General features: G+C 40.4%; 3 protein-coding genes and 1 pseudogene across 9 annotated transcripts; 2 read left to right on the forward strand and 2 right to left on the reverse strand.

Annotated features, from left to right (window-relative positions):
• Window positions 1-14,143: 14,143 nt before the first annotated feature.
• epha5 (EPH receptor A5) lies at window positions 14,144-80,673 on the forward strand. Of its 5 annotated transcripts, XM_077736686.1 has the most exons (20): window positions 14,144-14,245; window positions 14,325-14,473; window positions 20,893-20,957; window positions 21,893-22,601; window positions 43,008-43,163; window positions 43,870-44,208; window positions 49,555-49,679; window positions 50,808-50,897; window positions 52,300-52,369; window positions 52,566-52,668; window positions 57,545-57,612; window positions 58,563-58,688; window positions 59,844-60,029; window positions 61,638-61,699; window positions 65,530-65,597; window positions 65,663-65,804; window positions 67,704-67,853; window positions 75,011-75,204; window positions 75,991-76,158; window positions 76,351-80,673. In XM_077736686.1, exons 2-20 carry the CDS (start codon window positions 14,386-14,388, stop codon window positions 76,460-76,462), a joined length of 3,021 nt encoding a protein of 1,006 aa, XP_077592812.1. In that variant the 5' UTR covers window positions 14,144-14,245; window positions 14,325-14,385; the 3' UTR covers window positions 76,463-80,673. The 5 variants fall into 5 exon arrangements, with proteins under 5 accessions (XP_077592812.1, XP_077592811.1, XP_077592813.1 ...); XM_077736685.1 differs by having other exon boundaries at window positions 14,199-14,473; XM_077736687.1 differs by having other exon boundaries at window positions 14,199-14,473; window positions 75,994-76,158.
• A 22,721-nt stretch (window positions 80,674-103,394) lies between these two features.
• LOC144210515 (N-acetyllactosaminide beta-1,3-N-acetylglucosaminyltransferase 2) lies at window positions 103,395-106,402 on the reverse strand. The gene is made up of 2 exons (XM_077737231.1): window positions 105,947-106,402; window positions 103,395-105,428 (listed from the first exon to the last, which is right to left on the reverse strand). Exon 2 carries the CDS (start codon window positions 105,396-105,398, stop codon window positions 104,055-104,057), a length of 1,344 nt encoding a protein of 447 aa, XP_077593357.1. The 5' UTR covers window positions 105,399-105,428; window positions 105,947-106,402; the 3' UTR covers window positions 103,395-104,054.
• Window positions 106,403-106,800: 398 nt separating this feature from the next.
• Window positions 106,801-134,667, forward strand: smad2 (SMAD family member 2). 3 transcript variants are annotated; one of them, XM_077736766.1, is made up of 11 exons: window positions 106,801-106,958; window positions 116,207-116,504; window positions 122,907-122,996; window positions 124,796-124,989; window positions 125,155-125,289; window positions 127,864-127,938; window positions 128,008-128,061; window positions 128,190-128,402; window positions 128,485-128,622; window positions 131,775-131,919; window positions 134,051-134,667. In XM_077736766.1, exons 2-11 carry the CDS (start codon window positions 116,254-116,256, stop codon window positions 134,172-134,174), a joined length of 1,419 nt encoding a protein of 472 aa, XP_077592892.1. In that variant the 5' UTR covers window positions 106,801-106,958; window positions 116,207-116,253; the 3' UTR covers window positions 134,175-134,667. The 3 variants fall into 3 exon arrangements, with proteins under 3 accessions (XP_077592892.1, XP_077592894.1, XP_077592893.1); XM_077736767.1 differs by having other exon boundaries at window positions 106,805-106,954; XM_077736768.1 differs by lacking the exon at window positions 122,907-122,996.
• LOC144210953 (uncharacterized) lies at window positions 123,732-124,776 on the reverse strand (annotated as a pseudogene).
• Window positions 134,668-144,179: the final 9,512 nt, after the last annotated feature.

Here is a 144,179-nt window from a genome sequence, read left to right on the forward strand (position 1 = left end):
CATTTTGAATTCCTGATTTCAACATATGTTCGTATGTTCGTGTGCTAACGTTAGCCTCCTCCTTACCACACTACTCCTGCACTTAGTACATGTTTTTGCATGCTTGTCATTAATTTTAATACAGTAATAAATCAATTTCTTACCATTTTCTTTCATTTTTATCTGTTTCTCAAATATTTCATACAAAACTGAGACACTCTGATCACTATTAAAGGGTTTAGTTCAGGGGTGTCAAACTCCCTTTGGTCTGCGGGCCGAATACAGCTTAATTTGAGATCAAGCGGGCCGGACTAGTAAACTCATTGCAAAATTACATAGAACTAACAATAAGCCCACTTTTTTCCTTTGTATTAGTCAGGTATACTAATAATTAGTCCAAAGAATGTGTAAATTATCAAAATGTTTATTAAAAGAATTTTCCTTTTACATTATGAACAATATATTATGAACAAGAGAATAACATAAGAACATAAATTAATGTCAATTCACGTCTGCACATACTAAGAAACTGCGCCCCTAGCAGATAATACAAGAAGTACAAATTTTAGATAAAATTCATATTTTTTTATACAATGCAGCTTTCTTCCCCGGGCCGTACCAAACCACCAGACGGGCCGGATCCGGCCCGCGGGCCGTATGTTTGACACCCCTGGTTTAGTTGGTAGTTTTCTGAGGTCCGTGGAACGAATTACAGATTTTACATATAAAGTACTGCTCTACAAAAATACAAAATATTCAAGTTGTAAAAAAAGTTCTGGAACCAATTATTTAGTAAGTAGAGGTACGACTACAATGTACGACCTCTTGTAATTTACTTTGCCACACCTGATATTCGCTTATGGCACACAATTGTACTGCGGCACAGTGGTTAGAAAACACAGATTTTTGCCCGACAAATAAAACCAATCACATTTAAACTTCATGTTTAACTGAGTTCAGAACTGAGTTTATGGTGATGTTTGTTAATGACGAAACTACACTACTTCTATAAAATGACGTAGGTGATGACGTCCCTGAGCTAAATTAGTTTCCTTCCTAACAATTTATCCATCCTTGACTCAGAGCTAAATAGTTTTCATCTTCAGAGAGGAAACTACCTTTGACCGTTAATTGACTGTTCGATGACCATTGAGTGAGACTGGGTCATTTTTCAAAAAGATAAGAAACATCCATGAATCTACCGTTATACAGAATACATTGGTCAACCTTTTGAAGGTGTGACAAGTTTATCAGTCAAATTCAACTTTTGATTATAGGGAATAATGTGCTATTAACCAGTACAGATATATTGCAAGATCTTGGGGACATTACTGAATTATCTGTAGAAGCCCTCAGAGAATTACCTCGACTCATTCATAGTATCAGTAAAAATCTCTACTTAACCTGAGTTCCATGATTTTCATTTCAGTGAACTAGAAGAAAACTAAAGAAACAGCAAAAACTTCATTGCTACCATTGTTGACTGCTTCTTTCTTAAAATTACAGATTCCTTTGCACATGAATAGTCTGCAAAATAGCCGACTGACTCCAGAGATGGCCTGTGCCGCTATGAGATTATGGAGTCTGCAGATTATGGAGTCTGCAGATTATGTGCGCAAAGAAATCCCATTAAAACCTGACCCAATGTGGCAATCCTTGCTGATGATGCAGGTAAATTCTAGGAAGAGAGTGATGAAGAGAAAAAGGGAAATAGATGCTTTTACATGAAGAAAGGGGGGCAGATATAATCAATATTGCATACCTGTCAATATATAAGTTTTTCCTGTATTTTATACGTTTTTTGATCATTTCAAATTGTGTACAACGTATAACAACTTTTGTGCGGGGAAAATCTTTTTTTTTAAAGTACGTTTTTGTAAAACCGATCTTGTACCCATTTCAATTCTAATTCGGATCGTCTCGGTCATTGGTAGCAGACGAAAATGTCATCGTCGACTGCAAATATTTTCATGCTTAGAGCATGATATGATGATGTATATTTAAGCATGATATGATGATATATATTTAAGCATGATATGATGATATATATTTAAGCATGATATGATGATATATATTTAAGCATGATATGATGATATATAGTTTAGCATGATATGATAATATATATTAAAGCATGATATGATTATATATATATTTAAGTGTGATATGATCATAAATATTAAAGCATGATATGATGATATATATTTAAGAATGATATGATGATATATATTTAAGCATGATATGATGATATATAATTAAGCATGATGGATATGTTCAGGGCAAGACTGGTAGACTTTTTCCAAAACATCATTGTTAGGTATGTTGATTTTGGGGGTTTTGATAGATCTGAAAATACAACTTCAGGAGCAGGTTCAGTCTTTATATAGGAAATTACGGCATGGTATGGTCTCTATGACAAGGACCAAACGCTGGGCAAAGTCTGATTAATCAGTGACAAGTCTCCATGACAACGACCAAACTCGGGGCAAGTTTCTTATGACAATGATGTTTCTATACTTACAAAAACTGATACAATATGAACAAGCAATTGCCAAGCGACGTTGTCATTTTATGTTAATGTTATCTTACAGGTTTAGTTAGGTTTTGGTAGTCTAGTCTTTTTCCCTTAATGACTTTTCCTTGTAATTATCCTTTGAATTCAGCTGTTGTCTCCAAAATCCCAGGACCCAAGAGTTGTGAGGCCGACGTGCTACTCAATCACGCCACGGGGCCGCCCCAGGCTGAAATGTCACTGGTTAAATGCTTAACTATGAAAACACACATCTGGAAGCAGCGCAACCAGTGGAAAAGTTATGAAAGCAAGCTCACAGACAATTTGGAGTTGTTTAATAAGTATTCATGCACAAAATATGATTAACATCAGTCTGTGATTTACCTATTTTCTAGGTGTTAGACTAAACTATTTCACCTGACTCCAATTCCTTAACTCTGTAGTCTCCAGTCTAACAATGGAGCGTGTTCAGCATCGGAGGAGACAAACCAGGGTTGAGCGAGTTTATCCACAGATGGTTTATTCCATTCATATTGATTCATACAGAGCTCCGGGTCTCCCTCCCATAGAATAAGCCCGCTGAGTGTTGATGTCCTAAAGCGGAGGATGGAAAAGACATTGTCCAAACCCGCGTTTGCCCAGTTATAGTCCAACAAAAATGCATATTCATTCGCTGATTAATAATGAGATGTGGGCTGGTCCAGGGCTGCTGTGAAGGGGGGTTTCTCTGGGCTCCACATCTTCCAGCCTTGAATCCACATCATCCAGACCTCTGTCTCCGCTGGTCCTATAAAGTCCTGACCCTCTGCCCTGCTCTTTGTTCCTCTGCCCTTTGAAGTCCTCCATCTGGTCTCTTATCAGTGTGAATCCCACCTTGAAATAAGAATCTCAGGAAGAGCCTTTTGTTAACATTGTAGTCGAGGAGTCTCGGACCCATCCTTCTGTTTATATTGTAATTGAGTTGGGAACAAGAGCTGAACCCTTCAGTGGCGATACTAAAACAAGACCGCCACAAAAAGAATGAGTAAAATGTGATATCAAAATGAAACAGCTATACTAAAAAGAATGAGTAAAATATGTCAAATTCTTCATTCCCTCTCTTGGTCTCCTAAAAGAGACCACATCAACAACACCACACAGGTTAGTGTCAAATGAAATGTAAAACTATATTAGTATAAAAACAAAGAAGCACTACATTAGTATATCCATGAACATGTGCCCAGCAGGGGTCCAGAGGGGTCAGTTTGGCGCAACTGGACATACTGACCTCTAGGGCCTGGTCCCACTGCTTTATCGATCAGTCGAGTGACTAGAGTACGAGCTAAGGGGAAGATACAACAGCTACAGAGAATAAGCAGAGTAATGAGCACTCCAGCAGATATGAGGATGTTGCCTATCAAACCTTTCCAGGCACCAAAATAATCCATCCATTGGTCCCAGATTGAGGTGTCCACACCTGACTGATCGGCCATCTTATTAGTCAGGATTCGGAGGCCTTCTAAAGCTTTGGTGAGACGTCCATTTGGAGCAGTGTTATTAGGAATGAAAGTACAACAGGCATCACCAAAGATAGCACACACACCACCCTTCTCAGCCAATAACATGTCTAATGCTATACGATTTTGGAAGGCCATGAGGGATGTTGCCGCTAGCTGGTCACGTACCGCCTCTAACGACTCAACCGTGTAATTGGCAAGTCGCTGGACATTGTAATGAATATAATTGATGCGATCAACATTTTTGTTGTGAGTTACCCAAATTAGAATACTTTTGAATCCCGCTGAAACCTGATTAGCAAGTTTATACTCATTAGGAACGCCACGGGGGACGCCTATGGCGTCAATATAGGTGGGATCGGAGTTACCCATCCAGGTGTGTGGTGCTCTCTTTTGGCGATGCAAGACCTCGATGTTTTTACCCGATCAATCGAATAACTAGAATGCATCTCATCTGCCTAACTGCAGATTTAAGTGTGACGTCTAGACCCAGTGAATTCAGGATGTCAGGATACCACAGATCTTTTTCATAGTAGTTCACCAGTTTGTTCTTCTCATACCAATTTACTCTCCTCTGTGATAGGAGTATGTCACCATCTTGTATTCCAACTCGAGTCTCTGTGGGTGGGGCGTTCAGACACGCCCAGGCAGTCACTGACAGTGCAGTCACTGTGATGTGAGTGGCAACAGCTTTCACTGTGGCCAATGTGCAGAGGTGCAAAGTCTATGGAAGCTCAAGGTTAAGTGAGGGGTGCTCGTGGCAGGTGAGTAGACTGATGAGTTTTTACGGACAAGGGTTTTGATACCGTCCAACTTCCAGTCTACTCAGAGTCACCTGTGTCTCGAACTACCTTGACCTGGCATTGGTGAAAGCACTTTGACATTTCAGCCATCTTTGCAGCAGTGGAGGTTGGTGAGTTGGGCCACGAATGGGTCTTCCCCTCGTGGAGAGAACCAGGACTTCCTTTTTATGACTGGGATCAGCATCCAGTCACCTGGCTTCACCACCTCCTGCAAAGTAGACAAAAAGGGATCACGGCAGCTTGCCCGTTCTTTGGACAAGTTTCTCCAAACATGTTACCATCCATTCTGTGATTAGGTCTGCCTTGCCCTTAGCCTTTTGTCATGTTTCACCTTCCATAAAGGATGTTGAAATGGTCTTCCATGAACGTTTGTATGCTCTACCAGTCCCACACTCTTTTGGACGTTGTCCTCGTTTGGGCCTGAGGTTGCCTTGCACACCATGACTGCAACAAATCAAACAGATACTACAAAAAGTTTAAAAGTAGGTATTTAGACCTTTGGGACATGGCACACGCACTGTACCATGTCCATCATCCCCCCTGTTGAGACATGGTTCAATCCATGGCTCAATTTTGGAATAATTTTGGGAGGCACGCTAGGCCTTTAGCTGTGTACAGGTCTTCTGCAGACTGTTCTGTGTTCTTTCTGTATAGATGCATTTCTACCTTATGTGATGCAATATTTTGCATATTAATTAATACTGTTTTCGACTCAGTTTTTGTTGTTGTGAATACTGTGCAGTAAGTGTTTTCGCTGCTGCTTTAGCTGCTGTCGTCTTTAGCGCATGCTCAACACCTGCATACGGCCACTTGGTTGGGCTTAATTCTCAAATGAACAAAAATCACAACAATCTTACTTATTCAATCACTTTGTTTGCGAAAATCTAAATGTCTTATCACTCAAAAATAGATATACTAGCTGTTATTCTATTGTGATCGCTGCTTTCTTGTTTAGATCAAAAACTATATCTGATTTTTCCTTTCCTGCAATTACATCAATTAACTAATCATGCTAAAAATAGGGAAAATACAAAAAGCGAACCAGGCTGCTTTCTCCTCAGGAAAACAGCTTTCCCGGTCTCTGCAACAGTTACATTCACATCAATTAATATCCAGAAACAAATGTAAACATTTTTCATTCTGAAAAGAATTGAACCCACTAAACTGTAACCACCCCCTGTTTATCAGGGTTAATATTTTCTAGCATAATTTTCCTTTAGGGCAATTAAAATTCATTACTTATAAATCGCATACTAATCAAGTCCCAATTCAATTAACAATGTGTATCGCGTTGCATATTAAACTCAATTGTTTGAAATTCAAAATATCCCAAACTAGTAGTCTTTTTATCAAATGTAACATTCCATTGTCTTTGGAGTTTGCCAATCATCTCCTTTAAAACTTTCTTGATCAACATTTTCCAATAGCCTGGCATAAAATTAAAATTTAGTTACATATCTATCCATTGTAATCTCTTTTTCTCTCTAATTGTTTACTTTTAAAAATCTATAAGAAGGTTTGTTCTCAATTGAAACGCTTTCACTCTTTTATGGAGACAATAAAACCAATATAAAAAGTTCCATATGGTTTATGGCATTGCTCCTCGAGCAATAATCTTTCCAATCAATATTGGATGCTTTCCATTACGTCTGATCGCGTCAATAATCTTATCTTACCTGTCTCCTCAAACGTTTCAACTGAGAGAACCTCCTTACAGTGCATGGTGTATCTGCATCCTCCTTTCAGCTATTTTCATGTCTGCTGTTTGGTCAGCAAGAGTTGTACGGACGATCTCATTTTGGGTTGCTCGTGGGTCTTCTCCATGTTTCCTGTTGAAAAACACAGTCTTCTTCTGCTAACTCAAAATTAGTGCATTTCTTTAAAGTTTTTCTTTTATACAGATAGCCAGATTAGACTCATCATTCAGCTCCAATCGTGTAGTGAATAATGGCGTTTGGTATGGTAACGAAATTCTGAAACATTTTGTCAATTCAGTCAATTAATCCGTTAACACAATTTGGATGCCATTATCCCTATAAATCAATGGTACTTTGGAATTTCATATGATGCACTGTTTTTGTTTTTCTCAGTGCTCCCAAATTCTGCATAGCAGATTTATTCCTCCAATTCAATGCATTATCATCAAAAAATTTCTTTGGACTAAACAATTTTCCTTGATTTTTCATCGCCATCCAAAAAGGCTTATTGGCGATTTCAGAAATTGATTTCAAATTTCCAATCCTTCGCTGCCATCCCTGAAAAGGGCTTATTGGCGGTTTCAGATAGTGATTCCAATTTGCTAAATCCTTTTCCACCTTGATATCTAAGGGATCAATTATATCTTGGTGGTTGGCCAATCAAAAACACAAAAAGACAAACAACCATTCACGCTCACAGACATCAGTGGTCTGTAATTTTTCACTAGTGGAGAGCGCCATCCCTGAAAAGGGCTTATTGGCAGCTAACCACCTTTTGCTGTCTTATCAGCACTAATCGATCTCAAAAGAACTAGGTTAATAGTCATTAATATGACTCACACTAAAGCATATTTCATCTAGTGATGGAAAAACAATGAATTATATTTCGTGCACTAAACATGATTCATCTTATTCCATCCTATAGAAATCATGCTTATCCTAAATTAATTATTTTATCTAAACTTGTCAGGTACAATTTAATAATTTGGATCAATGCCATTTCTGCATTGTAAACTTCTCGTTTGATATCATTAATAATTTGGATGAATGCCATTTCTGCATTGTCTTCATTTGATAATTTGGATGATTCTTAATACTTAAATCTAAATCACAAATCACTCTCATATTGCTAAATTAGTTATGCGAACATAGTTAAATTGCGCTAGCGGAATTCCTATTGAATTCCTATCCGCTCCGAAGAAGGCGGTTATATTTAAAATAAGAGCCATTTTCTGGTCTCACTATTACCATAATTAAAATTGAGGAAAAATAACCTTTCACTAAGAATTTCCTTATATAAATTTCAGTGTTTAATAAAGGACCCATAATTTGTGACTAATATATCATAACATTATCAACTATCTGTCTCTCTCTCTCTACATCTCTCTGTCTCTATCTTTCTCTCTGTTAACTTTCTCTCTCTACCTGTCTCTCTCAGTCCCCCACCCCTCCCCGCTTTGTGCAGGGGGTGGGGGCCTTGGGCTGGTGGGGGCTCTCTCTCTATGGCCCCACTGTGGGGTGTTTTATCGGCCCCCGCCTTCACCTCCTTAGCTGTGACTTCACGCTCTACTTTCTGCAAAGCAATGGACAAGTTATTCATATTCCATTCATGCTTTTGACCTACAATATGTACATTTCCTTTTAAAGTACAAAATTGTTTCACCAACTCGCGTCTTATTTTTGGGTTGTTTTTTAACTTGAACACCACTCAGAACCTGTGCTTCCACATCTGCATACAAAAATTGTCAATTCATTCCATTCTCCACATTCTCCCGCACTCTCACATCCTTCCATTTTCACCATTTACAAAATTGTCAATTCATTCCATTCTCCACATTCTCCCGCACTCTCACATCCTTCCATTTTCACCAATTCAATCTAGATCAAGTCTCCGGATAAATTTAGAATTTTAGTATGTTCAATTCTAGGAATTAGAAATATTACTATTGTTACTTTTTTTTTTTTTTTTTTTTGAATCAATTCTAGGAATCAAACATCTGTGGCCCCAGTTGTTTCCCTGCTGAAGACTTTAAAATAACTCCTGCATACAACTCTTTCCGGAATCTCTTGTTCCTTTGTTTCCTTATTCTCACGTTCGCCGACGTGTTTAACTTTTCCTTATTCTCACGTTCGCCGACGTGTTTAACTTTTCATACGACGTTTTCTCTATTTCAAAACGACCGTCCTGGGATCGTCATCAATTCCGACTCTAGGTATATTACAACCTTTTCGAAATCTCCTATTCCCAAACCCCCTTTCTATGGCATCTTCTCCATAATTTAAAAATCCAATAGCAGAATTTTAACGTTTCAGTAATAGGTATTCTGCTTACCTTTCAGTTGATCAGGCGCCTGTTGGAGAAGTCCCAAGAGAAAGGTCTCACGCTCGCCGGCGTGCCCTCACGTTCGCCGACGTGGTTAACTTTTCCTTATTCTCACGCTCGCCGGCGTGCCCTCACGTTCGCCGACGTGGTTAACTTTTCCTTATTCTCACGTTCGCCGACGTGTTTAACTTTTCCTTATTCTCACGTTCGCCGACGTGCTTCGATAACCGCGACTCCACGTTCGCCGACGTGTTTTAGAGTCCGCGGCTGGCCTTAACCCATATGTCTACGCAGTTCCTCCCTGGTTCACGGACGGAGTTATCGGCCTTAACCCCTAAACTGTCTACGCAACCGACTCACGTCGGGGTCACCAAAACTGTTAGACTAAACTATTTCACCTGACTCCAATTCCTTAACTCAAACTGTTAGACTAAACTATTTCACCTGACTCCAATTCCTTAACTCTGTAGTCTCCAGTCTAACAATGGAGCGTGTTCAGCATCGGAGGAGACAAACCAGGGTTGAGCGAGTTTATCCACAGATGGTTTATTCCATTCATATTGATTCATACAGAGCTCCGGGTCTCCCTCCCATAGAATAAGCCCGCTGAGTGTTGATGTCCTAAAGCGGAGGATGGAAAAGACATTGTCCAAACCCGCGTTTGCCCAGTTATAGTCCAACAAAAATGCATATTCATTCGCTGATTAATAATGAGATGTGGGCTGGTCCAGGGCTGCTGTGAAGGGGGGTTTCTCTGGGCTCCACATCTTCCAGCCTTGAATCCACATCATCCAGACCTCTGTCTCCGCTGGTCCTATAAAGTCCTGACCCTCTGCCCTGCTCACTTATCAGTGTGAATCCCACCTTGAAATAAGAATCTCAGGAAGAGCCTTTTGTTAACATTGTAGTCGAGGAGTCTCGGACCCATCCTTCTGTTTATATTGTAATTGAGTTGGGAACAAGAGCTGAACCCTTCAGTGGCGATACTAAAACAAGACCGCCACAAAAAGAATGAGTAAAATGTGATATCAAAATGAAACAGCTATACTAAAAAGAATGAGTAAAATATGTCAAATTCTTCATAGGCCAGCAGCAAGGTCTTGCAGGCCCCGACAGACCACCACAGGAATCTTCAGATTCAAATTCTTTCTTGTTATTCCTGGTCAAGATAAAGGGGGCTGGTAACCTGAGAAATGATTATATACCATTGTTCTAAAGCCTCTGAGTGATAAAATAGTTCAATTGTCAAGATTAGCAAACCGTGGGAAAAAAAGTCCATGTTTGGAAGTTTCTTCTCCTCAGAAACATTGGATTGGATTGAATAACTTTATTCATCCCGTATTTGGGAAATTTCATTGTCACAGTCGCAAGAGGGTGAGAATCCAGATATAGCCCACCAATAATCAAATTAACGCCCACTTTAACCTGCTGGAAAGATATATAATTGAGTCAGATGTCAAATTGGTGTGCTTCTTTCATTAAAGGTGTTGCTGGTAAGTCAGAACCTCCCTGACACTCAGTTTTTTTCTATATTTTAAGATAGATAACATCAAAATCGACCAAAAGCCTTTATTGTCATCATACACGGCTGCGTAAAACGAAATAGGTGGTGCCACTTTGTGGAGTAGTAGCGACAATTTCGTTACACGATTTTAATGTTGTCTATCTTAAAATCCCCCTGAACAGGAAACCAACACATGGCAATGAAGGTACAAGGTAAAGACACAACGGTAACAGCACTAAGTACTAGTTTGTTCACACAAAGTATATTGAAGGTCGTGTGCATAAAGTATTAGCTCGTTTGCACAACGTATTTAAGATTCCGCACAAGGTAATTTTTTTTAATTCATGCCATGTGTGTGGTTCCGTTGTTATGTTGTTGTAGAGCCCACACAAGGACAGTTATGTATGTAACTCCAATTTCTACGTGTGCAATATGTAGCTGTGTGTGTTAGCAGTTCAAGTAAATTAATATACAGTGCTCTCTGCAATAACCAAGCAGGACTTTAGAGGGCAGCGTTAGCCTGTCACATTCTGAGTGAAAGAATTGTTCACTTGATAAGGTGACTTCCAGACGCCATTATAAGATGATTCTTGCAAAACTACAACACATCTATGTTCTCCATTTATTCATGTCCTTCATTTCAGGTTAGTTATGATTAGGGATTTTGAAACATGGTCTTTTCGACACAAGTGACTACTATTGAGACAGTTGCACTGAAATGAATCACTGTCTTGAAGCATTCAACACTGCAAGTTCTCAAAGTCTCATTCCATGCTCAGCATTTACGTAAAATATGTTCAATAAAGTGAATTAAATGCCATTAATCTTTATTAACCATGCGATTGTGTCTTCCTTCTCAAGTGTGTGGCCAGTCTAGCCCAGGCCACAAGGAGACAAACAACCATGCACATTCACACCCATTTTGAGTGTTCAATCAGCCTATTATGCATGTTTTTGGAATATGGGAGGAAACCAGAGTACCCGGAGGAAACCCACACAGGGCAAGGCAGAACATGAAAACTCCACAAGGTGGACGTGACCTGGACTTGAACCCAGGACGCCAGAGGTGAGAGGCCAATGCGCTAAACACTCGTACCACCGGGCCGCCCATCATATATACATATAACAATACAAATTTAGTTTCTACCATCAAGGTTGCTTACACAAATGTAGCGTTACCATGAATTACAAACACTGTTTTGAAGACATCAATAGTCTGTTTGTGTAAATCCGATTCTGGCGGGGATATGCTCCAGCACCCCTCGCAATAGAGTGGTTAAGAAAAGGAGATGAGATAAGAGGTCATATCTCTTCTAAAGAAAACAATTGGTTCCAGAACTTTTTTCGTAAGTTGAAAATTTCATAAGTAGAGCAGTACTTTATAAGTAAATTCTCTATTTCATTCAACAGCCCTCACACAACTACCAACTAAACCCTTTAAAAATGTTCAAAATGTCCCAATTTTATAAGAAAGATGTGAAAAACACACAAATGCGAGAAAATGATCTTAAAATAATTTATTAATGTCCCAAAATGAATAACAAGCACAGTCGTACCTCGAGATACGAGCCTAATTCGTTCTGTGACTAAACTCATATGTCAATATTCTCGTAACCTGAATGAGCGTTTCCCATTGAAATAAACTAAAAACATTTTTTTTAATAAAGTTTAATACCTTTCTGCTCCCGGCCGGGCTGGCTGTTTGCCCCACTTCCATCCTGACTTTCACTATCGATGGGCTATTTGCTTGTGTATTCCCTTCAAAATATTCTGAACATTCACACAAATGTCCTCACAATAGGATAACGCACGACCACTTGCCAACGAGAAGTAGTCTTGTATTAGCGATCTCTCCGCCAACGGGAGCAAAAAAAATATTGAAAAAATGCAACGCTCCGCCCAATGCTCGCAGACATTGCAAAGAGGGCGTTGCAACCAGCGACATTACACGAGGGAGTTGCGGGGAGAGAGCCAGTGCCCCTGATGTTCTTATGAGTAGCCTCTCGCGTCCACTGTCTGCTCGTATATCAAAATTTGTGTCGTATCTCAAGATAAATATTTGCTCAAAATTTTACTCATATTTCAAATTGCTCGTATGAAGGGACAATTGTATGTCGAAGTACCACAGAAGTAATATATACTCCTTGTATTAGCGATCGCTCCGCCATTTGCGCTGAGTGACCGGAAAAACACTGAAAAAAAATAAAACGCTCTGCCCAGTGCTCGTAGATATCTGTTATACACGGAAGAGATGTGGCAATAACCACAGTGCGCTAAAATCATAAGCAGCCTTTCATGTCTTGGCCACCTGGCTTTCTCGAAATTTGTCTCGCATCTAGAGATAATTATTTGCTCAAATTTTACTCGTATCTCCAAATGCTCGTATGTCGGGGTGCTCGTATGTCGAGGTATCACTGTATATACAAAATCTACCCGTGTTGAAACATAGGGGAACAAGAAGAAGCTAACGGTAGGCAACATAGAGAGCACAATTAGGAATAGAGAAACACACATCTAATAAACACAGCATTAACAATTCTAGCAACAACATTAACAGCATTAATCAACAACAAACATTCCCATTATCCCTTTTTATCCAAAGCCTTTGACGACTTTTAATAATGTTTCTATAGTGCAACAAATAAGCACTGTCAAAATGGGCAATCGCATGACCCGTGAAGACTTTGTTTTAGACTTTTTAAAATAAATTCTTCTGCCGCCTCATTGTCTCACCATGCCGCACAACTGAATGGATTCCACACGTTTTCCGCATTTTTTTTAATCAGCCACGCGATGCTTTGTAGTCAGGGCATGCTTGGTCTCCGTGACGATGAACGGCAGTCAAAAGTACAGAAGAGAATCTTGAAACATGGATAGTGGTTGTTGTGAGACACCCAATGAGAGCCCAGTCAAGTGTAATGAGGTTATAAACTGAAAATCAATGCAGCCGCCACAAATACAACAATGGATTTTGGGTGATTTCTTAACTTGGATCTTTTTCATATCTCAAGGCGCTCATTTCGTAACCTGAAAATTTCGTACCTTGAGACATTTGTAAGTGGATTTTTTTTTACCGCTGGAGCTCAGGGTCAGGGGGATTTTTTTTTTTTAAATGAGAAACGGCAGTTATTGAGATACTTGGAAGTTTCGCGAGATCTTAGACAAGGATAGCTGCTCACGTGTGCGTACCCGAGTCCACCCTATATAAAACTTGATTGCGCTGTGGAAGGAAGTGTGTACCTGATCAGAGATCCCACTCTCTAAAATCTCCAGAGACTTCTAAGTATCTCGATAACTGCTACTACTTTCTTGTTTTTTGAATGAATTATTTTTCCTGGCGAACAGGCTAAGAAAAAATTAAACGGAAAAAAAGTATCTAAATAAAACCCAAAATAAATTAGTTTGAAAAAAGGGAAAAAAACTTTAAAAAAAACAACAAAATTTAGAGTAAAAAATAATTCAAATAAAGAACCCATGAATAAATTAGCTTAAAACACAGAAAAAAATATTCAAACAACAACCGAGACAATAATTTATTTGAAAAACGGAGAATAAAAAAAAGTAATTCCAAAAACAAAACCAGAAAATAAATTATTTTGAAAAACAGAGAAAAATAATTTAAAAAACACGGCCAGGAAAAAAATAATTTGAAAAACGATGGGTAGCAACATATGACAGAACACCGCCGTGGAGAAATGCAGGGAAAGCCTAATTAAAGGCCGAATCTCTTCCAATTAAATAGCGTCACTTGTGCAAAAATGTAAACACAAGGAGGTATTTGCGCAATTTGCCCGAATGGAAGCCTTGTAGTTGGGTTTACCTGTGGATGATTCACGATTGGCGGGGTTTGGATCCTAACCCCGCCCCCTCCGGCGGGCTGCCCGTCTTTCCAGCTGGTGAGCAAACAGTTGCTCTCAGCTCTGCTACGAAGAAGGTGATAATATACGTATATATCCTTCACCACATTCCCACTTTCACCACTCGAAGGTTAAGAGAAACCTGCATCTCTTTAGGCACCAGCTCATCTACGATTTGGCTTCGTTATTGTTTTCCTTATCCCTTTTTTAATGCGCCATGAAAGCGCGTTGGAGGAGTTGCGGAGCGAGGCTGCTGGCGTGGACGTTGGTTTGGAGTATGGCGTGGTGCATTCCTGCAAATGAAGGTAAGACCACTCGTGGTTCATGATGGTTTCAACTAACGAGCTTGACAAGTGTTTCATCCGTGAGTGGACCGCAACGTACGTCATAATGCATGCGTGGCTCTCTGCTTGCCCTTGACATGTTGTAAAATGTGTCTAAGAGGGTTAAAACATAAACCAAAATAAATAAATAAAAGTACGTTGTCACAGAATATATATTTAACATTTAATCCGTTACTTTTCTGGACTGCGCTATAACTGTCCCATTACTGCCTGTTGGCGTTATCAACACCTGCTGAAAAAGACATGACAGTGTCTCTTTCACTGAGTGTGTATATTCTCTTTTTGATCGATAATACGGCTCGTCTTAACTGATTTTCTGACGTTGTGTCAACCTATAAGATTTAGTCCTTATTTCAGATGACAAAAACAGTTGCTATGATATTGTTTCCTCTGCAAACATGATGATTTAAGGCACCCTTTCTCAACTAATCCGTCACATTCACCTGTCACAGTTAACATCTAACGAGTTGATGTCAATCCCACATGGAATGGAGTGTCAGGTTGTGTTCCCACGCTTTTTCTGCTCACTGTGTTGAATTTGAATAGTGGGAGATGACGGCTATTCTCGGGCGCTGTTAGTCGGCATTATCGGTAAGGAAAGAACATTCTTCAGCCTTCTTATTGTTCACATACTGGATTTTTTTGGGGACAATTCTTCAGTGAACCATTGTCCGGCTGTAGAATAGATTGCTCTACATGTTGGTTTTTCTAAAGAGCATACTTCAGTTATAATGTTGTAATTTACTTGATATTGCCGTGCCCTTATGTGTCCATATGAGGTTAAGTTGAAAACAAAATCATAAAAAGTATAGTTTCAAGGTTAAGTTGAAAACAAAATCATAAAAAGTATAGTTTCAAGTTCAACCTCTTTGAAATTCTTAGCTAGGAATTGCCTCTTAAAATTCACAGTGAAATGATTTAGTAGGAATTTTCTCCAGATAAAAGACTTGAGACAAAGTATTTTGAATTAGGAGTTGTTATGTCTCTTTACGGTTTCCAGATGTGCACATTTTAAGTCGAAGAGTTGAACTTGTCAGATACATACCTGCTACTAAAAAGAAGAACATTGATTCTAATTTTTTGGGGGTAAATTGCTTTGCTTTTATTCATATACTCAAATCCCTGACCACATGTCTAACAGAATATTTACTTCTTCTTTAGATTTCCTACTCATTCTATTTAGGCAACAAACCAGTAGAGTGGAATTTACAGGCCAAAACTGCAATTTACTAAAATGCCTGATTATTTTGCATATATTTGGCATGTATAACTCAGGGGTGGCAAACTTTCCAGCCTGGCCGGGGGCCACATTGACTACTAAATTTGAGAGACAGGCCAGGTCAGCACAAGATACGTTAAATATAAGAAACTGCGTTCGTTGACAGTACATATGAAACATAAACAGAAAAAAGCATTAGCGTATTAACATACCTTTTAATGAGAACAATGTTGTTGAGCACCCATTTTAACCAGTACATTGAAGTCTGGTGTTAATCCTGTTGTGGTAATTCTCAGATCAGATTTGAGGTGTTCATCACTCATCTGGGATTTGTGGGGTGCTTTGTTGGTGTTCATCACACAAAAAGTCTGTTCGCACACATGTAGAGCCAAATAACACTAGAATCATTTGTGCCATCTTCTGGTTGTTTAAAAATGTGGCTGCACTTAATGAAGCGTAAAACTCAGCAAGTTGAAATTGTCCTTTAACAACCTGTCACATTGGAGATCAGTCGGTTCCAAATGCAATTCTTGTAGAACCGTTTCCAGGTCTTGTGAGCAACATTCCCTCTACTACTCACGTGTTCTCCGCGCACAGCAAACATATCCTGTGCACAAAATAAAATCCAACCTGAAATGTAAAATAAATAAAATAAACACATCACATTTTTTTCTCTGCCATTTTGCAATTTGGGAGGCCTCACAGTGGGGGGACATGGGTTCAAATCCAGGTTGGTCCACCTGTGTGGAGTTTGCATGTTCTCCCCGGGCCTGCATGGGTTTTCTCCGGGTACTCCGGTTTACCCTCACATTCCAAAGACATGTATGGTTGGCTGATTGGACTCTAAATTCCCCCTAGGTATGAGTGTGTTTGTTCCTTTTGCCGTCTGATTGACTGGTGACCAGTTCAGTGTCCCCCGCCTTTGGCCCAAGTCAGGTGGGATAGGCTCCACCACCCTGCGCGAAGCTAGTGACGATAAAGCAGTTCAGAAAATGAGATTAGATGAGATTTTGCAATGCAACTCAGAGAGTGGCAGCCTGTCACTGAAAAGCGACAACAAACGGTAGCTCTAGATAAAAATAGGATTAACACTGTGTTCAGCCAATGATTTGATGCGGATCACACATCCATGCGTGTTAGCTTACGCTGTTTGAGTAAATTTTAACTACATTGATTGGCTGTGTAACCTGCGTTAGTTACGCACCAGTGAATCGTAGTATAACATAAAGACATTTTAATGAACTTGGATTACGATGCAGACACTCAACAATACATTTAATCTAACCTTACACTAAACTTAATTCTAATTTTATTTTACATTTTTTATTCCTTTTGTTCTCCCGGCCGGGTTGGCTGTTTGCCCCGCCTCCCCCCTCACTTTCTCAATTGATGGGCTGTTTGCTTTTGTATTCCCTTCAAAATATTCCGTAAATGATGCACACAAATGTCCTCACAATAGGATAACGCACAACCACTTGCCAACGAGAAGTCATTTATACTCCTAGTATTAACGAAAAAACACAAAAAAATGCAACGCTCCGTCCAGCGCTCGTAGATATGTTATATACAAAAGAGATGAAAGAAGCGCAGCTCTAACTTCTGTTATTTTTCATCTACCGTTTTTCAGTTGCGATTTCAGCGTGAATTTTGACACTTTTATGAACTTTTTTATGTCTGCGTTGTACTGAAGTGGAAAGTTGAAGCTGCAAAGTGTTGAAAGATCATAGTATTTTGTTAAGGCCCAAAATAAACAATTGATTTTTTGATATCCAAATTATAATTTTCCCCCCCACTAATCTGTTGACTATCTTTATGACCAGTGGATTAGTCAATAATTAACTAGGACCTCGACGCTGAGGAGGCATTTAAACAGCTCTGTCAAAAGTGATGACCGTCAAACGTCAATATTATGATATAAAATATCTAAACGTTTATAGTCTTGTTTAATTTTGATTTCTTTACAAAACACAGGCTTTAATTTGTTATCATAAACCATCCCTCCTGCTCCCGACTCGGGAGTCCCGAGTCCGCACAAATAAAATATGAAATTTTGCGTTTGTTTTGGGCTCGGGCCTGCAAATCAAGTTAATTGGTCAAGCTCGGCTTTAATACTCGCGGCCGAGATGGCCGGGTCAGGCTTTAATACTCGCGGCCGAGCCGGGCCGGGTCGGGCTTTAATACTCGCGGCCGTGTCGGGCCGGTTCGGGCTTTAATACTCGCGGCCGAGTTGAGCCGGGCTGGATTTTTTTTCCGCCCGATCTTACCTGTTATGTTAACTTCCTTATGTTATTGACCCAAAATAATGGGCAATCCAGGAGATGATCCTTTAGATTCATACATCTCATCTCTCTCATCTCATTTTCTAAACTGCTTTACCCTCATTAGTGTCACTGGGGGTGCTGAAGCCAATCCCAGCCAGAGGCGCGGGGAAACCTTGAATCGGAGGCCAGCCGATCGAAGGGCACAAGGAGACGGACAACTATTCACACACACACCCATACCTATGGGCAATTTAGAGTGTCCAATCAGCCTACCATGCTTGGTTTTGGAATGTGGGAGGAAATCCACATAGGTGGACCGACCAGGGCTGTGAGGTCAACGTGCTAACCACTCGTTCCACCGGGCTGCCATTGGATTCATACAGTATCTCAGAAATACCACATGCGAGGATTTTACTTAAGATTTTGAGATGTGTTAAGATTTTAACACATTTGTACTCCCTATTAATTACTATGAATATGGAGGTGAACATTGTGAATCAGGGAGTGTCTTATACGAGAGAAATTTTAAAATTCAACGTTTTTAAGGCAATTTTAAGGGTACAGGTTCAGGCCTGCAAATCAAGTTAATTGGTCCGGCTTTAATACGAGTCATTTTATGCGGCGGAGGCGGCTTATATAGAAAATACAGTACAATGGTACCTTGAGACACAAGCTTAATGCGTTCTGGGACTGCGCTCGTAAGTTGATTTTCTTGTAACTCAAACTAACGTTTCCCATAGAAATAAACTAAAAACAAATTAATTTGTTCCAACCCTCTGAAAAAAATCCCAAAACAGGATGTTGGATTGAAAAAAAAATGGTTTTTATTTTATTGCACATTTTTTACATTTATTTGTTGTAATTCGCCATCTATTAACAAAGTAACAAATATCTAAGAGTTTAACAATACTAAAATGTGTTTGATGATAATTAGGATTTTGTCGAGTCAATGATGATGACAAAGTTTATGTCCGATTATTATTATTGTGGCCCATAAAAGCATATTTAAACAGTGAGACCTCTACTTAAAAATGCCTCTGAACCAATATTCAGGCTACAAAAAGCCTCAATTTTCGAAAGAACCTGAATTCCAAAACATCAAACGAAATCAAACGTCCCCTCAAACGTAATACACCTTACAGGTTTCTCAAAATAATAAATGATACAGCAGGATGAGATTGGAACGTTCCCTTTTATTATCTGAGTGCATACATGTGAGCCAAGGTTCAACATTATGACTAGTGAAGTATCAATGATAATGTCAATTGCATCCTGCCCACTCGTCTCAATTGCTGTTCGTAGTGCATAATGTGTCAACACATGCTGCTTTCATCCATGTTTGTCAGCGTTATCAGTGTAGACTGCAATATAAAAATGACCTTTGTGCACTTTATGTAATTTTCATTTTGCAAAACAAAAACCTTAAAAATGTTCAACAGCAAGGTAATAGGAATAGGAAATCACACAAAAGGTTCACCCTTTCACGAGGGTTTAGGCATCTGTGTGTAGCCTACCCAGAAGCGGGCACATTTTTTTTACACTTTATAAAAGTGCAGTTTTGTTTGTGGATGGGTCGGAATCAAATTAGTAGGTAAACTTGAGGGATGTAGATGCCGTCTGGGCTGTTTCTTCTAATTTGTCCGATTTCGATATATTTAATGCAATTAGTTCCAACAGTTCTACATCCAAATTATTCAGGTTACAAAAAACTTTGATGGGAAACCTTTTGTTACAAGATACAATAACCAATCCAAGTTTTAAAAAACTTCGTGACAAGAATTGATTTTCTGACTGTGCGTAACAATTTTAAGTTGTTAAATTGTTGGTCACATGCGTGTGCACGGATGTTTACCCAGCTGCCATTGACAATTCTTTGCATTTTTCTTTTTTATTTTAATGGCTTAGTAAATAATTTTTGGAAGATTCAAACAGCTGTGTGAGCCATTCTTTATCTGCTTTAATGTATGTAAATCAATGGTAATGTTAACATGATCAGTAGGACAAGTGCATGCATTGAAGATTTGCATTCTGTCAGCATGTGAAATTCACACGAAAACGATGCTCTACTGATAGATTTATAAGTACTCCCAAGTTCAACTTTCAAAAATGGAGGCATCTGAGATCATATCCTTTTATTCTTGCAAGAAGAGAATCCATCCACACGCTCCTCCAGTCAGATGATTCTGAAGACCCCGGTGTCTCCTTTACTAATATATTTATCAGTGTTAAGTAACATGCATGACAGAAGTCTAAACAGTACTTAGTGTTTCATAACAATTTGTCTCAGTTCTCAAAACTATTGTCGGTCTGTCAAATCTTCCCGAGAGAGTGTTGTTGCGGACCATCTTGAGGAGCCACGTTTCCCAAAACAAGTCCACAGTTCCCAACAGCTTGTTGTTGAACCATAGTCTCGAGAAGTCCAGGTGTGAAGGACAATTGACCTCCAAAGGTGTTTTGGTTAACTTTGGAGCGAGCATTTCTTTTGCAAGAGATGTATTAAAACTCCATTGTATTAATGTCACCATTATAATAATGATGAACCTAACACTCCTAATAAGCAAAGCGTTCTTCATTGCAAGCGTTAATATATGTAATGTTTAATATCTAATAAAGTAAGCAAAGCGTTCTCCCTTGCAAGCACATATATAATATTGATAACTCTAACATTCCTAATGAGCAAAGCGTTAATATATGTAATGTTTAATATCATTGCAAGCACATATATAATATTGAAAACTCTAACATTCCTAATAAGCAAAACGTTAATGTGTAATGTTTTATATCATTGCAAGCACATATATAATAATGATAAACCTAACATCTACCTTCTAATGCATCGAGATTGGAATGGCTAGATCACTTATATGGTGTCTCAATTTACTGTGATTTTTATTTAACAGTTAACTTGCTGGATTCTCAATCAGTGATGGGAGACCTTGGATGGGTCTCATACCCGAAAAGCGGGGTGAGTATGTTACGTTGTGTTGTTTATGTATGCCTTATAAATTAGTACAAGATGAGTTATCCACATAAAATCTCCACATAGTCCAATAAAACACTGAACAAGTCATTCGTCGACTGCTCGTTAGCCGTTGGTTCCTCCTGTCCTATTTACTTATAGACCATACCTACGCTGATTAGTTTTAATGCATACCGTATTTACTTGCATACAAGCCGCCCGCGAGTATGAGCCGCATCCTTTACAATTTCTCACGTATAAGTTCCCCCCCGATTGCCAATGTTCACCTCCATATTCATGGTTTAAATCGGGAGTATAAACGTGTTACTTTGAAGGGAAAGTCTTAAGAAAAGTCATCACAAGTGGTATTTCTGAGATACTGTATGAATGTAAAAGCATATTACTCGGATCAATATCATTATTATGTTATTATGCCTGTGTTTGTAAATTCATAATATCAATATTGCAGCCATATTGCTTCTAATGTAAAAAATTTCTCAATTCTTTCAATGGTTCATATTGTCAGTTCTCACTTTCTAACAAGAAATAAAACGAACAGAAATGAGAATTTGTTTCTATTCCAAAATCATTTATTTCCAAGATGCCGCCGTCATATTCATATATATATATATATATATATATATATATATATATATATATATATATATATATATATATATATATATATATATATATATATATATATATATATATATATATATATATATATATATATATATATATATATATATATATATATATATATATATATATATATATATATATATATATATATATATATTATTTTTTACATATATGAGATAGGTATAGATATAATTTATGGTCTATGGTTTGTAACTAAGGTAGCTCTGTAAAATCTGTCTTGAGCAACTCAGCATTAACTCAGACTTTGTTTTTCGTTTTATTTTTTCCTGCAAAAGTGGGAAGAAATCGGGGAATTAGATGAAGATTATGCTCCAATCCATACCTATCAAGTGTGTCGTGTCATGGAGCAAAACCAGAACAACTGGCTTCACACCAACTGGATACTGACGGAGGGAGCACATCGGGTATACATCGAGCTGAAATTCACCCTGAGAGACTGCACCAGCCTCCCTGGTGGGGTTGGAACTTGCAAGGAGACCTTTAACATGTATTACTATGAAACGGATGGGACCGAATTGGAGGATGGAGAAATGGGAGACGAGATAACAGAAGAGGAGGACAGGGCATTGAAGGAGAGCCAGTACATCAAAATTGACACCATAGCTGCAGACGAGAGCTTCACTGAGCTCGATCTTGGGGACAGGGTCATGAAGCTTAACACAGAGGTTCGTGATTTAGGCCCTTTGAATCGGAAAGGCTTCTTCTTGGCCTTTCAGGATTTGGGAGCCTGCATTGCTCTTGTTTCAGTGCGAGTTTTCTACAAACGATGCCCATCTCTTCTGAAGAGCCTAGCCGAGTTCTCTGATACAATCCCTGGGCCGGACGCCTCACAACTGCTGGAGGTTGTGGGTCGCTGTATCAACAACTCTCTGCCTTTATACGAGCCTCCCAGAATGCATTGCAGCACGGAAGGAGAATGGCTCGTTCCCATAGGGAAGTGTGTGTGCCAGCCAGGTTTCGAAGAAATACTTGGATCCTGTCAAGGTGAGTGTAAAAACTTTAGTTGAACTTTTCATCGCACTCTGCCTTCTTTTGTTCATCTGGCATCTTTATTTATCTAAGAGAGGCCTTTTACCTAGTGCATTCGTTTTTCCTCGGATTAGTAGAGGGTTTTTCCCCTGAGTCTTGAAACACTTTGCTGCTCTCATCCGGCAGCCTTTCTGCTAAGCCTGGGACCCAAACATTCCCAGCCTCAACATCAACTGACATTCCTGTGTAAACAGTATCCTCTCGTTTTCGCTGATGGTCTTTTTAATATGGCTGTTTTTTACTGCACGTATGAACCTTTTGGGTCAAACATACTGAAATTAAACAAACGGGGTGCGATGCGACTGCATAGCAAGCAACAACCGCAGGTACCATGCTCTGCTTTTTGTGTGTTTCATTGGCTATGTATTTGAACTGAGCAGATATATTTTTTTATCGAAACTACGCTCAGGCAGAAGTTTTTGTGAAAATTAAGGGAGACACTGTTTTTAATCTTGCAACGAAAAATCAACCAAGATTAACCCCATCTCAAAATCTAGGATAGTCAACACCAATGTAGAATACCAACGATATTTTTATCCCGTTGTTATTATTTTTTTTAGTCTTTTCCTGAAAAACATGCAGTGATGTATTATGATGTGCTGGTCACACGCGACTAAAATGATGTGCTCTTTGTTGACAAAGTCTGGAACATAGACATGATGTCCAGGATGGCCAGTGTCCTCGCAGGTAATTTTTCGATCAACAAACCCATTGCTAATTTGTTGTAGTGATAAGCGAGAGAAATAGAACACTTCTATTCACTTTATTTGTGTCGCAGGCCCTCATATGTACTTTGTCATGTATCTCTTTGATGCATGCTGTAAGAGAGGTGATTTTTGTCTCGTCGCAGTACTTTCATTGAAAGGGAACTGAACGCAAGTGCCATCGCCTCCTACGTGTCTTGCTTATAATTCTGCAAATTTTCAACCTCAAATAACATCATTTGAACACAGTCTATCAACTCTTCAGTGGTAGCCAGGACCTGATAGTATGTAGTGTCAATATCCGCTGCATCCACTAATATAGTGTTACCTCTCCTTACAAAATTAATTAGTTTCAGAACCTTTTACATAAATTCAAAATTGTCTTAGTAAAGCAGTACCTTCTTTGTATAGTTAAATTTTGTAATTTGTTTTACACCTCAAAAATTACAAATTAAACACTAAAAAAACTGATCTAATAAACCAAAAAAAACAATGGCAAACATGCAAAATCTATTCATGTTGAAGCGGCAGGTACACAAGTGTCAGGAATCTCATGTTAGGCAACAGAGACAGAGTACACAAACATGCACCCAAATAAAAACATCACATTGAACATCTTTTTCATTAATGATTTATGATTTCTTTAGCATCTAATTTTTCACTCATTTTATTTATCACCACTGCTTGTTGACTGACACTTTGGTGAAAATAGATCTGAAGAAAATTTCGTTTGACGACATTTAATAATGTTTCTAAAATGCACAAGACAGACGTCGTCAAAGTTGGAAATCGCAAGACTCGAACACTTTTTCAGGATGTTTTTTCCACAAAGTCGGAAAGTTCTTTAAAATGTATTCCCCATTTTTTTCTGATTTGTGCTGTTGGAATAGTGGCTGCTTCCTCCTCAGCCGCCTTCTTGTTGAATTTCTCATATTTTGAGCGAAACGTCCGCTCGGCGAACTGTCCGTCGGCCAAACGTCTGTCAGCGAAACGTCTTAAGGCGAATCGTCTTGCGGCGAATCGTCCGAGTACCATTTGCATCTCAAAAGGTTTTGTTACCTATGAATGTCATACCTAGTAGTATTCGTAAGTAGAGGTACGACTGTACATGATTTATTTTCAATACCAGAACATTTAAAACTCAAATCGGAATACATGGAAACAAATTTTGTAAAACATTGGCCCCTTTTTAAATTCATTGTACAAGCATGACAAAAATGGTTGGGTGAATTGCAGCTAAGTTAACTTAAGTCACAAGAAAAAGTAGAATAAAATATAATCCACCAACATTAAGTAATGATTATTTTGGGTAGGTTAAAATATAGCTCGATCTTTAAATTTAATTAACCAAATCATAATCGATTAGTACTTTTGTGCCAGGGAGAACATAACATGTCTGTGTTAATTGGAATTGTTGCCTCTTTCCAAGGTTGCAATTAAATCAAATGGGACAGAATTACCACTATAAAGGTACCTGTTACCATTAATGTGCCATTTTGGTTTCATTTTATTCTACTGATTATAATTATTTATTAATTTTGTAGCCATTTTGACCCAAAATGTAGTCTTAGTGCGCACATACCCTTGAGTAAAATACACAATAGAATTCATGAGTAATTTCAAGCCATAAGTTAACGTTAAAGATACGTACTGCTCTGGCAGCAATTTTATTTAAATGTGACACTAAAGTGGAGAGCATGATAACGTTGGCTTTTTATCCAAAAGAAGTTTGAGGATTTAACAAAATACATGGGTTCCTTGCCATGCTTATGCTGGGTAGTTCAACGACTATGTCCTTGTTTAGTTGTCTCAAGTGAGTATTGGAATGATCATCTAACTGCTACCCAAGTACTTACAATTTTGCACTTGTATCACCGTGTGTACTGTGCGATACAAAGTAAGATGCCATGAGTCAAAAGGGCATGTCTCCTTCATTAAAACCCTTTGACCCAATTCATTTTTTTTCTTTCGCCATCATACACTTAAGTAATGATTTGAGGGGGTCAGTGTTGATGAAAGACACAATATGAGCTCTGCTGGCCAGGTGACCTTGTGACTATGAGGCAACCAACTAGCCCCTTATGTCCTGCTAGCCCACTTTGTTGTTTCTTTTTTCCCCCCGAGCTTCGAGGGAAAGGGTTTAGAATTGCGCAAAACAGCTTTATTAAGGTCCGTTCAACATGTCTAATTCTCTATTGCACAATGCCTCCAGCTGATACTAATTTAATTTAAGCTTTCTTTTCAATCGTCATCTCTTGATTAATTGCTACTACCAATATGTACCATAACACACATCTTGTCAGGAGTGGCTGGATTGCCTCGCCTGGCATGACGTCACGATAATTATCAGCTGTGGCTAATTACGTGATTAGATTATTTTGGTATTTAAGCATTATGGTTTTCTGTGGACGCTGTCGGATCGTCTGGGTTCGTTCCTGTTTTTCCTCGTAGTCATTGCCGTTTCCATTGACGCCACGCCGCATGTTCATTTCGTTTGTCAAGAGAGATCAAGCTAAGTTGTTTATGTTATGTTACCACGTTTATTAAATCAACCTTCAAGAGCAACAGATCTGCCTTCCCATTTCCATTTACTTCGGCGACTCTGCATCTGGGTTCAACTTTCCCTCCGATCGTGTCGCACTACGCGGCGCGATCGTAACAGCACGATCCGACCTCATGGACCCAGCGGAGCGCCACCCACGCTCGCGCCGACGCACTCGGCGACGCCGACCATCCACCTCGAAGACACCGGACTGCTTGGAGTGTATAAGAAACCCCTCAGAATCGTTTAGGAGTTTTGTAATGAACACACCGTGGTGCGGGGCTCTCAGGCACATCATTGCTAGAGATGAGTCTCAGCTGGGAGGAGAGTTAGATCCGGAGCGTACTCATACGCCCCACCACTGCTATGCACGTCGCCCTGGGAAGCCCTTACCGTTTAATCATGATGCCCAGGTGCGTACAACCACCAGAGACCGCCCAAGTTATCTTATGCCTATGACCAGTGGAATTGATTCACCATGGAGGGAGCCTGAAGATTCTGGTGAGGAGGACATCGTTGAGGAAATTGATTTTTTCGCTGGCGTTTCGGAATCCGATGATGAATTTTTCGACCAATTCGGACCCCGAGACCTTCCACTGGAGGAGGATTACCCCTATTTTTCCCCCGATAATTCCTACTCCAAATACACCGACCAGCAATTACAGAGTGGGCTGACCACCTATTATGGGACACGACGTGATGGCGGGGGTGCTGTGCAATCCTCCCAGAGGAGGCGCCGAGCGCCACGCCGTAAAGCGAAGCGAAAGCAATGCCTGGACACACTAACCACTGTCCAAGTTACGCGCCCGACCACGTCCGTCCAAGCTCCTTTTCTGACCACGCCCGTCCAAGCTCTTTTTCCGACCACGTCCGTCCAAGCTCCTTTTCCGACCACGTCCGTCCAAGCTCCTCTTCCGACCACGTCCGTCCAAGCTCCTCTTCCGACCACGTCCGTCCAAGCTCCTCTTCCGACCACGTCTGTCCAAGCTCCTCTTCCGACCACGTCCGTCCAAGCTCCCTTTCCGACCACGTCCGTCCAAGCTCCCTTTCCGACCACGCCTGTCCAAGCTCCTTTTCTGACCACGCCCGTCCAAGCTCCTCTCCCGACCTCGCCCGTCCAAGCTCCTCTCCCGACCTCGCCCGTCCAAGCTCCTCTCCCGACCTCGTCCGTCCAAGCTCCTTTTCCGACCTCGACCACACCCTTCCTAGTGCCCGAAGTTACTCGGCCGACCACGCCTTTCCAAGTGCCCGAAAGTACTCGGCCGACCACGCCTTTCCAAGTGCCCGAAGTTACTCGGCCGATCACGCTGTTGTTGTTGTTGTTGTTGAGTCACTACGAGCGCCTGAGGATTACCCTCAGACAGCGCTAGAGCTGCCACTGGAACGCGGATTCGATCACGCTGTACCAGCATCTCCTAAGGACTATGCAGCCCTCCCCGTTCCAAGTGTCCGAAGTTACTCGGCCGATCACGCTTTTCCAAGTGCCCGAAGTTACTCGGCCGACCACGCCTTTCCAAGTGCCCGAAGTTACTCGGCCGAGCACGCCTTTCCAAGTGCCCGAAGTTACTCGGCCGACCACGCCTTTCCAAGTGCCCGAAGTTACTCGGCCGACCACGCCTTTCCAAGTGCCCGAAGTTACTCGGCCGACCACGCCTGTCCAAGTGGCCGAAGTTACTCGGCCGACCACGCCGTTTCAAGTGCCCCAAGCTCCTGTGCCAAGGCCACGCAAAGTACTCCCGTTGCCTTTGGGGTCGCCAGTCGCACCCGTACCGAAGCCACGGATCAGGTTTCTGGTGACGGACGGCCATTCTAGCACCGCTCTCCCAAGCACCGCTCTCCCAAGCACCGCTCTCCCAAGCACCGCTCTCCCAAGCACCGCTCTCCCAAGCACCGCTCTCCCAAGCACCGCTCTCCCAAGCACCGCTCTCCCAAGCACCGCTCTCCCAAGCACCGCTCTCCCAAGCACCGCTCTCCCAAGCGCCTGCCCGTCCAGCGCCTGCCCGCCCAGAAGTGGCGACGATGCTCCGGCGCTCGAGGAAGACGGGGCCGGCGACGTCGAGAGTGGTATTTCGCCGGAGTCCCTGGAAGAAGGGACTGGCGACGTCGAGAGAGGCAATTCGCCGGAGTCCCTGGAAGAAGGGGCTGGCGACGTCGAGAGTGCCAATTCGCCGGTGCCCCTGGAGGAAGAAGCCGGTGACGTCGAGAGTGGCAATTCGCCGGAGTCCCTGGAAGAAGGGGCTGGCGACGTCGAGAGTGCCAATTTGCCGTTGCCCCTGGAGGATGGGGCCGGTGACGTCGAGAGTGGCAATGCGCCGGAGTCCCTGGAAGAAGGGGCTGGCGACGTCGAGAGTGCCAATTTGCCGTTGCCCCTGGAGGATGGGGCCGGTGACGTCAAGAGTGGTAATTCGCTGGTGCCCCTGGAGGAGGAAGCCGGTGACGTCGAGAGTGGCAATGCGCCGGAGTCCCTGGAAGAAGGGGCTGGCGACGTCAAGAGTGGTAATTCGCCGGAGTCCCTGGAAGAAGGGGCTGGCGACGTCAAGAGTGGTAATTCGCCGGAGTCCCTGGAAGAAGGGACTGGCGGCGTCAAGAGTGGCAATTCGCCGGAGTCCCTGGAAGAAGGGGCTGGCGACGTCAAGAGTGGTAATTCGCCGGAGTCCCTGGAAGAAGGGACTGGCGATGTCAAGAGTGGTAATTCGCCGGAGTCCCTGGATGAATGGGTTGGCGACGTCAAGAGTGGTAATTCGCCGGAGTCCCTGGATGAAGAAGCCGGCGACGTCGAGAGTGGCAATTCGCGGGTGCCCCTGGAGGACGGGGCCGGCGACGTCCAGAGAAGCAATGCTCCGGTTTCCTGGGAGAAGAGGGTTGTCCACCCCCCGAGCAAACAGGGTAAGGTGCCCGACCGTACTAAACTTCTAATATCTCCTGAAGGCAGGCAGTTTGGCAAAGACTTAAGGGACCAGCTGGGATGCCGACCACTGCCTCGTCTCGTTTCTGGCTGGCACGGAGGCCCGCCAGACCTGCCCTTGCCTCGTCTCGTATCCGGCCTGCGCGGACGCCCGCCGGATCGACCACAGCCTCGTCTCGTTTCTGGCCGGCGCGGACGCCCGCCGGATAGACCTCAGCCTCGTCTCGTTTCTGGCCGACGCGGACGCCCGCCGGACCGACCGCTGCCTCGTCTCGTTTCTGGCCGGCGCGGACGCCCGCCGGATCGACCACTGCCTCTGACAATTATTTTTGGTATTTAAGCATTATGGTTTTCTGTGGACGCTGTCGGATCGTCTGGGTTCGTTCCTGTTTTTCCTCGTAGTCATTGCCGTTTCCATTGACGCCACGCCGCATGTTCATTTCGTTTGTCAAGAGAGATCAAGCTAAGTTGTTTATGTTATGTTACCACGTTTATTAAATCAACCTTCAAGAGCAACAGATCTGCCTACCCATTTCCATTTACTTCGGCGACTCTGCATCTGGGTTCAACTTTCCCTCCGATCGTGTCGCACTACGCGGCGCGATCGTAACACATCTGAAGTCAAACGTGTTGTAATCAGACACAAAGGAGAAGCATGAAGAAACATACATTTAACAAAGCCAGTGTACAAAACACATTTTTTCCAAGAAGAACTTCTCCTCTAGCATGAATAAAAATTAATTATAAATGTGTGACCATCTTTCAAAATATTTTCCTTTGCATGTGAAGTTTACAGGATATCACAAGAATTTTTTTTGATTTTTGGATTTAAAAAGATATTGTGTTAATTACTAATTATTACTGCTTGTTTAACATTCATTTCTGGATAAAAGATGTTTCACTGCTCATCAATAAACATTGTTCACTTGCCCATGGAGAGAAACTAATAAATATGACTCTTCTAGCAATTAATGAAGCTACAGTAGTTTTTCCACTTTTTCATAAAAATGCAGCTGATATGCCAGCTTCTGAACGGTAAAATGTGTATAGCAGGGGTGGCCAACCAGTCAGAGACCAAGAGCCACATTTTTTACTGTGTTACCGCAAAGAGCCACATTTTTTTACTGTGTTACCGCAAAGAGCCACATCACACATACCTTTGCTCAGCCAGATTTATTGTAAATGTCACACACCAGCATAGTAATGACATAAATTGACTCCTACAGTACTAACAGCACAGGCCAGTCATTATCAACAATGAACATTGTGTGCACTGTCTCACAGACAAACTCTCAGTTCAACCAAGTCCACAAACAAAAATATAATAATTTACAATAGCGTTTTTCTTTTACTATGCATGTTACTTAGTGGGACTTCTGTCATAAAATCAGAGCCTATTTTGCGCAACATTCGCTCCTTGTGAGCTGTCATTTATTATGAATGGCTTTTAACTAGCGCGCCCACCACGTGGGTGTACACCTCGCTCTCCTATTGGCTGCTCCCGGCTGAGCACTCTCGCCATTGGTCTGCCTCGCAGGGGTGTGGCCTTTTCAGCCGACGCTCGATCTTTGGGATACTACTTTTTGTGTGCATGACGCCGTTCATTGTCGCTTCTGGTTCACGGGAGCTCTCCCACTCTGTTAAAAACGTTTACTCAAATGACCTTGCTCCTACTGCGAAACTTTGAGGTATTTTCATCCCAAGCACATGCGCATTGGACGAAAATACCGTATTGAACTCAAGCGAAGCGCACACGCAAATAAAAATAAAACACAAACACAAACTTTGATATGGACGTAAGAGCCGCATGAAACCGGGCAAAGAGCCGCATGCGGCTCGGGAGCCGCGGGTTGGCCACCCCTGGTGTATAGCATTGCGGTTTCTGCTTTGCAATTATAAATTGTGTGGGATTTTATCAAGAGTTGTCATTTGTGAACCTGAAAAAGTTAGCTGAAAAATTTTCTGGATTTAGATCAGTGGTTCTAAACCTATAGGTTTGATTGAACCTGAGGGTTCGGTGAGTCGGTCTGGGGATTTGGTGGAGCCGATAACTTGCCCGCTTCACCATTACTAGCTGCAGATGATCAAGTGACATCTCTTGGCCAATCAGTGCTGCCAGGAATTTATATATTTTGAACTTGAAAAAAGAAAATCATATTTTATCTATAATCCTTATAAAGTGTGATTTGTGTGTGTGTGTGTGTGTATGTATATTAACATTCTCTCACTACGTTTGTCCAAACCGTGCAACGTAGAGAGTTGAATTTTATGGTGGCCAGAAATACCTGTCGGATCCTAATAGAAAAGTGATTGAATTTCTTCACCTTCTCAAAGTGTGTAATCTCAACTTTTATTTGTTACAGCTGAAAGCAGAGTTGATTTATGAATCGTTGTTTTTACATTATGTGCCCTAAACGTACCGCATGGCTGATCTGGTCCGCTAGCGAGTTTTTAGGTGCTCCAACGTTTTTTTCTGTCGTGACTGGAGTTTTAAAACATCCACCCATTCATAAATCATCTATCTATTCTCTAATCCTTAGACAGCATGATGTACAGGTGTGTGTGCACCTGGTAATTCGCTGGTGGAAATTCTTCCCAAAATGACGTAGAAAGATGTTTTGGGTCTTGCACCATCATGTCATGCCGAGTCTTTCCGTCATGACAGGAAAAAAAAAAGTGTTTCAGTAGCAGGAATTGATAAAGCATGATTTATGGATGGGTGGATGTTTTATGTTAACATTTTCACGCTACTTTTGTCCAAACCCTGCATCGTAGAGAGTTGATATTATTGTGGCCAGAAACGGCTGTTGAATCCTAATAGACGTGTGATTGAATTTCTTTAACTTCTCTAAGTATGTAAACTCAAGCTTTGAGCATTTGCAAGTATTATCGATGAGTATGCGTGAGAAAAAATACGTTATCTTGCTGCTCTCTTGTGGTGGTTTTAAGCATTACAATCTTTGACGATTCCAAAATCCACACTTTATTCAGTGCAGACTGGAGCGTAGTCCTTTCCGTTTGAAGTTAGTTGCATGAACTATGCACAGCTGTTTAATGAGTATTTATTTTCCTCATATTGTCACATTGGTTTACAATGTTTTACCAAAAATAACACCCAAACATTGCTTAAATAGGTAAAATCTGTCAGCCTTTCTTTTTAAATTTACCGTCAGTTTTCCTTACTTTTTCCTAAAAGGCATACTCCTGCTTCTGTATATATTATACATTCCTCTTTTGCTCTTTTTGATTCTTTACATACACACTTTGCATCGTCACTTTTCACCAATAATGCCAAAAAAAGAGTTCTCATTTCGTATCCAGTTGGGAAAGGCGTAAACAATTGAAGTGCACCAAGATGGCAGCACAATCTTCTACATTCCAAAGCGGTGGCGAGGCTTTGACCTCGACGGTCATCTATAATCCTTGTAGGCGCAATTTATGGATGTGTGTGTGTGTGTGTGTGTGTATGTATGTATGTATGTTAAGATTCTCTCGCTACGATTGTCCAAACCGTTTAACTTAGAGAGTTGATTTTTTTATGATGACCAGAAACAGCTAACGGATCCTACTAGACGAGTAATTGAATTTCTTTACCTTATCTAAGTGTGTAAACCCAATCTTTTATTTGTTAAATACCCACTTTTCAGAGGATTTTTAATAGCGCAATAATGTCTTTTGGTTCCAAACAAACAGAGGGGACCGGCAATGCCGGACCCCCTACTTTTATAACATAATAAAGGGTAAAGCAACACAATGGGCCCCTATTCACAGAGTACCCCAAACGAGGAACCAAGAAACACCAAGGACACTCCCTTGTCTTATCAGAAAAATGCACATCTGGAAAACCAAAATCTCCCACACATCCTAGACGATGCGCAGAAGTTAATGCACTGCTGACCAATCAGAGAAAGAACTCTGCTTTGTTTTTAACTTGTAAAAAATGCTTACAAAGAGGAGAGTAATAGACTGCCCCAGCACGCTGTTTTTTACCCATCTGTTTGGGTAATACATTATTTGGCTTTGGAAAGGGCTTTTGTGATGATTTTATACAGGAATGAGCATGCATGTAAGATGGAGAAATAAGGAGTTAACAGGTGATTTAAGATGCAGGGTTCCTAGAGATGGGATCACTCCATTTTCTATTGTAAGTTACTACATTATTATCCATTATTTGTGTTCCCACACTGTAATACACAAATGTGAATGGTTACGTAGTGTGTGTGCATAAACAAACATGGTACAATAATACAAAAGCAAAGGAATCCCCAAAATAACACCCCCCAACATGGACATTCGCACACACACAGAGACACACACACACACACACACTCACACACACACACACAAACATCTAAATATGTTCATGTATTCTTTGTTTTTCTTTGGTCAGATATCAATTTTAAATGTTGCCCTTTTCATGTTGTCAAATAATGCCACCGGATTATTTAAAAGATGCCTCCTGTAACTATGTCATGTAATTTACACCTCTTCACAATTAATTCATATCATCTCACTTTTCGATACAGTTCCTCTCTTGCATTAGATCTCATTAGATCTCTTAAGGGACCAATGTTTGAATACCTGCTATTTTGTTGATCCTAACGACAACACACTCGGTCGGCTTATTCCATCCAAAATAAATTGGATTAACATATTCAAAGAAGTGTCAGCAAGTGAAGAGGATACATTCATAGGACACCACCATGTCCTTAATTGCCAAGGATGCTGGTCTGTGTGATGCATATTAATCGCATATTAAGCACCCACATAGACACACAAATGGGGAATTAGCGTGTATTGCATATTAATTACCAATTAGCCTTTGTTCTGTGCATTGAGGGCTCTGTGGCATCAAAAAGACAGCTTGTTCAAGGGCAATATTCACCCTTGCACGCATGTGTATGCCCCTAAATGCAGAAGTGCCCTGCCCCCCAACCCACACATACACAATGCATGTTGAAGTGACCAGCATGGAATGAGAATTAATACAGTGATATATTTATTGATGAATTCTTCTACATATGAAATATTCAGGTTGTGAAATGCTTTAACGTGAAAGCCTTTGTTCTATGATACAAAAACTGTCCAAGTTGTGAAAGATCAGGCATAATCAAATATCCCTTAAAAAGTAAATTTATTTCCTGTATACACGCACCAGCCCGACTCAAAAATGACATGTTCCAGGAAACGCCTGGTCAACAGAACCGGCTCGAAATTGGGTGGCGGCCACCGACAGAATATAAGAGCGACCGTCTAACCAAACGCCCCATTTTCTGGGTAGGGGGTTTTAATCTTCTCCTGTGTATTGAGTTTGCCTGACATCCACCCATCCATACATACATCATCCATCTATTCTCTAATCCTTATACAGACGAAAGGTTATTAATAAAATTGGTTTTAAAAATAGATAAACAACAGGTTTTATAGCATAATGTACGAATAGATGTGTGTGTGTGGGCACCTGGAAACTCGCTGGTGGAAATTCTTCCCAAAATGATTGTAAATGATGTGGAAAGACGTCTTGGGTCCAGCACCATCATTCTCGCCAAGTCGTTCCGTCACGACAGGAAAAAAAAGGGTTTCGGGGAGCAGGAATAGATAGTGTGATTTATGGATGGGTGGATGTTTTATGTTAATATTTTCACGCTACTATTGTCCAAACTCTGCATCGTAGAGAGTTGATATCACGGTGGCTAGTAACGGCTGTCGTATTTTAATAGACGATTGATTGAATTTCTTTAACTTCTCTAATTGTGTAAACTCAAGCTTTGAGCATTTATTTGCAAGTATTATCGATGAGTAGGCCTGAGAGGAAATATCTTAGCTTGCTGCTCTCTTGTGGTGGATTCGAGCATTACACTCTGTGACGATTCCAAAATCCATACTTTCTTTAGTGCAGACTGGAGTGCTTCCGCGTAGTCTTTTCCGTTTGAAGTTAGTTGCATAAACAATGCAACATCACCGCTTTTGTGTGAGTATTTATTTTCATCATATTCTAACTTTGGTTTACAATGTTTTACCAAAAATAACACCCAAACATTGCTTAAATAGGTAAAATTTGTCAGCCTTGTAAAATGTCTTTCACTGTCTGTATTTCCACCCGAGAATTTTCCGAATTCGGTTTGAATGAAATTATGTAATCTCATCTAATCTAATCTGTCTCTTGGGAAGTTAGATTGAGGGTTAGTTAGTGGTAGCAATTAGAGCTAATGGAGATGTTGGTGGTCATAAATCTGGTGTGTTATTGTTTGTGTGCGGTGGAAAGTGGGGGCTAAGCTTTGGTGTGCTTCGATAAGAAATCTGGTGTTTTATTGTCTCTCTCACAACCTGGGTTATGCACACAAAATGGAATTGAACTATAATGTGGCATTTATTGAATAAGATTTCAAAATGTAATTTAGCAGCTCAACAGTTTGAACTGAATCCAGAAAGTAGGACACCGCTGATGTTCTTACCTATTAACACAAAAGTTTTGTCAGAATTTGTTTTTTGTGCAAGCAGGCCACTATCCCTTCTATTTATGTATTTACAAAAATTCTTGAACATCTCCCAAAATCACTCAAGTGAATGTTAAGCAAAATGTTATTTTATTTCTTCTTCACTATCTTAAATTGTTCTCCAAGTACTATTTGTTAAACTTTCCTCAAATATAAATTTGGAAGCTTTTCTTTCTCAATAATTCCCACTTCTGGATTTTTTGGTTATTATGTTGGTTCTTTGAGACCATTTTTTTCTTTCTTTCTTTATTTTTTGGCAGTTGGCTCTGTATTGGATAGAAATCCCCACATCGATTAGATTTGATCAAGTCAATAATTTATCGAGAAATTCAAATGGGTGGTCCTTGTGCTACAACTTCTACAAATCTATGAAAAACTACTGTATGTGTCAACAAAGAAAACACATGAACCAATCGACATCGGCTCTTCTGATTTGCATAATGCAATTATCTATATGTTTTTACCAAACCCAAAAGACTTGACATGAGCACACACTTACACATGCACACATATGGTGCTGCTGCCATGCAAGGTACTGCCAACCCATTGGGCAAAAAATAGCGTTCTGTGCAATGCCTTAGGGCAGATTGGACAGTGGTAGACTGGAATTGAAATGCTGACCTATTGGTCTCAAGACAACTCGAGCTACCAAGTGTGCCACGGCCATTAACTTTGACAAAGGTACACATTTTAGGCAAACAATCTTTTAGAGCTGGTGTGCAATCTATACTGTTTGCTCAATGTCTGCTGGTTAGCAGTGGATGGAGGGGATATGAGGCGGAGGTGTGTGTGCGAGTGTGTGTGTGTGTGTGTGTGTGTGTTTGTGTGTGTGGTTGCTGTTCAGATAGCAAGGTCATAGAGAAATTTTTCAGACCTAACGTTCCATGACAAATGGTCAAGGTTCCATCAAGGTGACTCACTGCTTCCCGAGATGCACACAAATCTTTGGTTTCCTGTTGTCTTTTTTTCTACTCCCTTTTTCCCCCTATAACCCTCACCGGTTTTATCTACCCTTAATGTTAATCACAGTAGTGACCTGAATAATCCACAAAAGTGCTCTAATAAGGAACAGAGGCACATCACTTTAAGAGGAAAAGTCTCACCTGTGTATGCTCCTTTGTGACGTGTCTATTTGTTTCTGTCTGGAAGCAACATCAACACAGAGAGGACGTTGCGGCAATAAGTAAGTGACTGGATCGCTGCGGGAACCGAAGTTGTCGATGCATTTGTGCATGTCAACCCTCCCTTACACACAAAAAGTATGTTTGCGTCGGAGAGATTACATCTTGCATTCTATGCTATGTGTGTTCCCCATATGAGATGCTGTTGTATAGAACAGACATAAGTGTAAATTCTTAATCAGGTATTGCTGACAAATGAGGGACCTCAAGAATGAGAGGCTAGCTCCAGTGGTGTCCGTTTGAATTGTCCAATAGTGTCCATAAATAATACATTAAAGAAGGCGAGTCAAACCGTTCCTCAGAGGGCTGCTGTGGGTGTCCAGGTTTTCATTCAAACTGAACAAGAGGATATTTTTTCCAAGTGTTATCAGTTGACTAAAGTCTGGTGCTACATATTTTAGATGATACCTCATTGGTTAAACTGTTTTCATTAACTCGGTTGGAAAAAAGACCCGGACCCACTGCGGCTCTCTGGAGAATTGCTTTGACACCCTTGCATTAAAGTGTTTGACTGTCACATTCTGTCAAAAACATCCCACGCACAATCAATATACACGGGTACCTCGAGATACGAGCTTAATGCGTTCCAAGACAGCTCGTATGTCGATTTTCTGGTAACTCAAACGAACGTTTCCCATAGAAATGAACTAAAAACAAATTAATAAGTTCTAACCCTCTGAAAAAACACCGAAAACAGGATATTGGATTGGAAAAACATTTTTATTTGTTCTAATTTGGCACTTATTAACAGAGTAACAATTAACTAGTGATTTAATAGGACTAAAATGTGTTTAATATTACTAAAATTACATGGATTTTGCAGAAGGGAGAGAGAGTGACAGAGAGGGAAGACTTTTTATCCACAGCAATGCGCTCGTGACATAACAAACAAATTTATATGAACTTGGATTACAATGCAGACACACTCAAAAATAGGTTTAATCTAACTTTACACTAAACTTAATTCCAATTTTGTTTTAAATTTTGATACCTTACTTCTCCAGGGTTGGCTCTATTTGCCCCACCTCCACGCTGACTTTCAGCTCTAGCTAAAAGGAATGTATCAAGGATTATTTGCTTTTGTCTTGCCTTCAAAATATTCCAAAATGATGGACACAAATCTCCTCATAACAGGATAACGCACGACCACTTGCCCAGGAAGTAGTATTCCTCTTTTATTAGCGATGGGAAGAAAAAAAAACACTGAAAAAATGCAGCGCCCAGTGCCCAGTGCAAAAACATTACACGAGGGAGTTGCGGGGAGAGAGACAGTGCCCATGATGTTCTTATGATCAACCTCTCGTGTCCGCTGTATGTTCGTATGTCAAAATTTGCCTCGTATCTCAAGATAAATATGTGCTCAAAATGTTACTCGTATCTCAAATTGCTCGTATGTCGCGGCACTCGTATGTGAAAGGAATTGGTTCCAGAACTTATTTTGTAACTGTTTGTAAGGAGTATTTCATTTCTAAATTCTCTAATTCGTTTCACGTACCTTCCAAAAAAATTAACAATTAAACACAAGGAGGAAGTTACATTTAGCTTGTCTTTGTAAATGCAAAGTATCATATTCAATTTGTAAAACGAAATAAGTATATTGATGAGAACCTGATGCTTTCTAATTACAGAAATTAGTTGATGCAGCGTTTTTTTCCTGCTTGGCATTGTTGCTTGTCGCACCTCCAGTCTCCACAGCTCAGCTGCAGAGTCATCAGCCAGGAACCACTGTTCATTGATGTTTCTCTGCTTTAATCCTGGAACATCTCCTGGTGGCGGAGCAGTGACAGAGACGTCTCCCTGTCACCCCTTGCAGCTGATTCTTGTTGTCTCTCGTAGCCATTGTTGGGGTTAGCTGTTGGTTCCCCAGATCCTGTCCTTCCACATAAGCCTAGTGCTAAAAGCTGTCTTTCTCTGCCTCCTCAGCCAGCTCTTTTATGGCCTTTCTCAGGCTTATTCACCCCTGCGTCCCTCAGGAGGCGTGGTGTTGACAGCCCGAGGTAACCTCGGCAGCCGACCTTGACTAGGTAAATAGTGCACTTCCAGTCAATTTCCTGGCACTAAGCTGCCAGCTCCGAGTATTTGGCCTTCTTGCGCTCGAAAGTGACCTATATGAGGTACACTGCTCTTGCCTTGGAGGACCATACCATAATATCTAGGTGGAGTGATGTGGTGATGATCTCTGTGGAGAATCAGAGCTGCCTGTTGAGGTCAACCCTCAAATCCCACTCCTGACCATGGAAAAGGAGCCTTAGTGTCTCTCTTGGCCTGGTGTATCTCTTTCCCCCCTTTGTTTGGCGAAGTTGGCGTGGATCTCCGCTGGTGGTGAATTTTTACTGCTCTGTCTGCGTCTCTCCAGCACTTCAGCTAGTTTCCTTAGGACCTGATCATGGCGCCATCTGTAGAGCCGCTGAAAATGTGCTGTCTTGCAGCTTGACAAGATGTCCTGGAGGCTTCCGTTGGGTGCTTTGCAAAGTGCGCAGCATACTTCCTCGCAGAACCATTGTTGGAGTTTACGAGGACATGGAAGCGTGTGGTAGGTTGTGCGAATGAGGAAGCTGGTTCTTGCCAGCGGGATCTTTAACAGGTCCGACCAACCTATGTTTCAGTTGACAACTGCGACACGGCCTTCATCTTGTAGCGCTCTTCCCCATTCTTGTCAGCTCTGCCACCAACATCTCTGTCCTCACCTTATGGTTAGCTTTGGACCAGAATCGTGGTGCTTCTAGCAATGCTCTTCCTGCCTGAACTCTGCCCATAATCTCCTGGTGCTGCAGTCTATTGAGGGCTTGGTCAACCTCGGCGTGGGTCAGTGGACTCTGTTAGCTTGAGAACCAGCCTAGAATTCTCTTGCTTGTAGCCCAGACTGATAGACTGCAGTGGCAGTTGCAGTGCATTCCTTCCAAAGAAGCCTGTTTCAGAAAGGCACCGTGGTAGACCTAGCCACTTCCTGATGAATTAATTGGCTTTTCCCTCCATCTTGCTCACAGTGGATGAGATCTTGCTCATTTTCAAGGGCCACGTTACCGTTCAGTATGAACTGGTAGCACCAGACCTTTAACTTTCTGGGGAGTAGTTGTCTTATGATGGTGCTCTCCATCAGTTTATTAGACTGCTCTACAGTGTACTGCCGCCCAAGACTTTTGATGGGTTGCTCAGAGTGGAGGGGGTGTTTCGCCCCTGACAATAAAGGTGATATTGTCGTTTCTGACTCCTCTTCTGATTGACACACTATGGGATTTAGGGGATATTCTCTTCATCATGGCCCACGATGTCAACTCGTCCATCCTCTTCAGCAGTCGAGATGTGCACGCTGCTGTCTGAAGGAGGCTGGTGACATTGTCCCTGTAGCTCCTCAATGGGGGTAATCTCTGGCCAGATGGTAATTTGATTCCTCCAATCATTTGTCTTGCTTCTATGAGGATTAACTCAAAGGCTGCCACAAAGAGGATTGGAGATATGGCACTCCCCATTGCAATTCCCACTTCTAGCTGCTGCCACCCGGTGGTAAATTCCTGGAGGGAAAAGCTCATTTGCAGGTCGCTGAAGTACAGTGGTACCAGTTTCTTGATGCAGGGAGGCATGTGGAAGAACTCCAAGGCATAACCTATCAGCAGGTGTGGGACAGATCCATACACATTGGTGAGATCGAGCCATATGACGTGCAGGTTGGTCTTCTCCCACTTGGCCTTCTGGATTTGGTCCCAGATATTGGCAGAATGCTCTACACACCCTGGAAAGCCAGGGGTTCCTGCTTTTTGGCACTTGTTATTAATGCAGCCATGCTCTAGATCAGGGGTGGCCAACCCGCGGCTCGCGAGCCGCATGCGGCTCTTTGCCCGGTTTCATGCGGCTCTTACGTCCATATCAAAGTTTGTATTTGTGTTTTATTTTTATTTGCGTGTGCGCTTCGCTTGAGTTCAATACGGTATTTTCGTCCAATGCGCATGTGCTCGGGATGAAAATACCTCAAAGTTTCCCAGTAGGAGCAAGGTCATTTAAGTAAACGTTTTTAACAGAGTGGGAGAGCTCCCGTGAACCAGAAGCGACAATGAACAGCGTCGCGCACACAAAAAGTATCCCAAAGATCGAGCGTCGGCTGAAAAAGCCACACCCCCTGCGAGGCAGACCAAAGCGAGAGTGCTCAGCCGGGAGCAGCCAATAGGAGAGTGAGGCGTACACCACGTGGTGGGCGCGCTACTTAAAAGCCATTTATAATAAATGACAGCTCACAAGGAGCGAATGTTGCGCAAAAATAGGCTCTGATTTTATGACAGAAGTCCCACTAAGTAACATGCATAGCAAAAGAAAAACGCTATTGTAAATTGTTATATTTTTGTTTGTGGACTTGGTTGAACTGAGAGTTTGTCTGTGTGAGACAGTGCACACAATGTTCATTGTTGATAATGACTGGCCTGTGCTGTTAGTGCTGTAGGAGTCAATTTATGTCATTACTATGCTGGTGTGTGACATTTACAATAAATCTGGCTGAGCAAAGGTATGTGTATGATGTGGCTCTTTGCGGTAACACAGTAAAAAATGTGGCTCTTTGCGGTACCACAGTAAAAAATGTGGCTCTTGGTCTCTGACTGGTTGGCCACCCCTGCTCTAGATTGTAGGTGGACATCCTTCTCGCTAACACCGTGAAGATCTTCCCCTCTACGTTCAGCAGGCTGATGCTTCTGAATTGGCCTATTTCCTTGGAGTTTGCTTCCTTCGGGATGAAGACCGCTACAGCCCTTTGCCACTCCGGTGCAATGCGCTGCTTATTCCAGGCAGTTCTCAATAGGTACCAGAGTATCTCTAAAACCTGGGGGCAGTTTTTATATAATTTGTAGGGGACTCTATTATGGCCTGGTGCTGATGAGGACCTTGCCTTCTTCACTGCTTGCATAACTTCGCTGAGCTTGGGGGGCAAGATGTTAAACTCGCTTAGTTCATCGCTGTACTGCCTTCTGACATGCTGTTCCATTTGCTCCCTGGTGGTCTCAATCTTTCCGGACTTGTTCTCCTCCAGCAGTTGTCTGGCGTGCTTGTTGAAGCTGGCACACACTTTCTGCTTCTGTTTGCTACGCTTGCGGATGCGTTCAGCTCTGCAAAGCCTGTATAGTCTTTGCCTGACCTATCCGACAGAATTTTCAGGCCCTTTCTCTCTGACTCCCTTCTCTTTTCAGAACTACAGTTGATGTACAGGTAGGTGATTTTCCCTGCTTGGCATTGCTGCCTGTCACACCTACTCAAGTGCCCATGGGTCAGCTTGGTACTACTCTAGACTTTCAAATTTATGGGGGTCAATATCTGCTGATGTCACTTGAGCAGCAAATACTCATCAATAAGGTGCAGCGGAGGCTACCTTTCCTGAGAGTACTCAGGAAGGAGCAAATGAATATCAACCTGCACTGGGTGATTAACACAGCCCAAAAGGTCATTAATTGACCCCAAGTCCCCTTCCTACCATCTACAATTCCCGGTTGTTAGGAAGGGCAAAGAGCATCATAAGAGACAATACACCTCTTGGCTTACACCACTTCCACCGCTACAGGACCTTATCACCCAAACAAACAGACTCATGGACAGGTACTTCCCAAGAGCCGTCACCATACTCAGGAGGACCTAATCAACGTTGCGTCCTTTGTGTGTGTAAAATACAGAAATAGCACTCGTTATTGACACTGTGGCTAAAAATACGATGTGCCAAATAGTCGTGAAATATAGTTCGCTGTCTAGCTTTGAATGCTCTGTTGACGCCAACATCTAGTGGGAGGATTTTTTGTAAATCCAGCCGGAATGACGACGAGCACCAAATTACTGTGCTCGCCGTCATACTGGGTGTATTGACAAAATAACTATATATCCCAGCAGTCACTGCGCAGTACTTTTTCCATGGGGAAAATAGATTCGGGGGCTGCTTGCCATAGTTGTGAGAGCTGTAGAGGATTGTGTACCCAGTCAACTGATTTATTTTATTTTATCGTGATGACAATTTTAGTATTGGTCCGTATATAAAGCGCACTGGATTATAAAGCAGTCCGGTCTATTTTGGAGAAAATGTAGGACTTCTAAGTGCGCCTTATAGTCGTGAAAATATTGTGTTTGTTAGTCATCTAATATTTTTAATTGATTAATTATTTATTGCACTTCATAGTGAAGCTTTAAAACTCATTTTCTTGTATAAAGACAATTAACACATTCAATTCATTTCAGTATTTGGATACAAGTAGCAGTTATTAAAAGGGCGTAGTAAATAATAGTATTTGCTGCCCTGATTTGAAGGAGCACACCAGATTTTCTGGTAATTCGTTCCAATGGATCTTAATTTTGGAGCAAACAGCAAACCGGTTCGCGGTGAGCAAAGGGATATGAATACTTCATAGGGGGTCAAACAAATCAACCAAGTAGTTTGGTCCAAGTATTTTATCGTATGTCGCTTGACTCACAGGAGGCTATTGCAATGATTTCATGACCAGTGTGACACATCATCTCTTTACCACACTTTAAACACACTCATGGCATCCGCTACCTCTCTGTCTTTCAGCTTGCAAAGTGGGGTTTTATCGCTTGGTGCTGGAGTCTCAGCTCTGCAGTAAATGTCCACCTCACAGTGTGGCCTGGCATACAGGAGCATCTACATGCAGCTGTGAAGATGGATATCACAAGATTGACTCTGATCCTCCCAATATGGCCTGCACACGTGAGATTAAATTTATTTACTTGCACCTATTTACTACAGTTTACTTTTGATTTGGTCTGATTGAAAAGCTTGTTAAGTCCTATTCTCAGTTGAGAGAGTGCAATGTTTTAGGGAACTTATAATATTTTTTGTGGGCACATTAAATGTACATATTTTCCAGTGTTACTTCCATTAACTATTTCACCTGTATATTTGTTTCTTCTAAAAAAATAAAAATAAAGAAAAAAGAAAAGAAACAGGCTATTTGGAGTTTAGTCCAAATCCTCTTCATCAGATTTGATAGGCATTGGATCATTGATGGAATCTTCAGGGTCCGCCGTAAATTTCTTGCAATTTCTGAGAGTACTAAGAATACGTTCTTCATCTTTATTGCCTTCATTGTTATAATCTACTTTTAGCAAACGTAGAATTTAAACAGGATCTAATGAAATGATCTTGAGCTATGTTCACGCTGCAGGTCAAATCAGTTTATTTTTGTTCTTTTTTTGCCAATATGCTACAGATGTCTGATTCTTTTCTTGCAGTGGTAACAGTTATTACATTTTCCTCCTCAAATCTGCCTTGGCTCATTTGCATGTGGATAAGACTCAAATATATATCTGACTCATCTGTACTATAAATGCATATCTAAACTGGGCCTTTGGTATGACTGTAGCTTTAGAGTAATAAGCTTGAGTAATTTCAATTTGATCTTACTGACTCCCAGGGCCACCGTCTACGCCGCGCAATGCCTTCTCCAATGTCAATGAGACCAGTGTCTTCCTGGAGTGGTCCGTTCCCATGGAGTTTGGTGGAAGGAAGGACATCCGCTACAATGTCTTATGCAGAGAAGTCAAGCTGAATGGTAGGGAGCTGGAGGAATGTGGTCCCAACGTTCGCTTTATTCCTCGTCAAGTCGGCTTGTCTAACACCTCGGTGATGGTGGCTGACCTGCAATCGCACACAAACTACACTTTTCTCCTGGAGGCCGTCAATGGCGTGTCAGAGCTGGACAAAGGCCACACAAAGCAGTACGTGTCAGTTAATGTGACCACCAATCAAGCTGGTATGTATGACTTATTCTGTGGTTCCCAAAGTCTTAATTTTTATTTCGTATCAACTGGGACGAGGTGAAACTCTGAATATGAATGTGTCGCAAGCACCAAATGATTGTGCTGTCACATTGCAACTGAACAAGCCTGTCACTGTTTACATTCCTGACTCCTAGTGTAAATTCTTTCATTTTTACATATTAAAATCTACAGCAATTCCCAAAAAACACCTGGATTCTAAAAATAATAAAAGCTCCATGTATAACTGTTTGCTGTTAGATGGTCGTGTCGATGCAGCATGGTCGTTCAGAACAATTATGCTGATAATTGGATAACTTTATTGGATTGGATAATTTTATTCATCCCGTATTCAGGAAATTTCATTGTCACAGTAGCAAGAGGGTGAGGATGCAGAAATAGGAAAGGCATTTTAGACATAAATAGGAGTAATAAGTTAATGAATAAATACATGAATAAATATAAAAATAAACAAGCGTGTTGCTGAAATATATCTATTAATATACATACATACACACACATATATATATATATATATATATATATATATATATATATATATATATGTGTGTATGTATGTATATTAATAGATATATTTCAGCAACACGCTTGTTTATTTTTATATTTATTCATGTATTTATTTATTAACTTATTACTCCTATTTATGTCTAAAATGCCTTTCCTATTTCTGATATATATATATATATATATATATATATATATATATATATATATATATATATATATATATATATATATATATATATATATATATATATATATATATATATATATATATATATATATATATATATATATATATATATATATATATATATATATTTATATATATATATGTACATAGAAATACACACACATATAAGCACATATATACATATACATAGATGTACATGCATGCATGCGGTAGGTTTAAACCCAGCCATTTTTTTGTTAAAGAACCTGACAGCTGATGGGGAAAGGGATCTGCAGAAGCGCTCCTTCCTGTAATGAGGGTGCAGCAGTCTATTGCAGAAAGAGCTTAGAAGGGACTCCACAGACTCATGCAGGGGGTGGGAGGTGCTGTCCATGATGGACATCATCCTGGTCAGCATCCTCCGCTCTCCCACTTCCTCCACAGAGTCCAAAGGACAGCCCAGAACAGAGCTGGTCCTCCTAACCAGCATACTCATCCTGTTCCTGTCCCTCTCCATGCTCCTGCATCCCCAACAGACCACTGCATAAAACACTGTAAATGTCACCACAGTGTCGTAGAAAGTCCTCAGCAGTGTCCTGAACACTCCAAAGGACCTTTGTCTTACTGGTGTTAATGTAGAGGTGGTTTTGCCTACACCAGTCAACAAAGGCTGTGATGACTCCCCTGTACTCCAGGTAATTCCCGTCCATCACTCGTTCAACAATAACGGTGTCATCAGGGAACTTCTGGAGATGGCTGGTGTCTGTATTATGTTCAAAGTCTGATGTGTAGAGGTAGAAAAGGAGTGGGGAGAGCACTCTGCCTTGTGGGGACCCCGTGCTGCAAGCTACCACATCAGACGTACAGTCCTGGAGTCTCACATATTGTGGTCTTTCAGTGAGGAAGTCGATGATTCATGCGGCTAGGTGGTTCCTTACTCCAGCCTCTTCCAGTTTCCCTCTCAGCAGGACCGGCTGAACTGTGTTGAATGCACTGGAGAGGTCAAAAAACATTCTCACTGTGCTTCCCGTGTTCTCCAGGTGTGAAAGAGATCTGTGCACCACGTAGGTGGTAGCATTTTCCACCCCAATGCCTGGACGATAGGCGAACTGCCTGTCTTGATTAGGTGAGAGGTTATAGCTACCGGCCTGAAGTGGTTTGGCTCCCTGGGATAGGCAGTCTTTGGAACTGGGACCACGCAGGAAGTGTTCCATAAGGTGGGGACCTTCTCCAGACTGAGGCTGAGGTTGAAAATATGCAGAATCACTTTGCCAAGCTTAAAAACTGGCATCGCTACTCTATTTTGTATTTAATGCACTCTGATTATATTATTGTTTGCAAAATCCTAATCTCTAAAATATTAATGGCGACAACCTAATTAATGAGGCAACAGATGTCAGTGTAGTCGTCATAATAGGGAGCTATATCCGGTTCTTTTCAAATCTCGTTGGGAAGCCAATTTCTTTCATTAGGAATGTATTGTGGCTACATGGTTTATTTTAGATGTTTGTCACAGTTGATGATGCAACGATCAGATAAACTGTTTTTACTCTGGAATATTTCTGTTTTAAGGTGATAAAATGAAAAATCTTTTAATGCATAATGTTCTAGTTCATTGACAGATGCTTTGCATGATTTTGTGGAATACCTATTAGGGGCATTTGGATGTGGATCACTAAAATGGTCATATGGTTTGAGGGAAAAAAAGAGACAGATGGTTGTCTGACAGTTAAGAAAACCGACAGACCTGTCGCTGTAACTGTCAGCAGTCTGAGTGGATTAGACTAGACTGCAGAGCTCACTTTGAGTTCATCGGAGTTGTAGTGGGGTTACAGTTAACCAGTTTCAGATTAAGCCTTGTGATAGATTACATATGACAGCAAGTCTCTTCTCCTTGGCAATGAGTGCAAATATGATGGATGAATTATAGTTGTTCATTGACTTCCATAGCAAGTACAAGTTGTGTGAAATATTGTTACTTGGCCTGCAAACCTATTGGACCTTGCTGTTGATTTCAGGTTTTCTCTGTTGCCGTGCTTTCAGATATAAGTACTGACATTTCCGAAATATACAGTGCACATGACTTTAAATTGCACTGCCTAAATTTCACAACAGTTAAAAAACAAACGGATACATTTTTACACCACACTTAACTATAAGCCCCATGTTAATGCGAGGTATTTACAAAAAGAGATGTTGCATACAAATATATATCTATATATGTATCGATTGTATTTGTAAAAATGTTCGTTCAATTTATTTAAAAATTCCTGATAGTTATGTAAATGTTGAAAATACCTTCAAAAATAGAACAGGTCAAGAGTAAATATTGTCTGTATTTTTGCAAGCAGCAGGTTCTTGATTATGGTGTCCTTCGACAGCTCTTTGGTCTTGCCTATAGTGGAGTTTGGAGTGTGAGAGACTGAGGTTGTAGACAGGTGTCTTTTATACCGATAATGAGTTAAAACAGATGCTATTAATCCAGTTAACGGGTGAAGATCTTGTTAGACCTCACTAAAAGAAGACCTCTTTTACAGACAGAAATGTTGCTTGTTTGTAGGTGACCAAATACTTATTTTCCACTCTAATTTTGAAATACATTCTTTAAAAATCAAACAATGTGATTTCCAGTTTTTTTCAGATTCTGTATCTGATGGTTAAGATTTACCCATGTTAACAATTACAGGCCTCTAATCTTTTCAAGTAGGAGAACTTACACAATTGATGGTTGACTAAAGGAGCCTATTTGCCACACTGTATCTGAGTCACAAATGTTTGAACCAATAAGAGGAGGCAGAAAGAAGGTCAACACAGGAGCTCACAATCAGAGAGAGAAAGGAGACTACCTCTTTACACACAGAGAGAGAAAGGAGACTACCTCTTTACACACGAAGAACACACGGGCCAATTCATAGCTTTTCTGGACTTGAACATCATGACAATGACAATGGAGACATAAAATTAAGAGTACACAGAAAACCCACACACACTGATCAATATTTCCTTTGGACATCTGAACATCCCACCATCCATCAGTTGTCAGTGGTCAGAACATTGCATGAGCGCACTACAATAATCACGGACCCGGAGGACAGAACACAGAAAGAAAATCACATACACTAAAAAGATGTCAGTATCCACAGTGGGCAATAACGAAAGGCGCAGGACAGATAAAAAACAATACGATACAGGAGAGCAAAAAGAATACGGACAAAGAAACACGAGCAGAGGGAAATGCTAACGTTGCTGAATGTGAGAGGGGTTACGCAATGTATCCAAAGAGCTTTGAGGCATTGAGGAAACACTAACAACACATGTCAAACCACACACAACACTCGCCCAGATCTTGGTGAATCCAAAGGACCAATACACCCTAAAAATAAACACTAAAGGAAGTCCCGTGCAAATCATGCAATCAATCCTAAATCGGAGCAATAGGAAGTTTACTCATAAGAAAAAATAGAACGCAAAAAGGTGTGCGAAACAGAGACAGCAACTAGACAAAGAAGAGCGATAAAACAACAAGCACAACAGGAACACTGTAAGTCAGCCATCACAGACCACTGCTAAAGGGAAAACCATATCATGGACTGGGAAAACGCCAGAGTCATCTGCAACGCAGAAAACAAACATCAGCGCTGGATCGGCGAGGCTTTTGAGATGGGCAAGCGAGGTTCGAAGATCATTAACAGGGACAAGGGGGCTTTCATGCTCTCCACCTGGTGCAGCATCCTGGAGGAGTTAACGAACGTCACAGGGCACGATTACCTGTCAATCCTGACAGATATAAACATGCGGGCGGGTTATATGCGAGTAAATACGGTACTTCTAAGTGTTATGTTTGTACCAAAAGGTTTTACAGTATACGTGTAAGGGAACCCTATTTATAATGTTTTAAACATACATGTGTATGTATCATGGATCCATTCATTGCTGGATTTAAAGGTACTTCAAGTACATTATAACCATTTAGTCTGCAGTGAAAATAAAGAAACTCATTATTTCAGCCAAGCCCATACAGTATTTAAAAAAAAACAATTATGCATGTGTTTTGGTTTCTTGTTTCAAGTAAGATTTTGAACATAGGACTTTTGTGCAACCATCTACTCAGGAAAAAGTTACTGTGTTTGGATCTGTGATTTATTCCCTGTATAGTTCGGCTGACATTATTGAAACTTGAACGTCTTATACACCCCATCACCACCATCACACGCACACAGACACCCCCCCCCCCACACACACACACACACACACGTACATAGGCACACAGACACATATAATAAGTACATTGTCAGGGAGCATTTTCCCTGGTTAAAAGCCTCTTGTGCCGCTTATTCGCCTCTGAGCTCCGGTTATAACAGGATGGCTCAGTGACAGATGCACACTCACGCAACCTATCTCACTTGACTTGAGAGCGCTGCTAATAAATTACTTCACAGATGAAAATGATGGCAGAGTCACACACAAACTAAGCCTACAACATCTGGTCAACTTAAAAGCTAAAGCCAACACAGGCCCGAGGAGAACATGCAAATAATTACGTTATTTACATCTAACTAAGAAAAAGGTTCTCAGAAACATCCTCTTCAGGATTCGAACTTTGTTTTTGCCAAATTTTAATTGTGCATATATGTGTCTTCATGTCCAGCGCCTTCCCCCGTGAGTGCCGTGCGAAAAGGTTATGCTGGCAAGAGCAGCATCACACTTTCCTGGGCAGAACCCGACCGACCTAATGGCATCATCCTCGAATATGAGATCAAGTATTTTGAGAAGGTAATGTTAGGCATGGGCAATGACAAAAATTGTTATCAAGGTAAAAATCTATGTTAGGGATTGGTTTTGTTGTGTTTTTCCCCTGTGTGACCTATTCCTGTGATTGCCCATTGAGTTCACAATTTCCCTATCGTTTCCACACCCCAAAGTTTGTGCTGTGCAATATGAAATAAATGAACAATCAACTGAAGAATCATCACAATTAGCAAGCAGACTATTTTCAGCCTCACAAAAAAACTACAAAACTATATATATAAATTTACTTCGTGTAGGCTTGAGGCGTCGGAGGATATGATGTGGAGTGCTGACAAGGTTCAGTCTATTGTGTTTGCTCTCAGTGTGCCTCATGTGCATTCATAAGTACAAATTAAGTACATGACACGGAGACTTCACTTGGATATTTTAGTGGATAGGCTTGGTTTTGTTCTACATCTCATAATCACTCATTTTGGCTGTGGTATAGTCATTTCGCTTTTTGTGCACCACTGTTTTGCTATCCCCGCTAAATGATTCGCTGTTCCTCAATATCTTCTCAATTACCAAACGTTGGTCTGGAAGTAATGTTCCCTTATATTTATCGACTTATTGAAACGTTATCATTTATCGCCCCGGCATTAGCAATGCTATCTAATAAACCAATGTCTATTGAATATTTACTTTGCCATTTCTACAATAGATAATTCCCTTGGAAATAACTGATACTGCATTTTATATTAAACAAAATTTGCTGATCTTTTCACACTAAATGGCACCATATAAAAATAATGTTCACTTTCCCAAAGCTGCTTTTAAGGCGGAAGTTGTGAAATTAAGCAAGTTGAAGCTTCAGCTCAGCTCGGTGATCCTGTGTCCTACCTCTTCTTCCCCTTTATCCTTGTAAGCATTCTTTTCTGTTAAGGTCATAATAGAGGTATACCAGGGAGATAGATGGGGAAATAAGCAAGGTTTGTGGTAAGTGGTTAGCTAATGGAGTGGACATTTAGCCTTGTTTAAACCTGATAAGGTTACAGCTGAGGAACTGATCCTTCCACATGGACATACATAACACACTCAAACAATGCACATTGAGTGCAAGAAACAAATGAGACGTGTCATAAATGTGCACATTCAAATTTTCTTTTTCAACAGGAGCAGGACTCCAGCTACACTATCATAAAATCCAGGGAGACTGAGATGGTTGTGGAAAGCCTAAAACCCTCTTCGGCCTACATCTTCCAGGTTGTTCAAAAACTTAGAGAATATCCAAAGAAATTGATACATTATAATGAGCTGACACTGAAAACAAACATAGACAAGTATAGGGAACGCTAACCAGCTCTTGCAAACAAATGGCCCAAGGGCCAGTTCCAGCCTGTAGCACGATATTGTGTGACCCACCAGAATAAATCATTTTCGTCTACATAATGCTAAAAGTAAATGTCAAATTTCCGTAGCTCAGAAATTGGAGAAAGTTTTGCCCCGCCCCTTTATTTTTTCGATAAAATCTCAAAGAAAACATTCATTCAATCATGCATTTCTGAACCGCTTTCTCCTCACTAGGGTCGCGGAGGGTGCTAGAGCCTATCCCACGTGACTTCAGGCCACAGGCGCGAGACAGCCTGAATCGGTGGCCAGTCAATAGCAGGGTTACAAGGAGACGGACAACCATTCACACTCACACCCATACTAGTAGCAATTTAGAACGTTCAATCAGAATACCATGCATAATTTTGGAAGGAAGCGTACGCAGGCCCGGGGGAGCATGCAAACTCCACACAGATGGACCACAATGGATTTGAACCCAGGACCAAACATGCATGGTAGTCTGTTTGGACACTCTAAATTGCAAATAGGTATGGGTGTGAGTGTGAATGATTGTCCATCTCCTTGTGTCATCAGCTGGCCACGGATTCAGGGTGTCCCCGCCTCTGGCCCTAAGTGAGCTGGGATAGGCTCCAGCACCCTCCGTGACCTTAATGTGGACAAAGCCGTTCAGAAAATGCATGAATGGATGAATGTTTTCTTTACATTAATATTATTATTTTTTTTAAATCACTGTTAAAACACCCGCTTTGGCCCTTATAGCTTGTAGTTTGTTGTGGCATTTTTATTTTGCAGGGTAATGAGCTGCATATCTCATTGTGTAAACATCCCATAATACAACTTGGACATCTGCGGAGGTCATTTTCAATATAGAATAAAACTTACAGAACACCAACAAGGCCATGTTACCCAATTTCTGATCCATTTTTTGTTCAAAAATAACAAAAAGTTGAAAGCTATTAACAAAAAAGAAGGGTCCATAGACATGATGGTAGACATTGACTCAAGTTTCACTTCACACCCCAAATAACCATAGTATCTAAATTATGATGCCTGCCACAGCCTATGCAAAGTGGACAAAAGTGGATGAACTGGACAATTTTCCCAGATAACTGGCTATTGATCCTCATACTTATAAACCAGTGTGCTTCAGTGGATAAAAAACGGTGACTGCTTGTCACCTTATCAAAATGTTGTAATTAAAAATAAAGATGTGGGTATTCAGTACTCTGGTGTTTTTGTATAATTGTATGCAGTGTAATTGTATACTGGATGCAATAATTCAATTTGGTTTAAACCTGTATCTTGTGTATTATAGGTACGAGCCAGGACATCTGCGGGCTATGGTGCTTTTAGCCGTCGTTTTGAATTCCAAACAAGCCCTTACTGTGAGTTCACATAGAAGTATATGTTGGATACAGAGTAAGACAGTGAGCATGAGTGGGCAAGCGTGACTATTGGAAACTTTTAGGAACCTCACACCTGTTCTTGATTGCCTACTTTTTTTTGAAAGCGTGTGATTGTGGGCAAGTGCAGGCATTTGTATATTTAGGCCTGCTTTAATCTCTCTCTCTCTCTTGGCAGTAACACCTAGCAGTGAACGGGCCCAAGCTTCAATAGTAGCGATAGGTGTCACTTTGGCGCTCGTCTTCTTGGCAGCGGTGGCTGGATTTCTACTCCGTGGACGGTAGGGTAATATTTTGCTAAATAGATTAATTTATGACTCACTTTCTGATAATTGTAATGATAAATTATATTGTTATTTGTTACATAGAGGAGTTTTCACATGCCTGTTTTTACCACCAAGACACTCAAAGTTGTTATCTAAAAACTCCAACATAATGATTATTTAAATTTTTACGGTACTTGTAAAAACTATAATTCAAAATATGTTAAATAAAACTGTTACATACATAGTATGCCAATCATTTGTGATTGCATCTGTGACAAATCATGATAGCACATCTATAATTAAGCAGTATAATTCTTCATGGGGGCTTTGCAAAGGTCTGCTTTGATGAAGTTCAACTTGGTGCGCTTCAATGGATTTTAGTGATCTATTATCTCCAAGTCATTGTTATAGCTTCCATTCGTGGCCTGAAGTTGTCATGACAGCCCTTGTTTGTTGCTATTTAACTATGATAATAACACCCATGGGTTTAAGGCCATACTGTTAGGCATTCTTCACCTCAATCTGTTTGGGTCATGGATTCTCATTAGGAATGTTCATCTTATGTTGGTTATATAAAGGGTCCGTGAAGAGCGTACTTAGTACATCCATCAGTATCACAGCTACAACCTGCAGTCCTTAGATGCATCCACTAAGGGTCAAGTAGAGAAGTTGCTGTAATTACAATGCTTTACTGAAAGAGCTTGGACTCATGAATGTAATTTATCCTTGTTACAGAATATGCTGAGCCTAACTGTTTTCTGATCGTGTTTTGTGCCAATCTGAAAGCATACAAACACACCTTTTCGGTTGGGGCATTGTAAAACAAATGATTTGAAGTTTTGCTCAGTTCATTCTTTTATATTATAGACGTAGAGATCAGACATGATACTGAAGGTGCAAGGGCAATTTTATTCAAGAATAAAAATCCAAAGACGGTTGCCTTTGAGAACTTTAATAATGTTTCCAAAATGCACAAGACAAACGTCAAAGTGGGCATGACTCGTGAGCACTTTCAGGATGTTTTTTCCACAAAGTCGGAAAGTTAATTTCTCCCCCGTTTTTTTCTGCTTGGTTCTGTTGCAATGGTGGCTTAGTCTTCCTCCGCTTTCTCGTGTATTGCCGACCGTTGCATTTACTAATGCTCCGTTGAGGGTTCGTTCAGGATTTTTTTCAACAAAGTCGGAAAGTTCGTTTCTCTCCAGTTTTTTTTTCCGATTTGTGCTGTGGCAAAGGTGGCTGCGTCTTCTTATTAAATTTCTCGTGTATTGCCGAGCGTTGCATTTAGTCATGCGTCTGTTTTGGTGCTCATCGATCAACTAACTCGTCAACGTCTTTATTACTGACAACACTGCCCATTGCCTGCCCCTCCAGCACAATTTAACCCACCAAAGGCTGCTTGCACAGCTTCACATGCATAATCAACTTGACGCAGACAAGGGGTAAAGAAAATGGACGGTTGTTGTGAAACAGCCAATAAGCCAAAAGTGTAGTTGTAACTGTAAAAATAAAATATGCTTTGTGTGTTGAAAATGGAAAATTGCAGACCAGCCAGACAAATTTTCTCTGTGGAATTTGTGCCACACAATCTATCACCCACCCATCCATCCACTCTATGCTACAGGCAATACCTGCCCATCTTAACTGTCCAGACACTTAACACACATTAGTTGACATAGAAACAGAGCACACATATTTAAACACATTTCTACAAAGTGTTTCATGTGCACATCAGTTAACATTTATACATATGGACATCCCCATACAGGAAGTACGAAGGCAGAGCGCCCACTGCGCAGGGCACACTCTTAAATCCCTAGTCCAAACAGATCAGACAAACCAGACACCCCAGGCAGACACAAAACACACTCAAGCACACACAATGTGTAAACTGATTATTCAGCTGCCTATGTAAACCTTCCTGTCTTGTCTGTCCAATGCATACAATAATACATAAAAGTAAAAAGTATTTGTATTCCAAGTGCCTTTCAAACAATTAATGGGCACTGTATAAGAAATACAAGTTCAAATGAACAATAGCACAAGTACCCTTGACATTTGTAAGATAGCCTGGATTTTGGAAATTTTGACAGAGAAATTGATTTGACAAGAAGATAATTGGATACACCTATTAGCAACAAGAGAATTGCAGTTACCGTAATTTTGGGACTATAAGTCGCACTGGACTATAAGTACGATTTTGTATATATACAGTGGTACCTCTAGATACAAGCTTAATGCGTTCCGAGACTGAGCTCGTATATAGATTTTCGCATAACTCAAACGACCATTTCCCATAGAAATTAACAAAAAATAAATTCTTCCAATCCTCTAAAAAAAACATCCAAAACAGGATATCTAATTCGCCATTTATTAACAAAGTAACACAAAACTAGTTGTTTAATATTACTAAAATGTGTTTGATGAGAGAGAGAGAGAGAGAGAGAGAGAGAGAGAGAGAGAGAGAGAGAGAGAGAGAGAGAGAGAGAGAGAGAGAGAGAGAGAGAGAGAGAGAGAGAGAGAGAGAGAGAGAGAGAGAGAGAGAGAGAGAGGGGAGGGAGGGAGGGAGGGAGAGAGAGAGGGAGAGAGAGGGAGAGAGAGAGGGAGAGAGAGGGAGAGAGAGGGAGAGAGAGGGAGAGAGAGAGGGAGAGAGAGAGGGAGAGAGAGAGGGACAGAGAGGGGAGAGGGGCTTTTTGCACCGCAACACATTCGTTACATTACATAAACAAATTTAAATGAACTTGGATTACAATGCAGACAGACCCAAATAAATGTAATCTAACATGAGACCTAATTTAATTCTAGTTTCGTTTAAATTTTGATACCTTTCTTTTCTCGGGTTGGCTCTATTTGCCCCGCCTCCACACTGACTTCCAGTCAATACTGAGGGTTGTATGAGTTTGTATTCCCTACCAAATATTTCCAAAATGATGCACACAAATGGGAGAACGCATGAGCACTTGCCAACGAGAAGTAGTATATACGCCATTCGCACTGATTAACGGGAAGAAAAAAAACACTAAAAAACAACGCCCAGTGCTCGCAGAAACATTTCAAAGAGGAAGTTGCGATCACAAATACATTGAACGAGGGAGTTGCGGGGAGAGAGACAGTGCCCATGATATTCCTATGAGCAGCATCTCGCGTCCGCTCTCTGCTCGTATATCAAAATTGGTCTCGTATCGCAAGATGAATATAGGCTCAAAATTGTATTTGTATCTCAAATTGCTCGTATGCCGAGGTACCACTGTATATTTATCTCGTCTCATCTCATTTTATGAACCGCTTTATTTTTATTAGGGTCGCGGGGTGTGCTGGTGCCAATCCCAGCGGGCATAGACGGGGGACACTGAATCGGTGGCCAGCCAATCATGGGGCACAAGGAGAAGGACAACCATGCACACTCACACCCAGGTTTCCTCTAGAGCTGTGGTGTTTTGGGACTTTCAACTCCCTCCACAGATTTTCTATGGGGTTGAGATCTGGAGACTGGCTAGGCCACTCCAGTAATTTGAAATGCTTCTTACTAAGCCACTCCTTTGTTTCCCTGCCTGTGTTTGGGATCATTGTCAACCTGAAAAACCCAGCCACGTCCCATTTTCAATGCCCTTGCTGATGGAAGGAGATTTTCACTCAAAATATCTCCATACATGGCCCCATTAATTTTTTCCTTTTCACAAATCAGTCGTCCTGGTCCCTTTGCAGAAAAACAGCCCCAAAGCATGATGTTTCCACCCCAATGCTTCACGGTGGGCATGATGTTCTTCGGATGCAATTCAGTATTCTTTCTCCTCCAAACACGAGAACCTGTGTTTCTACCGAAAACTTATATTTTGGGTTCTTATGACCATAAGACATTCTCCCAGTCCTCTTCTGGATCATCCAAATGCTCTCTAGCGAACCGCAGACTGGCTCCAGCAGGGGGGACACATCTGGCAATGCAGGATTTGAGTCCCCGGCCGATTGTCAACTGACCGACAGCCAACTCGCCGAAGGGGCATCTGGCCGAACGTAGAATTAGCCGAACGACTAATTGGCCGACCGACTATCTAGCCGATAAACATTTAGCCGACACGCTTGCCCCGCCCCGGTCGGGTGTGTGTACAAGTTTTTGAACCTCGGCCTGCGGGCCATATACATCCCGTTACTGATAACAACATTCCTTTAGGATAACAAGTTACAGATCACAACATTCATTTAGAAAAACAAGGGCATTAATTCACGGCCAAAAAAGTAGTTATAACAGTTGATTCCGTAATTTATACCTGCTTAGAAAACATTGAGATTAATTTTAGAATTAAGGTTCTCAGAAATAATTTTGAATATAGATTTCCTAAATTAATGGGAAATTATTTAAAATCAAAATATATTTAACAGGTATATATTTCTGCGTATTCAGAGGGTTGGAATGAATTAATTTGGATTCATTTCTATTGGAAAAGTTCATTTGAGATACGAGTAAGTCAACATACGAGCTCAGTTTACATATTAACAAACAATCTTTATTTTATTTAATATTAGTATCTTACAGGTGATTCTACGGGTTTTCCGTGGGGACATCTGAGGGGATAAGCCGAAGGTCCGCCCACCACCAATGTTGAAATCATCAACACAGGCCTCACAATAACTTAACCAAAATATATAGTTAAAAAAAATGCACCGGTCTATTTGTATCAAATCTTAATGTTGAAAAATATTTGAAATGGAAGCTTATGTATGAATAGTCCACTGTGGGTTAAAACATACCTGCCATGGTGCCCTTCTCCTGAATGTACGAATCAAAATGCAATGCACCCTTTCGTTCCAGTTCATGGTTAAATTCGAGGAACTATGAATTAAAGACTACTATCGTCGACAATACAACACTTTCCTAATAATTTCTTCTCTTTCTTAGGCGGTGTGGCTACAGCAAAGCAAAGCAAGATGCTGAAGAGGAAAAAATGCATTTCCATAATGGTCACAGTAAGTCCACAGCACACTTTGTAATAATACAAAGAAAAACATGGTGAAAGATGAATTGGTTTAATTTGGCTTCAATTCAGTTGGTGTATGTGTTGAATTTGTGTTTGTAGAGCAGATTCCAAACCGTGGCCACCAAGTTATTATTGGTTAGTCTTCCCCTTAAAGACCTGAGCGTGTCAGACAATACAGTCAAAGATCATGAGGGCTTTTCATTGTTGCCATACTGTCCCATTCAAACACAGCCATGATAATTTATCCATCTTGACAGCTTCATATACTATGTGGCAACATTTCTACATTGTGTTTTGCATGCCATCTGTTATGATTAGGCATCAGCTAAACTTCTATCTCGGCTTGTAAGACGCAACAAAATGCAGTGTCGCTGCTCTTAATAGAAAATAGTGTCATTATAGAAAGACAGAATTCTACAGTGAACCTGGTGTGCATTGATTAGATTAAAATAGATTTAGATTAGATTGGATTGGAATGACGGCAAGATCGTCCATCGAAAATATGCTGAGTCACTCTACCAAGCAAATCCGCACAGTCCCTCAGTAGTCTGGAGCTGAAGAATCAACAATAACAGAGTACAACACTCCTGATACTCCGATTCCGGCCTGGTAAGCGCTGACAGCTCCTCCATCTTACCACTGACCTAGATGGTTTAGCTGGTGGTTCTGGAATTCAAACTAAAAATACACTACCAATTAAAACACCACTGTGACATCTAGATGTCCAAACACTAGTTCATCTCTTCCAAAATGGAATCATGCATTTAGTTTACCCACTATCTTCAGTGGCATACCAGTTTTGTTATGTACTATTTATGCTTATGTGAATGCGCATGGCTTCCCTGTGTGCTTTGATTTCAGTCTTTCTAATCATACATATTGAGTATGAAGTGTAATGTGTGTATAATAATGCCATCCAAAATATTTTTGTGTCTGCAGTACAGTTCTCTGGAGTGCGTACTTACATTGACCCCCTCACCTATGAAGACCCAAATCAGGCTGTGCATGAATTTGCCCAAGAAATTGATGTCTCATTCATCTCCATTGAAAGGATTATTGGAGCTGGTGAGTTGTACATTTCAGGGATTACACACAACTACAAAGAGGCTTAAAGGCAATATATTGTGTTGGTTGTTGGTACATATTTTTATAACATTTAATACTACTTTTATGTTATATGCAAGATGATTCTCAATGAGAATGGCTAGATCTTTTAGCCTATCATACACTTATCGTACCTGGTAAACTATTTCGTTCAAGATCCTCTCACGTCAAATTGATTATTTTCTTCTAAATGGTACATGAAATCAGTTTGACAAATTGAGAACAAGTGACTGTCGTATGTCTCATTCATTTTCAGAAACTCTTTTGGACAGATATTTTGAAGTTTTTGTTTTAATTATAGATTAAAACTAGCTGATGACGTCACAACTTGTAGCCCAGTGTCACTGCTTTCTGGCCCTTGCCTACCAGCCTATTAGTCAGTCAGATTGCTATTTTAGCAATTAACAATACCACAATGCCTTTAATATTACAATGTAATTTCCTGGATCACACAATGCACTAAACAACATGATAATGTTATATAAAATACTGAAAAAGTAGGAGTGAAAAATACTTCATTAGCAGCCACACAAATAAATATCCTTACCTATTTGACAGAAATCCCCTCACTCATTAGAACAGTCAGTATGCTGCTACGATGAGCTGCCATAATAATCCACGGCCCCTTAAAAATCAACAACATAGTGATTGTAGTGGGATAAAGAAATGTTCGTAATTACAAAAGACAAACCTGAAAAAGATTTTATTTCTCCACTTCTCATTCACCTTTTTATATTATCCTAAAGATGGAAATGTACAGTTTCAAATTGGCAGCACAAGATTTGCAGAAAGACACTAATGCGTATTGATAATTTTTACAGGATAAACTACTGTACCAAACTCTTATATCAGGATCCAAACAACAGAATAAACCTTAGAATGGGCCACCTTGTCTTGAAATAATTAATAACACTTTAAAAATTTTTACTGTGTCACAAGCAAATTTTTGTGCGTTCATCAGGAACATGTTTAACTGACGGCTTTCATTTTTGTTTTGTGATTGAAAGCAAAAGAAAATCCTAAAACTTGAAGCATTTTGTAGATTTTTTTGATCATTTTAGAAGTTGTTTACATGCTAGGGTGGCTTGCTAAGTTATGGTATTCGCTTTGCATCAGGAGAGTTTGGTGAAGTATGCAGTGGACCACTGAGGTTGCCGGGGAAAAGGGAGATGCAGGTCGCTATCAAGACATTGAAAGCAGGATATACGGAGCATCAGAGACGTGATTTCCTGTGGGAGGCGTCAATTATGGGGCAATTTAACCACCCCAACATCATTCGACTGGAAGGAGTGGTCACCAAAAGTATGTATTCTTAGAACTGAAATGTACAGTTTTATTTATACAGTGTTCCCTCGCTACTTCGCGGCTCAGCCACCGCAGATTCAGAGCTTCGCAGATTTTTTTGGGAAAAAAATAAAAAATACCAATATTACATTGAAACAACATAATTTAGTTTTTTTTTTGTTATAACATGAATTCCACTGTCTCTACCCGTATTCTATATGGTGCACTGTATACGGGGGTAAATTAAAAAAATAATAATAAATTTAAATTAAGCATTTTTGAAGGGGAATCCCTACTTCGCGGAAATTCACTTATCGCGGGTGGTCCCAGGCCCCATTAACCGCGATGACCGAGGGAACACTGTATTAGATCAACATTGATTTTGATGAATGGAATGGAATTTACTTCAGTTTTTGAAAACGCATAATAGTGTATTGACTGTTGATTCAGAACATGACCTCAACAATAGAGAGTTCAATCATTTTTCTGGTTAGCATTTTATTGCTCAATAATATACTGGCACTAAGCCAAAGCCTATGTACAGTGGTATCTCGACATACGAGCACCCCGCCGTGTGAGCATTTCGAGATACGAGTAAAATTTCGAGCAAATAATTAGAAAAAAAATGAGATACGAGAAATCCAGGTGGCCAAGAGATGAGAGGCTATTTATGATTATGATGATATGCACTGTCTTTTTTTGTGTCAGCTCTTTAGTGTATAACAGATATCTACGAGCACTGGGCGGAGCGTAGCATTTTTTCAGTGTTTTTACTGTCACTCTGGCTAATACGAGTAGTATATATTACTTCTCGTTGGCTGCTCATAAGATTATCAGGGGCATTGCTCTCTCCCCGCAACTCCCTCGTGTACTATCTCTGGTCGCAACTCCCTCTTTCTAATGTCTTTGCGAGCACTGGGCGGAGTGTTGCATTTTTCAGTGTTTATTTTTTTCCTTTTACTTAGCCTGTTAGCTCCGGTTGACGGAGCGATCGCTAATACAAGACTACTTCTCGTTGGCAAGTGGTCGTGGGTTATCCTATTGTGAGGATATTTGTGTGCATCATTTTCGGAATATTTTGATGGGATACAAAAGCAAACAGCCCATCGATAGTTAAAGTGAGGGTGGAGGCCAACCCGGCCAGGAGAACATAGGTATAAAAATGTAAAACAAAATTAGAATTAAAGTTTGTGTAACGTTAGATTTAACTTATTTTTGAGTGTCTGCATCGTAATCAAAATTCATTTGAATTACGATTGACCGATGCAAAAAGTCTCCCCCCGTATGAGCTCAGTCCCGGAACGAATTTAGCTCGTATCTCAAGGTACCAATGTACACACTTCATAAAATTTTCTGTCATATTAAATATAATCCTAATTATTGCAAGTCACTTATATTTGGTTCCGTTTATACGGATCCAATGTGAAACATTTTTTTAAAAGAAATCTTCTCACATTGGCACATTGCAACCAACAGGATAACATAAAGCTGTGTTGAACCAAATCACAATCATTCTTTTTACCCTTTTGATCACAGATAAATATGAATAATATTGATACCTCAATATAGTTTGTTACAAATACATGTCTTTTATGTTTAAATAATTGTTGGTTTATACTTTTTCAGGCAAACCAGTGATGATCATCACTGAGTACATGGAGAACGGGTCACTGGACACATTTCTTAAGGTAGAAGAACTAGAATTTCTGCTCTTGCATAGGGCAATATTAAAGATAAGCGTAATGGGTTGTAATTTAAACATTAGGCTAAATATCTTCACAAAGGTCACTTGGGGTACTGCAGCCATCTCAGCCAATTTAAGGCACTGTGCGACAACACCATAAAACGCTGGTCAGCCAATCGCAGGGCACCACGAACCGGACAATCATTCATGCTCTCACTCATAGCTAGGGGAAATTGAGAATGTTCACCTAGCCTACTACCATGGATGTTTTTGGGATGTGAGAGAACTCACGCATGTTCGGGGAGAACTTGCAAACCCCACACAGGAAGGTCGGAACGCACCCAGGATGGAACTGTTATGATTGCACCGCTGCGTCGTGGCGTGATCGGAAAAGGATTAGGACCCAGTTGCGGGGAAGCGGGGTATGGACGAGGCAATTAGCTTCAAAGCAACAACTTAAATAACTTAATAAGGGATCTTACAAAACAACGAGGACTCGAAACCAAACCGGAAACAGGAGAATGAGTGGCATCGACGAGAAAGGTAGCGTGGCTGCATCGCTATTAAATCTACGCAGTGACATCCACGAATATGCAGGAGTCTGCAGGACGATCCGACAATGATGCCAGAACTCATTGATTTTTAAATACAAACTCAGGAAGTAATCAACAGATTGATTCCAGCTGCTCTGCCTTGACGGCAGGCCAGGAGGGACAAACGGGCCGCTCCTGACAGGAACCCTCAATCTTAGAACTATTAGGCCGACGTGCTAACCACTCATCCACCGGGCTGCTTGTTATTTTTTTGCTCATTAATATTCATGTCATTTCATAAGATCTTCCGCATTATCCGAAGTCGAGTTGTGGGGGCAGCAGCTTCAGCAGGGAAGCCCAGACTTCATCCAAGGTGTTCCCGGGCTAGCCGGAAGACACAGTCTCCCCAGCGTGTCCGAGGTTGGCCTCATGACCTCTTCCTGGTGGGACGTGCCCGGAACACCTCACTAGGGAGGCATCCAGGTGGCACAACTAATCTGGCTCCTCTCGATCCGTAGGAGCCGTGACTCTACTCCGGTCCCCTCCTGAAGGACCGAACTTGTCACCTCATCTCTAAGTGAGAGTCCAGACATCTTGCGAAGGAAACTCATTTCATCCGCTTGTATCTGGAATCTTGTTCTTTCGGTCACTGCTCGTGACCATAGATGAGGGTGTGACTGTAGATCGACCGGTAAATAGAGAGCTTCGCCTTTTGGCTCTCCTCCTTCATCTTTTGGCTCAGTTTCTTTTTCATCGTGGGAGACCAATGCAGAGTCAGCATAACTGCAGATGCCGCACCGATCCGCCTGTCATTCTCCTGCTTCATTTTTCCTTCACTCATGAACAAAATTCCAAGATACTCAAACCCTCCACTTGTGGAAGGACCTGATCCCTGATCTGTAGAGGGCATGTCACCTTTTTCAGACTGAGGCACATGGTCGCAGATTTGGAGGTGCTGATTCTCATCCCGACTGCTCTACAGTCGGTTGTGAATCGTTTCAGCCAGAGTTGGAGATCATGGAAGCCAACAGAACCACATCATCTGCAAAAAGCAAGATGCAATACTGAAGCCGCCAAACTCCCTCAAAGCCACGGCTGCCCCTAGATATTCTGTCCATAAAAGTTATGAACAGAATCTGTGACACAGGGCAGCCCTGGCGGAGTCCAAGCCCCACTGGAAGCGGGTCCGACTTACTGCAGACCAGACTCTGAAACTGGTCATATAGGGACTGGACCACGCATATAAGGGGTTCTCGAACCCCATATTCCCAGACTACCCCTCACAAGACTCTCCAGGGGACGTGGTCGAACGCCTTCTCCAGGTCCACAAAGGGCGTAGACTGGTTGATATTTTCTTTTTCTTTTTTTTTTTCAATACATAGGGGGTTCCGGGCTAAAAGACGCTAGCACTATGCTAACATTTGCTATGCTAGCGAGTTGTTTTTATTTTTTTTTAAGACAGCATGAGCAAAATATATTTGATTGTTTTTTATTAAAGGAAAAGAGACATTGAACGAGGTTATTGCAGTAACAGTTACCCATCCATAAAACCACCGATTTCCCCATCTGTGTCCAACATGTTATGATCCGTGTCACTCTCTGAGTCCGACTGGTCGGCGGGATATTTCTAGAACTTGATGCCAGCTATGACGAAAGCTCGGCCTACAGTTCTAGCCTAGACTTGAGCCCAGGCATCCACAACCCAATCACATATTGTCACGTAACTTGCTCAACGCTGCCTGCAACTCTTTGTATAACTATTTATACTATCGAACATCCATTTCTCCCAAGCCGTTCACAACTTTGTTTTAAATGCTCTATTTTTGGAAATGTCCAGGGGTTGTAGTTCGTTCGTCAAACCTCCCGGAATGACGGCAAGCTCGGACATCATCTGCCGGACTTGGTGTTTCACTACAGCCATTCAAGCAAATTAAAATGAACTTGGATTACGATACAAACAGTAAAAAATAAGTTGAATCTAACCTTACTCTAAACTTAATTCTAAATTTATTTACAATGTTTATACCTTTCTTTTCCTGGGTTGGCTCTATTTGCCCCACCTCCACCCTGACTTTCAGCTGCAGTTTTTAAAAGGAACCTATCAAAGGTTGTTTGCTTTTGTCTTCCCTTCAAAATATTCAGAAAATGTATAGGGGGGGTTCCCTCAAATGGTGGCCATCCAATCCTAGTGCACAAAGAGCCAGACAACCATCCATTCTCACACACATTACTAGGGACAATTAAGAGTGTTTAACAAGCCTACCCTGCATATTTTTGGGATGTGGGAGGAAGCCAGAGTCAACCCACATAAGCCTGGGGAGAACATGCAAACTCCACACAGTGATAACCGACTTGCGATTGAACCCTCGACCCCATAACAGTGTGGCCAATGCACCAACCACTCTCCCGGTGGGTCACCCCAGTTTAGGATTTGCTGTGAGACTTTTTTTGCTCGCACTGCCCTTATAGTATAGTTTCATTTTTGTAGCGGGTCGTTGATATGAGGTCTTCATCTGACAGGTCAGTGAAAAGTGCTTTCAGGACAGTCCTGAGTGCCAAAGGCAGGATGCGTGCCAGGCGGAAGGGTTCAGTAAAGCCTATCAAGTAATTACATGGGTGGCTGCTGGACTCAGGATGGTTTAAGTAACACTGTCATGTTCTGAATGGAACTGGATTAGTTGTTGCACCATTTTTACAATGGCATAAGATGCTCCTTGACTTGATTTATTAATTGATAGATTCTGGTGATGGAGAAGGACAAACATTCATCTTCCATACTGCCCATCCTCGAAAGGGTTGCGGTGCTTGCTGGAGCCTAACTCAGCGTTCTTCACGCTAAAAACAGACTACCCTCTAGACTTGTGACAGTCAGCCATAGGGCTGAGACAAACGACCATCTGCACCCCCAATCATACCGCCACCAGCGGGAATTGAGCCCATGCATGGCCGCACCGAAGTCAGGCGAGTGACCACGGGGCGGCTCGCGAAGGACAAACAAAGACGTGCAAACGCAGACTGAAATCATATGGATAAACAACAAAATTACTTTCATAGTCAGACTAGGAGATATTACTTTATTCCTCTGCTTTGGACCTCTTACACTCAGGAGAGCTGCATGTCTTTTGGTGCCAATATTATAATTTGAATGGCTGTGGTTCATAATTCAGTGTGCCCTATTTTTTTTAAAAAATACAGTTTTCTTCTCAAAAAATGGGTGGGTTGGCTTTTTACATGCTGAAAAATACTAAAGGTTCCTTTTCATATGCTTTTCCTAACATTCATTTTCTTGTGTTTATTCCAGAAAAATGATGGGCAGTTCACCATTATCCAGCTAGTTGGTATGCTGCGTGGCATTGCATCTGGCATGAGGTATAAAAATGACAGACAACTGCATAAGAATCAGTAAATCACCCCCTTTTCACTAAAAATTGCAGGTATTTGTCTGACATGGGATATGTCCACCGGGATTTGGCAGCTCGCAACATTCTGGTCAACAGTAACCTTGTGTGCAAAGTGTCTGATTTTGGACTGTCTCGAGTTCTAGAGGACGACCACGAGACTGCTTACACCACAAGGGTATGAATAAGTGTTTTTTTACAATACGTACATTTTCAAAAAACACCTAATCAAAATCTAAATTTGTAATACAGTCGTACCTCTAATTGCGAAATTAATTGGTTCCAAAACTTTTTTCGTAACTAGTCCTCACACAACTACCAACTAAATCCTTTAAAATTGGTCAGTGTCCCATTTTTTTATGAATGATGTGAGAAGCTCACAAAATTGAGAGAAAATTATATGACAATTATTTATTGTCTTGACATAAATAACAAGCATACAAAATCTATCTATGTTGAAGAATGATATACCTACCCTATGACGTCAGAAAGGCGTCCACTTTGTAGTACATTTTAGACTTTTCCGTGTGTGCGCATGCATGTGTGTGTGAAGATGTGCCGTGTTGCATTTTTATCGGTTTTGATTATTATTCCTTATTAAGGATAATTCTCATCTCATCTTCTCCTGCTTTATCCGAAGTCGGGTCGCGGGGGCAGAAGCCACAGGGAGGCCCAGACTTGCAATAATAATAATAATAATAATATTAATTTAAAAGAAAAACGATCTATATCAATGTATGTATATAAATAAATAAATATATATATACATATATATATATATATATATATATATATATATATATATATATATATATATATATATATATATATATATATATATATATATATATATATATACATATATATATATATATATACACATATATACACATATATACACATATATACACATATATACACATATATACACATATACACATATACACATATACACATATACACATATACACATATACACATATACACATATACACATATACACATATACACATATACACATATACACATATACACATATACACATATACACATATACACATATACACATACACATATACATATATACATATATACATATATACACATACACATATGTATATGTTTTTTTAATTTTATTTTTTTATAAAAATGTGAAAATCCACGCTGAAACTCGTAACCAAAAGCCACTTATTTCTTTATTTTTATTTTTATCTGAATATTCAGGAGGCACAGTTGGGGCAAAGAAAGAGTCTCCAGGACAGGTTTTCGGCACACAAGGAACATCATGATAAGGAGTTGATGAATTCAATTGTTTCTGTTCTAGAAAAATGTTTTTGTACACCGACCGTCCAGACGATTGCCATATTTGTTGGCTTTGACCATGTTCTCGTCAATTTCCTGGATCTGTAGTTTTAAATTGCGTTCCTTATAGAAGACCTTTCTTTAGCCCAGTAGAGTGTAGCGAGTGAAGTGAGAATCAATGCATATGCGACGATATTTTCAAAATAAAATGATGATTGCAGTTTCCCTTATTAAAGCGATTAAAAAAAACGTACAAATGCAACCAAGCATATATTTTCACATAAACACACACAAACACATAGGTCACATGTAAATGTCTAAAATATAGTACTACAAAGTGGACGGCTTTCGAACATCGTAGAATGGGCTCTTATCGCCATCAGGCGGACAAACCGGGTATCACATATCCCATTATAATGGCCGCGGGGGAATTATTTCAGCGGTGCAGGGCACATTTTCATATGCTTTATTAATTTTAAGACATTAATAAATAATTTCTTCATAATTTTCACTCATTTTTTTCTGTTTCCTCACATCTTTCATAGGAAATTGGGACACTTTGACCAAATTTAGGGCGTTGAGTTGGTAGTTGCGCGAGGACCATAGAACAAATTAGAGAATTTACAAAAACGTACACCTACTTACACCCAGAAAACCTATTAATTTTTAAATAAATAAATATGAGGAATAATCACTGATGGCGTTCCCTGATCTTATATTTTAACTGTGAAAACTCGACGAGTTTACTATATTTGTATTTTTTATGCGGTCATAGGGTGGGAAGATTCCAATTCGCTGGACAGCTCCCGAGGCGATCGCATACCGGAAGTTTACCTCGGCCAGCGACGTGTGGAGTTACGGCATCGTCATGTGGGAAGTGATGTCATATGGAGAGCGGCCCTACTGGGAGATGTCCAATCAAGATGTAGGTGTCATCACATTTATGTTTCATTTTGGTGGTGGAAGCTCCTAGCACAGTTAAAAATCATTTTTTTAAAAAGTATACTTGTCATAAGCAGAGTTCAACAGAATTACCGTATTTTCACGTCTATATGGTGCATTGACTGAAAGGCTGCTGTTTCAGTTGCTGGCGCAATTTCAGTTTTTTTTGTTTTTGTCCATAGCAAAGGTGCTTCGGCTCAATGGGCGCGAGCATGACACATAAGCCAGCATGCATGCTAGCGTATGTGTATGTGTATGTTTTTTTTAAGGGAGCAAGAGCAAATCTAAGTTTTATTGGGCTTTATTAAGGTAATTTGTACTCATGTTAATATAGGTTAAAGCATTTATACATCCACAAAACTGTCAGTCTCCTCATCTTCTGTATCTGATATAGAGTTCGGTCAATTGGGCGGGTTCGCCATCCAACACGGTATGCTCCATCTCAATGTTAGAGTCAAAGTTGTTGCCGCGGTATTCCGTGAACATGATGGCGAAAGTTTGAACTACAGTGCTGTCCAACACTTGAGCCCAGGCCTCCACAAACCATTCACAAATTGTCGCATAACTCGCCCCACACTGCCTGCTGGATAACTATGTATACCATCGGACATCCATAGGTCCCAAGCCGATCGGGTTGCATTCGCTTGTCGGCAATCTATTTACTGCAGTAGAAGCGGAAGTATGTCATTTTACTTATAGTCTGCTGAACCGTAGTTCTTTCCCGGATGAAAGGATGGCTTTGTTTTATGAAGCCAAAGCACCAAGATGGACCTCTGGAAAAATTTTAAATTTTCTTTTCATCAGCAAGCTTTTTTGCCCTTATTCGAATGGTGACTAGAGACGCTTCCCCCCACTGCTCTTTTGTCTTCAATCCAGTGCTTGAGAACCTCTTCCAACTTGGGCACCTCGCTTTAAATCCACAGAAACTCAGTCTTTGTCTTTTTGCCCTCTCTTAGCTGATTTGCCTGCTTCTACTTGCAAAAGTTTGAACTGTGCCCTGTAAGATTGTCCTTTTACAGGTATAATTTTTGACGGTCAAAATTAGATTCTTTTGCACAAGGCATATCTGCACTATTTTTAGGTACATGCTCTATCCTTGCCTCCTCCCTAACCTAACACCAACATAAGAGAAAGACATTTCAGATACAAGGACGATTCCGAGCAAATATTTGCCCTACCATACGAGACAAATTTGAAAAACGAGCATATGAGACTGCTAGGTGGCCGAGTACACGATGAGCTGCTTATGACAACAGTGCACTGTCTTTCTGGCCGCATCTCCCTCGTGTAAAGATATCTACTACGTACAGGTTGCATTTCTATGTTGTTGTCTTTTTTTGCGTTAATCAGTGCAGAATTAAGGGAAAAACGAGTACAAAGCAAGTCGGGGCAATGAAGGGTAGTGAGAAGAAAAAGCATATGATGACAATCGATATTAACCACGAAATAATAGAAAAATGTGAGTGATATACGTGTAACTGAGCTGGCTCACCAATACGAAAGTAATACTGCACCATCCTTAAGCAGAAGGATGCAATAAAGCAGGGGTCCCCATACCTTTTCCCTTCTCTGATGTGGGGCCGGATTAGAGCTAAGATCGGGCCTAAGAATTCCAGCCCGTCCCGACAATCCCTGACGGTTTAATTACCCGACTCGAATACGCCAAATTAACTTGATTTGCAAGTCCGAGCCCAAAGCAAACCTGAAATTTCATATTTTATTCGTGAGGACTCAGATCTCCCGACCCGAGTCGGGAGGAGGAATGGTGATTTATGATAACAGATTGAAGCTGGTATTTTGGAACTTTATTTAAGTTAAACAAGACTGTATAAACATTTACATCTTTTATATGATAATATAGATGTTTTGACTGATTTCAACTGTTTACATGCCTGCTCATCGTCGAGGTGCCATAATGACTACATTCAGCGCAGCCAGCGCAAGTTTCTTTAACATATTCCTCAATCAATTTGAAGGTTTTTTTCAACACTTACCGCTACCAGTGTGTGTCTATTTTGTTTTTCATTAACTTCTTGTGGCATTCCCAACTTTCCGTGACGTGCGCAGAGCATGCTATGGCTCTCTGCAATTCCAATTACATTACAGCGCATTCTCTGATTTATCTAAATTATTTATTTTATAATCATTAATTCTTAGTTTAGTATCCACACATCGTTTTAGTATACATTTTTAAAAACATTTATTTATTTATATTTATAAAGTCAGCGAGAGAAAGAACACACATTGTTTTACACACACAGAAAAAAGTCCACGGAACATAAATTTTTTTGTTGTGCTTAGTTGTCACAGCAGGGTCTCTTAAATGACTCATGAGCAGTCTCAAATTTCTTGTGTTCCTTCCTTTGAATCCATTTGTAGGTTTCAGTAGACTTGTAGATGCTGTTTGACGCTCTCTGTCTCATCAACTTCCCTGTGACTCATTCAAGTCAGAAAAAATGAGTCTTGGTATGTTCATCATTGTGAACTGTGGGCCTGCTTCTGGCTGGTGAGAAGTTGAATGTTAGGTTCCATTCTAGTCACTGCCAGTCTCAAACAATGATGCAGTTGTTCATCTGTCAATCTTGATCTCATTTGACTATTCAGCCATTTCATCCGAGAAAATGTTTGCTCCCAGATATACGTTTTGCCAAAAAGTGTTGACATCATCATTGCGTTTTCTGATGTTCGGTATGTGTTGTTTAGGAAGGCGGAAGACAATGACACTGCTGGGCTTGTATCCGTCTTTCAGAACATCACATTCTGTAACTTGGCCAACTCATAAGAGGGCTGGGCTTCATCAATGTTGGCAATTAATGGGTTCTGGAAAATACTTTTTTTTTTTGCATAAACATAATTCAGGGAATTGCACACCAAACTGTGCCTTCAGTATTTTCAGTGCTCATGCACACTTTACAGCTGAAAATGGGACCGGTGAGTTCTCTGCAGAAAGGTTTTGTGTAGTAGGGAGATGTATGAAGCTGTGCTTCTTCACTTGTCGCAAAAGCAGTTCTATTTTCACCTCAAATGCTTTCATGTGGGAATACATGTCGCAAATGAGTTTCTCCTGGCCGTGTAGTTGTAAGTTACAGCTGCTAAGCATTTCTGTCGTGTCTGTTAAAAATATGAGGTGCCAATTACATTGTGGGTCCATCAGCTCTGGGACCATTTTGTTTTGTAAATGAAGAAATGCATTAATTTCAGGCTAAAACTCATAAAAACGACTCAAAACTCTGGCTCGGTCAACCATTGGACTACTGTGTAGTACAGCACATCTCCATATGCAGATTCCATTTCCGACAGGAATTCTTGGAACTACCTGTGTTTAAGTCCATTTGCTCTGATGAAGTTATTGCATGACACCAAAACCTTCATGAATCCCACATCAACACTTTGCAGTACAGTGTTTGCTGGTGAATTAGGCAGTGGACTTGTTGCAGGGCAGTGAGACCCCGTTCTGCCATCTCCCGATTCATGCGTCCTATTAAACCCCTAGACATGCCCACCATACTAGAAGCCCCATCAGTTGTGATGCTGGCAAGCTTTGAAAAGTCCAGTTTCAACTTTTCTATGGTTTGGGACACTTAACCGAAAATATGCTCCCCCGTCCTAGTCCCTTTCAGACTTAGGAGGGATGCCAGCTCCTTGCACATCTCAAAGTTTGCACTAACTCCACAAATAAAAATGAGCAGCTTCGGCGTTTCCTCCCCGTCTGTGCTCTCATCCGGTGCTAATGAAAAAAAAATCTAATTATTTCGTCTTCTGTACCCCTGATGGTGATTGTACTCGCTGATAGACTCACGGCAATGAAGATGTTTTCGTTTTGGGACACAATTCCTCCACGACAGCGTTTGTGCATTTCTTGACAAACTCTCCATTGGTGAAAGGTTTACCGCTGCTTGCTATGAGTTGAGCAACCCGAAAGCTGGCCCGAACAGATGACTCTTTGAGCTGATATATGCGTACAAATGTATTCTGCTGAGCTAACACTCCCCTTTTTAGCTTTGACAGTTTGTGTGCTCGCAATTGGCCTTATAAGCTATCATATTTCTCTTTGTGACGGTATTCATAGCGTCACTGCAGATTGTATTCTTTGAATACCGCCACCGCCTCTTGACAGAGGAAACAGACAGCCTTTTCTATCCACTTAAAAATAAATTAATAATTGCTTGGCCACTGTAGGTTAAATTCCCTGCCTTCTGAATCAATTTTTCTCTTACCTAATTTTTTTGCCATCATTCCGCTCTCTCTTTGAGAGCGGTCGGTTTAGGATTTTTTTTTCTGGGGGTTCGCTTTATAGGGGCACAGACTGCAGAATGGTGGAAGAGAATGTCACGTTATATGCATGTTTAAAAAACTAGATGCTAACAAATTGTTAATAGCTAAGGAACATGTTATTACAAAAGTTCAACTCTATTATCAAATACACTTATTAGTTAGGGGATCCCTGCTAGAAAGGATATCAAGCCTTCCAAAAAAACTAACCATAATTTCCATGCTGTGCAGTGACATTCATACCTAGATGGAGAACCTTCGTTTAATATGGATAAAAGATCTACATGGTCTTGAAAGCAGAGCAATCATCTGAAAAAGGGGACCCAACGACACCAGATGAACCCTTCAAAGTGAGCCGTGGCTGGTTCGATAATTTTAAAAAACAAACTGGGTTCTGAGGCATGGAGATGCAGTAAGTTCTGCCTCAAAAGCCACTTTGGAATAAAGTGACACCTGCAGAATCTTTAATTTAGTGCATCCAAAAGGTGCAACAACTGTTTGGGCGCTGTGTCCACTATGGGGAAAATGTTAGACATTTAAGTACGTCATATAGGTGTGAAAATATGGTAATTGCAGAGCTGAGCGATATGACGTGGGCAGAAATATCATAAACATTTTTGTCGTTCCTGAACCATACATAGAGCTTCCATTTGATTTCAGCTGTAAACAGCACATTGTCTCAAATTATCACATGTTCCGGACTTAAAATCAAGTGACAATGGCTTTTTATCTGTTAATTTTTTTCACTCTAAACTTCAATATCTTATGTTGAGGTTTTCAGGCTCTAGTTATCCAGAAAACTGTTCATGTGTGATATTAACAGATTGTTGTCCCTATTTTATGTTTATTTTAACGCATAAAGTTTGTTCGTTCTTTCTGGTATAAAAAAATAATCCCCCCTCTCCCCCAATGCAGTTTATACTCCAGTCTGATTTATATACGTTATTTTTCCCCTTTCATTGTGCATTCTTTGGCTAGTGCGACTTATACTCCCGTGAGCCTTATACCCTTAAAAAAATGTGACATTTTGAAGTGACTGTGAATCGTTGGTGGCTTAAATCACTTGCGAGGTATTAGGAGTGCTAAAGCGTGTCGGATGATTCAGATGATATAACATAAAAGTCATCCTGATTAGCCAAATTTAAACGGCGTGGCATTCTGATGAGTTGGTGGGAGGCAAATATCCAGTGCAGTGACCTTTTTATCCTCCTGCCTCAAGCCCCTCCTACGTCTTTTTGCTGATGAGTCTGTCTGTCTAGGAGGAGTGAAAGGAGGCCGAGGAAGGGAGGATGAAAGGAGGTAAGTAGAGGACAAGGTGCTTGATGTTTAATTGAAAGTGTTGCTATATTTTCTCAGATCTCCACCAGAAATTGAAGGCTCTTCCACTTTTTCTCTAAGCCCACTTCCTTCTGTTCTCTTTCTTGCTTTCTCTTCTCCTCCACCTCCCCTCTGTCTACCCCTAATTTTCTGTGTTATTTTTGTCTTTGAAAATTGTGGTCTCTTCTTGAGTTCTATCATGCCTTTGCTACTGCTTTTTTCTTTCTTTATTTTGCTCCTTCCATGCTTTTCATCTTTGTGTAGTTTTTATGCCTCTGGGCATTCTGGTCTTCTCTACGCAGAGTCCCACGCAGTGTTTACAAGTGCTGTCACAATTTCTTTGATTGTTTTTTTTATTTTATTTTTTAAGTGTGGTTGAGAGAGAATTTTATACACAGGAGCTATCCTGAACTCAATCGTCTATTTCCCGCCAGTGTTTTTGCACTAACAAAAAGACCTGCCTGCCACTGCTACATAATCTCAAATGCTCAACTAGGCTATATAGTGTAACGGAAATGGCAAATGATGTGGTTATGGACTGTTACTTTTGTCAAATCTAGAACACAGCAACATTTTATTTTTACTTTGGGAGTCTGTTCTTACATGAGGATTTGGTTGTGCTTTTAAGCATCAGTTTGGTTGACATTTTGTGTTATATATATATGTAAATATGATTTACCTTTACATCAACAATTAGTAGGTGTACAGTAATACCTTGGGATACGAGCATGAGGCGTTCCGGGAACGAGCTCTTATGTCAATTTACTCGTATCTCAAATCACAATGAAAAAAAACTGCTTTTTATTGGGTTCAATTGACCACCTACTCACAAATACCTAGGTATTGGTTATGAACTTCAATACTAAAATGTGACATTACTCAGTACAGATAGACGGCGCAGTCGATAGAGAGGGAGAGAAAGGACAGGAGAGAGACTTGACGGATGCACCTGTAACATAACATAAACTTTAAATTTAACTTCAATGAACTTAGGTTACGATACAAACACTTCAAAATAAGTTTTAATTAAAACCTTCTTGTGCGATAACCGAAGCAAATATGTTAATGTATTTCACCGTGGCTTTCGAGGCGGAACTTCCTGCTTCTTGATTTTCAAATTTATCAAACCAGCCATGACTCGCTTGGAAGGGTTTCGCTGGTGTGTTTTTCAGATGCTTGCCTAGCTTTCAAGTCCATGCATATTCCGCTATCTTTTCCGCAGATTGTCGACTCAGTCACTCTATCTCCAGTAAAAAATGCAACTTGTACGGCTCGTAGATATCTTCACGCGAGGGAGATATGGCGAGAAAGACAGTGCCCTGTTATAATAAGTAGTCTCTCCCATTCTCGGCCACAAGGCGGTCTCGTATGCTTGTATCTCAAATTTGTCTCGTATCTCAAGGCATATATTTGCTCGAAATTTTCCTCGTACCTCAAATTTCCTGTGTGTTGGGGCACGGTATTACTGTGTTCCCTTGCAGTTTATCAAATCGCCACCTTTCATAACACCCTCACAATTAACTTAGCGCAAACTAAATTGATGTTTTGCAGGTCATAAAGGCAGTGGAAGAGACCTATAGGTTACCAGGCCCGATGGATTGTCCAGAGGCTCTTTACCACCTCATGATGGACTGCTGGCAGCGAGAACGCAGCAACCGACCCAAGTTTGATGAGATCGTATGTCTACTAGACAATCTCATTCGCAACCCTTGCTCGCTGAAAAATGTAGTCAACTCCTCGCACAGGTGAAGACTTTACATTTACTAATCTATGTATATGTGCCAAAGTAGAGTAATACAAGAACTGTTCCACTGAAACCACAAATCTCCAAAGATATTCATAATCTTGGGAGAATTATTTTTCCCCAACTTTGAAGAAAATCAATATTCTAGAAAAGGGCCTATGGCGATGCAGTGATAACTCATAAAATTTTTATACATAGTGTGTGTTTATATATACGTGTGTATGTCTGTGTGTGTATAAATGTGTATGTGTATATGTATGTGCAGTGTTCCCCCGGTCATCGCGGTAAATGGGGACCGGGACCATCCCCGATAAGTGAATTTCCGCGAAGTACGGATTCCTCTTCAAAATGCTTAATTTGAATTTAATTTTAAAAAATGTATTATTATTTTTTTTATTATATAAAAAAAAATTACCCCCCTGTATACAGTACACCATATAGAATACGGGTAGAGAGTGAAATTCATGTTATAACAACAAAAACTGAAAAATATGTTGTTTCAATGTAATATTTGTATTTTTTTTTCCAAAAAAAAAACTGCGAAGCTCTGAGTCCGCGATAGCTGAACCGCGAAGTAGCGAGGGAACACTGTATATGTATAAGTGTATGTGTGTGTATGTGTGTTTGTGTATGTGTATACGTGTATATGTGTATGTGTGTATATGTATTTATCTATACATATAGATAGATAGATGGATAGGATGGTTAGAGTTAGAGTTGTGTGACTAACTCATTGAATGCATCTATGCGCCTCCTTAATGACTACCTTTGTCCTGATTGACACCAGCAGGGTCTCCAACCTGTTAGTGGAACATGCCTGTGTTGACGTGGACTGCAACATCTGGAGTAGAACGGTTGGTCAGTGGCTGGATTCTATCAAAATGGGCCGTTATACAGAACTCTTCATGCAAGGAGGATATTTGTCACTGGACACGGTTGCTCAGATGACATCAGAGTAAGGCCACCTGTTATGTCATTTGGGAACAGGGATGTTAATGTCTGTGGAAAATACTCACACTCACAGCATCTTGGAATTGCTTCTACATGGCTCGTTTCACAGTCACGTCAAAAGGTTTCATGTAACCAGTGGATTTAAAGTGTGTTCATGTCTAACAAGCTTATTTGTGTTTTGGTGATTTTTTTTTAGGGACTTGCGGAGAGTTGGGGTGAACCTCGCTGGCCATCAAAAGAAAATCATCACTAGTATTCAGGAAATGAGAGTCCTCATTAACAACTCCAATACCAGTGTCAACATCTGATACACCTCTGTGGATGCAGGCATGCACACTCCCGCACAACATATGTGGACCTAATATGAAGGAGACTGCAGTTGGACCTAGATATTCTTGGCACTTTATAATGATCAGATCACAACTTTAACGCACCAGAGAGCAGATTTTTTTGTGGTGTTATGAAAACTAAAAAGGGGAGCGTTTTTAAAACTAAGAAAACTCGTCGGCAAACCAGCAAACCAGTGAATGCTTTACATCTGGATGATTCCAGTTTGAGGGAATCTCTGGTGTCAGCACACATTCTAACTTACCCACTTCAACTGTTTTATTCTTTAAAAGGACCATGACGCGTTCGTCTATGTCTGTTGAATATATTCACGCAGGAGGGATTTATTGAGCAAAGAAAATGCATCACAGAATTCTCCAATATTTTTCCAAAAGCAAAGATGTCATGACCTTGAAATGTGATGAAGCGGGATGAATCAGATGTCCATGCATTGACAAAATCTTTGTTGAATTGCTAGTGATCCCAACCTAGTCTTTATTATCCATCCACCTTCAGGTACTCCAAAAACGCTTCAGCTATCTCTTCTGTGACTGAAAGCTTTGCATATTCTGTCTGCTACATCACTGTCCACCTCATTCAAACGGAACTGTTGGCAAACAAAAGCAATAATGAATAAATTTGTAATCACTTATTTTTTTTCTTGTATATATAGAAGATGCAAAAAATTGTTTGCGATTCATCTGTGAAGCTTTGCCTACATATATGTCATATATGATGTAATGTTTAAACATATATTTAAAGCAGGGAGCATTGTTTTTTTGTTGGCCATTGTATGGCAAAGTTGATTTTAATCAAACATCTCACAGAGAATTATAATGTTTAATAATGATGACATTTTAAAATCAGGATTCTTTAAAGTAAAGCATTAGAAATTAAGAATTACAGGTCCATTTGAACCTTTGCAGACAAATATACTGTTCTTTTTGCATTTTGGATGTAATTTCAGAGTTTTTAAAATCAAAATCTCGTGATATCTCCAGCAGCATACACAGAGAATTGGCAAATATGTTATCTACACTTAATATCTACAATATTTAGGAAATGTGTAGATCATTTGCCACATGATCACCATGTGTAAAAAGGTTTCAGGTTGTTTTGATATTTGTCAACGATCACATTAGTAATTATAATGTTTTTGGAATTTGCAATCACCAAGCTAATTTAAACCTACGCCGAGGGCATGAACAGTTGAACAATTGTACACCCTTTTAAGTGCCTCATATCTTTTTAGCACCATAATATTCTCCCCTGTCAAAATGCTTCATCCAGATTGAATCCCAAATTGCATTGTCTCTGTTGGGACTAATTTTATTAGCACTTTATGAACAATCCATTGTCCTTCTTTATAATTTACCCAGGTCAAAATTACATCAGTTAAAGGATCAGGTTCTTTGTCACTGCCTATTATGACTTTTTGTATTCTTTATTCTTTTTTTATAAATCATTACACAATGGCACAAAATATGTTAGATTATATGATGAACAGTCTTATTTTTGTTGAACAGCACCAATTTTTGTATATGCCACAAGTGTTCTCCGTTTAAAGGTCCAGCAGTCATGACTTGAACAAGTGCTTTGAACGTGACTTAAACATGGTGGCAAATTTTACTACAGGGTGTTTTTGACATTCCTGCGATTCTACTTCTAATTGGCGTTGTCTATATATATATATTTATTGGTTTTGATTTTAGAATCCATATTATAAAATAATATACAAAAAGCATTGTTCGTGGTAGTTGTCTAAAATAACTAAAATTGATTCAGAATATCAACAGAAGCGGTGTTATTCAGCAATGATTTTTCAGACACATCAGTCAAGTGTCGGATTTAAAACACATTACAATTTTTGTCTTGTTGGAAAAGCTTTTTTGTTGTTGTTATTACTGATACTCATAACATTCTTAGCCAATATCGGTAAGGTTGTTTAACAATATTAGTAAGTTAACCACTTTTCCAATGTGACTAGCATTTAAAGTCCCACTGTGACGTCAGCAGGTACCTTACTGAATTTGTTAGATTGAACTTCCCCCTCTTGTTCTCCTATTCTTTGTCAGGTAAAAGAAATAAACACAATATGCCGTTTTATACCCAGTTTAAATCTTCGCCATTATCCAAGAGTCCATAACAAGCGATGTCAAAAGACGGTTTTATATTACAACTTAAAAGCAATAAAACTTTAACTATACAATTAACATAAAATGCATAAGAAGAAGACGACATGGTGTCTTTATAATGACAAAAGAGGCCATATTTTCTCAGCAACCGGAAAGTGATACTTTTACCACAATCAATTGAATTGAATGCCTGTATTTTCATTATCCAAGTACAATTAGATTTAAAGCTTCCCCATGAAGTGCACACAGAAAATAAGTAGTGATGAAAAGATATAAAATAAAATTAAGTAAGGTGATAAAAATGACTAAAGTGGTTAGCTGCACATGAGGTAGCTATAGTATTTTAGTGCAAGTATCAGAGTGCAAGATACAAATTTGCAGTGCTAAGAGTGAAATTAATGTCTGAGATCATTAATTATTTACAGTATACCCTTGTTGTTCGCAGGGGTTTTGTTCCAAAAAGAACCTATGATCGGAAAAATCTGTCAAGTAGAAACCTATTAAACACTATTTATTGAAAATAAAGAACAAATGATTTTACAGGCTCAATCATTTGTTTCTCATATTAAAGTACTGTACTTTAGACATGTTCTTTTTCAACAAATAACTTCTGTACTGTACTGTCAAATAATAATTTTAATCATCAATGTGAACATAATGCAGAAGGAAGTTTCATTAATTTCGTAATCCAACCTTCCATATTTTTTACCTTCCCTTAGCATATCAGAAGTTTAACTTTATCTGCAATAGATAGCATCTTCTGCTTCCTTTTGGGCACTGCCGCAGGTGCTTTTGTTCCAATCACACTATCAGAGAAAAATCAGAGTTGTACAAATAACCGGAAACACAAGAGCCATAGCATTATGTTCTTCACAAGTGTATGTAAACTTTTGACCACAACTGTATGGCTCGGGAGGCATATTTGGCTCTTTTGATGGGTGCATATGGCTTTCCACTAAACTGTGAAATAAAATATGGGAACCGCTGTTGAGAGAGCTTAGTCCTGAATGCATCAATAGGAGCGTTGAGTCATCTTTGTGGCACAGACACCTCCTCTAGTGCGCCTTTAAACATTTTTTCCATTAGATTCTTCTGCATGCATACCCCCATTGATTATCATTTATCAGCAACAGCGCGACAATGTTGTCAAAAGATCTCAGAGAATGGGGTCCTGAGTTCAAATTCAGGTCACATCCACCTGTGTGGAGTTTGTATATTCTCCCTGGGCCTGCGTGGGTTTCCTCCGACATTCCAAAAACATGCATGGTAGGCTGATTGGACACTAAAAAAATTGCCCCTAGGTATGGGTGTGAGTGTGCATGGTTGTCCGTCTTCTTGTGCTCTGCGACCGGCTGGCCATCGATTCAGGCGGCCCCCCGCCTCTGGCCTCAAATCAGCTGGGATAGGCTCCAGCACCCTCCGTGACCCTAAAGAGGATAAAACAGTTCAGAAAACGAGTTGAGATGAGACATAGAAGGGAATAGTTTTGGAGGCAGCCAATATTTGCATCTGACTTTTTTACCTTTCTAATTGAATGATTTGTTCAGTTGAATCATATTTTTCTGAACAATATGCTTTTAAACATTTTTATTTTAATCTTTTAGCTTTGCACTGAAGTACTACTTATCTTAAAGCCTCATCTACAATTTACTAATCCTTTCCAAAAATATTTGAATTTTGTAAAACTTTACAATCCTATTTTAAATTTGGGAAATTAGCATTTTTTGTGGGCTTCTCTCTACCAGTGCCAGAGACGTCATAAATAAAATGTTCAACCTGTCTATCTGAAATCTTTATGAATATGAATTATGAATATGAAACAACCTACGACTGACACACATGGTGATCATGTTTTTGCCTTGTTGGAAACATATTGGTTAGACACAAATACTTCATCCGAAACTGACTTTTTTTGATTCATTGAAAGCACATTGGAAAATAGTAACTGTTGTGCTATAAATCTGTCTTTGAAACTGTCATGTATCATGTTTGTGTTGCAGTTTTTGTAGTGTGTTCTCAAATGCTATATTTTTTCAATAAAATTAAACAAAATGTGGTGTCTGTGAATTAATTGAAAGGAATAGGGGCCTGGTGGTCAGCAGTTTTGCACCATTGTCAAGGGGTTTCAGGTTACAGCATCAGGTTTTACTGTATTGTGTTCCCAGGTAGTGTTTGTGATACATTCAAAATCCTGTATATGCCACTTAACTATAAGTTACCAGCATAATATATAACTTTGTTCATTGAATGGACAGCATGTGACGAGGAGATACACCTACTAACAAACACGGGTGGGCAAACCAGTCCTCAAAGGCTACAGTGGGTCCTTGTCTCTGTACCAACCGATCTAGCACAGACTGTTAACCAATTAGGTTTTGACACCGATAAGAAGCACCTGACTGCATTCTGCTGCTGACTAGCCGTCGATTGCCAGGGGCGCAGACGGGAGTGAAATAGTGCTAGAAGAGACCAGTTTTAAATAGGAGACATGGAGTGTGACCCAGTCCTGAGGGACAAGAATTTGGTGGATAAACAAACCTTTTGGACCACACCGCAAGCGGATGCCATAGTCCACGACAGTTTGTCTGGAAACAAGACTTATTGGTGGCCTGAAGGATCACAGAGCGAACCCTGGTTACAGACCGAGGAAAACCTTGTTCCAGATTGGGAAACAACGGTTGATGTGGGCCTGCCAATGGAACAACTATGCCCTGTTCCTATGAGGGGAAACAATGGAGGTTGAAAACCCAACAATGAAACGGACATACTAAACGACAGGCATATAAGAGAAAGTTGTATGCATATTTGATACCTGGGAGGTGTTCACTCCAGAAGGTAGGACCATATGGCATGGTACAACGTAGGGTGGCTTCCAGTCTTTGGTTAGCGCACTCGCACTAGCTGTTGGTCTGGGGCTGTTATCCAGAAAAGAGATTTACCTCCACATACTGCCATGCAGAACACCTTCCAACTTCAACTTCCAATCTGGCACTGTCTGTTGGGATTCCATGCAGACAGATGACATGATGGGTGAGTAGGTCAGCAGTCTCTATCGTCATAGGGAGCTTTTGGAGAGCAATGAAATGAGCAGCGTTAGAAAACCAATCTATAACAGTCAGAATTGCAGTATTACTCCTGAATGAAGACACCTGTGACAAAGTCAAGGGCAATAATGAGACCTAGTGAGTCCAGTGCTCAGCCTGGTGTCAGTTTTATTTCGAGCACAGGTAGTGCAGGCAAGGACAAATAAACAATAGTCCTCCACCAAGTAATGTCATCAGAATTTCAGGCGCAGAATCAGCAGTGTCCTCTTAACACCGGAGTGGTAAAACAAGCAGGATGAGTGAGCTCAGTCCAGTACCTGTGCGCAAAGTGCCTCAGGAACAAACAAGTAACACTGATAGCCATCCTTGGGTCAGGATGCCTTAGCAGTGCATCTTTAACCTTTCCCTTAATTTCCCTTTCCATAACAGGTTGGAGGGAGGATGGTAGAAGGTACCCTCTGCCACTGCGTGAGCTAGAACTGCCAGTACAAGGCGTCAAGCTTGGCATTGCAGGAACCAACAACACGAGAAAGAGTGAAATTAAAACCACTAAAAAACATAGTTCACCTTGCTTACCAGGGGCTCAAGCTTTGTCAGACCAGCGGTATTCCAGATATTTAAGGTCAGTGAGGATGAGGATAAGGATTAGGTGGAGAGCCCTCTCTAGAGGGTGGCACCATTCCTCTAACTTTACTGCGAGGAGTTCTCTATCTCCGACGCATTAATTTCTCTCACTAGCTGACAGTATGTGGGTAACGAAAGCTCACAGACCTTGCCGTCTATGACCTCATCACTGCCTCTACTCCAAGCTCTGGCGCATCGACATCCACGGTGATGCGAGAAGCGTCCGGATACGTACCGGGGCGAAGATGAATTGGCACTTGAAGTCCCTGATCCCTGAGAGTTGGAAGCTTCCGACTTGCGAAACAAAGTGGCAGAGAAGGTGACCTTATTAGGTGAGGCTACAACCTTGCTGTAGTTATGGATGATTCTGCCAATAGAAATGAGTTTAACATACTGTCTTTGTGATGTTTGGTGAAAAATTTCACATTAAACACCACGGAAACTAAAGAAATAATCCTGGACTTTTTCAAACGCAGCACGGATCTAGCCCCGCTCCTAAAAATGGAGTAAGCATAGACTGGGTCTACTCCTTCAAATTCCTGGGGGTCAACATCACGGACAAGCTCTCCTGGTCTACCAACACCACGGCAGTGGTGAAGAAGGCCCAGAAATGACTCAATTTCCTGAGGGTACTCAGGAGGAACAACAACTTGGACAACTGGTAACCTTCCATAGAGCCACTGTGGAGAGCATCCTGGCACACCGCATTAATGTGTGGTATGCTGGAGCCACGGGAGCAGACAGAAAGGCCGTGCAGAGAGTGATCAACACCGCCCAGATCATCGTCTGCTCTCTGCCCTCACTGGAAGACATTGCCTTCCCTCGCTACCTCAGCAGAGGGAGACAAAGTTGGAAACCTTCACGTGGTGTCTCCTGAGAGGCCGCTCGCCGCGGCCTGCGAATTCCAACAAATACCACTCAGAGCTGCCAACAAGGAGCGTGGCACCCTACGTTTTTCATCCAGCCGGAGATATTTGACTGCCCCTCACCTCCGACTACCCCCCGGATGAACTAATCCGCGTTCCAGTGGCAGCTCTAGCGCTGTCTGAGGGTAATCCTCAGGCGCTCGTAGTGACTCAACAACAACAACCTCAGCAGAACATTGTCAGGGACCCATACCACCCTGGCCACAACCTGTTACAGCTGCTGCCCTCTGGCAGATGCTACAGCTCTCACAAAGCACGTACAAATAGACTTAAGGACAGTGTTTTTCCCACAGCCATCAGGACTCTGAACTTACGTTAGCACAACACATAATTCCTTCTGTGCAATAATTTCAGGGTGTGCAATAATAATGTGCAATATCTTATTGTGCAATATTTTAGAATTTACATCTGATTGTCACCTTAACAGGACGTGACTTTATATTTTTATAAAACTTATTTATGTTATTTTACTGGGAAAACAGACTTAGTGGATTGGCACCACCAATTTTGTAATATGTTTTGTAATTTGTTTCCACATCTCCACGTTGCCTGCTTTCCAAGTCCCCTCGTGCTTTCCCTGTCAGGTTTGATTTTGTTATTCAATGCCACATCCTTTGTTACTTTCCTTGTAGCTCCTGCTTAAGTTATTAAAGTTCCACGTTTCCTCGCCAAGATGTTGTCAGAGACGTGACAGTTACATATTGAAATTTATACTTTCACTAGTCTAAAACCCTTTTGAATTTACTCACACTGATCATGTATCTTTATCTCCCCTACTATTCAAATTACGACCACTTTTGGCAGTTGGAAATGAGATATATACGAGAGACAGACCCTGAATCAGGTGTGCTCCTGTTCGTAAAGCCTTGCTATGTGTTTGAACACACCATGAGACTGTTTCTTTGCTGTTTCCGTTCATCTTGAAATCCTCCGGAGCACCAAAATAGCACTTGGCGTTGTGGGTGCAAGGTCGAGAGCCAATGCTAACATCAACAGGTTGTCTTTCCCTGTCAATTTACCTCCAAGTATTGCAGGTTTGTAATCATCCCCATCTTCCTGAGACCTTCATACATCTAAAATTCATCTCTATGTTACGGCGTGGCGTATTGTCTGCCATCTTTACTCCGACCTGAATCACTCTTAACTGTCCCTCTGACTTCAGATAAGATACTGTCAATCTAAAATCACCTGCGCCAAGGCACGATAGTCATTTTCTCTTGAAGACATGCCCCTGGTTGAGACTTTCCTAGGGTCATTTCAAATTCATTGTAGAGTCCTCTTTAGTCATGATGAATGACCTTCAGTAGAACCTTAGCTATCATTTCTTGTGAAACCTGTTAGCTCATGGAGGATTTGACAGCAAATTGTTGTTTTATGTTTACATGCGTTGAAAGCAACTACAGTGTAGTATACAAGCATCGCGAACTGGCTGGCACTATTTCTACTCATGCTAGACGCTTGAAAATATGTGTCCAGTTTTTACTCTTTTACTTTAAAATTGAAAGCTTTTACATTGTCCAAATGTGATGAATAGTAGATTATTTACGAATAAATTCACCTGATGTTTATTTTCAACTTTTTTTTCTCCGATGTTGTATGTGAACGTGAATTTTGAAGAGGGCCCATTATTAGCATTGGGAAATAAATGAATATAGAGTGAGGGCGAGAGAGAGGGGGCACGTTGGATGAGCAGAAGATTAGACTATGTATTGGGGTTTTGGGTTTCAAATATATTGTGTGAAGCTTGCATGATCACAGCACGCTTGGTTTTCTGTAAGTACTTGTTGGGGCTACTGGGCAACACTTAAATAAACTCGAACACAGGAACACACACTGAGGCAGATAGAATGAAAGTTAAAGGCCGCGTCTGCAGAGGCGGGGGAGTGGACCATTCAGAGGACGATCTCCAAGCTCCTCAAAGCTATCTCCCGCCGAAAAGCTCCTTCAACGGTGGTTTTATTAAAGATAAGACGAGTCATAAAAATGGGAGGTGTTAATACAAATGAAGGAGGTGGAGTACAAAAGGTGTAGTGCACATTTTAACCAATAGGTGAAAATTTAATTCTATTCTAGTAACTTTTAATATATCATAGTGAAAAGGGTGCAAGATTATATATAAGCATGCAAATATATTTCACAGTACTCCACAATTGAAAAAATTAGATTAGGTTAATTCAGGACTATAAATTGAAATCTGATGACAAATAACTAAAGTATGAAATGAGTGGAGAAAAGTGCCTATCCCAACAAGTCAGTCTATTTGGCGCTACTGAACATAGACATTTTTGGGGAAAAAACAAATACCATGTGATATGAACAATTACTTCTGCTGACCAACTTTTAATAGGTGCACAATATTTGTATTGTTCTGATTTATTCTGTTATGAAACCCCAAATAGAATTTTTGGAGATGTTAGCCCAAGGTGCACATGAGTAGTAAAATATGTAATTTTAGTAGCAATCTTTGGACATGAAAATCCATCAGAAAGACTGACCCCTCACAAATAAGCTGCGGGTAAATAGCCTTATTCTGTCTGCTAGTGATCCGAAAAGCTTGCCATGAGACGGCCATGTGATGTCAAGTGACTGCTTAGCAAGGACGCACAGGAACACAAGCACACAGACACATCACTTGCAGGTATATGTGAAGCATTGGAGAGCCACCCAGTCACATTTAGTCACCACCCCCACTTTTTTTTTCTCATACCCTTGTTGCCTTTGCAAAAGCAGCCAGAGGGAGGTTGTGTCACCTGCACAGATGTTTTTCCAAGGTCCTTTGTTCTAACCAGTCAATCAGGAAGGCACTGAAATTATCCTAGCCGGATGTTAATTTAGGACCAATGGGCTCTATCTGTGTGTAACCACGTTTAATACCAAGGAAGAAATGTTATCAGGAGACACGCAAATGAGGTACTATAAAAATATATTAAAAACAACCATATGACGCTCATGTTCGCGCTTACGAAGCACCATTGCGGAATTTTCTCGCATATAAGCCGCTTTTGTCGGACAAAAAAAACAATGAGTAAATCGAGGGTACGGCTTTTATTCACATAAAAACAGAGACATGCACTAACCTGCAACTTGGCGCCGCCATTACGATGTGACGTAACGACGCATGGTGCCGTGATGAAAGAAGTAACACTATGTGATTTATACAAACATTGATTTCAAAATAGAGGAGATAATTAGATAACCCTGAACAAAATTTCTTTTGACGTCTATGAATGAAATTATTGAAAAAAAAACCTATCTTGCATAAAACGAGAAACGTTCCCGTCACTGCACGCTCGGGGCGCAGCCATCTTAATGAGGTTCAAAAGTGACAACTATTGGATTAATATGAACCATCAAAAAAATTGAAATATGCTGACATTAGAAGCAATATGGCTGCTACAACATCTTGAACTTCTGGAAAGAAAATTTTAATTTCTGTAATTAGAAAGCATCAGGTTCTCATCAAGATAGACTTGTTTCCTTTTTCAAATTGAATAATTTGATTTTTTTCATTACACAGACAGGCATATTAACTTCCTTTATTATATTGACCCTAATAATGTGATTTTGATTCATACAGTATCTCAGAAATACCACGTGTGAAGATTTTTCTTAAGATCTCCCCTTACAAGTAACACTTTTATAGTAATCCCATTAAAAAGCGTGTACATGGAGGTGAAAATTGAGAATCAGGTTGCGGCTTTTACGCGAGAAATTGTAAAATTTGACAATTTCAAAGGTGCGATTTCTACACGCGGGCGGCTTATATGCGAGTAAATGCGTAAGCTTGGGAAAATGTACATGGTAGTTTTTTCCTCTCCTGAACTTTGTTGTTCTCATACTTTGGTGCTACTGGCAGCAGTGGATTTAAACAGGAATCAAAACTGCCTGTAGAGCTTCCTTGGGTCATAGGCTCAGTGAGGTACAATCTATGAGGACACCCCTCCCCCTCCCCAGCATCTAAGATGACAGTGGCCCTTTAACCTGCTGAAATACACCCTTGCAAGGCATGCATTTTTATTTCCTCTTTGATATTTAGGCTAATCAGGACCTGTTGAGTGTAAAAACAAAGAATTTTCTTTTTACATGATGTAGTTTCTGAGAAAAATGATGTCCACATCATAAATGGATGCCAGGCCTATGTAGTCAAAAATGTAACATTGTAGTCCTTGACAACCAAAGATGTGATGTCCACACATGTGGATGCCAGGTTATAAGAGGTTAAGTCCTCTCACTATTGCTAGTGATGTATTATAAATCAATGATTGCTTCTGATTGACAATTTACAATCACCCTTTGATTGGGGTCTGAGTTAGATGTAATAGGGCCCGGCTCTGCAGTGAACCTGAACTAGAGCCAGATATGTGGCATACAAAATGGATGGATAGATTAATGGAATTTTACAACTCCACTTATATGTGCCCCTCCATCGTTGAAGTAACAACCACCTCAAGTAGTGCTTCATGAAGTACAGTTAAACCTAAATGGCATAGGTGCTCACCCTAACTGCTCCGACAACCTTTTAGGGTAAAACGAAAGTATAATCTAGGTTTTCCATCAGCCTGCCCACTTTAGTGGGACTTTCTTTTCTCTTAATAGATGTGGATCTAAATTATTCAACATCAATTATAAAAGCATTGGTGGAAGCCTGGGAATTTTACATCAGGCATGCTTGCCTCACTGTTCAGAGGTTCAAATCTCACCCTTCCTTTGAGCTTCCATGCTTGCCTGAGTCTCTCTCAACCATTGCAGCTTCTCAGTTGGATCGTATTGTAAACCGCAATTTCAACAAGATCATAAAATAAAATACTCCAGCTGCCTGGCTTTCTTTCTAAATTTCTCATCAGCCCAAGGATACGGAAAAGCACAACCAAACAAAATGCATATGCCTTCTACTATCTAGCTCTAAACCTACATGCAACAGTAAGTCAGAACTTAATTCATGTAAATAATCAACCATAAGCCAAAGGCCCAAAAAAAAAAACGGCATTAGGGGTCTGTCGATCGATCCACATACTTCTTTCAAGTATACCTACCGAATTCCATTGTGATCCATCCACAATAAAAAAGTGCTATTTTTTCACGATTAATGAATGAATTTTATTGTTCTGCCCTAAGACAAAAATAAAATTTAAAACATCAGGCTCCATGTATTCATTCATGCACCCCTGGAATTTACCGATTCATTTGTTTGTTCTAATTTATCCAAAAATAACAACAGTTGTATTATATTAAGTTATGACTCCCATCAATTTTGATATGTATGAAATGGATCCTTAGAATTTCATTTTGGGATAACACGTTCTATTTGACATAATTTTCATTGCTTGCACTAAATACATACAAATGACTGCAATGCATCATTTGAATTTGAATACGAACATCCATTTTTAAAAGGAGACGCCTTTCTGTTATCTGCCCTTTGTTGTGTAAGTTGCCATTTTAAGGCATTTTAAATTATTCAGAACTACCCATTGTTATTTTTATGCCTATAGGGCGCACTTAAAAGTTTAAAAAAAAAAAACTTCAGAAAGGATGGGGCACTCAATAAGGCAGTGCACATTGTGTGTGGGTTAAATACAGAAATTGATACCGAGTTTTTTTTTTTAGCATGTTCAAGGCTAATCAGGTGTTCACTGAATAGTCTAAATGACTCATGACTTTCTCTGATGTTCTGTTCTGCTGTGTCGTGACAAACGCTTAATGTATCCGTCTACTTGGGTAAATACATTATCAAACCTTATAACAAGGGTTGATGAAGACACAGTGTTTTAAATACACTGATGGTTTGACAAACACCCAATTTCAGGGAAGCAGCCAAAGACAGGAATTGAGGATTTGACTTTCATTTATTTGGTAACAAAAACTTCACACAAAAAAATAACAGGAAACAAAACTTAGCGCCCTACGATTCGCTAACCACCGCTAATGTTGCAGCGACCCACAGAGCTGGCGAAAAGTAAACCGCTACGGACACACCTCATGTATATACCGCTCAGAAGAATTCTCTTTTGAATTGAGGTTTAGCTGCAAGATTGTACATTTGTGTTATTGAAATAAAACAAATTCTGCTTAGATATTTTTTCATTTGATTTCTTGTTCAAAAGTGACAACTATTTTAGTAATATTTACCATCGAAAGAATCAAGATATTTTGACATTACAAGCAATATGGCTGCCACATCTTAAACTTCTGATAGGAAAATTGTAGCTTCTGTCAAAATGCATCAGGTTCTCATCAAGATAGACATATTTTTCTTTTTTTAATTGAATAATTGGATATTTTGCATTTACAAAGACTGGCATATTAGCTTCCTATTGATATTAATAATAATGTGCTTTTGATTCATACAGTATCTCAGACAGTGGTGTGCTGTCAGGGCCTTCTCTGCTCGCCTAAGAAATAGTTGAATCACAGACTGATGTTAATTAAATTTTGCCCACGAATACTAATGAATAATATTAAATAATTCCAAATTGTCTGGAAGCTTCTTTCTATTGCTTTCCCCCTGGTTGCACCGCTTCCAGATGTGTGTTTTCATATTGAAGCATCTAACTAATCACATTACAGTAATTATTTATTGCCAGGGTCAGAAATCTGGCTCCAGGCCTTCACAATCAGCTCTGCAGGCTCTATTCATCCCTACGATGAACAAATGGATTTGGTTAATGCAGTAGACTACTGCATTAAACAAGCGTTGATAAGACTGTTGCTTTAACCAATCAGAATTCGATTAGGTGACACCAAGGCCTTCTCACAGGCGTAGGGATAAATCAATCCTGTCAGGAGTGGCTCGGTTACCCCTCCTGGCGTGATGTCATTATTGTTATCAGATGTTGCAATTATGTGATTATCTTTTCCTTGGCTATTTCAGGATTACGGGTTGTGTTGATCGTGGTCGGATCAACTGATTTGTTCCCCGTTGTCATGCTTACGTCACTTGACGCCACGCCACGCTGCATCGTGGGATATCATGTTTCAGTTCTGTCAAAGTAAGTTGTTTCAAGCCCAAGTTGTTTGTTACGTTTTTGCCAGTTAATTAAATCAAGGATCAAATGCAATGGAACGGCCTCCCTTTTCATTCGGCGTCTCCGCATCTGGGTAAACTTTTCCCCAGTCGCGTCGCGCTACGCGATGTGATCATAACAAAACCCTTCTCACAGGCGTAGGGATATATCAATGCCTTCTCACAGACGTAGGGAGACATCATCGCTTTCACCAACTATGATTGGCTAGTGATACAGTAGATGGACCAAAGCCAGAGTGAGCGAGCCAGAGCTCGCAAACTACAACTACAATGGCCGACGGAGAAAAACAAATGGATTTGGTTGGAGATGGCTGACAAAGCCACTTTCCAGAATGACTTTTCCAGAAAAAAATGGACATTATTAAGAAAGGGCGGTCAACTCCAAAACTAGCAAGCCTGTTACAAAAAGGTTTGTCCGCCACTTTCAGTTCGCTAACTACAAGCGCTACACCTGGCTCACAGGCTCTGAGGAACACTGCAAATTGTATTGGTGGGAGTGCTCGTTATTTGCCACCGATCGACATGGTGTTTGAAGCAACACTGGATTTGCAAATTTAACTTGTTTAACCAAAGCAGCAACGAGACACCAAAGCACTGCCGGACACTTACAAGCAACTGTGCTCTCCAAAAGTTTTGGGGGAACCTTAGTGGAGTTACAGATCAGCGAGCAAGTGTGAAGGGAAATGGAGCGCCACAACGAAAAGGTAAAGAAAAATAGGGAAATCTTAAAAAGTTTGATAGACTGTGTAAACCAGGGGTGTCCAAACTTTTTGCAAAGAGGGCCAGATTTGGTAAGGTGAAAATGTGTGCGGGCCGACTTTTAGCCTGACATTCTTTGAACCATTAACATTAAATGCAAACTAACTTTTTGGGATTTTTTTTAATTACAAATGGCATACTTTTACTTTTACATTTTTTTTTACATTTAGGTTTTACCGAAATCACAAACCACAAAAAATTAAGAAAACTATCAAGGATATCTAAGTTCATGTGAAACATCACATATTATTCACTATTATATGCTCACTGTAGGAACAGTGCTGAAAACAAAACAATGATCACTGCATATTCAAACTGTGATTTTGACCATCACAAAAAAAATAATGAACTGAGATTTAAGAATTTATTCAACTCAGAGGACTTAACAAATATCTTGCCTGCACTAATGTGAAGGGTGATACTGGGATCTTGACTGCAGTATGTAGTCCAGGTCTTCATCGCACGCTAACGAGAAAAAGTCAAACTCAGTTCCTTTTGCCTCTAACTGTCTCTTAATATCTAATGAAACGTCTTCAATTCTCCGTGCCACAGTATTACGAGCCAGGCAAATATTGGCAAACTCTTGCTTCTTCGCGGGACAAATTTACTCAACCATTTTCATTACACAGTCTTTAATAAATTCACCGTCACTGAAAGGTTTGCAGTGCTTTGCAATTAGCGTTGCCACTTCGTAGCTTGCCTTTGTGGCATTTTCATTTGACTCACGGGCTCTTGTGAAAAAGCTTTGCTGTGCCGTTAGAACAGCTTCCAGTTGCTTCACTTTTTCACCGCGTTCGTTACCAGTTAGCTTGTCGTAGCTAGCATGTTTCGTCTGGTAGTGCCTCTTAATGTTGAATTCCTTGAAAACAGCCACAGTCTCTTGGCAAATTGGGCAGACACAGTTGTTTCGTATTTCAGTGAAAAAATACTCAAATTTCCACTTCTCCTGGATGCGGCGGCCCTCCCGGTCAACTTTCCTTTTTTTGTTTACATGTTAGAAATGGGCTGGGCTGAAACAATGACGCAAGGGTCACGGCGGCCAGAGTGCGGCCACAGGGCTACTGCCATCTTCTGGTGAAGTGAAAAATAGTTTTTTGTACACATTTATTTTATACTGTGGTCAACAGTGCTGGCGGGCCGTGTATTATTGATTTCATGATAGAGGCCGTGGGCCGGTCAAAATTTGTCCTCGGGCCTTATTTGGCCCGCGGGCCGGACTTTGGACATGCCTGGTGTAAACTTTCATTTCGGTGATACAATGAAAGCGCCGCATCCCCAAACAAAGGACATTATGTGGAACTTCTTTCTCTCATTGCCGAGAGAAAAGCGGATTTACATTACCACGTGTCCACTAATAAAGTGTTTAGTGGCATGTCGGGCAAAATAAAAAGCCTTAAATATACTTATATCGGCCTTAAACATAAATTATAACACAAAATATAGCACTGAAGCAACTTATGAACAAATTTACGCTACAAACGATCGTTCGGAACGTAACCCGTTCGTAAGGTGGGAAGCATCTGTACCAAAAAACTTTCCCACATGCAGGCTTCTCCATCTTAACGCAGAGCGACAGAGCACTTTCTTATCTGCTTCGGCTAAGAACAAAACGGATTGTAATGTATGCCATGGATGATTTTGCAGGAAAATCTCCCACTGATCTAGTTGACTTCCTTCAGCAGAAAAATCTGAGTTAGAGCATGCGGCGGCTGTACACATTATTGTCCACTGCTTCTATCGAACGGACATTTTCAGCCCTAAATAGAAGAAAAACTTATGCCAGAAACAACAGGACAGAATCAACATTCAGGAATAGCTTTGAACGCGATAGAAAAGAACTTCTCGATGGACGTGAAACGCATGCGTAATCTGTATGACAGAGTTATTGAAATCCTCTTGAGTAAAGAAAGGAGGAAAGATAAAAATATTTTTTGGTGAGTAAATGTCTATTTTCCTGTCTTTGGATGTGAATTATGCCATCTAAGAGCTGCTTGTTCAAACTTGTGTTGCGTTGACCCAAAAATACCAAAAATTAGTTGCAAAGATTTTAAACGAGACAGCTACTTGGCTATGGAGGAACTGAGAGACAAGACAGCTGTGAGACGTGCCTGTTGGTGTCTGTGTCTAATTAGGCTGCAGATTCTATGCTCACACTCAATCGCTCTCTGGTGTGATTACATAACGACCGATGCAGAGAAAAATCTGTGCGGGCAACTGAGCAGTATGCATATAAAAATGACGTTTTTAAAATTGAGTCTGGGTGTGACCAAGAAACATTGTAAAGTATCTCGCAGCTTCATTTAATCACCCAGTGTTGTGTTATTTATTTGTTGTCATAGATTCACCCTGATGTTGCCTTGTCTTATGCTAGGTGGAAAAAGTTAATGGTGCAATAATAGCATGAGATACATGTTACGTAGATATCAAGGCTGATATTTTAATGATCGACCGCAAGACCTTCGATCAGCCTTAACAACTATTGGGTTGTGCTGACATGGTAAACACTACGGACACATCTATCAAAGTTACTCGCGTCTGGCCAGTTTGTGCACATTTAACTATGGTAAGATGGCGATATCCTGAGTGAGCAGTGGCAGGCACAAGCTGTAGCTCTACACACAGCACTGAGCCACCTGGAGCACCATGGAAACTACGTGAGGATGGTTTTCATTGAGTATAGCTCAGGCTTCCACACTATAATACCGGACAGTCTGGCTGAAAAACTCTCCCACCTTGGACTATTCTCTTCCATCTGCTACTGGATTAAGAACTTCTTAACCAACTGTCCACAATCTGTTCGACTTGGTCCTCACCTTTCTTCCTCCATCACACTGAGCACTGGCTCCCCTCAAAGCTGTGTCCTCTTCTGTACTCCCTGTACACATACGACTGCACACCGACCTACCAGTCTAACTCCATCATAAAATTTGCCAATGACACCACTGTCTCATCTCAGGAGGGGATGAGTCGGGCTACAGAGATTGGATTGGATTGGATAACTTTATTCATCCCGTAATCGGGAAATTTCTTTGTTGCAGTAGGAAGAGGGTGAGGATGCAGGAATAGGAAAGGCATTATACACAAATAGGTACTTAATAGTAAGTTAATAAATAAATACATGAATAAATATATAAATAGGTAACTGTGTTGCTGAGATATACATATACATACACATACATATATATAGAAGCGCATCTATACTGTATCCGAATTCAGGAGGTCCTAACCCACAGCCTTTTTTAAGTTAAAGAGCCTGAACGCTGATGGGAGGAAGGATCTGCGGAAGCGCTCCTTCCTGCAGTGAGGGTACCGCAGTCTACTGCTAAAGGAGCTTCGAAGGGACTCCACCGACTCGTGCAGGGGGTGGGAGGTGCTGTCCATGATGGACCTCATCCTGGTCAGCATCCTCCGCTCTCCCACTTCCTCCACAGAGTCCAAAGGACAGCCCAGAACAGAGCTGGCCCTCCTGATCAGCTTGTTCAGCCTGTTCCTGTCCCTCTCTGTGCTCCCACTTCCCCAACAGACCACTGCATAAAACACAGTAGATGCCACCACAGTGTCATAGAAGGTCCTCAACAGTGACCTGCACACACCAAAGGACCGTAGGCTCCTCAACAGGTAGAGGCGGCTCTGGCCCCTTCTGTACAGGGCATCTATGTTTGTGGACCAGTCTAGTCTACTGTTGAGGTGAACACCCAGATACTTCAAGTCCTCCACGATTTCAATGTCTTTACCCTGGATGTTCACCTGAGTGGTCTGTTGAGGTGTCCTCCGAAAGTCAACGACCATTTCCTTTGTCTTACTGGTGTTGATGTGCAGGTGGTCTTGCCTACACCAGTCGACAAAGGCTGTGATGACTCCCCTGTACTCCAGGTCGTTCCCGTCAGTCACTCGTCCAACAATGGCGGTGTCATCGGAGAATTTCTGGAGGTGGCAGGTGTCTGTATTATGTTTAAAGTCTGACGTGTAGAGGGAGAAGAGGAGTGGGGAAAGCACTGTGCCTTGTGGGGCCCCCGTGCTGCAAGTTACCACATCAGACGTACAGTCCTGGAGTCTCACATATTGTGGTCTGTTGGTGAGGAAGTCGATGATCCATGCAGCTAGGTGGTTCCTTACTCCAGCCACCTCCAGTTTCCCTCTCAGAAGGACCGGCTGAATGGTGTTGAATGCGCTGGAGAGGTCAAAAAACATCATTCTCACCGTGCTTCCCGAGTTCTCCAGGTGTGAAAGAGACCTGTGCATCAGGTAGGTGGTAGCATCTTCCACACCAATGCCTGGACGATAGGCGAACTGCAGAGGGTCCAGCTCTGCATTCATCAGGGGGCTCAGGTGGTTGAGGATGATCCTCTCCAGTGTCTTGATCAGGTGAGATGTTTGGTGAACAATCTCACACTAAGCACCACGAAAACTAAATAAATAATCCTGGACTTTCGCAAACTCAGCACAGATCCGGCCCCACTCCGCATGGAGTGTGCGTAGAAAATGTGGTTGGGCAGTGGGATGGATGAGTCGATGGATGGCTTGATGGATAGATTCTTTTGCCAAGGTTTGTTCTTTGGCACGTGTAAAAGTGGCGGCCCGTGGGCCAAATCTGGCCCGCCGCATCATTGTGTGTGTTCCGGGAAAGTAAATCATGAGTGCCGACTTACTGTTTTAGCATCAAATTAAAATGAACTATTAAAGTGATTATAGATTTTTATTATATTTCCTGATTTTCCATTTTTTAAATCAATGATTGTAATTTTTTAATCAATTTCTTCAGTTTTTAGTTCAAAAATCATTTTGTACAATCTAAAAGTATATAAAATAATTGAAATAAATATTGTTTTGGATCTATAAAAAGCTGAATATTCAGGGCTTTTAATCCAGTTCTTTTAATCCATTAATTTTTTAAAAAATCCAAATATTATATCTAAAATGGTCCGGCCCACATGATATTAACGTTGACGTTAAAGCGGCCCGCGAACCAACCTGAGTCTGACACACTTATTCTATGGCATATGAGTGTGGAGCTCAAAACATTATGACATGCTTTACACCAGATGTAGTATGTTGCTATAACATTTTTTTCAGCCTCATTTACAAATGTTATTTTGGGAATAATTTTACGAGTTTCCAGGTGCGCGCACACACACACACACACACACACACACACACACACACACACACACACACACACACACACAAGTAAAACGTATGATGTACAAGGTAAAGTAGAAAGGTATTTAATAAAAAATATTAACATATAATCTAAAAAAAGAACGGCTGCAAAACGCGAAAAACAAATAAGAGTGGACAGAGCTACTGCCACTGGCTTACGCGTGACGGCGCCATCTTGGAAGAAAAATTGGACAACCTCGGCGGGCCTGATTAAAAAGCCTAACGGGTCGGGCTCTGTGTGGCCCGCGGGCCGTAGTTTGCCTATATCTGACCTAGACTCTCACCGGTGGACCAATCAGTCAAACCATGCGTTTAGGGCACATGAAACAACGACGATTCATACACAAACTCTGCTTTCAGCTGTAACAAATAAAATACGCATTTGAGAAGTAAAATACACACTTTGAGAAGTCATCTATTAGGACCCGGCAGCCGTTTCTGGCCACTATAACAAATTTCAACTCTCTACGTTGCAAGGTTTGGACAAATGTAGCGAGAGAATCTTAACATAAACACACACACTCAAACACCCATAAATCATGCTTTCAATCAGTTTTCAACTGCGATGAAACTGGTCTTTTGGGGAAAAAGATGCTCAGGCGGACATTCATCGTGGCAGAGAAGACATTACCGGGACACAAACCCACGTAGGACCGCTTAATGCTAGCGTTGTGTGCTAATGCGAGCGGTGACTTTAAAATTAAGCCATTACTAGTGTACAATGCTGAGAACACGCGGGACTTCCAGAGACCTACAAGTGATGTGGCGCACTAATTCTAAATCTTGGATTACGCGTATTGTGATGATATTTGTGTGCGTGATTTTCGAAACATTTCGAAGGGGAGGCAAGTTCCTAACAACACTTGATGCGTTCGTTTTGAAGAATTGGGCAAAACGGCCAGGTGGAGTCAACCCGTATAACTAACTATCTAACAAAATTAGAATTCAGTTATGTGTGAAGTTACAGTAAAAGTTGAGTCTGTATATAGTTATCCTAGTTAATTTAAATTTGTTTGTTCTTTTACCAGGGCGGTGTTGCCTAGGATAAAGTCCCTCCCGAACAGCCCCCACCTATTAAACACATTTTATTACTATTAAACCACTTGTTATCTATTACTTTGTCAATATATGGCGAATGAGAAGAAATACAACCTATTTTCCAATCCAATATCCTGTTTTTGGTGTTTTTTCAGTGTGTTGGAACGAATTAATTTGTTTTCAATTCATTTCAATGGGAAACGTCCGCTTGAGTTACGATATGCTTGTCATACGATCACAGTCTCGGAATGGATTACGATCGTAAGTCGAGGTACCACTGTATATACCTCCCAGGGCTAATCAAATTAACACAGAACAGCTGGCTATGATGGTACGTGATAACACGCATACAAATACACACACCTCCACTAGAATGTGACAGTGCTCTAGCATGATCAGGAACTATTTCCAAATATTATTTCGTCACTTAAAAACCAGTTTACTGGGCTTTTCTCATCCAAAATTTGAACAGCTTCATCCTCTCTCGGTGGCATATAGGCCGTACCCTCGATTCAGTCATCATTTTGTTTGTCAGACAAAAGCGGCTTATATGCGAGTAAATACGGTATTTATGGGCGACAGCGGAGGAGAATAATTACTTTGGATGAAGCATTTCTGCAGCATTTTGTTACCTCACATCCCCTCACTTTTTTCCCTGCCTAATGAACTCTCATTCTTTCCCCTCCTCCTCTGGCGTTCTTTCATCTCCCCCGCTGCATCATCTGCTCTGAGCACCCTTTCTCTGCCTCTCTTCCCCCTCCTACCCTTCCCCACGTCTAGCTGTTTGAAACTAGAGCAACAACATCTTAATCGAGGCTTAAAGACGTGACAGGAATTTCTGAACAGCCCCAACTCTGCAGTGGAGAGATTCTCTCACACTCACTGCTCAGCAGCCAATTAGCAGCTCCCGATTCAATGCCAACTGAATGACTGCATGTGGATGAGGTGGTGATGTGTTTGTGAGTGGTCCTCATAAGCACTGAGGTAGTAAGATATAGTTGGGGATATATTTTATGTGATTGAAGAAAATAATATGATTATGGGTAATTAAAAAAACATCTCCATTAAGGCAAATATTTTTTGAGCGGCTATCCATGTTTGCTCACAACTGTCATTGTGAGAACGATGAATATAATTTACATTTGCAATATTTGCTTTCTCATCCTCCTTCGTTCTTAATTTTTTTTCTACATATCATTCCACCCCACCATTTTTTTTTTTTAAATCTCCTGCCTCCATTTTAGGGAGTTCATCCAAAGGTGAAGCTAACTAAAAAAATCCTGTGATATTCTCTTTGTATGTCAGCAATATTGATAACAGCTTTGACATAGTATCCCACAATAGTGATGTGTTGTTTGGCAACACACATTTCGTCATCTTTCTTTAGAGACGGAATATGCCCCGACGCAGAAAATCTGCCATCCACGTTTGTTGTTGACCCACTTTACTACCTGGCCTTTCCTACTGACTCCATGCAGACAACTGAAACTGAATATTAACATTTAAATGCAAGCATATGATTTTGTTAAAATAAACAGAGATAGAGTCATATAGTGATAGAGTGATAGAGTGATGGAGTGATGGAGTGATGGAGAGAAATATATATATATACGATTATGTGATTCACCTGTGTTGGTTGAGGGAAATTTGGAAAAACGGACTGGATAGGGGCTTTAAAGGACCGGAGTTGGCCACCCCCTAGCTTAATCATTGTTAGTATTCTTTAATTTTCATGAAGGTTTCTTGAGTCCAGGCAGCTGCCTGATGAATAATTGTTTAAGCCTGCCACCTTGTGGGGAAATATATTGGAAGTGCTTCAAAACCCGTCTATTTTTTTATTTATTTATTTTTAAGAATAAGGTTGAATGAGCTTGGATTGGTTTTGGTAAACTCAAAATTGAGAAGTAATGAATTATTTTTTGAAAACAATAATTGTATAGACTAGACCCGGGCAATGAATTCCACAAAGGGTGGGTACAGGTTTTCATTCCAACCCATAAGAGGAAACCTTTCCACCAATCTGGTATAAGAGCAATCAGTGGATTGAAGCCAGGTGATTCTCGTTTCAGCAGAAATCTAATTAGTAGTTAAACTGTCGGTGCTGGATCGGTTAAAACAAAAACCTGCGCGCACAGCGGCCCTCGAGGACCAGATTGCCCAGGTCTCTTATAGACTATAATAAACTGGCATTATGGTACAACATTGTTTTTTTCTACATTTTTTTTGCATTTAATTGTTTTTCAATGAATTCTTGGGCGATATAGTTTAGCAATTTGAATTGGGGCAAACTACAGACCAATAGAGTAATCAACTTGACAAATCTCCATTTGAGGACCTTTTCTGTTATGAGGGGTGTGCGGAGAGCGTGGTTGGACCCAGATGCAGGGAAGCAGGCAGACATGGGGAGCGAGGGTCCACTAATGTAACTTTATAACTTTATAACTAACACAAGACAAATGAACCAAACCTTACATGGAAAACACCGGGGGAATGACTTAACAGGGGAGGGTAGAAACAGACATGAACACCAGATGATCTGACAAGAGGTGACACAAACATAGGGTTTAAAAAGACAGACATGGGTTGACAAGACAATTGGAAACACCTGGGTGACACGAGGGGCAGCGAGCAGGAGAAACACCAGGAAACGACAGGTGAAATCAATGGGCAATCACAAGGACAGGTCAAACAGGGGAAAAACCCAAACACCAAAACATACAAGAACCCATTGTTAACATTTTCTCGTTCTACACGTCTTTATATGAGTTATCGTCAGGCACTATGGCTACAAACCTCACTCCTACAGTGGGGAAAACAAGTATTGAGTCAACCACCAATTGTGCAAGTTATCCTACTCTAAAAGATTAGGGAGGCCTGTAAGAAAGAATGTGGACAATCACATTGTTTGATTTATAAATAATTTATTTGCAAATAATGGTGGAAAATAAATATTTGGTAAATACCAAAAGCTCATCTCAATCATTTGTTACAGTTAAATCGCATTACTATGCCAGTATGGCATAACAGCAAAGGTTTTTGAAAACGTTTTTATTGTAAAAACAAAAAAGAAAACAAAAAACGGCTTTATTTTCTTTTGTTAACATCAGCTCGATCCAAATTGATTTCACTCACCCACAATGGGATCACAAAAAAAGGAAAACGAGGAATGGAATGTACTGTATGATAGAAAGTGAGCAATATTTTATATGTAAAGCTAGTGTTTCACTTGACCTACGCTTGACACCAGATCACCGCTGCCTGTTGTGCAAGGTCAGTCCACACAATGTAGTGCTGACTTTGGACTCCCATGGACATTATATATGATGTTTTTAAACACTAAATATTTTAATTGGGGTGATTAGAATAAATAGCTGATAACAATTTCATCATTCTTACTAAGAATGCCCTTTCTTAAATTTGACACCTCATTTATTGCATTTCTCCCTGGCTCGGTTGTACTGATTTGACCGCTTCTTCACACTATCAATTATTTCCTTCTCCTGCTATGTAAAGTCGGTTCTGGGCTGACATTGTGGGATATATACAAAAAAATGTATGATTTCGAAAATACAACACACACAATAGAGAGGTAGTAGCGAGATTAGGGGGTGGAATGGTAAAATTATTTTGTACTGATTTTTGTAAGGACCGAACAAAAGTGGCATAATAGCGAGACTTGCATAGTAACAAGGTGGCATAGTAACGGGCTGACACTACGTAACCTATGTTGTCAATAAGAGGCCAAACGTTTTTTTTTTTATTATTAATTATCAGACATAGGCATTGTCGTCGTCATCATTGACTTGACAAAAAGCCTAGTAGTCATCATCCCATCAGCTGCGTATGACGAAATTGTATGAGGCTTCTCCACAGGTCCGCCATCCCAGGCAAGACCCCTTCACTGACATATTCAGACTTGTTACCACTCCGCCACGATGGAAACATCGCATCACCTCTTGAGCGCCATCAATCCGGAGACTGCAAGTTGCCTCACCGATGCTAACAAGAATAAAATGTATCACTTACCTCTCACTGTCTTCTTACTTACCCTCTCTCAGTTCGCCTATAGAAGGCAGATCCACGCCAAAAATTGTTGGTAATGGATCGGGCGTTCGTCAAAAAGATACTAGGAAGCGGGGCTCGGAGTGGTTGTTGTCGTAGCTTAGCCGCAATGGCCGCCCGGCATCCGCTCTTTTGCTTCCTTTCTCTTAGCCGTCTACGGCGTACTTTGGGTGGGTTGGATATCCTCGGAGATCCCGGAGGTCTCCGGATGTTCTTGGGGATATCGAAGGTCAGTTTGTAGTAAGTCGTGAAATTGGGTGTCTTGCCTTTCAACGAACGAACTCGAGAGCAATGAGCCGCTGCGCCCGAGCGCGCCGCCATCTTGAACTCATTTTCTGTAACTCTTCACAAGCTGTTGGTATTCTGGCCCATTCCTCCATGCAGATCTCCCCTAGAGCAGTGATGTTTTGGGGCTGTCGTTGGGCAACACCGACTTTCAACTTCCTCCACATACTCTCTATGGGTTTGGGATCTGGAAACTGGCTAGGTGTTACGTCTTTGGGGAGACATCGAAGCGAGGATACGAGGAATACAACACAATCGCAGGGATGCCTGCGAGGACGAGGGAATTAGTACTCATAACAAAACTTTAATAAAACTAATCCTAACCCCTAAGCCTGACCCCGACCCAAACCTTAACCCTTAGGCAGGATCTTAGAAAATAACAAAGACATCACAAAATCAAATACGGGGAATTGAGGAATGAGGTAACGCAGACACATGGTGAGGGAAATTAGGCAGACGATCCCACAAATGACATAATAATCAGTGGAGTTTAAATAGACAAAACAGGAATTAATTTTGAATGACGTGCAGCTGCGCAAGCTTAACGGCAAGACAGGAGGGACAAACAAGACTAGAGAAAAGACCATCAGAACACAGGTAGAAAGCAATGGAAAAACAACAAGAAAGTCCTAACACTAGTTCACTCCAAGACTTTGAAATGATTCTTACGAAGCTTGGGATCATTGTCATGCCTCATTCACTCTCCCTCAATTCTCAACACAGATTGCTCAGCTGATAATCAGGTGGGCCTGCCAACCGGATGTTGATTAGTGTGCCTTACCTTCTGTAGCAGATCATGCATTCATTGATTTTCTTCATTTTCTGAATCACTTTATCCTCATTAGGGTAGCGGGGATGCATGAACCTATCCCAGCTAACTATGAGCAACAGGCTGAGGAAACCCTGAATCGGTGGTCAGCCAATTGCAGGGCACAAGGAGAGACGGACATACCTAAGCTCAATGGGGGGAGTTTTCAACGGGACTATCCTGTGTGTTTCGGGATTTGGGAGGAACCCCTATGGCATCCCTTACATCGAAACCTCTGAAAAGACACGACAGGGAGTAGGAGATGCCTTCTACACATCGGTCAGAGAAATTAGGCAACACAAGCTGAGGAAGCTGAACCCACCAGATGACAGTGGTCAGGATTGTATGAGCTGTCGCTGTGTCATATCATGATGAAGCTGTCCTTCGCTGTTTGGAAGAAAATACTACAGCACAAGAAGTCACAGCAGCGACTTGAAAAGAGGAAGAAGAAAAAAAACTGAATGATAAAAATTCAATGAACAATTGCAATTTTGGTCTTGCAAGAATAAGCTGAACCAGAGCCCTTTTTATGGACAGGCGGATAGGGACTATTGCCTATGTGGCTGCCTGAATAAGGTTGGCCAACCGTCTTTTTTTTCCTTCCTTTTATCTATTTGTATTACCCTCAACCACAGAACTAATGACCCACTTGGCCGCCTAAGGCTTTTGTTTTTTCACGTCATTTTTAGAGGTATTTATGAGGCATTAAAAATAAAAGAAATAAAACGACAGGGAGACTTCACTTGGATCTATTATATGACGATAATTGTAGATGTCAATGAGGCTCCTGATTAATGTTGACCTGCTTGCAATCAACTGGTTACACTTGTAAGACACAGGATTGGTGTTACAATATTTTTTTTTATGTTTCGGTTGGACCAAAAACGTGCACCCACTTTCTGGTCTAGAAGTAAAAAGGCTTATTGAGAGCGAAAAAGGTTTTGCCAGTGTCATTGTCTACTGGACCAACCACAGTTTTCCAATGAGTTGTTGGTGAAAGTGGCTCTGTCATTGCAGGTTCAGGAATTCAACAGTCTCTTTCAAGTCAGTCAGTGCTGTATTTTTAATGAATGTTGAGGCCTGCAACTACAGAAGTCAAGACAGCGAGCACACATCTACAGTATGGTAACACTCTTCTCTAGTGGACATATGGATAACAATGACAAGGATACCTAAAATATATACATATATTAAACAATAAATAGGTTTTCATAATATTGTTAATTAACTCAAGTTCACAATTAATTTAAAACACAATTTAAAACAATGAGCCTCTAAACAAGTCATGACACAATATTTGTTGAAAGAATATCTGTTAATGTCACATATTTTACCAAAGAACCAATGCAGGTCTATCTTAAGATGATACAATTAGAATAATTTATCCTAAATTGATTATTAGGAAAACATTAGGAATTTTTAGTGATTGTGTATTGCTGAATTTTTTTATTAATGCGCATAAAGCAGAAGCCAAAACAGTTTCTCCATTTTTTTTACCAAAGTGTTAGGTATCATGGCATATTACAGTCCTTATGTGAGCTGACATGTAGAGTTGTACACAAATCATGCAAACCACAACCGTGCTTATTGAATACAAAACATCTGATACAGTATTTCCTACTTAAAATTGACACATGGGCACCCATTTTTCATATGTTTTCATCTTAACTGGATTCATCCTAATTAATCCTATTTGACCGAGAAAATTTCAACATTCACTTTTCATATTCTGCAACCTGTTCCATAATGTCAACATCTCTTTTGGACTCCGCCTATGAACAAGAAGCACCGATTTATAAGCACAGGGATTTCCCCTGCCTGTCTCTGGTAGATCAAATGTTAAAAAACCTGGGTGATGACTGGGAGAGAGCCCTAGTCTCTGCAGGCACATTCCCAAGTAAACATCGTCGATTGGGAAAAGGCAGACTTTCGCGGACACTTCTTTAAGTCGTAATGCAAGTGATTGAGAGTATACAACCCCTCCTCCTCCTGCGTACGTTGGGTAGGCGCCTCTGTAGAAGCTTTCTGGTATGTAGTATTTGGTAGACGGATCCCGATTTGGCATTGCGTTAGCGATGACATCCCCCACAAATAAATCCATGTCAGTTTCATTTTTACTGGTGCACCGAAGATTGTGTTCCTTCCACTTATTGTTTAAGTAATCCAATAGTGCGTCAGTTCGAACAAAGACGTCGTCGTCCCCCTTAAAAATGAATGCCGCCGTGGGGCAGTATTGCTCGAGCCAATGCCAGAACAGCAAGTCCTTCAGGGTCAGATTAAAAAAAGAATCCATAAAATCCCACTGGAGTATGTCCCTATGTTTTTGATTCTCTAAATCCAAAAAGTTTTTGAGGTCTGGGTGAGGTCCTGTACTCGAGTCTTGCCTCCCGAGTAAAAACACGGTACGGACTAACCCCCCTTTTTTGTTGAACTCTCCTTTCACAAAACCACTGCGACCCCAGGTTTCACGGATGGCTTGCCTGTTTTCAAAGTTCCCTACTTGAGATTTGATGGCTATGAGAAGCATTGGATAGTTGAAACCAAATCTAGTCTTGTTCCTTTTACACATAGTGGGTTGATTGATGAGCATTCGGTAACACCTGCAATGCATTGAATTCACGAATGACCTCATTCGTTCAGGTATATTGTTGACATCATATAGAGGAGGTTTTGAGCACTTGTGTGATGCACAACCAGAAAGGCACTCATCTCTAATTGGAGTTGGGAGTTTTGCTATAGGCTTTCTCCTTGTCCCACTCATATTTCCTTTCAGTATTGGGTTGTAATGGCGGTCCAAGGAGTGCTGCAGATGATTCCACAGTGCACTGTGCTCCAGATGAAGATTCCAGAAAGGGCTGAGTGGATGAGAGGCCAAAGCCCCGGAATTTGCTGAAATCCCCGGAGCGATGTAGTGGATGGTTATTTTGGAGGGGGTGTATGAGATGGTTACGAATATAGTCACCATGATATAAATGAGAAGGTGACCAGTCATCATGCAAGGCAGTAAGCACATGCAAAGCACTCTCCCGTTGCACTTGCAGCATTTGCCCATTACATGAAGGTGATGTGATCAGGCACACACCTGCACATAAAGCAAATATAAATCTATTTATGATAAATGTAAAAATGAACGAGGAGACTGAAATGGCTCTACTTTACCAATAAGTGTATATATCAATGCAGTCGCATATGTTTATACATGACACTGCAATCTACCCACTGGAGTTTCCGTTACCGCGGTGATGGCCCACTGAGATTTATTAACTCAGTGTGTTATTCTTTATCCACTTGGAGTGGCATAAAAATGAACATCCTTTTCGCGTAAAATAAAGCATGTTCGACAATTGTTTGGATTTGTCTTAAAACTAGTAAGTTGTGACCCACTGGCCCCGGTTGATAATCAGCAAACCATGAATTTACTGTTTAGATTTTTTTGCAGACAGATGAATTCGTATTTATTTCACTTTTAACAATAGCAATAATTATCTTCACGACAGGGTATTGCAGACTTGGTCAAATAGGGCATTTTGCAACTCATATGGGTGAATAATTGAAATCGACATGACTAAAATGACAGAAAATTAAACATGCAATACTTACAAGGAAGCAAAATTCTAAAATTTGAAAAAGTCGACTGAGATCAAACGCTTGTTGAGGTAAAGAGTCCATATTGTGTTTTGTTTCCTCGTTCGGCTAGATTTCTTGCTAGAAATATTATACTCATCTTGTGAGGAATCACTGATGATGATGATGACTATTTATTCAATACTGATAATCCTCCAAAATCGAACTAATTGGCATCATCCGCATCTGAGCAACAAATCTCAAGTGAGACAGACAACGCAAGCGCTGCGCATGTGCATGCTGTCCTGTACAGTTAAGATACATTAATGAATATGTAGTGGCTCCGTAGCAGGTAATCGGTCAAATAGTGCCAGGGGCTATTTAGCCGGTAACCGGCCAAATAACCATATAGGGCAATTTAGGCTATTTGACAGATTGCCGTTTACAGAGCCACTGCAAAATGGGCACACTTTGAGTTATTTAAAAACAGGACACAGCATTTTAACCGATCGGTGATTTTTTTTAAAGGAACTACTAATTTGCATGCAGGTGCTGACACTGCGTTGCTTCATTTGCATGATGGCACGAATTTACACAAAACGGTTTCACTCATATCATGCTTAGATTTTATTACTAATCTAACAAATATTGATGAGCTAATAATATAAATCATTACAATAAACATAGTGATGATAATAATGAGGCAATTAAGGTTTAATTTTAACCGGCCTTCGAGTCTGCCACAATAGTACAGAATTGACATGGACCCAAGCCACCAAAAAAATAAATAATATATATGTCAAAAAGCTCCGCTCTTGAACCAATATTTTTAGCCAATAAAAAGAGAGAAGAGGCGGGCCAAACTGAAAACACTGCTTCCTGATGTCTGCTTCCATTCATAGTTTGGTTGAGCTTTGGATGAGAGTCCGTCACCCTGTTGTTTCTTCACATTCTATATTCACTTTTAAGACCAAAATCATAATGAAAATGCTGGACGTTGTTACGGGTACCTAAATGAGCACACGGCCATCTTTCATCTCCTTGGTTGGTAAGCATGTCAATTATAACAGTTAATAATATCAATTTTGTAAGTGACAAAACATATTGCAGAGATGGTTATTTGTGTCAGACAAAGTAGCGAGCTTGCTAGCGGTATTTTTTCCCCTCACGCGTTTTGAAGTTGACAATAGAAGCGAAGAGGGAGGATCGGTAAATCCAAGACAAAGAAACTTTAATATATTCAAATTTAAAAATGTGATAATTGCCCTGGATTTTTGTTGTTGTTTTATTCTCGACTGATTCGTTAAACACAAAACGCATGAGTGTATTCTTCGCACTTTTGAGAGCGTACGTGTAGTATTGGGTGAGTGTTTATCTGTTAGGTGCTAACATAGAAGAAGTGATACAAACAAACATGTTCTCAGACAGCTACTTGATATTACAGGCAAAATACGACCGGTATCTTCCCTCAAGGCCTAATTGTGATTAGCCTTTCGATTTTACATTTTGGTCCATCAACACGATGTGATCTTTGTTGTTGTTGTGGTTGTTGTTGTTGTTGTTGTTGTTGTTGTTGTTGTTGTTGTTGTTGTTGTTGTTGTTGTGCCTTTACAATAAGGCGACGTGTGATTTGGGAAGGTCTCCTCACACGGTTTTAGTCCAAACATTGTTTAGGTTTGATGTTTTACAAACAGAATCCCACAATATGATGATTAAACACCGTTTTTTTTAAATAGCTTCATTTTGTAGGTGGTTGTTTGGCGATCGAATGATCTTTCTACCGACTGTCCCATTGTTTGCTATAAAGAGCATTTAGTTTAGATTATTTGATTTTTTTAATAACATAGATGCTAGTAAAGTGCTGTCTGTAGGTTTTGAAGTTCAGATTTGAAGCTTCAGAGGGATATTGTACTCCGAAGACACGAATGCCTTCCTTTCGGTCATCCGTGTGCCATTTATTTAGTATTTTATGACGTATTGATATGCACAGTAATACCTCAATATGAGTGCTCCAACATTTGAGGAATTTGAGATACGTGAGGCTGCTTATGATTTCAGTGCCCTGTCTTTCTCCCCCCATCTCCCCTGTGCAAAGATCACTACAAGCACTGGGCAATGTTGCATTTGATTTTCGTGTTTTTTCTTTCTTTTTTTGCGTTAGTCATTGCAGAATTAAGGGAAACACTATGGATCCAAAGCAAGCTGGTGCAATGAAGAAAAGGCATGCGATGACAATCGATACTAAGCATGAAATAATCGAAAACCATTAGAGTTGTGTTTGCTTGACTGAGCTGTCTTGCCAATATGGAGAAGCAGGAATTTCGCCTCGAAAGCCGCGATGGGATTCATTAATCTAGTGACTTTGGTTAATGAACAAGAAGGTTTAAATTTAGTGTAACGTAAGATTAAAACCTGTGATCAGATGGACACCTATTTAGGGTGTCCCCTGCCTCTGGGTTTGGGGGTTAAATTTAAAGTTTGTTACGTTACAAGCGTATCCATCAAGTCTCTCTCTCCCATCAGTGAACTCCCCGTTATAATGAATAATTCCTCATTTTATTATTAAACATCATAACCACCAGTTATTTGTTACTCTGTTAGTAGATGGTAAATTACAACCAATAAAAAGCATCCATTGTAATATCCGGTTTTTGGTGTTTTTTTCAGAGCGTTGGAATGAATAAATTTGAATTTAGTTAATTTCTATAGAAAACGTTGATTTGAGATACGAGTGTATCGACATATGAGCTCAGTCCTGGAACACAGGTCGTATCTTACGGTATGACTGTACAAATCTATTCTGTAAATTTGACGTCCGGTTCACTTAATCCATTGACCAATTTGTGCTCAAGGACGGCCTGGAGAAATTATATAGGAAATCATGTGAAGTAGAGAATATGCAGAGTCACTCACTCTTCCAAGCTTATCCACACAGTTCCTCAATAGTCTGGAGCTGAAGACAACAGTTGCAGAGTAGAGCTCCTCGACTCCGTTCTTCAGAAGTCTGGAGCTGAAGACAACAGTAGCCGAGTACAGCCCCTCGACTCCGTTGCTGGTAAACACAGACAGCACTTCCATCTTGTCCCATGATTTTTTTTAATTACATTTCAATATTTCTTAATACATTTCTTTTTACTTTACTTAGTACTTTATACTTAAATGTTTTTACCACTTTATTTGTTCTGTTAGCCTTTGTTTTTTCCTCTACTTCTTTTTTTGGAACCATTCAGCCATGTCTACGCTGTCACACACATGGGACTAGCTGTTACAATACGCAGCAGGAGCAGCAACAACTCAGTGTTGCCGGAGATTCAGAGCTGGACAAAGGGGCCAGGAGAAGAGGCAACGCTTCTGACCAACCATTCCATCCTGGGATAAGATGGAAGTGCTGTCGGCATTTACCAGCAACGGAGTCGAGGGGCTCTACACTGCTACTATTGTCTTCAGCTTCAGACTACTGAGGAACTGTGCGGATAAGCTTGAAAGATTGACTGCATATTCTCTACCTTGGTCACAGTCTGCAGAAGTTCCCTATCGTGTGGAAGACTTCCTGTGTGTGGTTCCAGTTTTTGTCCAACTTTACAACGTCTTTTTGAGTCCGTATCATTTTTAGCTACGGCAACCAAGATGGCGCCGTTCAAGCGGCAGGCGACGGTAGTTTTGTCCACTCTTGCTCGTTTTGTGTTTTTTCGGCTTTTATGTCTTAATGATTCGATGATTTCATTTACTTTGATATGCTTTGCACTTTGTGCTTTTCTTTGCTGTTCTGTCTAATCACCCTCTTGCCACTGCCACAATGAAATTTCCTGAATACGGGTTGAATATAGTTATCCATAATCCATAAAAGTGTGTGTCGCCCTTAAGAAAACATAAAGAAATATTTCACTCGAGCTGTGGAAAATGTTCACATGTGAGGCAATCTGTGCAGAAGACAAAACTGTCACTAAATGGCCGCACCAATGGCAGGAACCAAAACAGATAAAGGGATTGTGATTTTCCTTTTTTATTTTTTACACCACGTAATCAAAGCATCACATGCTATCTTGGTCAGCTGTCAAAACATAATTAGCTGCCTGAAGAGTAATTCGCTGCAATGTTCCCTCTAATTTCTCATGTCAACTTGGACAGTACAAATAGGGTGACTCTACTTTTCTGATTTTTGTTTATGGTGGCCATGTCTGGTCTAAATAAATCGCGATAATCGAGGGATTACTGTAGTAGTGTGCTGGTCACTCAATTAACACCTTAAAAGCTAAAACCAAAACTACCTGCTCTTTTTCCAATTTAAAAAAAACATTAAATCTTACTTGATATCAAGCAGTTACCCCTTTTTATGGAAACCTGTTAATTTGGGTTAAATTGTTTAAGTTCATCCAACTTTTGAATATACTTTTGAAATAATTTTGTCAACAATAATAAATACTCTATAACTACTATAACTACACCTGGCCACTCATAGAGCAGGGGCGCTGTTTCAAGATTAATGCTGCTTCCAGACCAACGCTCAGGAGAAGAGGAAACGTGTTTTTTGCACATCTGCAATAGAGGCAAACACGGAGCATGAGCTCAAAAGGATGTTAACCAAATTAGCGATTAAGAGATGCAGGAAAACACAGATCTGATCAACTAAAACATCTAAGTGAATAATCCCTGCCGTTTTCTTACTGTTTTTTTTAAAATGACCCATAAACACCTGTACAAAGAGAAGCATTATTGACCATTTCCTTAACCCACTGTCCATATTTGACAACAGCCTGTGATGTTTTTCTTACATTTATCAAGGTGTTTCCCCATTCTATGTAAATGAAAAGGACTTATTTTGGGTATACATGAGTTAAGTTCACCCCAACTTTTTTATTAAAATTTTTGCATATGGCCATACGTGGGGTAAATTTAAAAAAATCTTTTTGTGAAGCTGAAAATCGTCTGTTTGCCAAAGGAGATGATGTCCCAAGTTGATTATTTTATATATTTTATATTGCATAGCATCTTTTGATTTGAAGACAAATTTATAAAAATAAAGACACTTGTCAAAATTTCTGCAGGCTTTATTATTTACTTTTCATAGTATAAGGAGAGAGTTGTCTTGTCAACAGAACAACAAAAATGTTAGGAATTAAGAACAAAAAATGGAAATTAGCGATTGGCTACAATCTTGCATATTTGCATTCACATGTCCATGAATATGTTCATTAATTTGTGCTCTTTCTTATTAAATAAATCAAACTTAAAATGTCATATTTGAATAAGGAAAGGAATTAATTTACTTGGTCTATGGTCTGGGCAGAGCTTCACCTAAGAAGGTATCTTCAATTGAGGGAGAATGGGTGCCCCAAAGATCATATATACAGTGCGTGGATGCAATTTGTCTTGCCATTTCCCCTTTTGAATTGTTCCTATTTTTCTAATTATTGACATTCTTTGATATGCTGGCGGTAACACGCAATTGCGGCATAATTGAATCTACACGGTGGCGTTCGTTTGTACATGATTCAGATGGGCGGAACAATTCAATGTTAATGAGCTCTGCCGTGCGGCCGTGTGCAATAAGTATGCTGCAAATAGAAATACATTCTTGTATAGTGAAGAGGTCCGAGGTGGAGCGGCTGGTCTCTCCCCGAGGGTTGTTGTGCTGCACATTGCAACGTTCTTCTCCTCGAAGCGCTGTGGCTTTCCTTGGCCACCAGGGCGCACGTGCTGTTGTTCTCCGCCCAAAGCTCACATCTTCCAAAACACCCTGACTCCGAGGTAGAAAAAAAATGAACCAGCATTATGATGGATTTGCGCCGTAGATACGGCCCTGAAGCTGGCATGACGATAGGACTTCACACTCCATGGAGCCGCTCGGAAAGAGACTGATGATGTCGCTGCCATTGAATTTGCCAGTCGTCAAGACAACAAAACAGCAATATTTGTACAAGAAAAATGCCGCTCGAATCTGACCATGAATCGGACATCTTTTCAGATTCTGTTCAGATATAGGCTTTATCATCATCATCATCGAATCATCAAAAGCCTATTGTCATCATACACAGCTGCGTATGATGAAATAGGTGGTTCTACTCCAGAAAGTGCGCTTTCCTGGTAAAAGACAAAAAATAAGTAATACAAACATAAAAATATAAGAGTCACATCCTGTTAAGGTAAATACAAAAAAAAATGCCTAATCTAAGATATTACTATCCACGGAGATCCTGGTGGTTCATTGCAGGTTCCTTGGCAATCTGCTGTGACGAATGTATCGCATCTCCCTCCGAGAGCAACCAGATCCTGGCAAATGTAGAAAAAAAGTGACTCGCAGATGTTAGCAAAGCAAGCATCTGACAAGACTGAGGAAACAAAACACCAAACTGGAGAGCAACAGCCAGCTGGACCCGTGTGCGCCGCCATCCCAGATCACTTACCTCCTCACTATCTCCTCACTTACCTTCAGTCAGCCAGCAGGAGGCAGATCACCGCCCAACTTCCTCCATGTTACCTGACCCCGAAGTTACTGCACAGAAGGGATTGTGTGTTGTGCTACTGCAAGCTCAGAGTCCTGATGGCTGTGGGAAAAACTGTCCTTAAGTCTCTTTGTCCGTGCTTTGTGAGACCTGTAGCATCTGCTAGAGCAGTGGTCTCAAACCGGTCCTCAAAGGGCCGCAGTGGGTGCAGGTTTTCATTCCAACTCAACAAGGATACCTTTTGCAAGTGCAATCAGTTAATTAGAGTCAGTTGCTACTTATTTTATAGACACCTGTTTTGTTAAAATGTCGGCACTGGATCGGTTGGAACAAAAACCAGGACCCACTGTGGCCCTATGTGGAACCGGTTTGAGATCACTGTGCTAGAGGGTAGCAGCTGGAACAGGTTGTGACCAGAGTGGTATGGGTCCCGACAATGTTCCCGGCTCTGCTGAGATAGCGAGGGCTGGCAATGTCTTCCAGTGAGGGCAGAGAGCACCCGATGATCTTCTGGGCAGTGTTGATCACTCTCTGCATGGTATTTTTGTCTGCTGCTGTGCTTCCAGCGTATTACACTAATGCAGTATGCTCGGATGCTCTCCACAGTGGCTCTACAGAATGTTACCAGAGGCTTACTGTCCAAGTTGTTCCTCCGGAGTACCCTCAGGTAATGGAGTTGTTTCTGGGCCTTCTTCACCACTGCCTTGGTGTTTGTAGACCAGGAGAGCTTGTCCGTGATGTGGACCCCCAGGAATTTGAAGGACAGGACCCTGTCTACGAATACTCCATTTATGAGGAGTAGGGCCAGTTCTGTGCTGCGTTTGCAAAAGTCCAGGATTATTTCTTTAGTTTGCGTGTTGTTCAGTGTGAGATTTTTCACCAAACACCATGAAGACCGTTTGTTGGCCTCATCTCTGTAGGCCAACTCATCCCCTCCTGAGATGAGTACGACCACGGTGGGGTCATCGGCAAATTTGATGATGGAGTTAGACTGGTGGCTCGGTGTACAGTCGTATGTGTACAGGGAGTACAGAAGAGGACTCAGTACACAGCCTTGAGGGGAGCCAGTGCTCAGTGTAATGGAGGAAAAGAGGTGGGGACCAAGTCTAACAGTTTGTGGTCGATTGGTTAAGAAGTTCTATACCTAGCAGCAGATGGAAGAGGATAGTTCAAGGTCGGAGAGTTTGTCAGCCAGAATGTCCGGTATTATGGTGTTGAAGGCTGAGCTATAGTCAATAAAAAGCTTCCTCATGTAGTTCCCATGGTGCTACTATTTGCTCTGTAAGCAAACTGGTGAGGGTCAACTAAGGGAGGGATTGTATCCCTGATATGGTGGGCAACCAACTTTTCAAAGCACTTCATGATCACAGGCGTAAGTGCAACAGGCCTATAATCATTCACAGTGTCAATAGCTTTTTAGGCACAGGGATAATCGGGGCAGATTTCAGGCAGGATGTAATGAGGGATTGTTGCAGGGAACAATTGAAAATCTTTGTGAAAACACCAGTCTGCTGGTCGGCACAGGCTTTGAGCACCTTCCCAGGTACTCTGTCAGGGCCAGCAGCCTTCCTTTTGTTCACAAAACGCAGTACCTGTCTCACTTCATGTTCCTGAAGCTTCAGTGCACTACTGCAGGGTGGAGGTGGATGTGTTGAGACTGGGTTAATTTGTCAGTCTCAAAGCGGGCAAAGAAACGGTTCAGTTCCTCTGCTAGTGAGGCATCTGCGTTAACAGACACATTATTGTCATTGTAATTGGTAATGTGTCGTATTAGCTGCCACATCTTCTTTGGGTTATTTCCTGTGAAGTGCTCGTCAATGTTCCTTGTGTACGCTGCCTTGTTCTTTTTTAATGCTTCTTTTCAGCTCTGCTCAGGCATCGCTGTATTGTACCTTGTCCCCTGACCTGAAGGCGGTATTATGGCATTTTATGAGTGCCTGTCTCACTAGTCATCCAGGGTTTTTGGTTAGGAAAAACCTGTATCCATTTAATAACAGTGACGTTGTCCATGCAGTTTTTGATGTAGAAAAGTACAGTGTCCGTGTAGTCCTGTAGGTTGTGGTGTTCAAAAAGTTCCCAAATGGTGTGGGGACAAAACAGTCCTGCAGCTGAGAAAGGGCGCCCTCGGGCCATGGTTTCATTATCTCTATTTGTGGCCTTGTTAGCCTCCGGAGTGGGGTGTATGAGGAGGTGAGGGACAGGCAGAGATGGTTGGATCCAGCAAAGTGAGGGAGGGGTGTGGCTCTGTAAGCATGTTTGATGTTAGAATAAACATGGTCTAGAGTTTTATCTCCTCTGGTGTGACACTTCACGTACTGGTTAAACCTAGGCAGAACAGTCTTTTAACATGCTTTGTTGAAGTCACCAGCGACAATAAAGGCTCCATCAGGTTAGTCAAGCTGCTGTTTGTTTACAGTCCCTACCAGGAGGCTAAGTGCCCTGCTAACTTTAGCATCCGGTGGGATTTAAACTGCCATTATAAAATTTTAGACACATTCCCACATTTTCTGGAGTATGATGTGGGAATGTGTCTAAAATTTTCTTGAGTATGATTCCTGGACTTTCTAAGATACAGACTAGAGGACTTAGAGAACAATGTGACAGTAAATACTGTAATTTACACCACATAGAAAACATTGAGATTAGTCTGTATTTTAATAAATCCAGGAATCATACTCCAGAACATTTTAGACACATTCCCCGTGCAAAATGACCCACCAGAACCGAGTGGACCCACTTTTAATACACACCCGTACGCACTCTAGACTGGTTTTGAATCGGCAGGACACTTCCACCTGATGAACAAATAAATGTACTGCAATTGGGTCCGGTACCGGGTTAAAAGTGCACTTTTTACCGGGAAATCAATCACCTTGGGCTCGGTAAGTTTAAACCGAGACCAGGGTAGTGATTTCCCTAGTAAAAGCCAGCCATGGACGTCAATGGCGAAAAACCCCAAAATGCACAAAAATGACTTTAAATCCAGCCAAAAACCGAGGATTTTTCTTATGATTTTCCCTTCAGAGTAACACATTTGTACTCCCTAATAAAACCATAAATAAGGAGGTGAAAATTCTGAATCGGGGCAACTTATACGCAAGAAATTGTAAAATTCAATAATTTTAAGGCAATTTTAAGGGTTCGGCTTATACGCGCGGGCGGCTTATATTGGGGTAAATAGAATATATAATTTTTTCCACTCCTTAATACATTACCTTTGTATCGTTTACCATTTTGAGTTTTGCATTCTTTTACATTATAGTTTCAGCACATTTTCTCCAGATGTGTACGGAGTTGTCTGATGCGCCATGTTTGACCCTCCAGCCAACCTTGGTTTAATGCAGTCTGACACTGCTCAGTGTTAGCAGTAGAAGGTTAACTCTGATTTTGATAATAGGATAGGTACTTTTGTGTAAGATTAGTGTTTGATTAGTATCAGCATCAACATAGAAGATTTGTCACCTCTCTTAAGATGGCTTAGGTTTTAAGGCTGACCTAGTAACCGAAAGGTACCCTGCATTGACGCAATTATTTTAACAAAACATTGGTTAGCCTTTGTCTTTTTTCATCGCTGTTTATTTACTTTTTTTTTAAGTTGGCGTGTTTGTCATTTTATATATCTATATTTTCAGGATGAATTGGATCCTTCAGTTTCTACTCCCCTTGATTTGCATGTTCCATGAAATATTGTCTATTATTGTATTTTCCAGCCTTTTCCTTAGTATTAATAACTTAGCTTTAATTATACAAAATACACTTGTTGTCCTCTGTCTTTCTATTCACTGAACAATATTAGCTATACTACCCAACGGCTTTAATTCCCTCTCCCCCTCCCTTGTTCCCTTTACATCAGATTAAGAGGCTATCTCAAAACGCTCACGTACGCAACGTACACACAAGATGTCCTCCATACTACCCTTTACTCCCCCGGTGGTGAAGCGGTTGTTGGGATGGAAGAAGACTCTGACAGGAGGTGGGGGGAGTGGCATTGGAGGAGTAGGGGAGCAGAACGGAGGTGGCCAGGAGGAGAAATGGTGTGAAAAAGCTGTCAAGAGTTTGGTGAAGAAGCTGAAGAAGACAGGACAGCTGGATGAGCTGGAAAAAGCAATCAGCACACAGAACATCAACACCAAATGTGTCACCATACCCAGGTGAGATGGGCAAACACAACTGCTTACACTTTAAATTTAGTTCCTACATACTTTCACTTAAATAATGGCCAAGTGTCACTCACTGTGTTGTTGATAGAAAATCAGTTCCAATTCAAATTCAGCAAACTTTTGGAAAAAAATATACATGAAAATAAGACGCGTCGATTTAAGATTGTGGTGTAATGTATAACGCGAGAAAACAGTTAAGATCCTTGAAAGCAGGCAAATTATTGCCCAAATATCGACTCAGTTCCTGCTGTATGCCATGATATTGTTGTAAGCTTTAGCATTTTTTTTTTAAATATAACAATGTTAATCTTGAAGAAAATCTCAATATTTACTTATCCCATTTTAACCCAAGTTATCATTTTTTTTGTTTTTTGTAATGTGTTCAGAGCATTTGCATAAAATGGGAAAACTCCTTTTTAATCACGTAAGGAAAGAACCACAGGCCTTTCTCAAATGAAAACAGTGGGTTAAAATGGGTTAAGTATACCCAGAGTGTAATACCATTCCTATGATGGAAACATTTAGAAATTGGACTCATTCTTTTAATGTTAACTTGATTGATTTAATTTCACAAGAAATAATAAAAAAACTACATTTGACAATTTACAAGCCAACCAGTGATATGGAAGTCACAAACCACAGAGGTTCCAAATTTTTCAAAAAAGCAATGAATGGACTGATCGTGCAGCATACCTAAAGTGGTCAAACACTGATACTGAGCCACATAATTGTAGCAAAAACATTGCACAACGGGAAACCCGCTTCTTCATTCAGGTCACAAAGGTTAATCATGTAGGAGAAGTGAAAGTGGGTTGGAGGAAACCAAAACCTACCACGTGATGTTTTCATTATTGACATTGTTATTTTTGATAGCACAATCATGCCTGACTTGTAGTTTTGTTTTTCAACCTGTTCTGACGAGGGCAAATCTTTTCACTGGATTTGGACATGACTATCTTAAATTTTTTTGTTGATGAAAGTACAGTCCAATCATATCCTTTGTGATGGAGTTGTGGAATGATATTAGTGTTAATATCCCAATATTTGTTACTTAACAGTTTTTTGTGACGTCTCTGAAGATACGGTAAATGTTAAATGATAATGGTGGGTTTTTCTGAAGAATGAGTTAATTTGTCCTCTTTCAAATCTTCTATGATTGCTTGAAGTTGAGTTCCTTCTGATCTGCTTCCATATTTACATAATAATAATGTATGGCCAACACCAATTATTAATAGTTTAGTTCAATGTTTTTTAGATGTTTTCCACTGTATTCAACAGTTGGACTTCAGAAAATATTGGTTCCACTGGGTTCTTTTGAATAGCTATCGTTGAGTTAGGATAAATAGGTAGTCAATCGCCCCCCGGGAACAAATCCATTTTTGAATAATTAGTCTTCATTTATTGTTAAAGTTATTCATCATGCAGTGACTTTTACCCCCTAATAATTATTAAATTCCAACATTCTAAGATTATTATTATTATTATTTTTTAATGAAGTATTTTGGACTGCAGGGAAAGATACTAAAATGTCAAATTAACTTGGCTATCAAGTTGAGGCGATATTACAAAAAAAAGCTCCCTTGCCATGAAATATTTTTACTGTTCTTCACAGGAAGAATGTGAAATTAACAACTGTACTGTTGCTGATCCAAGTGCCGGTGTTTTTCAGATTTCTCCAGTCTTTTAAAGTAGCGTTTTTTGGTTTCCTTACGCTTAACTGTCCGAGTGTGATCCCATCCCTGAGATAACTTCTCTCATCTTGGCTAAGTGCAAATTGTTGTTTCTTTTCTATTATTGCACACATACTTACTGTACTTTGCACTATACTTGTGTACATTGCGTACCTGTGCCTAATGGCTTTCTTAATTTGGTAGCTCATCTCAACACAGAGAAGCTTCAGATGTCGGTGTGCCTGTACACCATATTGTGAGAACGAAACAGATGTAGTTTTTCTCTTTGATGGAAAAGCCACATTTTGGAAGTATTTCAAAGACCGCAAGCATGGTTGGGATCATTAGTCAGGACAATATTTGTTCTTCACGATGAGTCATCACATTATCGAGATGGTGGGGTTTGTGTGTCCCAGTGATCCCTGCAGCTATATTGTCGGGGGCCTTGTGCCTTTGGTTAGTTGACCCATGGTCTGAGGTGGGGGACCAGACAAAGAATGGCTTATAAGACCCCTTATGATGAGAAAGACCAATGAACTACAGATTCCATCGAGCGGAAGCGGTCACTGGGGTCACACTCTGGGGCTAGGCCCGGAGGAGGGGCACGATGGCAATCGTCAGGTGGCGGGGCCTACACCCGTGGGGCACAGCCAGAAGAGATGACATGGGTTCCCCTTCCCATGGGGTGACCTATGAGAGGGGGCAAAGAGGTCGGGTGCGTTGAAAGCTGTACGAGTGTGTGAGGTCAGGAAATTCCGGCTTGATGTAGTCTGCCTCACCTCTATGCAGAGCTTGGGTTCCAGTATCACTCCTCTCGATAGGGGTTGGACACACTTCTGCTCTGGAGTTGCTCACGGTGAAAGGCGCCAAGCAGATGTGGGCATACTTATTGCCCCCCGATTATCCCTCCGTCTTTGGGTGGGGAAGACTGGACCTGACTGTTGTTTGTGCGTATGCACCAAACAGCAGTTCAGAGTACCCACCAGTCCTTGGAAGGAGTGGTTGAAAAGTGCTCCTTTGGGGCACTCCCTCGTTCTGATAGGGGACTTCAATGCTCATGTGGGCAACGACAGTGATACCTGGAAGGGGGTAATAAGGGAGAACGCCCCCCATGATCGGAAACCAACTCACAATTTTAAAAAAATATTATTAAAGGTTAAAGTGCAAGTTCACTGCGAATTTTCATCCAAAAACCCAGCCTCCCTATCCCTTTTTCCTATTTTAAAAGTTTTCTTTACGGAAACCCTGTAACCGACTGAGGAACTCCCATCAAATGAAAGCGGGTGGTGAAAAGGAATACGATTCAGCCTCCCCAAGGCCAAAAAACACAAACGGAAAGGTAACCTTGTCATCAAAGACTCGTGGTGAATAAGTACGCGGCTGTAGAAGTTAAACGAGAATGAAAGAGTAAAATCAGTCGCCAAAAGACTTTCAGTCATAACGCGCTAACCACTCGTGCCACTGTGCTGCCCCACACCTAGCATAAGGGTGCATTTGGCATCAGGACAACCTAGGACGCAGTTCGGCGATCGACTTTGTGGTCCTGTCATTGGACCTGCGGCTGCCTGTCTTGGACAGTTGGGTAAAGAGAGGGGTGGTGCTGTCAACCAATCACCACCACGTGGTGAGTTGGCTCCGATGGTGGGATCGGGGAATCACACTCCTCAGCCTCCCCAGTAAGGTCTATTCCATGGTACTGGGGAGGAGGGTCCACCGCTACGACTTCCGGCATCTTGATCCCACTTCACTGTAAACCAGGAAAATTCGGTAACACAAGTGCATTGTGAATCAACCGAGTTACAAATTCTGACGAATGATTTTGTCGTATATAAATTCCCTGCAGCACTAGTTGGCCAAGCAATGTGATCATCTGCAGCCAGTAATGGTCAAGCTTGGCATGTGATCGTGAATAGACATGATCTTGGCTGAACGATTTGCCTAAAGACGTTTAGCCGACGTACGTCTGGCCGAGGGACAGATCGCCAAGGGGGTGTCTGGCCGAATGGAGAGTTAGCCAAACGAATAATTAGCCGACCGGATAGCCAGCCGACGGACGTTGCGCCGACGCGCCCGCCCCGCCCCCGATTGTGTGTGTGTACAACTTTTTCAACTTTGGCCCGCGGGCCATATACGGCCCGTTACAGATAATAACATTCATTTAGAATAACAAGGGCATTTATTCACGACCAAACACACGCAGAACAGTGTGACAGAAGAAAAAAAAGTAGTTGTAATAAAATTGTAAATCCAGAACTACTCCAGAAAATTTACCCCTGCATAGAAAACATTGAGATTAATCTTTGAATTAAGGTTCTCAGCAAATCATTTTGAATATATATTTCCTAAAATAATGGGAAATTATTTAAGTAAATGTGTTCAATAGCATTTTCAGATATTGTTCTCTAAGCCCTCTGGTCTGTATTTTAGTTAGTCTTCTAGTGTTTTTTTTCTCACGTAGCAAGAGCGTGTGTATGTGTACATGTATAAGAATATTGGATAAAAATGACGGGAGCACATTGTACTACGTACTTATAATTAGAAATCTTTCCAGCGGGTGGCAGTATATTTCGAGATGCCTTCCACTGTAAAGTAACATGATTGTCAATTTGAGGCACAAAATAAAAAAACAAACCACCACACCTTGACGAGATCCACACCTGTCTTATCCCACTTCTTCCAGGTAAATCTAACAGATATATATTTCTGCGTATCTCGAACTCCAAAGATTGATCAATTAAACAACTACTACTTTGTCTTCATTTGTTCTCACGGCTGCAAGAAATGAAGACACGGTGCAAAGGAATTGGTGGGGAATTATCTTTTATTTTTATTCATCTGGACTCCATGTCAATTAAACATTGACAAATGCATGTCTTACAAAGTTCAAATATGGTGCTGCTGCTTAATAAAAATATTCCTGAATACTCTTCCCGTGACATATAGTGCAGTTAGTTATGAGCACAAACATGTTGAAATACTAGTTTGAACTAGGCACTCAAAAATGATGAAATATACGTCTTCAAATTACAACCCATCAATTTCTTTGCAATCATTTATTGCAGCTGTGAGAACAAATGAAGACAAAATAGTAGTTGTTTAATTGATAACTATATATATAAATATATATATATATATATATATATATATATATATATATATATATATATATATATATATATATATATATATATATATATATATATATATATATATATATATACATATGCATATATATATATATATATATATATATATATATATATATATATATATATATATATATATATATATATATATATATATATATATATATATATATATATATATATATATATATATATATATATATATATATATACATATGCATATATATATATATATATATATATATATATATATATATATATATATATATATATATATATATATATATATATATATATATATATATATATATATATATATATATATATATATATATATATATATATATATATATATATATATATATATATATATATATATATATATATATATATATATATATATATATATATATATATATATATATATATATATATATATATATATATATATATATATATATATATATATATATATATATATATATATATATATATATATATATATATATATATATATATATATATATATATATATATATATATATATATATATATATATATATATATATATATATATATATATATATATATATATATATATATATATATATATATATATATATATATATATATATATATATATATATATATATATATATATATGTATATATATATGTATATATATATATATATATATATATATATATATATATATATATATATATATGTATATATATATGTATATATATATATATATATATATATATATATGTATGTATATGTATGTATATGTATGTATATGTATGTATATGTATGTATATGTATGTATATGTATGTATATGTATGTATATGTATGTATATGTATGTATATGTATGTATATGTATGTATATGTATGTATATGTATGTATATGTATGTATATGTATGTATATGTATGTATATATATGTATATATATGTATATATATGTATATATATGTATATATATGTATATATATGTATATGTATGTATATGTATGTATATGTATATATATATGTATATATGCATATATGCATATACATCTAAAAGAACGGTGCGTCCTTTGTGTGTGCAAAATACAGAAATGGCACTCGTTATTGACTCTGCGGCTAAAAATACGATGAGCCGAATAGTCGTGAAAATATGGTATATAATCTTCTCCAATCATAGACTTTGCGGGAACTTATTTGAAAGGAGCTTTACTGGGTTAGGAGGTTAGGGTTAAATAGAAATAATATCGACCATCTTATAATAATAACGAAAAACATCTGCATCACACTGAATTTGTTTATTTCTATAATGTAATTAGCATCATTTATTTATAAGCATGGGGTGATGGTATTTTGTTTTTGTTTTGTATTTCATTTAAAAGATGCCAACTGTTTACATATTCATATTTCAGATTTCATCCTGTTTATCTGCAAGGGCCCATCTCACATTTATTGTCTGTTTGCTTTTATTTGAGTCATTTTTGGTTCATGTTGTTTTTGTGTGTGTGTTTTTCTGTGTGTGTATGTGTGTGTGTGTGCGTGCGTGCGTGTGTACATGTGTCTGTCCTTAGCAATTGCTCAGATCTTTGGGGACTAGGGTCAGGCCACATGATAGAGCAGTGGGACTCTTCAGGCATGTACGGATACCCTGACCATAACAGGTGAATACACTCGCATGTAGTTAATAAGTGATACATTATATGAAGGTTGAATCAAGGCTACATATTTTCACTGTTAGCCTGTTTGTGTCAATTCTATTCTTCGAGAACAACTTGGTCATCATTATTTTTATAAGATTGATTAGAGCTTATGTATTATTATATAGAAATACAATTCAGTGTTTAAACTATGCTGCAGCATTGCAGGATTTTGTCAATGCTCATAGTGGACGGAGTGTGTCTACTAATGAGCTAATAAATGCAAAATTGATAAAAGAAAATCTAGTCAACAAATCTACAAATGAAGATAGTTATTTCATTAAAATAAATTTACATTTGAATATAGATTTTCAGTAATGGAAGATTTGGAAGATATATATATGTATATGTTTGTTATAAAACAGCATTATGTTCATTTCACATTTTTGATATATACAGTGGGGCAAATATGTATTTCGTCAACCACCAATTGTGCAAGTTATCCTACTTGAAAAGATTAGAGGCCTTTAATTGTCAACATGGGTAAACCTCGACCATGAGAGACAGAATGTGGGAAAACAACAGAAATCAGTGTCATATTTTTGAAGAATTTATTTCCAAATTAGAGTGGAAAATAAGTCTTTGGTCAGCTACAAACAACCAAGATTTCTGGCTGTCGGATAGGTTTAACAAGGTATTAATAGCATTTGTTTTAACTCATTATCAGTATAAAAGGTACCTGTCCACAACCTCAGTCTCTCACCCTGCTGTGCGACCAAAAAGTTCTATTTTGGTTTCATCCGACCATAACACATTCTTCCAGTCCTCTTTTGGATCATCCAAATGCTCCCTATCGAACCGCAGACGGACGTGCCTGGATGTGTACTGGCTTCAGCATGAGGACACGTCTGGCAGTGCAGGATTTTACTCTCTGGCGGCGCATTGTGTTACTGATAGTAGCCTTTTTCACTGTGGTCCCAGCTCTCTGTGGGTCATTCACTTGGTCACCCCGTTTGGTTTTGGGATTTTAGCTCACCGTTTTTGTTATCATTTTGACGCCACGGGGTGAGATCTTGGATGGAGCCCCAGACCGAGAGAGATTATCAGTGGTCTTGTATGTCTTGTATTTTCTTATAATTGCTCCCACAGTTGATTTCTTCACACCAAGCGTTTTACCTATTAAAGATTCAGTCTTCCCAGCTTGGTGCAGGTCTACAGTTTTGTCTCTCGTGTCCTTCAACAGCTCTTTGGTCTTGGCCAAAGTGGAGTTTGAAGTGTGAGAGACTGAGGTTATGGACAGCTGTCTTTATATACCGGTAATGAGTTAAAACAGATGCTATTAATACAGATAATGAGTGGAGACCTCGTTAGAAGATAGATCTCTTTGATGGTCAGAAATCTTGCTTGTTTGTAGGTGACCAAATACTTATTTTCCACTGTAATTTGGAAATAAATTATTACAAAAAAACAGTTTTTTTCCCACATTCTTTCTCTCATGGTTGAGGTTTACCTATGTTGACAATTACAGGCCTCTAATCTTTTCAAGTAGGAGAACTTGCACAATTTGTGGTTGACTAAATACTTATTTGCCCCACTTTATGTATGTAAATACACATACAGTAAACATCCACTAGATGGCTCTCGTGCTCGTCAGCAGCAACGTAAGATGCCAACTAACAAATGAAACAGGATGTAAATTGAGCATTTATATCAATCAAATGATGATGTACATAAAAATGTTTTTGACATCATTGTGTATTTTTCCTTTTAGCTTTTTCCTCAAAAGTTTCAGTTTAAGTTTCATCTCTGTCAAATTCCCTCAGATCACTGGATGGGCGTCTTCAGGTGTCTCATCGTAAGGGCCTGCCACATGTTATATACTGTCGTCTGTGGAGATGGCCCGACCTTCACAGCCACCATGAGCTCAGAGCAAATGACAATTGCCAGTACGCTTTCAACCTCAAAAAAGATGAAGTGTGTGTCAACCCTTACCATTACCAGAGGGTGGAGACGCCAGGTAATTTCATTTGGAACTGATTTCACACCTAGTTCTCAACTTTATAATATTTTCAAAATAATGCTAAGAATTTGTGTGATAAGGTGAAATATTTTTTACTTTTGCATTAGCCCCCCGTGTGAATGGAAAGAAGTGTCATTGACATTTTGCCTGTCATTCCCACAGTTCTGCCCCCAGTTTTGGTGCCCCGTCATACAGAGATCCTGACAGAGCTACCACCTTTAGATGACTTCACAAACTCAATCCCTGAAAACACAAATTTTCCAGCTGGCATAGATCCTCCTAATAACTACATACCAGGTTTGTAAACCAGGCCATCTTCACTTGAAATATGTTGCATGTTCAACATATTCGTTTGATGTACTTCATTTCAAAAACATCAGGCAGGAGGGAGCAAGTTGAGTTTTAATCCCCCATCCTGCTTTGACATGACCGGCTTTTTGCGTGGCCGGTCTTTTGGTCGCCGGTCAAATGGTGACAGACAGCTTACTTATGAAACCTGTGCTCAAATTTATATTCATGACAGAGAATTTTATATCTAAGTACTGTTGAAAACAGTAGATATTTAGATATTAAGCTTTTCCTCATGTGTTTAGTTTTGACAGCTGGTTTTAACAGTACTTAGAAATTAAACAGTACTTACATATTATACAGTACTTAGATATTAAACGGTACTTAGATATTAAACAGTACTTTGATATTAAACAGTACTTAGATATTAAACAGTACTTAGATATTAAACAGTACTTAGATATTAAACAGTACTTAGATATTAAACACAACTTAGATATTAAACAGTACTTAGATATTAAACAGTACTTGGTTTCAACCGTAAACTCTGTCACCATTTGTCAGGCGTCCAAAATGGTCCAAAAGACCGGCGACCAAACGTCTGACCACCGCTTTTTTTGTACAGTCATACCTCTACTTACGAAATTAATCGGTTCCAGAACTTTTTTTGTAACTTGAAAATTTTGTAAGTACAGATGTGCTTTATATGTAAAGTCTCAAATTTTTCCCATGGTCCACACAACCACCAACTAAACTCTTTAAAATTAGTCAAAGCATCCAAATTTAGTATGAATGATAGGAGGGAACACAAAAATAAGAAAATTACAAGCTAATTATTTATTAATGTCTTAATATAGAATCTGGAAATGTGCCCTACATCACGGAAATAGTTCCCTCTGCACCCGTTATTATGGGAGACTTAATACCCATGTTTGTCCGCCAGATGGCGGCAAGAGCCTGTTCTACCAGAGCCGAAAGCCGTCCACTTTTTACTACATTTTGGACTTTTACCTGTGCCTAATAAGCGGAATTATAATCATTACTAAGGGGAGCATTTAGTCGAGGTGGACAGGTATGTTAGATAGAATCTTGAAACATGGATAGTGTTTGTTGTGAGACACCAATTAAATTGAATTGAATGATTTTAATGTCATTTTATGAGACAGAATGAGAATGATGAAATGAGAGCCCAGAAAACTGTAGCGATGTTCTAAAGTGAGAATCAATGCATCCACGTCAATATTTTCAAAATAGAATAGCAGATAAGGAAATGCATTTACTTTTTGGGGGATTTCCCAACTTGGATCTTTTTCGTATCTCAAGTCACTCACTTACATATTAAAACCTTTATAGCCTTAAAATTTCGAACCAAGAGGCATTCATAAGTAGAGTTATGCCTGTACTAACTTTTACTTTTTTTTTGCTCTCAAAACACACTTTGCTTAGTTTAATACAAATTTGTCTTTCAGTTTGTCTAACTAGTCTCTTTTTGTTTTTATTTCAATAACTAAATGATAAATATTATAAATTATTCTTATAAAAAATTGCAGAAAGATCGTCTTTCTTCTAGGTCATCTTTATTTTATATGCGTCATTAACTCCCCAAACACCATCTAAAACTTTACACATCAATGGTTGTTTTTCTTTTGCGTGTATACACGGTACATTAACTGCTTCACAATTATGTATATTAACGTTATACCTCGACATACGAGTGCCTCCACTTAAGACGAAATTGAGATACTAGTACAATTCTGAGCAAATATTTACCTTGAGATACGAGACACGATCATTTGAGACAGCCAGTTGGCCAGGTCGCCAGAGGCTGCTTTACGATTTCACTGCACTTCTCTCTTGCCGCATCTTCCACGTGTAAAGATCTCTGTCTGTGTGCAATGGGCGGAGCGTTGCATTTTTTAAAATTTTATTGCATTAGTTAGTGCAGAGAAACGCAATGGATCCAAAGCAAGCCGGTGCAATTAAGGATAGTGCGAAAAAAAGGCTTGGTATGATGACAATTGATATTAAGCACGAAATAATCGAAAACATTAGCATACGCTTGACTGAGCTGGATCGTCAATACATATGGAGAAGCAGGAAGTTCGCCCCGAAAGCCGCGGTGGAATACATGAACCTCTTTGCCTTGGTTATTGCACAAGAAGGTTTACATTTAGTGTAGTGTTTTTTTCAAGTGTGTATATAGGAATCTAAGTTCATTCAAGTTAAAACTAGAGTTTATGTTCCATTGCGAGCACATCCATGAATTCTCTCACTCTTCCTCTCTTCCCATCCACAAACTCCTTGTTTTATAAAATAATGCCACATTTATTAAACATCATAACCACTAGTTATTTGTTATTCTGTAAGTAGATGGTGAAATACAACAATTAAAAATATTTTTTCCACTGTAATATATTGTTTTGTGGTGTTTTTTTTTACAGGGTTGGAACAAATTAATTTATGTTTAGTTAATTTCAATGGGAGATGTTGATTTGAGATATGAGTAAATCGACCTACAAACTCCCGGAAGGCATTAAGCTCGTATCTCAAGGTACCACTTTTTTTTGTGTAATTCTTTTTTAGAGACTCCCCCGCCTGGCTACATAAGTGAAGATGGTGAGGCTAGTGACCAAAAGATGAATCAAAGTATTGAATCAGGTAAAGAGGTATGTTAGATGTGGTAAATGAACTATAATTAAGTATTTGCATTGATGTTTGTTGTGCTAGGTTCACCAGCGGAACTTTCACCAAACACCTTGTCACCTGTCAGCCACAGTTTGGGTAAGTTTGCTATTTTGTTTATCAATTTGGTTGATTCAAGTTAAAAATTTGAGGTGAAATCTATGAAAACCAAAAATGAGTTTTAAAGGAAATGAAGTAAAGTTTGTTTATTAAACATTTTTCAACAGACCTTCAGCCAGTGACTTACAGTGAACCAGCTTTCTGGTGTTCAATAGCCTACTATGAGCTTAATCAGCGTGTCGGAGAAACATTCCACGCTTCGCAGCCTTCTCTTACTGTGGACGGCTTCACAGATCCCTCCAACTCGGAACGCTTCTGCCTTGGACTCCTTAGCAACGTCAACAGAAATGCAACTGTTGAAATGACAAGGAGGCACATAGGTATTTAATTGCAAGCATACTCCGAAGTTCTAAAGACACCGATGGTTAATCTCCTCCCCTTCGCTTTCAATGAAACATACAGGTCGTGGGGTCAGGTTGTATTACATTGGAGGAGAGGTGTTTGCGGAGTGCCTCAGCGACAGTGCCATTTTTGTCCAGAGTCCCAACTGCAACCAGCGATATGGCTGGCACCCTGCTACAGTCTGCAAGATACCCCCAGGTTCTGACTCTTTTTTTTGCGTTTTTGTACACCACTATGAGTATTAACTCTGATCTCTATTGATATCACTGTGAACAAAATGCTTGGCTCTACCACAATAATGATCAACACTGAAATAAAGTTCCCTAATAGAACTGATGTTTATTTAAAAAAGGAGAGAATTCATTTCTTAAAAAGAAAAAAAGAAAATACATTGTATTATTTTAACCTTGTAATCAAAAATGCCTTAGTGCAATTATAACACTGGTCTTAAATAATGTGCCATATTGGCCTGAATATAAAACGACCCCGATTATAAGACGACACCCTCTTTTTCAAGATTCAACTTTGATAAAAATACTTTTTGCATACCACTTAATTTTTTTGACACAAAATAATGACAGTCTAGTCATACCTCTACTTACGAAATTAATTGGTTCCAGACCTTTTTCGTAACTTGCATACTTCGTAAATAGAGCAGTTGTACATTTTCTTTGTTTCACGGTTTCAAGATGTTTTTTTCCACAAAATTGTTCGTTTCTCCACCTTTTTTTCTGATTTGTACTGTTGCGATGATCGCTGCTTCCACCCCGGCTGCCTTCTCGTTGAATTCCTCGTGAATTGCCGAGCGTTGCATTTACTCATGCTCCGTTGAGAGTTCGTTCAGTAGTTTTTCCACAAAGTCAGAAAGTTTGTTTCTCCCCCGTTTTGTTCTGATTTGTGCCGTTGCAATGATGGCCGCTTCTTCTTCGGCTGCCTTCTCGTTGAATTCCTCGTGTATTGCCGAGCATTGCGTCGACCAACTAGTAACTCGTCAACATCCTTATTACTGACCACACAGCCAATCGCCTGCCCCGTGACATAATTTTGCCCACTGAAGTCTGCGGTTTAGGTCAAGGCACAGCTTCCCCAAGCATAAATAAGCTTAAGCTAACAATGGGTAAAAGAAAATGGAGGATTTTTGTGAGACAGCCAATGAGAGCCCATTATATGGTGGAATGGACTTCTAAAGCGAGAATCAACCCATCCGCGACAATATTTTCCAAATAAAATAACGGATAAGGAATGCATGGGGGCGGGGGGTTCGTAATTTGGATATTTTACCGTATCTCAAGACACTCATTTGCATATAAAAAGCTTTCGTTACCTGGACATTTTGCACTTAGAGGCATTCGTAAGTACAGTTATGACTGTACATCTAAAACAAATGATTTTAACAATCTATCTGAGAGTAAAAGCATGTTATTTTGCCTCATTCAAATATTTTAAAAACTGTCTATAACATCATTTCTGAACATATGTAAAATGAAGTGGAATTTGTAAATGAATGGCTGCTGCTTTGTGCGATGTAAATTAACTAATCTACTGTGATAAAACAACAAAATTGCAATACCTGCATCCGCTAGGTGGTCTCAAACCGGTCCTCAAAGGGCCGCAGTGGGTGCAGGTTTTCATTCCAACTCAACAAGGATACCTTTTGCAAGTGTAATCAGTTCAGTAGAGTCAGGTGCTACTTATTTTAGAAGACACCTGATTGGTTAAAATGTTGGCACTGGATCGGTTGGAACAAAGACCAGGACCCACTGCGGCCCTATGTGGGACCGGTTTGAGACCACTGCGCTAGGAGAACCTAATTTAGACACATTTTTTGGACTTCTTTTTATACCTGACTACTTATTTATGTGACCACTTATTCATGTTGACTACTTATCTAATTTGACTATTTATTTATGTTGACTACTTATTTATGTTGACTACTTATTTATGTTGACTACTTATTTATGTTGACTCCTTATTTATGTTGACTACCTATTTATGTTGACTACTTATTTATGCTGACAACTTATATATGTTGACTATTTATTTATGTTGACTACTTATTTATGTTGACTACTTATTTATGTTGACTAATTTATTTACTTATTTATTATTGATTTTTTTAATGAGTTCAGCACCACGACTGAACTGTGTAAAGTTTACACAGTTCAGTCGACCTGGTCCCTTTGCAAAAAAAAAAAAAAAACAGCCCCAAAGCATGATATTTCCACCCCCACGCTTCACAGTGGGTATGGTGTTCTTTGGATGCAATTCAATATTCTTTCTCCTCCAAACATGAAAACTTGCGTTTCTACCAAAAAGTTCATTTTTGGTTTCATCTGACCATAACACATTGTCCCAGTCCTCTTCTGGATCATCCAAATGCTCTCTAGCAGATGGACCAGGATTTGAGTCCCTGGTGTCACTGATAGTAGCCTTTGTTACAGTGGTACCAGCTCTCTGTAGATCATTCACTAGGTCCTCCTGTGTGGTTCTGTTTTTGCTCACCGTTCTTCTTCTATAATTTTGTCTCCGGTATCCTCCAACAGCTCTTTGGTCTTGGCCATCGTGGAGTTTGGAGTGTAAGAGACCGAGGTTATGGACAGATGTCTTCAATACCGGTGATGAGTTAAAACAGATGCTATTAATACAGATGAGTGGAGACTTCGTTAGAAGTTAGACCTTTTTGACGGTCAGAAATCTTGCTTGTTTGTAGGGGACCAAATACTTATTTTCCAGTCTAATTTGGAAATACATTCTTTAAAAATCAAACAATGCGATTTTCCGTAGGTTTTTTTTTTTCAGATTCTGTCTCTGGTGGTTGAGGTTTACCGATGTTGACAATTACAGGGCTTATCTTCTCAAGGAGGAGAACTTGCACAATCGGTGGTTGACTAAATACTTATTCGCCTAAGGTAGATTATCGCCTCTGGCGGACAAAAACGGGAAGGGACTTTTTCACTTCCGACAGGCTTGCTCTCTTCGTGGTTGTCGGACCTTTCTTAATGATGTCCAGCTTTTCTTGAAAAGTCAGTCTTGAAAATGGCTATGACAGTAAATCTGCAAACATCATTTTTTTGACAAAACCGCAAATAAATTAACACATTAATATATTTGCTTGTGCAGCTCGCTTATCAGTCTGTGATTCAGATATTTTTTTTAGGCCAGCAGAGAAGTCCTTGCAGGCCCTGACGGTCCACCACTGGTGTATATTTAGTTATTTTCTATAAGAAATATTGATTTGAAAAATGAGTTAATTGACATACGAGCTTGGTCCTGGAACGCATTAGATTAGATTTTCAAGGTCTTACTATAGTGACAACAGTCAGATAAAGTCTACTATTTTTCACTTGCAGGCTGTAATCTGAAGATTTTTAACAACCAGGAGTTTGCTGCTTTGCTGGCTCAGTCGGTCAATCAAGGCTTTGAGGCGGTTTACCAGCTGACGAGGATGTGCACCATCAGGATGAGTTTTGTCAAAGGGTGGGGCGCGGAGTACAGGTGTGTGTGTTTCTTTGCTTAATGCCAGCCAGTTGCAATGTGTGTCAATTACAAATATTAAAATTTCACTTTGCTAGAATTCTCCAAACAAAATAATGTGCAGTGCTTAACCATAAACCGAGGCCGGTCGATTTGCCTAAAGAAAGACGTTTAGCCGACTGACGTCTGGGCGAGGGCCAGTTTGCCGAGGGGTCATCTGGCCGAATGAATAGTTAGCCGACTGGATAGCCAGCCGAAGGATGTTGCGCCGACGCGCTCGCCCCGCCCCCGTTCGTGTGTGGACAAGTTTTTCAACCTCAACCCGTGGGCCATATACGGCCCGTTACAGATAACAACATTCATTTAGAATAACAAGGGCATTTATTCAGGGATGAAAACACGCAGAACAGTACGTGACAGAAGAAAAAAAGTAATTATAACAGTAGGTACTGTAATGAAATTGTAATCCTACTCCAGAATATTTACAGCATAGAAAACATTGAGATTTATCTTTGAAATAAGGTTCTCGACAAATCATTTTGAATATATATTTCCTAAAATAATGGGAAATTATTTAAAATTAAAATATTGTTCTTTTTGGCACACATCACAAGAAGTAAGTGTGTTCAATAGCATTTTCAGGTATTGTTCTCTAAGCCCTCGAGTCTGTATTTTAGTAAGTCCAGGAATATACTCTTTCATCATACTGCAGACATACAATCATACTTTTTGCCCTGCTATTGACTTAAACGTATCTGTCCAAAGTCCTAATGACAACTGTCAGTTTTGCCTGTATTTAAGACACACTCACTGGTCATTCGACTAGAGTTGCAAGAACATCGCGCTGAACAGGACTCCACTTTTAAAGCTTTCAGTCTCCACTTTAGTTTCAGTTTGGTAATAAACCTTTTTTCTATTAAATTGATCTCACTCTTTCGTAACCTACTCCTAAAGTTGTATTTCAGATCTATCATACTTACTGTTGTAACTATTTTTTTCATGTTCTGCGTGTGTTCGGCCGTGAATAAACGCCCTTCTAAATGAATGTTGTTATCTGTAACGGGCCGTATATGGCCCGTGGTTGAAAAACTTGTACACACACACGACCGGGGCCGGGGCAAGCGCGTCGGCGCAACTTATTTCGGCTGGCTGTCCTTTAGGTAAATCGACCGAGTGCCACCGTAGAAAATCAAGTTTTATTTTGTCTTTTAAAAAAAGTGAATAACCAATCCAATATCCAGTTTTGGGTGTTTTTTTCAGAAGGTTGGAACAAATTAATATTTAAAAATTACCCCAGAAAAATTATGCGATGTAGTGAGGCCGCGATAGTTGAAGCCGCGATGTACGAGGGATTACTGTATTAATCTTTTGTGGTAAATTGTGCAAGATCTCAGGTCCTTTGGCCGTCTGGCTGCCAAACGGACTGTGTGTGGTAAACAACTGTATTGTCGTTGGCTACGTGATTGTGTTGTAGCCGCCCAGATACCAGACTTTACAGCCAGTGTGGGTGCTTTGGTTTTTCATCATTGGTTGGCCTTAACTGGCTGTTGAGCCCATCTGCTTAGCCATCGATGTGCCTGCTCCTCGGGCAAACAGCAGTTAGCTATGTTTAACTCATCAGACTTTTCAAATGAATTGCTGTTTCGTCTATTCATTTGTTTTTCATATGAACCAATTTGTTTTATAGGTTTTTGAACTTGTTTGACACTTTCAAGAATTATATTCAATTTTAGCAATTTGCACATTTTGAAATTTCTTACATTTTTTGACATAATGCGTTTGCAATTAATTATACCAGTTCACCCAAAAATCTGGTCCCCTTCTTTCATCCTATGATGTTATCTTTAATATATAATATTCCAATTATTTCTCGTGTTACAGGGGGTCCTGTTTACAGCTGCAAACTATTGTACTGTATACCACTCTAAAGCCAACATTTTGAGATCGTGATTGTACCACAACAAAGTAATTTGCACAGACGAGAATGTGTTGGCACGTGGCACTAGAAGGCACACTTGTACACATTTTAATGCACACCATTTAAGGTCTTGTTCATTTCATGGTCCTACTTTTTTCCAAAGTAAGAAGTGTCAGTTGTTTTGAACAAGCATTGTGTTTTTTTTCTAACTGAACTGTGTTTTTATTTCTCTAGACGTCAGACAGTCACTAGCACTCCTTGTTGGATCGAACTGCATCTCAACGGCCCCCTCCAGTGGTTGGACAAGGTTTTGACCCAGATGGGTTCTCCCTCAGTGCGCTGCTCCAGCATGTCTTAAGCAGGAGATTGACTGCAAACGAAACTTGACATTACACATATTTTAAAGGATTACACCACAAAGCAGTAACATCATCAAGACAAGAACAAAAACACAAACAAAGGAGTTCAAGAATAAGTGTGCTGTGATGGAATGTACACAGTGATCGAGCCTGCTTTTTACTCTTGTCGGATCAACCTCAGGCTGACATTCCAACCTAAAAAAGCGGAACTGCTCCGCATACCCAAAACAAGCAGAGTTGCAACCTTTTACCTTTCAGGTATTTAGCTGAGGTGCTCAACTCACTTAAAACAAACAAAACAGTCAAGATGTTTGGTGTTGGGGAATTGAGTATCTCTTACACTTAAAAGTACACTTTGCCTCCTCATTGCCTCGCTACCACGCCAGCCGGATTCAGTATCAAGTGTTTTACTTTACACATAGTTGACCAATCGCAACTTTCTGGATTCACATTTTTAACAATTAAAAAAATAATGTTCTTCTGTTTTAGTGACCAACGTACTCTTTTGTTTATCATTCGACGCTTGCTCTTTTCTCATCCTCCCAGTCTAGTGTTGGTGTAAATGCAATAATTTTATATTTTAACTCACATTTTTGCTCACTCTGAGTCTGGGCGCGCACACCCAGACGCCCTAGATTTGCACGTCCGCAAGTGTATGCTACATCTCAGTGGGTTTGGTCGAATTAGTTCGTATTAAAGCAAGTGTTTCCATCAGCAAAACAACTGCCAGACAAGGGTGTTTGCACATTAGTGTCATCTATTCCATACCATTCTTTTATTTTGATATTAAAATTAGTGTTGTACCTTTGAAGAACAATAACTAACTAAGAGTTTCAGAGTGAGCCCCAGCATTCACACAGTTTAAACCGGTGGTGTCAAACTCAGTTTGGTTCACTGGCCACATTTGTGCCAACTAGATTTCATGTGAACTGGACTGGTTTATTTTCGGTCCAAAAAGTAATTTCCATTTACGTTTGTTCATAATTGATTGGACGTCAAGCGTCATCGATGCCACTGAAAGATGACCATCCGCAGCCAGTTTAAGTGAATTGGACATCTATCATTGTCAATTGCACACAATTAGTTAATTTTGTGTCACTACCTTTTTTCCACTTCCATTTTAGGTAATTTAGAGGTCACTTCTGGTGAAATTTGGATGATTTCCTATTGATTTTGAGGGTCCTTCCCAGAATGATTCTTGTTTGTCAGGTCCTGCTGATTTTTGGGCATTTCCCGTTTATTTCCTTTAGGTTTTGGGGAAATTGAGCAATGTGCAATACCTAGTTTTGCAGCACCCTGGTCGATACAAAATAAACAACAAAAGCATTTAATTATGTACGTACAATACCCGGACGATTCGCCAAAAGACGTTTCGCCGACGGAAAATTCGCCCAAAGACGTCTTGCCGATGTACGATTCGCCAAAAGACGTCTTGTCGATGTACGATTCGCCAAAAGACGTCTTGTCGATGGACGATTCGCCAAAAGACGTTTCGCCAACGGACGTTTTGCCGAATGGACATTTCGCCAAACAGGCAGTTCGCCCCAAAAAAATGAAAGTGTTTAATTTATTATTTTATTAAACAGATAAAAGTGGGGATGTTTCTCAGTGTTGTTTTTCGTGCCGAGGTTGAAAAACACACGACCCGAGGGCGGGGCGAGCGCACGAATCCCGTTTCGGCAATACGTCCGTTCAGCGAAACGTCCGTTTGGTGAAACGTCCGTTTGGCGAAACGTCCGTTTGGCGAAACGTCCGTTTGGCGAAACGTCCGTTTGGCGAAACGTCCGTTTGGCGAAACGTCCGTTTGGCGAAACGTCCGTTTGGCGAAACGTCCGTTTGGCGAAACGTCCGTTTGGCGAAACGTCCGTTTGGCGAAACGTCCGTTTGGCAAAATGTCCGTTCAGCGAAATGTCCGTTCGGTGAACTCTCCATCGACAAAACCTCCGTTGGAGAAACGTCCTTTCGATGAACTGTCCGTCGGCAAAATGTCCGTTTGGCAAAACGTCTTTCGGCGAATCGTCTTGTCACGTGTACGTACAGTATGAATGAGCTACAAAATTCCCATCAGGCAGCAGAACTCTGCGGGTTTGATACCCCCAGTCTGAACTATTCCTAACATGTTTGCCACGTTTTATTAAAAATGTATTAAAAGTAAGCATCATACAATCATACCAAAAAAAAAATTCCATACCGCCTCACTAGGGTCGCGGGGGTTGCTGGAAGTTATCCCCGCTGACTTCGAGCCAGAGTAGTATCTGTAGACCACCGGTCGCTGGGCACAAGCAAACGGACAACCATTCACATTCACACCCATACTCAGGGGCACACCCATACTTAGGGGCAATTTCGAGTGTTCAATCAGCTTACCATGCGTATCGTTGGAATGTAGGAAAACGGAGTCCCCGCGCAGGCCCAGGGGAAAACATGCAAATGCCACACAGGTGGACGGACCCGATTTTGAACCCAAGTCCTCAGAGCTGTGAGGCCGACATGCTTAACCACTCAAGCCGCCAGCCCGCTCCGCCAAAATGGCCTCAACATTATAATAGCACTGCCCCAAATGATGCACCCTTATAATAAAAAAAATGCCTTTAATGTTTAATACAATAGTATATGCTTTGAAATTGCATAAATAGGAATTGTAGCAACTTCGGTGGTATTTTTTTGCAAAAGGAGCTCCCAGACCATTTGTCTAATTTTTTTTCTTGAAATTATGCCTATTTCATATCGAGTTACATTTTTATCAGCTAAAAGCTGGTGTAGCAATCTAAAGTCCAAATGCTTTCTAGCTGAAATCTATTTCAGCTTTTAAGTTTCAAACCAAGCTAATATTTGTTATTTTAGGTTTTATCATTTGATTTCCTGCATTGACAATTTGAAAAATGTTTTATTCTTCACTTTTTTCCTCAATGATACGATTATGACTTGACAAGTACTGGGAGTGCAGAATTATTAGTCAAGTTGTCAAGTTGTGGCAATAATAAAGAAGCTTGATGCGCGTGAGAAAGTGGTGAGCGTTGCACGGGAATACAACTTGAATCGTTCGACCGTCAGTACCATTTATAAACAAAAAGATCGAGCAGCAGGACCCAAATATGAATGATGCCATACAGTGCTACTGCATTTATGATGAAAAGAAGAAGAAAACTGTGCAATCGTCATTAGATAGCTTCTTTCGGCCAGTTTCTCGTAAATCTCTCTCCATCTCTCTAATTCAGTGGTTTTCAAAGTGGGCGGTACCGCCCCCCGGGGGGTGGTGTGAACTTTCAGGGGGGCGCTGACGAATAAACAGGCGAATGGGGGGCGTTGAAATAGTGAAGGGGGCGATGGAGCAATTACAGTAAAATGTGACGTTGGTGTTTGTAGAAAGACCGGAAAAATTGATTGTCTGTAATAAAAAGTCGACAAAAAACAAGCTTTATTGAAACAAGAAACGTTGTCTGCTCGAGCGCTCACGAGCAGCGCGCATATACCGTATATCACTAATTGTCGCGAGTTTATCGTCGATGCAGGCGACTGGGGAAACCACCACCATCCAGTCAGCCGCAGAGGAGCACACAATAGCGCGCCGGCAACGCTTAACCACAGACGTATGCGCACATTGGAAAGGGGTAAAGAGGGGGGCGTTGGCATTTTGGCCCGGCGGTGAAGGGGGCGGTGGCCAAAAAAGTTTGAAAATCACTGCTCTAATGTATGTATACAGTACTGTATGTATTCTCTCCATTTTATTAAATGTTTTTTTTTTCAGTACAAACCAATGCTGGTTACTTGTACAAGCTTTAAACATACAAGCTTTAACAATTTCAACTTCATATTGAACAATTTCAACTTCAAGCTCGAAACCTAACTCGTTCGTAAGTACGGGAGCATCTGTATACAGTGCCTTGCAAAAGTATTCTGCCCCTTTGAACTTTTCAACCGTTCCCCACTATTCAGGCTTCAAACAAAGATAAAAGAATAATTATCAAACTCTGTCAAGAATCAACAACACGTCGAACACAACCGTGAAATAGACCAAAATGTATTGGATATTTTACTTTGTTAACAAATAAAAAAACTGAAAAGCGGGGTGTGGATTATTCGGCCCCTTTACTTTTAGTGCTGTAAATGCACTCCAGAAGTTTAGTGAGGATCTCTGAATGGTCTTATGTTGACTGTTGATGATAAATAGAATTGACCCAGGTCTAATCATGTCTGAGTGTGAAGGCTATTCCTCTGTGATAGCCCTGGGCTCTTTCTAAAGTGCAGAGAGCATTATGAAGGCCACACCTCTCAAGAAGCATCGTACAGACAACGATCAGATTGAATTGGAAGGAGTATCAGACCACTGCAAATCTAACTAGACCCAGCCGTCCCTCTCAACCAGGGGTACCCAACTCCAGTCCTTGGGGGGCCCCCTATCCAGTCTGTTTTCTATGTCTCCATCCTCTACCATGCCTGAATCAAATGATGAACCCATCAGTAAGCTGGCCAGAAGCTTGTGAACATCCTGATGATTTGATTCAGGTGTGTTGGTGTAGGGAGACATGGAAAACATATTGAATAGGAGCCCTCAAGGATCAGAGTTGGACACCCTTTAAACGTTCACCATGAACAAGGAGAAAACTGATCAGAGATGCCGCCAAGAGGCCCATGATCACTCTGGATGAACTACTGAGATCTACATCTGAGGCGAGAGAGTCTGTGTGTGGGACAGAAACTGTCAGTCGGACTGAAAACCTGAAAAGCTCATCTTTGATGATGCCAGCCCATGCCAGAGCCCCACCTCCACCATGCTGGCGTGATAGTCAGACTACAGCTCTCTGCCATTTACCGATCCAGCCATGGACTCATCCATCTGCCCCATCAAGACTCCCTCTCCTTTCATCAGTCTATAAAACCTCAGAGTTGAGATATTTCCTGGCCCCGTTTTGACATTTCAGCTTGTATTGTTCAGTGTTGGTTGTTTTTCAGCCTACCTTACATTGACCATGTATCTGAGTATTGCACACCTTGTGCTCTTGGGCACTCCAGTGATGTTGCAACTCTGAAATATTCCAAAACTGGTGGCCATTCGCATCTTGGAAAACTGCACTCTTGAGTTTTCTCATTTTTCAGGCAGTTATTTTGTGCCTTGGTTTTTTTCTGCAAGCGTCTTGCAACTCTTGCCTAATTTGAATGAAAAGCTTGATTGCTCGATGATCACGGTTAAGATTTGCAATTTTAAGAGTGCTGGATCCCTGTGCAACAACTGTCACAATTTTATTTTATATTTTTTACTTTTGGGAGGTTATCAAGTCCTGACCCATTTTGCCAAAGGAAAGGAAGTTGCCTAATTATGTACATCACTTATTATTACTGAGAGGCACATCACCTGATATGCTTAATTGCTAGTGGCCTTTCGAGCATATGCAGCTTGAAGTTAGACGTTAGATGTGCATAAAGAGGAGGATGTGGTCAAAATACTAATTTGCCTAATAATTCTGCACTCCCTATATTTGTTATAGAATGTTAGTGTCAATGGGCCTACTAGTACTTAAAACTAACTAAAATGCTCATCCTGAATATGTAGTTTATATTTTTATTTTCTGGAAAGTGAAATTTGATTCAAATTAATTTGAAATGAATTTAGAGAGCCTTGAAAGTGTAATTTCCTCAACCATATTTTGCAAATGTCCTATGTTTTCCCAAAGGATAAATGCACGTTTTTACCCCAAAAAATATCTCCCGACAAAAACCTGCTAGTTACAATTTATTAATTTCTTGGTGACCTATCATGAGATTAACTATACTCTAAAAACACATCATTGTCCTCCTAAAAGATTGCTTGTGTTTATTCAATTGAGAAATGCATCATCAAATTTCATTACCCCTATAGTTGCTGTTTTTAATGTGTTTAGATGGTAAATTTATTGAATGATAGTTGACTTCTAATCATAAATTGAGGACCAACATTCAACATTGTGAAGAACAAAAAAACTCAGTTATAGAATGTCATTTGTGTACACACATATGCTGGGTGTTTAATAAGTGGTGTGTTGCTCTTGTACACAAGTGTAAGACAACATAGACCACACAAGCACCATGCCATGACAAGTAGGACATACATGTAAATACAGCGTGTCAATACATTCTGGTGTAACATTCTACATTTATTGTCAAGTTCAGTAGACTGCAACATTTTTTTTAAAGTGCATTTAGGCTCAACCAGGGTGGTGTTTTTTGACCAAGTCGAATGAATGGCTGTCTCGTTCATTTGGAGTGGCCTTTTCTCTTCCAGTTGAATCATTTTTATTTGTCTGGATCAATTTAAATCCTCCTCACTTGTACATAAACTGGACTAGCCGATGGCATTTATGTTGGTATTTCTATGTATCTTCAGATTATGTCTTCAACTTTTTTAAATCAAACAGTTTAGGGAAACTTTCAGATTGTTCAAAGCAAAGGTCAGCACAGTAGACTTTATATTTAAGGCTGTGGTATTAGTGACACTTATTGTTATAGACATCAGCTTTTCTCTGGTGTTTTCAAAACCTACAGTACAGTGCAGTATGTCTTTCCCCTGCTAAATAGGTTACCATTACCATTGTATGTTTCGCCAAAGGTCCCATAAGACTATGTTTGGATTTGTCCCTATTGTCTTTCTTAAATGTCACTTTTTTTAAAACTACAGTGGCGTTTTCCATTCTTGAAAATCAGTTTTGCAAAGGGCACATCTACAGTCTTTTTTTCTTCTGTGATGAGAAGTGTGAATAACCAAACGAGCCTCCTTTTTCACAGAAGTGTGAATAACCAAACGAGCCTCCTTTTTCACGAAAGCTAATATAAAGGGGAAACTTGCATATTCTTACTAGTGGCTTTATTGTATAGTTTTGTTTGTTTCTTTAGATGCTGTTGCTTTATTTCTTATCAGAAAGACTTTTCTGTTCTGGGGGGAAAATCATACATTTCCTCTTCAAACACTGATCTTCATACACGTTCCGATGATGGATTGGATTGGATAACTTTATTCATCCCGTATTCGGGAAATTACATTGTGGCAGGTAGCAAGAGGGTGATTAGACAGAATAAACAGCATCAATCATTAAAATCATCAAATCATTAAAACATAAAAGCCGCAAAACACAAAACGAACAAGAGTGGACAAAGCTACCGTGGCCGCCGGCTGCCGCTTAAACAGCGCCATTTGGTTGCGGTAACTGAATCGGACTCAAAAAGACATTGTAGAGTTGGACAAAAACTGGAACCCCACAGAACAGCAAAGCAAAAAGCACAAAGTACAAAGCAAATCAAAGTAAATGGAATCATCAAATCATTAAAACATAAAAGCCGCAAAACACAAAACGAACAAGAGTGGACAAAGCTACCGTGGCCGGCGGCTGATGCTTAAACAGCGCCAATTTGGTTGCGGTAGCTGAATCGGACTCAAAAACGACCTTGTAAATTGGGCAAAAACTGGAACCACACACAGGAAGTCTTCCACGAGATGGGGAACTGCTGCAGACTGTGACCAAGGTGGAGAATACGCTCTTGCAAGCTTATTTGCACAGTTACTCAGTAGTCTGAAGCTGAAGAAAACAGCAGCAGGGCAGAAAATCTCGACTCCGTCGCTGTTAGGGGCCTACAGCTCTTCCATCCCATCCCACGATGGAATGGTTGGTCAGAAGCGTTGCCTCTTCTCCCAGCACTTTTGTCCAGCTCCAGACCTCCGGCGGTACCGAGGTGTTGCTCCTTCTGCTGCGTATTGTGACAGATGGTTCCATGTGTGTGACAGCGTAGGCATGGCTGGCTGGTCCCCCGAACAAAAAAGAAGTGGCCGAAAAATGCCAGGCTAACAGAACAAGGAAAGTTGTAAAAACATTAAAGTAAAAAGTATAAAGTACAAAGTAAAGTAAAAAAGAATGCTTTAGGAAATATTAAAATGTCATTTAAAAAAAGATAGAAGAGCTGTAAAACATGAAAAACATAAGAGTCTGACACCCTTGGTGCAGAGCTACTGCCACAGGCTTCCGCTTGAACGGCGCAACGAGCAAGATTTGACTGTGTACACTATTAAAACTGTTATGATTCAAGTTAAAACGATTTGTATGGTGCATTTATATGAAGTATTAATACACATACCCTGAAACACTGACTGACTTTTCCACCTGCACAATTTCTTATGTATTTTTTATTCTATTTATTTATTTTTTTGCTGCTCTGTGTCCTTAGTTACTTTCTATTCATCTGCACAGGACGCAAAATTAACCAGGACAAATTCAGTCTTTGTGTTACTCTTTTGCATGTTATCGTGAATCTATTTGCCAACTAAGTCATCGATATTGCAATACCTTAATTTTGCCTATTTTACAGCCGGGAGTGCCTTCCCCGTTCTTTCGCCGACTCGGTCCTGCTGTTTTTTGTTTTGCCTCGTTTATACTTATTTTTTGGCATCCTCCTTTTGTTTAGTAAAGAGGCAACACCAAAGAGGTCTGGAGGAGCTTGAGGACCATCTCGGGCCATGGAGGCAACAGCGGGAGAGGCCCGGAGTCCGGAGACGGGGAGTGGGCCAATGAACTGAATCAGTTCTTTAACAGATTCAGCCCTGCCCCTGCTCCCCTGACCCCCCAGACCAGAAGCAACTCTACCCCCTCGTTCTCCTCTTCCTCCCCCTCTTCCTCCCCCTCTTCCACCGGTCTCTGCATCACTGTCGATCAGGTGACAAAACAACTAAAGAAGATCGAGGCAAGGAAGGCTACCGGTCCGGACGGCCTCAGCTCCAGACTACTGAGAGAGTGTGCGGATCAGCTTGGCACAGTGATTCTGCATATTTTCAACCTCAGCCTCAGTCTGCAGAAGGTCCCAACCTTGTGGAAAACTTCCTGCGTGGTGCCAGTCCCAAAGACTGCGAACCCCAGGGAGCCAAACCACTTCAGGCCGGTAGCACTAACCTCTCACCTGATCAAGACACTGGAGAGGATCATCCTCAACCACCTGAGCCCCCTGATGAATGCAGAGCTGGACCCTCTGCAGTTCGCCTATCGTCCAGGCATTGGTGTGGAAGATGCTACCACCTACCTGATGCACAGGTCTCTTTCACACCTGGAGAACTCGGGAAGCACGGTGAGAATGATGTTTTTTGACCTCTCCAGCGCATTCAACACCATTCAGCCGGTCCTTCTGAGAAGGAAACTGGAGGTGGCTGGAGTAAGGAACCACCTAGCTGCATGGATCATCGACTTCCTCACCAACAGACCACAATATGTGAGACTCCAGGACTGTATGTCTGATGTGGTAACTTGCAGCACGGGGGCCCCACAAGGCACAGTGCTTTCCCCACTCCTCTTCTCCCTCTACACGTCAGACTTTAAACATAATACAGACACCTGCCACCTCCAGAAATTCTCCGATGACACCGCCATTGTTGGACGAGTGACTGACGGGAACGACCTGGAGTACAAGGGAGTCATCACAGCCTTTGTCGACTGGTGTAGGCAAAACCACCTGCACATCAACACCAGTAAGACAAAGGAAATGGTCGTTGACTTTCGGAGGACACCTCAACAGACCACTCAGGTGAACATCCAGGGTACAGACATTGAAATCGTGGAGAACTTGAAGTATCTGGGTGTTCACCTCAACAGTAGACTAGACTGGTCCACAAACATAGATGCCCTGTACAGAAGGGGCCAGAGCCGCCTCTACCTGTTGAGGAGCCTACGGTCCTTTGGTGTGTGCAGGTCACTGTTGAGGACCTTCTATGACACTGTGGTGGCATCTACTGTGTTTTATGCAGTGGTCTGTTGGGGAAGTGGGAGCACGGAGAGGGACAGGAACAGGCTGAACAAGCTGACCAGGAGAGCCAGCTCTGTTCTGGGCTGTCCTTTGGACTCTGTGGAGGAAGTGGGAGAGCGGAGGATGCTGACCAGGATGAGGTCCATCATGGACAGCACCTCCCACCCCCTGCACGAGTCGGTGGAGTCCCTTCGAAGCTCCTTTAGCAGTAGACTGCGGTACCCTCACTGCAGGAAGGAGCGCTTCCGCAG

The sequence above is a fragment of the Stigmatopora nigra genome, chromosome 17 (genome assembly GCF_051989575.1).
Source record: "Stigmatopora nigra isolate UIUO_SnigA chromosome 17, RoL_Snig_1.1, whole genome shotgun sequence".
In the NCBI taxonomy this organism is placed as follows: domain Eukaryota; kingdom Metazoa; phylum Chordata; class Actinopteri; order Syngnathiformes; family Syngnathidae; genus Stigmatopora; species Stigmatopora nigra.

Coding starts and splice junctions, on each gene's coding strand:
- epha5 (XM_077736686.1), top strand. CDS start 14,386: ATGAAAGCGCGTTGGAGGAGTTGCGGAGCGAGGCTGCTGGCGTGGACG. Junction 44,209..49,554: donor TGTGACCACCAATCAAGCTG/GTATGTATGACT, acceptor CTTCATGTCCAG/CGCCTTCCCCCGTGAGTGCC. Junction 49,680..50,807: donor AGATCAAGTATTTTGAGAAG/GTAATGTTAGGC, acceptor CTTTTTCAACAG/GAGCAGGACTCCAGCTACAC.
- LOC144210515 (XM_077737231.1), bottom strand. CDS start 105,398: ATGGGCAAATGCTGCAAGTGCAACGGGAGAGTGCTTTGCATGTGCTTA.
- smad2 (XM_077736766.1), top strand. CDS start 116,254: ATGTCCTCCATACTACCCTTTACTCCCCCGGTGGTGAAGCGGTTGTTG. Junction 124,990..125,154: donor CCAGAGGGTGGAGACGCCAG/GTAATTTCATTT, acceptor TCATTCCCACAG/TTCTGCCCCCAGTTTTGGTG. Junction 125,290..127,863: donor TCCTAATAACTACATACCAG/GTTTGTAAACCA, acceptor ATTCTTTTTTAG/AGACTCCCCCGCCTGGCTAC.